We start from the raw sequence: 126,594 nt of genomic DNA, 5'->3' as shown, positions 1-126,594 counted from the left end.
GACTGGGTCTCACTCTGTTGCCCAGGCTGGAGTGCAGTGGCTCTATGGTAGCTCACTGCAGCCTTGACCTACTGGGCTCAAGCAATCCTCCCACCTCAGCCTCTCAAGTAGCCGGGACCACAGGCGCAGGCCACCATGCCTGGCTAATTTTGTTGTTGTTGGTAGAGACGAGGTCTCGCTATGTTGCCCAGGCTGGTCTCGAACTCCTGGGCTCAAGTGATCCTTCCACCTTGGCCTGCCAAAGTGGTGGGTTTATAGGCATGAGCCACCGCGCTGTCCTGAGGTCCATTTGGACCTGGAACAAAGTGGCCAATACAATAAGCACACTCCTATGATGTAACTGGGTGCTAGTCAGATTTGTGTTGCCTAATAATTTCCTTCCCTGAGAGAAAGCTGGGCCTCTCAGCCAATGGGGAGTCAGGATATGCCATGATGTCACAGGATACCAGGTAGGGAGAAAGGTGCCTTCCAGCAAACATTCTGGGTTTGCTGTTGGTTAGATGGAAAAAGGCAAGAAATTGCCTCCAGGGAGACCATTTGACCCCCATGCCACCAATAAAATGTTACATAATCTGGGAGAACCTGCCCTTAGCCTCCTGATGAACCCAGGGTGGGGGCATCTCTGAAGTAGGAGTCTTTTAAGGGATTTTCTTTTCTTTTCTTTTTCAGTAGAGATGGGGTCTCACTATGATGCCCAGGCTGGTCTCGACCCCCTGAGCTCAAGCAATCCTCCTGCCTCCGCCTCCCAAAGCGTTGGGATTACAGGTGTGAGCAACTGCGACCAGTCTTAAGGGATTTTCTTTTCTTTCTTTCTTTTTTTTTTTTTTCTGAGATGGAGTCTCATGTGTCACCCAGGCTGGAGTGCAGTGGAGTGATCTTGGCTCACTGCAGTCTCCGCCTCCCAGGTTCAAGCGATTCTCCTGCCTCAGTCTCCTGAGTAGCTGGGATCACAGGCACGAGCCACCATGCTCGGCTAATTTTTGTATTTTTAGTAGAGACGGGTTTCCCCATGTTGGCCAGGCTGGTCTCGAACTCCTGACCTCAGGTGATCCACCCGCCTCAGCCTCCCAAAGTGCTGGGATTACAGGCGTGAGCCGCCGCGCCCGGCCAAGGAATTTTCTAAGAAGGGTCCTCTGTTCCAGAAAAACTATATTCCTTATCTTTGTTATTTTCATCCTCTCTTGAAGCCAATTCAGTTGGGCATTCACTGCCCCCATACTCCACCTTCATATCCAATCCATGAGCAAATCCTGTCCACATCCACAAAATATCTCCCATAATTCAACCATTTTTACCATCTCTGTTGCTACCACCTTTGTCCAAGCCACCATCACTGCTCGTCTGGATTATTACAATAGTCCCCACACTGCTCTCATCACTACCCCCCGAAAGTCTTCTTCACATGGAAGCCAGGATGATCACTTTAAATCATGTCAGGACAGACATGGTGGCTCATGCCGGTAACCCCAGCACTTTGGGAAGCTGAGGTGGGAATCACTTGAAGCCAGGAGTTCAAGACCAGCAAACTTGGTAACATAGCAAAACCCCATCTCTACAAAAAAAAAAAAAAAAAATTAGCTGGACATGGTGGTGCACACCTGTAGTCCCAGCTACTTGGGAGGCTAAGGCAGAGGATTGCTTGAATCCAGGAGTCGGAGGCTGCAGTGAGCTATGATCGTGGCACTGCACTCCAACCTGGGCAATAGAGTGAGACCCCATCGCTAAAAATAAACTCTTTTTTTTCTTCTGCATTTTTTAATGCAGAAAAAAACAAAAAACAAAACACAAAAAATAAACTCTTGAATGGCTTCCCATCACTCTCAAAATAAAACCCAAAGTCCCTGCCCTGCCCCACAAAGTCCTGCATGATCTACCTCCACCACATCACCGACCTCACCTCTTATAAGTCTTCCTCATTCACATCACTGCAGCCATACTGGTCTTCTTCCTATTCCTTTAAAAACAAAGCACACTTGCTGGGCACGGTGGCTCATGCCTGTAATCCCAGCACTTTGGGAGGTCGAGGCGGGCAGATCATGAGGTCAGGAGATCGAGACCATCCTGGCTAACACGGTGAAACCCTGTCTCTACTAAAAATACAAAAAAATTAGCTGGGCGTGGTGATGGGCGCCTGTAGTCCCAGCTACTCTGGAGGCTGAGGCAGGAGAATGGCGTGAACCAGGGAGGTGGGGCTTGCAGTGAGCTGAGATCACACCACTGCACTCCAGCCTGGGCAATAGAGCAAGACTCCGTCTCAAAGGAAAAAAAAAAGCACACTCTGCTCCAGGACCTTTGCACTTGCTGTTCTCTTCCTGGAACACACCTTTTCATGTTATGGCAAGCCAGTTTCCTTACTTCATTGAGACCTTCCATTAGGCAGCTTAGGCTAGCTCTGTTGGCTCTACGGAGTTTATTGAGTTCTGGCTGGGTGTGGTGGCTCATGCCTGTAATCTCAGCACTTTAGGAGGCTGAGGCTGGTGATCACTTGAGCCCAGGTCTAGACCAGCGTGGGCACCATGGTGATACTCCATCTCTACAAAAAATACAAAAATTAGCTGGGCATTGTGGTGTGTGCCTGCCTGTAGTCCTCATACTTGGGAGGCTGAGGCAGGAGAATTGTTTGAGTCCAGGAGGTCCAGCCTGCAGGGAACTATGATTGGGCCACAATACTCCAAACTGGTTGACAGAGCAAGACCTTGTCTCAAAAAAAAAAAAAAGTAGAAGAAGAAAGAAAGAAAAGAAAAAGAAAACACAATGTTTCTTTCTTGTTCATATACATGTTCCATGCAAGTTGGCAAAGGTTGGTTTTCCACACAGTCAAGGACCCAGGCTGAGAGATGTTCACCACCTTGTAGCACCAGCCGTAACCCAGGGCATCCTTGATCACTGAGACAAGGAAAGAGGAAAAGCACTGAATGGTCTTATGCAAGCAAAACAGCTTTGGCCCAGGAACGACTCCCGGCCCTTCCAATCACAGCTCATTCATCGGGATTACTCATGTGGTTCCACTCAGTTGTATGAAGGTGGGGATGTAGAATTCCCTCACGTGCTCAGTAACAGAGAAGAACTGTCGAATTCCTTTCCTGTTACTGCCATAACAAATTACCATAAACTCAGCAGCTGAAACAACACAAATTTATCATCTTACAGCGCTGCAGATCAAAAGCCTCACATGGGTTTCACTGGGCTAAAATCAAGGTGCTAACGAGGCTGCATTCCATCTGGAGCCTCTAAGAGAGAATCTGTTTCCTTTCTATTCCCAGTTTCTAGAGGCCACCCACATTGCCTGATTCATGACCCCTTTTTCCATCTTCACAGCCAACCACGACAGGTCGAGTCCCTTTCACATTTCAGATTTTTCCTGCCTCTTCTATCCTCACATCTCTTTCTGACCATGGCTGGGAAAGGTTCTCTGCTTTTAAGGACTCCTGTAATTAGACGAGGGGCACCCGGTCTACCGCCATACCACCCTGAATGAACCCGATCTTGTCTGATCTCAGAAGCTAAGCAGGGTCAGACCCTGTTAGTTCTTGGACGGGAGATGGGGCCACCCAGATAATCCAGAATAATCTCTTCCCCATCTCAAGGTCTCTTTTGTTTGTTTGTTTTGAGACATTCTCGCTCTGTTGCCCAGGCTGGAGTATAGTGGCATGATCTCGGCTCACTGCAACCTCCGCTAGACAGAAAAAAACAAACAAAAAGCCAAAACAAACAAAAAACAGAAAAAAACAAAACAAAAACAAAAAAATCCCCCCAAAATTAGCCAGGCCCGGTGGTGCACACCTGTAATCCCAGCTACTCGGGAGGCTGAGGCAGGAGAATCGCTTGGATCGAGGAGGTGGAGGTTGCAGTGAGCCGAGATCATGCCACTGCTCTCCAGCTTGGGCAACACAGCAAGACTCCATCTCAAAAAACAAACAAACAAACAAACAAACAACAAACCCACAAATCCCAGCCCTGCTGAGCCACATCGCTCAGTTTTCTCATCTGTAATATGAGGATGATAATAATAATAGAAAATAATCTACAGGGTACGTTTTTAGGATTAAATGAGTTAATATATATAATGGGCTTAGAACAGTGCCTAGCACAGACTGACAGCTGTATGAGTTTATTATTTATTTATTTATTTTGAGATAGGGTCTCACTCTGTCTTCCAGGCAGAAATGCAGTGACACAATTGCAGCCCAATGCAGCCTCAACCTCCCAGGCTCAAGGGATCCTCCTGCCTCAGCCTCCCAAGTAGCTAGGACTACAGGCGCAAGCCACCAGGCTAGGGTTTTTTTGTTTTTATTTTTTTTTTAAATAGAGGCAAGGTTTTGCTGTTGCCCAGGCTGGCTTTGAACTCCTGAGCTCAAGCAATCCTCCCGCCTCAGCCTCCCAAAGTGCTGGGTAATCCCATCACCAGGCGTGAGCCACTGCTCAGGGCCTTGAGTTTGTTATTAATATTATTTAGGCTGGGCGTGGTCTTTCACGCCTGTAATCCCAGCACTTTGGGAGGCCAAGGCAGGCAGATCACTTGAGGTCAGGAGTTCGAGACCATCCTGGCCAACATGGTGAAACCCTGTCTCTACTAAACACAGAAAAAATAGGCTGGGCACGGTGGTTCATGCCTGTAATCCTAGCACTTTGGAGGGCCGAGGTGGATAGATCACCTGAGGTCAGGAGTTCGAGACCAGCCTCACCAACATGGTGAAACCCCGTCTCTACTAAAAATACAAAAAGTAGCTGGGTGTGGTGGCGTGCGCCTGTAGTCCCAGCTCCTCGGGAGGCTGAGAGAGGAGAATTGCTTGAACCCGGGAGGTGGGTTGCAGTGAGCCGAGATCACACCACTGCACTCCAGCCTGGGCGACAGAGCAAGACTTCTTCTCAACAACAACAAAAAAAAAAAAAAAAAAAGAAAGAAAGAAAAGAAAAATTAGCTAGGCATTGTGGTGCACAGCTGTAGTCCCAGCTACTCTAGAGGCTGAGGCAGGAGAATCGCTTGAACCCAGGAGGTGGAGGTTGCAGTGAGCCAAAATTGCGCCACTGCACTCCAGCCTGGCAACAGAGCAAGACTCTTCTCTCTCTCTCTCCATATATATATATATATATATATATATATATATATATATATATATATATAAATTTAAACACCCAGAGTCCACAGTCCACACCTCCTCCAGGAGACTGGAACCCAGAAGGCGAGAGTATAGATCAGGGAGGATTTTTCTAGGCTCCCAGGGGCAGTGGGAGTTGAAGGCAGGGAGATAGCAGTGAGGAGGCCAAGAGGGGCTGTGGGAACCACCCAGGCCTGTAGAGGCCTGGCGCTGCCGCCTCCCACTCAGGGGCTGGGGAGATAGGAGATGAAAGCATGGTGCAGAGCAGGCCCCATATGTTCCTCATGACCCAAACTTTGTTCCCAGCACCCGAGACGAATAGGCATGAAATCCACATCTGGGACCCACCTCCGGCCTGGTCGTTCCCTCCCCCTCTGGGCACCGAGCCCAGTCTGTCTTTGTGCTATAATGGAGGCAGCACAGGTGGCTTCCAGAGCTCTGAGGAGGCCCCTGCCCACCTCGTGGCATTGCCAGATGGCTTCTTGGAGGAGGGGACTCCTGAAGTGTGCAGAAGTCTGAGTAGGAATTTGCCCAGCAGAGAAGGGAGAAAGGGAGCCTAGTTAGAGGAAACAGTTTGGCAAAGATCCCAGGGCAGGAGGTCTGTGTGGTGAGAGAAGAGGTGAGGCTGGGGACTGGGGGTGGCCAGGGCATGTGGGTTCTCTCAGACCAGGCTGAGGACCTGGGTTTTTTTCCCCCAGGGCACTGAGGAGCCATGGGAGGTCTGTGAGCAGGGGAGGGGCAGAATCAGCTTTGTGTGAGAGACAAACCGTGTTAAAACAGAGTGATACGGGCAATCATCATCATTGAGGTGGCTCAGCTCACTGGGGGAGCCCAGAGAGTACCCCAAACCCAGCCTACAGGTCAGAAAACTTCTCTCAGAGGTGGATCTTCAAGGACATTAGAAGAATCTGGTCACGACAAGAAAGGCTGAGGAGGGGGACTCTGTCCAGAGGTGCAGGGGAGCCGTGGGAGAGGCAGGGTCCACTCTGAATGTAACACAACCACTCAGGGTGGCTCTCGCCTGTAATCCCAGCACTTTGGGAGGCCAAGGTGGGAGGACTGCTTGAGGCCAGGAGTTCAAGACCAGCCCAGCCAGCATAGTGAGACCTTTATCGCTACAAAAAAATAAAAAATGACTAGTGTGTTGGCCTGGCGCGGTGGCTCACGCCTATAATCCTAGCACTTTGGAAGGCCAAGGCGGGCGGATTACCTGAGGTCAGGAGTTCGAGACCAGCCTGACCAACATGGAGAAATCCTGTCTCTACTAAAAATACGAAATCAGCCGGGCGTGGTGGCGCATGTCTGTAATCCCAGCTACTCGGGAGGCTGAGGCAGGAGAATCGCTTGAACCCAGAAGGCGGAGGTTGCGGCAAGCCGATATCGCACCATTGCACTCCAGCCTGGGCAACAAGATCGAAACCCTGTCTCAAAAAAAAAAAATTACTAGTGTGGGCAATACGGTGAAACCTTGTCTCTACAAAAACAAAAACAAAACAAAACAAAAAAACAGAAATTAGCTGGGTGTGTGATATGCACCTGTGGCCCCAGCTACTTGGGAGGCTGAGGCAAGAGGATCCCTGGAGCCTGGGAGTGAGCTATGATCACATCACTGCACTCCAGCCTGGGTGACAGAGCAAGACCCCGTTTAAATAAATAAATAAGTAAATACAGTTTAAAAAGAAAAATTAAAAAATAGCTGGGTGTGGTGGCACACACCTGTAGTCCCAGCTACTTGGGAGGTTGAGATGAGAGGATCACTTGAACCCAGGAAGTTGAGGTTGCAGTGAGCTGTGATCACGCCATTGCATTCCAGCCTGGGTGACAAAGCAAAACCCCATCTCAAAAAAAATAAAAAATAAAAATAAAACCCTCTGGGATCTGTGGGGCATGGATTGCAAGGGGAGGGAAACTGGAAGGGGGAGAAGCTGAGAAGGAGGCTGTGGGGAGGACTTGAGGGGAAAAGATGCATCCTGAGCACTGGTTAGGATTATGGAGATAGTCAGAAAGTTAAATGTTGGCCAGGCACGGTGACTCACACCTGTAATCCCAGCACTTTGGGAGGCCAAGGTGGGCAGATAACCTGAGGTCAGGAGTTCAAGACCAGCGACCAGCCTGGCCAACATGGTGAAACTCCGTCTCTACTAAAAATACAAAGATTAGCTGGGCGTGGTGGTGGGCCCCTGTAATCCCAGCTACTTGGGAGACTGAGGCAGGCGAATCGCTTGAACCCTGAGGTGGAGGTTACAGTGAGCCGAGATCATGAGACTCTGCCACCACTGTGCTCCAGCCTGGGTGACAGAATGACTCTGCCTCACACACACACACACACACACACACACACACAAAGTTAAATGTTCTATCACATCAGGACCAGGAAGCCTTCCTCTTTTTTTTTTTTTTTTTTTTTAAAGACAAAATCTCGCTCTGTCACCCAGGCTGGAGTGCAGTGGCGCTATCTCGGCTCACTGCAAGCTCTGCCTCACAGGTTCTCCTGCCTCAGCCTCCTGAGTAGCTGGGACCACAGCAGGCGCCCGCCACAATGCCCGGCTAATTTTTTGTATTTTTAGTAGAGACGGGGTTTCACCGTGTTAGCCAGGATGGTCTCGATCTCCTGAGCTCGTGATCTGCCCACCTCAGCCTCCCAAAGTGCTGGGATTACAGGCGGGAGCCACCGCGCCCGGCCGAAGCCTTCCTCTTAAGCCCTATACAAAAACATTATTTTCTCACCTGTCTCTCAGTGCCACAGTCCCTGTGTTTTTATTTCATTCACTCACTTATTTATTCATTCAACATATTCTCCTGTGGTCTCCCTGGAAAATTCTGACACCCTGACCTGAGTCGGACTAGGGACTTGCCTAGTCTGGGAGGGTGGGGTAGGAGAGAGACCTTGGTACAATGAGATTTGGTAGGATATTCAACAATGGAGGCAGCGCAGGGCACTGTGGGAGCCTAGAAGAGGCACCTGGCCATGACTTGCAGTTCAGGGAAGACGTCCTGGAGGAGGCAAGGCCCTCCATGGGCACTGCAGAAAACCCGAGTGTCACCCAGGCACATGGGAACTGGCAGACTCTCCAGGGAAAGACATCATGAGCATGGTTTCATTCAATAATGCCTGAGTTCTCTCCTGAGGACCCCGTACGCCAGGCTCTGTGTGCAGTGAGGCTGGGGACTCAGAGACGGGTCAGGCTTGGGCCCTCCGGTGGAACACATGGGGACACAGTCCCTTTCTAACAAGATGTATGCTCTCATGGAGGTAGCACAGGACATTGTGAATGTTCACAGCAAGCACTGACCCAGCCTGGGGGGGGAGCGGTCAGGGAAGGCTTCCTGGAGGAGGAAAGCCCTACAGTTTAGGTAGAGTCTGCTCTTCCTGCAGTATCAGTCAGCCTTTCACTTTCTGTATAGCTCTAGTTCCTTCATTGCCTCTGCCTCTGTCGGACTCCATGTCTTTCTTTCTTTCTTTCTTTTTAAATTTTACTAAATACAAATAGAGATGGAGTTTCGCCATGTTGCCCAGGCTGGTCTCGAACTCCTGAGCCCAAGCAGTCCGCCTGCCTCAGCCTCCCAAAGTGCTGGGATTGCAGGTGTGAACCATCGCGCCCAGCCAGGTTCCATGTCTTAATTTCTCCCCAGCCCCAGGCTGGCTGTCACAAAAAATGACCACAAACATGATGGCTTATCACAACAGAAATGGATTGTCTCACAGCTCTCGGGGTCAGAAGTCCAAAATGAAGGTGTTGGCAAGGCCATACTCCCTCCACAGACTCCAGGGGCAAATGTTTCATGCCTCTTCCAGCTCCTGGTGGCTCCTGGCATTCCTTGGCTTGTGGCTGCCTCATTCCAACCTCTGCCTTGATCTTCACACGGCCTTCTTCCAATCTCCCTATGGCTTTTTTTCTCTTATAAGGACATTTGTCATTGGATTTAGAGTCTACCCAGATAATGCAGGATGATTGCGTCTCAAGATCCTTAACTTTTTTTTTTTTTTTTTGGAGATAGTGTCTTGCTCTGTTGCCCAGGCTGGAGTACAATGCTGTGATCTTGGCTCACTGCAGCCTCGACCTCCTGAGCTCAAGCCATCCTTTCACCTCAGCCTCCCAAGTAGCTGGGACTACAACTGTGCACTGCCATGCCCGACAAGGTTTTAAAATTTTTTTGCAGAGGCCAGGCGCGGTGGCTCACACCTGTAATCCCAGCATTTTGGGAGACCAAGGCAGAAGGATCATGAGGTCAGGAGTTCGAGACCAGCCTGGCCAACATAGTGAAACCCTGTCTCTACTAAAAATACAAAATATTAGCCAGGCTTGGTGGCAGGCTCCTGTAATCCTAGCTACTTGGGAGGCTGAGGCGGGAGAATCGCTTGAACCCAGGAGGCAGAGGTTGCAGTAAGCTGAGATTGAACCACTGCACTCCAGTCTGGGTAATGGTGCGAGACTCTGTCTCAAAAAAAAAAAAATTTTTTTTTTTTTTTTTGCTGAGATGGGTTCTCATTGTGTTGTCCAGGCTGGTCTCAAACTCCTGGGCTCAAGTGATCCTCCTGCCTCAGCTTCCCAAAGCACTGGAATTACAGATATAAGCCACTGCACCCGGCCCCTCCCAAGTCTTTAAGGGTTCATCTCTCCACAACTCTGTGTCTCTCTTCCTCTCCCCACCTGTGGTGGTTTGAAAATTAGTCCCCAAATTCTGTGATACGTTTCCTTTCAAGAGCAAAGGATTTTTTTTTTTTTTTTTAAAGACAGGGTCTCATTCTGTCGCCCAGGCTGGAATGCAATGGCTTGATATTGGCTCACTGCAACCTCTGCCTCCCAGCTTCAAGCGATTCTCCTGCCTCAGCCTCCTGAGTAGCTGGGATTACAGGCACACGCCACCATGCTCGGCTAATTTTTGTATTTTTTTTTTTTTTTTTTTTTTTGAGACAGAGTCTTGCTCTGTCACCCAGGCTGGAGTGCAGTGGCGCGATCTCAGCTCACTGCAAGCTCCGCCTCCTGGGTTCACGCCATTCTCTTGCCTCAGCCTCCAGAGTAGCTAGGACTACAGGCGCCCACCACCACGCCCGGCTAATTTTTTGTATTTTTAGTAGAGACGGGGTTTCACCGTGGTCTCGATCTGCTGACCTCATGATCCGCCCGCCTCAGCCTCCCAAAGTGCTGGGATTACAAGCGTGAGCCAACGCGCCCGGCCAATTTTTGTATTTTTAATAGAGACGAGGTTTCATCATGTTGGCCAGGCTGCTCTTGAACTCCTGATCTCAAGTGATCTGCCTTCCTCGGCCTCCCAAAGTGCTGGGATTACAGGCGTGAGCCACCGCTCCCGGCCCAAGAGCAGAGGATCCTAATGTCTTTCCTTTTGAGTGTAGGCTAGATCTAGTGACTCATTTCTGATGCGTGGAATAAAAGGTGTGTGACTTTGGGAGACTAGGTCATAAAAGACTTGAGATGACTGCAGCCCTGTCCAACAGTTTCACTGCACCCTCAAGAAGGATCCAGAACCACCCAATGAAGCCATTCCCACATTCCTGGCCCTCAGGAACTGTGAACACAATAAATGTTTGTTGTTTTAAGCCACTGAGTTTTAGGGTAATTTGTCACACAACAACAGATTTTTTGTCGTTGTTTTGTTTTGTTTTGTCGTTGTTTTTGAGACAGTCTCACTCTTTCGCCCAGGCTGGAGGGCAGTGGTGTGATCTCGGCTCACTGCAACCTCCACTTCCTGAGTTCAAGTGATTCTCATGCCTCATCCTCCCGAGCAGCTGGGACTAGAGGCATGCGTCACCACACCCGGCTAAATTTTTTTTTTTTTTTTTTTTGAGACAGAGTCTCACTCTGTCGCCCAGGCTGGAGTGCAGTGGCGCAATCTCGGCGTGTGCCACCATGCCCAGCTAATTTTTGTATTTTTAGTAGAGACACGGTTTCACCATGCTGGTGAGGCCAGTCTCGAAATCCTGACCTTGTGATCCGCCCGCCTTGGCCTCCCAAAGTGCTGGGATTACAGGCGTGAGCCACTGCGCCCAGCCTAATTTTTGTATTTTTGGTAAAGACGGGGTTTCACCATGTTGATCAGGCTGGTCTCAAACTCCTGACCTCAAGTGATCTGCCTTCCTCGGCCTCCCAAAGTGCTGGAATTACAGGCGTGAGCTGCCGTTCCCCAACTATTTTTTTCTTTTTCTTTTTTCTTTTTTTTTGAGACGGAGTCTCGCTCTGTCGCCCAGGCTGGAGTGCAGTGGCCTGATCTCAGCTCACTGCAAGCTCCGCCTCCCGGGTTCACGCCATTCTCCTGCCTCAGCCTCCCGAGGAGCTGGGACTACAGGCGCCCGCCACCGCACCCGGCTAATTTTTTGTATTTTTAGTAGAGATGGGGTTTCACCGTGGTCTCAATCTCCTGACCTCGTGATCCGCCCGCTTCAGCTTCCCAAAGTGCTAGGATTACAGGTGTGAGCCACTGTGCCCGGCCTGTTTTTTTCTTTTTCATAAAAAATAGAGACGAGGTCTTACTATGTTGCCCAGGCTGGTCTCAAACTCCTGATCTCAAGTGATCCTCCCTCCTCAGCCTCCCAAAGTGCTGGGATTACAGGCATGAACCACCAAGCCCCGCCAGCAATAAATTATTAGTATGTACCTTTCCTTCTTGTGTTTTTTCTTCGTGTCTCTCTCCACCCCTGACTCTCTGGGTTTCTTTCTGGGTGTCTCTCTCCATCTCTAGGTCTTTCAATGTCCATCCCAATTTGCTATCTCTGAATACCTCTGTCTTTCTGATTCCTTTGTAGTCTCTCCCATCATGTCAGTTGGTCTGCTTCTGGTCCTCTCTCCCTCTATCTGGGTCTCTCTATCTCTGTCCATCTGTTCCTCTCTGTTGATGTCTCTTTCTCTGCACGAGTGTCTCTATTTATAGATGTGTGTGTGCCTGTTCCCAGGTCTCTGTCTCTAGCTCTGTGTGTGTGTTTCTTTCTTTCTTTCTTTTTTTTTTTTTTTTGAGATGGAGTCTCACTCTGTTGCCCAGGCTGGAGTGCACTGTTGGGATCTCAGCTCACTGTAGCCTCCACCTACCCGGTTCAAGCGATTCTCCTGTCTCAGCCTCCTGAGTAGCCGGGATTATAGGTGTGTGCCACCACGCTCAGCTAGTTTTTGTATTTTTTAGTAGAAACGGGGTTGCACCATTTTGGTCAGGCTGGTCTTGAACTCCTGACCTCAGGTGATCCACCCGCCTCGACCACCCTAAGTGCTGGGATTACAGGCGTGAGCCACCGTGCCTGGCTAAGTTTTTATGTATTTAGTAGAGATGGCATTTGACCATGTTGGCCGGGCTGGTCTCAGTCTCCTGGCCTCAAGTGATCCATCCACCTTGACCTCCCAGAGTTCTGGGATTACAGGTGTGAGCCACCATGCTCAGTCTGTGTGTGTGTTTCTATGTCTCTCCCTCTCTTTGTGTCTCTCTCCACCTGTACTGATGTATGTGTGTCTCTTTCTATGTCTCTCTGTCTCGTTAATGTTTGGTGTCAGGCTGGACAAGGTGGCTCACACCTGTAATCCCAGCACTTTGGGAGGCCAAGGCAGGAGGATCCCTTGAGCCCAGGGGTTCTGGACCAGCCTGGGCATCATAGCAAGGCTACATCTCTACAAAAAATAATTTTTAAAAATTAGCCTGGCATGGTGGCATGTGCCTGTAGTCCCAACTATTTGGGAGGCTGAGGTGGAAGGAGTGTTTAAGCCCAGGAGGTCGAGGCTGGATCAAGCCATGATCGCACCACTGCTCTCCAGCCTGGGTGACATTGCAAGGCTTGTCTCAAAAAAGAAAATAAAAGAAGACAATGAGCAGTTTCACTACCATTAGACAGGGTGAAAAATAATAAATAACAACAACAACAATAATATGTGGTCTCTCTCAGGCTGGGTATGGTTGTTCATGCCTGTAATCTCAATGCTTTGGGAGGCCAAGGTGGGAGGATCCCTTGAGAACAGGAGTTTGAGACTAGCCTGAGCAACATAGCATGACCCCATCTCTTCTCCCCAAATACAAAAATTTGGTGTCTCTCTCTGTCTTTGGATCGCTCTTTCTCTCTCTTTTTGTCTCTCCCCACCCCATCTGCTGCCTGGTCTCTGAGTTTCTGTCTATCTCTAAGTGTGTGTCTCTATGTCTCCATGTCTGTCTCGCTGCGTCTCTGTATCTCCTTTTCTGCCTCTATCTGTATCTCTCTCATTCATTCCTTCCTCTCTCCCTCCCCCTCCTCCTCTCCCTCCTCCCCCTCCTCCCCCTCCTCTCCCTCCCCCTCCTCCCCCTCCTCTCCCTCCCCCTCCTCCCCCTCCTCTCCCTCCCCCTCCTCTCCCTCCTCCTTCACCTCCTCCCCCTCCTCCTTCACCTCCTCCTCCTCCTCCCCCTCTTCCTCACTCCTGCCTGGCGGTTTGTTCTTGCCTCTCTAACCCTCTGTCCCTCCGCCCTTCCTCTCCGTATCCATCTCAGGCTCCCCTCCCCTCCCCAGCCTCCGCAGATGTGGGTCCTCACCTCCCGCTCTCCGCCTCTGCCCTCCCGGCTCCTCCTCCCCGCCTCTCTCTCCCTCGCCAGGTCTCTGCCTCCCCCTCCCGGCGAGCAGCCCTCACTGCACTTCAGGCTCCCAGGGGATCCCCCGGCCCCGTTAAGGCAGCCCCAGGCAGAGGACCCAGTGGAGCCCTGGGGCGGGGAAGGGGGGCTGCGGGCGCTGGAGCGGCTCCAACCTGGGTCCCAGCGAGCAGGGGGACCCTGCATCCGCCAAGGCCGGCGGCCCCCAGCATGGAGACTTCCGAAGCCACTCCCAGCTCCACCTTAAGCGCCCCCCCTTCCCCTTGCTGCGGAGGATGGAAACAGCCCGCTCCCGGCCCCAGGTGTCCCGGCCACCCCCGCCCGCGTGGCCCCAGCGCGGCTGGGAGCCGAGGACCAGCCCCCTACCTCCTTCCGAATCCTGCCCTTTCGCACACCCCACCCCAAGCCAACCCGAGGAGTGTTTGCCGCTATGAGATCACCTGCTCCCCCAGCCCATCAACAAAATTAAATAACACCACGGGAGAGGAGAGAGGGAGGGGGAGGAGGGAGGAAGGGACAAGAGAGAAGAGAGACTGAAACAGGGAGAAGAGGCAGGAGAGGAGGAGGTGGGGAGAGCACGAAGCTGGAGGCCGACACAGAGGGAGGGCGGGAGGAGGTGAAGAAGGAGAGAGGGGAGAAGAGGCAGGAGCTGGAAAGGAGAGAGGGAGGAGGAGGAGATGCGGGATGGAGACCTGGAGTTAGGTGGCTTGGGAGAGCTTAATGAAAAGAGAACGGAGAGGAGGTGTGGGTTAGGAACCAAGAGGTAGCCCTGGGGGCAGCAGAAGGCTGAGAGGAGTAGGAAGATCAGGAGCTAGAGGGAGACTGGAGGGTTCCGGGAAAAGAGCAGAGGAAAGAGGAAAGACACAGAGAGACGGGAGAGAGAAGAAGAGTGGGTTTGAAGGGGGGATCTCAGTCCCTGGCTGCTTTGGCATTTGGGGAACTGGGACTCCCTGTGGGGAGGAGAGGAAAGCTGGAAGTCCTGGAGGGACAGGGTCCCAGAAGGAGGGGACAGAGGAGCTGAGAGAGGGGGGCAGGGCGTTGGGCAGGGGTCCCTCGGAGGCCTCCTGGGGATGGGGGCTGCAGCTCGTCTGAGCGCCCCTCGAGCGCTGGTACTCTGGGCTGCACTGGGGGCAGCAGGTAAGACCTGGGGTTCCCGGGAGGAGCCCCCGAGGGAGGGTGGAGGTGGGGATGCCAAGGAGAGGGATTCAGGCTGCTCTCTTCCCAGCTCACATCGGACCAGCACCTGACCCCGAGGACTGGTGGAGCTACAAGGATAATCTCCAGGGAAACTTCGTGCCAGGTGCCGCCAAGGCGGGGACCCAGGAGTCCGGCCCTCCCGGCGCCTCCTTCTTCAGACTCAGGAACCTGGGTTCCCAGCTCCCTCCTCCCCCCAGGACCAGGAGTCCCAGCCCCCTCCTCTGTCCCTCAGGAGTCGGGCCAGCTTCTGAACCCCAGGGGCTCACCATGGGACATTATACATGCGCATTTCAAGTAGTGAGTGGGAGTGAGTGGAAGGAAAGTGTGGGGGTGGAGATTATGTGTGCGTTTGCCGGGAGAGGAAGGTCCTGGCTCCTGCTAGGAACCAGAGGCTGGGTGGCCCCGTCCCCCACCTTGTCCAGCCTTCTCTTGCAGCTCCTCTCCCCAACACATTAATAATAATCCAGCTGTGGGATAAGAGAGATTTAAAAAAAAGAACTACAACTCCCACGGGGCTCTGGGGCAGGTAGGCAGCAGAGGGGTAGGCTGGTAGCACTGGGGCCTGCTGGGAGTTGTAGTTCCATCTACAATGGCTTAAGATGGGTTTGATCGGCTGGGCGCGGTGGCTCACGCTTGAAATCCCAGCACTTTAGGAGGCCCAGGTGGGTGGATTACCTGTGGTCAGGAGTTCAAGACCAGCCTGGCCAACTTGGTGAAACCCGTCTCTGCTAAACTTGGAAACTATTCCAAGATTCTTCTAGGACCCAGAATTCTGGATCTGAGCCCAGTCCTCCCTCAGACCCAGGAGTCTAGGTCCCTAGCCCCTCCTCCCCTGGGATCTGGGAGTCCAGACCACAGCCCACTCAGCAGATACCAGCCCTGGGATCCAGTCTCTATTTCTGACTCCTTGTCCTCCTACTCCGACCCCACCCCCAGGGCCCCCTTTCTGGGGCCTGGTGAATGCAGCGTGGAGTCTGTGTGCTGTGGGGAAGCGGCAGAGCCCCGTGGATGTGGAGCTGAAGAGGGTTCTTTATGACCCCTTTCTGCCCCCATTAAGGCTCAGCACTGGAGGAGAGAAGGTAAGGGGCTTGGAGGGAGGAGCTATTGAACCCACTGGGGATGGGCATGAATAGAGGCTGGGGAATGGGGTGCTGAGGTAGGAGAGCAGCCTTGGGGGAGGAGGGGACACCCAGTGGGTGGAGAGGAGGCTGCTTACACTGTAAAATGGATCACCCATTCTTCCCATCCCAAGCATGGTCCCCTAGTCTCCCCATCTCTGCAGAAGCAATGAAAAGCAGAACATTTCCTGTGCCAGGCAGATTTAAAAGCTTGATAAGCCTCTCATCTCATAACCACCCCACAAAATGGGTACAATTATTATTATTGTTATTATTATTATTATTATTTTGAGATGGAGTTTTGCTCTTGTTGCCCAGGCTGGACTGCAATGATGTGATCTCAGCTCACTGCAACCTCCACCTCCCAGGTTCAAGCGATTCTCCTGCCCCAGCCTCCCGAGTAGTTGGGATTACAGGCATGCACCACCACGCCCAGCTAATTTTTTGTATTTTTAGCAGAGATGGGTTTTCTCCATTTTGGTCAGGCTGGTCTTGAACTCCTGACCTCAGGTGATCCACCTGCCTCGGCCTCCCAAAGTGCTAGGATTACAGGCATGAGCCACTGCGTCCAGCCAAAATGGGTACAATTATTAACCTTATTATATACATGCAGAAACTGACACACAGAGGTTAAGTTACTTGCCTAGGATCACACAGAGAGCCAGCACTGGCATTCAAACCAAGCAGCGTAGCATGAATGCTGGGACCTGCTTTATAATACCATGCTGGGAACCATACTTTTTTTTTTTTTTTTTTTTGGAATTGGGATCTCACTCTGTGACCCAGGCTGGAGTGCAGTGGCCCAGTCATAGCTCACTGTAACCTCAAATTCCTGGGCCCAAGTGATCTTCCTACCTCAGCCTCAAAAATAGCTAGGACATGCCTGGGTGTGGTGGTTCATGCCTGTAACCCCAGCACTTCGGTAGGCCGAGGTGGGTGGATCACGAGGTTAGGAGTTCGAGATCAGCCTGGCCAACATGGTGAAACCCCATCTCTACTAAAAATACAAAAATTAGCCGGGTGTGGTGGCATGTGCCTGTAATCCCAGCTACTTGAGAGGCTGAGGCAGGAGAATTGCTTGAACCCGGGAGGCGGAGGTTGCAGTGAGCTGACATCACGCCATTGGACTCCAGCCTGGGTGACAGAACAAGACTCCATCTCAGAAAGAAATAAATACAGAGAGAGAGGGAGAGAAAAGAAAGAGAGAGAGCGAGAAAGAAAGAGAGAAAGAGAGAAGGAAGGAAGGGAAGGAAGGAAGGGAAGGAAGGAAAGGAAGGAAGAAGCCAGGACTGCAGGCACATGCCAGTATGCTTGGCTAACTTTTTAAGTTTTTTGTATAGGTGGGGTCTCACTATGTTGTCCAGGCTGATGTCGAACTCCTGGGTTCAAGTGATCCTCCTTGCCTTGGCTTCCCAAGGTACTGGAATTACAGCTGTGATCCACCGCGCCTGGCCAATACCATTTCTTATAAGAGCCGGCACTGCCTTTCATTTAGCTGCCCCAGCCAAAAGCCTCAAAGCCATTCCCCATCCTATCCTGTCTCCCTCATGTCCATTTCCAATCCATGTTCTTTCTAGCCTTGCTGCTAAATATTATTCAAATCCTTTCACCTATCACGCCCTCTACTGCCCCCAGTCTCATGTAGGCACCATCATCTGCCACCTGGACTGGTGGCGTACCCTCCTCACTGGACTGCCTCTCAACTTCCTGCAATCTATTCACCCCACAGCTAGAGAGATGTTTAAAACACAAATAAGATCATATCACTCCTGCTCAAAATCCTCCTATTAGGATATGTAATAACAGCAAACATTTACATAGCACTTACTATATGTTTGGCACTCTGGCAAATGTGTTATATATATGCAGTTTATTTATTTTTATTTTATTTTATTTTTTGAGTCGGAGTCTCGCTCTGTCGCCCAGGCTGGAGTGTAATGGAATGATCTCAGATCACTGCAACCTCCGCCTCCTAGGATCAAGCGATTTTCCTGCCTCAGCCTCCCAAGTAGCTGGGATTACAGGCGCCCACCGCCACACCCAGCTGGTTTTTGTATTTTTAGTAGAGATGGGGTTTCACCATGTTGGCCAGGCTGGTCTCAAACTCCTGACCTCTGGTGATCTGCCCACCTCAGCTTCCCAAAGTGCTGGGATTACAGGCGTGAGCCACCACATCCAGCCTATATATGCAGTTTATTTAAATAAAAATACAAAACTCTCTACTGTTTTCCACAAGGTCCTGCACCATTCAGCCCCCATAACCTCTCTCTCCTCTGTTCACTGGACTTCGATGAAGTCTCTTTGCTGTTACTCAAACAGGCCACCTCAGGGCCTTTGCACTTGCTGTTCCCTCTTCTTGGAATGCCCTTCTCTTTGTTCTTTTGCAAGTCACCCCTGCTTATCCTTCAGGTCCCCATTAAAATGTCACCTTTGGCCAGGTGCAGTGCTTCATGCGTGTAATTCCAGTATTTTTCAGAGGCTAAGGCAGGATGATGACTTCAGCCCAGGAATTTAAGACCAGCCTGGGCAACATAGGGAGAACCCTCTTTACCAAAAAAAAAAAAAAAAAAAAAAATGAAAATTGAAAATTAGTTGGGCATGGTGGTATGTGACTGTGGTCCCAGCTACTTGAGAGGCTGAGGCAGGAGGATCGTTTGAGCCCAAGAGTTTGAGGCTGCAGTGAGCTGTGATGGCACCACTGCAATCTAGCCTGGGTGACAGAGTGAGACTTTGTCTCAAAATAATAAATAAATAAAAATAAAATGTCACCTTTGCAGGGAAGCTTTTCCTGACATCCCCCATCTAAGCTGAGCTCCCCATGACACCTCAGAGCTCCCAGTTCCCCCAAACATGAGCTCAGGATGTAATTAATTAAGCAGTTACTTATGTGATTCACAATTGTCTGTCTTGCCTTCATTAGAACATAAACTCCATAAGGCCCAGGACTTTTGTCTACTTGTTTATTGCTCTATTCTTGCATCCACGGCACATAGCACCAGCTCAGTCAATATTTGTTAATCAAACAAATTCACCAATATTGGGCACCAACTTACAGACTGGCACAGAGCCTGGAAAGTGGTCAGTGTTCAAATTATGTTGAATGATTAAATTACTGTTGGAGGCCAGGCACGGTGGCTCACGCCTGTAACCCCAGCACTTTGGGAGGCCAAGGTGGGCAGAACACCTGAGGTCAGGAGTTTGAGACCAGCCTGGCCAACACAGTGAAACCCTGTCTCTACTAAAAATACAAAAATTAGCTGGGTGTGGTGGCACACACCTGTAGTCCCAGCTACTCGGGAGCCTGAGGGAGGAGAATCGCTTGAACCCAGGAGTCAGAGGTTGCAGTGAGGCGAGATCTCACCACTGCACTCCAGCCTCGGCAGCAGAGTGAGATTCTATTTAAAAAAAAAAAAAAAAAAAAAGCCGGGCGCGGTGGCTCATGCCTGTAATCCCAGCACTTTGGGAGGCTGAGGCGGGCGGATCACGAGGTCAGGAGATCCAGACCATCCTGGTTAACACGGTGAAACCCTGTCTCTATTAAAAATACAAAAAATTAGCCGGGTGTGGTGGCGGGCGCCTGTAGTCCCAGCTACTCTGGAGGCTGAGGGAGGAGAATGGCGTGAACCCGAGAGGCGGAGCTTGCAGTGAGCGGAGCTCTCGCCACTGCACTCCAACCCGGGCGACAGAGCGAGACTCCGTCTCCCCCCAGAAAAAAAAAAAGACCGGGTGCGGTGGCTCACGCCTGTAATCCCAGCACTTTGGGAGGCTGAGGCGGGTGGATCACCAGAGGTCGGGAGTTTGAGACCAGCCTGACCAACGTGGAGAAACCCTGTCTCTACTAAAAATACAAAATTAGCCGGGTATGGTGGCGCATGCCTGTAATCCCAGCTACTCGGGAGGCTGAGGCAAGAGAATCACTTGAACCCAGGAGGCGGAGGTTGCGGTGAACCGAGATCACACCACTGCACTCCAGCCTGGAGCGAGACTCCGTTTCAAAAAAAAAAAAAAAAGACTGTTGGAATCAGAAAATGTAGGCGTGGGAAACGAGAGATAAAAGATCTCTCCCGGCCCCCTGACAGCTCCCGCCTCTCCCACAGCTCCGGGGAACCTTGTACAACACCGGCCGACATGTCTCCTTCCTGCCTGCACCCCGACCTGTGGTCAATGTGTCTGGAGGTCCCCTCCTTTATAGCCACCGACTCAGTGAACTGCGGCTGCTGTTTGGAGCTCGCGACGGAGCCGGCTCGGAACATCAGATCAACCACCAGGGCTTCTCTGCTGAGGTAGTGGCCACTGATTGTTTACCTGCGACCCTCCGCCCTGAGTCACCCCAATTCCTCCCACCTCACCCTCTTAGTGTCTCACCCCATCCTCCTCCACAGAACTGGCCTCCCACCCTAAGCACTAATCCTCAGCCTGATTCGGGCCCCCAAAGCTGGGGTCATGCTCTCCTCCCCTTCTGCTGGGGGACCCCATGCTCTGTGCTACCCCCAGGTGCAGCTCATTCACTTCAACCAGGAACTCTACGGGAATTTCAGCGCTGCCTCCCGCGGCCCCAATGGCCTGGCCATTCTCAGCCTCTTTGTCAACGTGAGCGGAGGCGAGATTCGGAGGGACGGAGCAGTTGGGTGCCTGGAACCCGGGGTCTGAGGGAAGCGGGGTGCTGGGAGGCCCAGACTCCTGGGTCCTGGGGGAGGAGAAGGTTGAGGGCTTGGACTTCTGGGCTCCTGTGTCCTCACCTCGTACCCCCACACAGGTTGCCAGTACCTCTAACCCATTCCTCAGTCGCCTCCTTAACCGCGACACCATCACTCGCATCTCCTACAAGAGTAAGTCCCTGGCGTGCTGGGGGCAGTGGTCACACACGAGGGGGTTCAAGAGTGCCACCCCTCTTTACTCTGGCCTGATATTCCCGCAGATGATGCCTACTTTCTTCAAGACCTGAGCCTGGAGCTCCTGTTCCCTGAATCCTTCGGCTTCATCACCTATCAGGGCTCTCTCAGCACCCCGCCCTGCTCCGAGACTGTCACCTGGATCCTCATTGACCGGGCCCTCAATATCACCTCCCTTCAGGTGACCCTCTGTCCGCACCGCCCTTCCTAGGCCTGGGTACTCCACTCACTGGCCTGGGCATCCCCTTGCTCACCTGCCCTCCCTCTCCTCATAGACTGAACTCAAGTAGGTAAGAGGGTCAGACCACCTTGGGGGTGGGTGGGGCTGAGAACAGACCCCGCCCACCTGCTCCCAGGGGCGGGGTTTCCTGCGTGACGTCACCAAGACCATTCACTATTCACTCCCAGTTTCCCACCCTCCTTCCACTGCAGATGCACTCCCTGAGACTCCTGAGCCAGAATCCTCCATCTCAGATCTTCCAGAGCCTCAGCGGTAACAGCCGGCCCCTGCAGCCCTTGGCCCACAGGGCACTGAGGGGCAACAGGGACCCCCGGCACCCCGAGAGGCGCTGCCGAGGCCCCAACTACCGCCTGCATGGTATGGTCCAGTCTGCACCCCCTCTAAGTCTTGGGCTAACCCGCTTATATGTGTCTCCCCTTGGTGTCTCAGTGTGATTCAGTCCCATCCTCCTTCCTGCGTCTATATGGTCTAGCCTCGTGAGCTGTCTCTTTTTCTCTCTTTCCCTACATGTCTATGTGGTACAGTCCACCTGCCAGCCCTAGGCCATTGCTAGCCCACGATTTGTCTTTCCTCTTCACTGCTTTGTAACTTGGTCTATAACCCTTGACCCCTGCCTTCCTATGGTCCAATTACCTACTGTTCTGTGCTTCCTATTACTGTGAATTTCCAAAATGGTACAATTTGGATCCTCTCTCCCTTTCCAAGTCGTACTACCTTACGCTGTTCCACAATCTGATACTCCCTTCCCCCTTACTGAGAATCTACAAGGTACAACCCCTTCCCTCCACCTCTGCCTCCCTGTGGTTTAGCCCAGGAATCTCACACCCCCCCGGCTTCGCAACATGGTACAGTCCACACCCCCCCATGAAGACCTTCAAGTAGTTCAGCCTACTGCTGAATCTGGACGTCCCGATTCCCCCCTCCTATTGGCTTCTTGTGGTTCAGCCCAGTGCTTCTCGACCTGGTACATTCTGGTTCCCCGCTCGCAGACTTCCGACGGTAGAGCTCAGCGCGGCGCAGCCCCCGCCCCTTCCATCCTATACTGACGCCCCCTGCCGTTCTCTGTCTTACAGTGGATGGTGTCCCCCATGGTCGCTGAGACTCCCCTTCGAGGATTGCACCCGCCCGTCCTAAGCCTCCCCACAAGGCGAGGGGAGTTACCCCTAAAACAAAGCTATTAAAGGGACAGAATACTTCCTGTTTCTCAGTGGTCTGATTCTAGGCGCGGTGGGGAAACATTTGGGTATTAAAGAACAGACTTCTTCCGGAAACCAATCTTCCTCTTTCTAAACCTCCGCTCTCGGTATTTTGGCTTCCTGCTTCTCAAAACCATCTTTAGGACCGCGGCCCCTTTAAGCGGCGCCCCTTTTCCCCCTATCACCCCCCTCGCCATCAGGCAGCACGAGCAGAGCCATGTGCTTCCCCCTCCCGCCTGCCTCATTGGCCCAAACTGGGTCACGGTCCCGCCCCCAGTACCGCCTCCCATTGGGCAAATGTAGGTCAGTGTCCCGCCTCCCACCGAAAGGCAAGGCAACTTCACGCGCTGAGCCCCTCACGCGCCCTCCTGGGCCCTGGCGGACCCAGAGGCCCCATTGGCTGTGCGTCTCAAGGTGTCGGAGACGATTGGTCCGTGTTTGCAGCCGGAGGGAGGCACGCGGCTGGGGTGCATGCCCATAGAGGCTGGCGGGGCTGGACGCGCCGGGCGGGGACCCGGAGGAGGGGCGCGCGCTGTGGCGTCGGGTGTTTTGGTTTGGATTTTTTTTTCCGCGAAAGAAGTTTGCTTTGGCCACGCCTCAAGGCGGCCGCCTCCTCCTGCCCCCTCCTCCGCCCCTCCGCGCACACCTCTCGGTGCAGATTGCAAAGCGCCTTCCGTTGCGAGAGCTGCAGATTTTGCAAGAGCCAGGCTCGCCCACCTTGTAGAAGGAGCGCCTTGAGTCCCCTCTCACCCTCGGTTGCAAAGAGCCGACCGCTTGATCTGGACACTCCCTCGCCCAGATTGCATGATCTCCCGGGACCCTCTTGAGTTGCACGTTTCTGCACCGAGGACCTCAAATCCCCGTCGCTCCTAGGATTTGCAGCGTTCTGGATACTGGAGGGTTGCAGGCTACACTCGCCCGCCCCTGGGCAGACACTCGTCCAAACCACTGGAGTGTGCTGGTGACTGGCAGGCCAGCCCTTCGCCTCTCCATGAACCCGTGAGCCTGGGGGCAGGTGCCAGGCGATGGCGCGGCCTGTGAGCGACAGGACCCCGGCCCCTCTGCTGCTGGGCGGCCCGGCCGGGACACCCCCTGGCGGGGGAGCGCTGCTTGGGCTGCGGAGCCTTCTGCAGGGGACCAGCAAGCCCAAAGAGCCGGCCAGCTGTGAGTTCTAACCCCCATCTCACCCACTTCGGACACCCTACCCGCTTAGGGACTCAGGTGCCGTGGGGTGGGGTCCCATAGAAACCTGTGTGCGGGGAGTCCATCTTCCCAACCTTAATCTACTCAATTACTCAGGTGTTTAGGCCCCTAGATCCCTCAGCGCCCAGGACCCAAAAGCGCCGGCTCTGAAGCCCGTCCACCCTAAGGACCCAGGCACCAACGTCCCCAACGTCCTCCCCGCTTAGTTCACAAGAGTGTAGGCCCCAGCCTCCTCTTCCTTTTGGTCCGGGAGTCTGGACCCCTGGGGTCCCAGGGAGGGGGTGTGTCGGGTGCTCACACGGTGGTGACACGGGCTTGGGCGGGGCGTCATGGGGTCACATGGAGTCTAGGGATGAGGAATGTGCCCCAGGAATAGAGCCCCTTCCTGCCCCTTACAGATGGTGGGGGAGGGGAAGGGGGTACAGCGCGCAGGGGATGGGGGTTGGGTAATTACAGTGAATTACAGAGCTGTCATTTTTTCTCTCACCTGCCCAACCCTCCACCTACCCTGTCCCTGCCCCCCTATTCCTGAACTTCCGTCTCTCTTTCTCTGGTTCGCTGTCTTTCTGTGTGTCTATTCCTTCCCGGCATTCTGTCCCCATCTCTGTGAATCTGTCCACCTGTCTCTGCCACCCCCGTCTCCATTCTTTCTGGGTCTCTCTCCCACTCTGCGTCTCCGTCCCTTTTTCTCCCATCTCTCCTCTCCGACCCCCCGTCCCCTCTTTCTCTGGATCTCCGCCCTGTGCCTCTCGGACTCGGGGTCTCTTCTCCATCTCTATCTCCCCCACCTCACCCTCATCCCAACCCGTCTTTCCCGGCCCGCAGGTCTCCTGAAGGAAAAGGAGCGCAAGGCGGCCCTGCCTGCAGCCACAACCCCTGGGCCAGGCCTGGAGACTGCGGGCCCGGCGGATGCCCCGGCTGGGGCAGTGGTGGGCGGCGGGTCCCCGCGGGGGCGCCCGGGGCCGGTGCCCGCCCCGGGTCTGTTGGCGCCACTGCTGTGGGAGCGCACGCTGCCGTTCGGCGATGTGGAGTACGTAGACCTGGACGCCTTCCTGCTGGAGCACGGGCTCCCGCCCAGCCCGCCGCCCCCCGGTGGCCCGTCGCCGGAGCCGTCACCCGCGCGGACGCCCGCACCCTCCCCAGGGCCGGGTTCGTGCGGCTCGGCTTCCCCCCGCTCCTCTCCTGGGCACGCCCCCGCCCGGGCTGCCCTCGGGACCGCCAGCGGCCACCGCGCAGGTGCGGCGAAGGGGGCGGGTCGGGTCCTGACGGGGCGGGGCTTGGACTCAGGGGGCGGGGCTGTGCGACGCTGGGGGCTGGGACCGTGGGACCCGGCTGCGGCCTCGAATTCTGTGTCCAGTTGTCGAGAGGTGTCGTGGGAGGGGGCCAGATTCGGCGTCTCTTAATGGGTCAGGGACTTGGTCTTCTGGATCCATAGGGGAGGAGAGACTTGGAACCCTAAATTCCAGGAAGCCTGCCCAATGAGATTTTGTGGGTTTTTCTGTGGGACTTGGGGACAAACGATGTGGATACTCGTGAAGCCAGAACTGGAAGTCCGGAACACCAGAGTTATTTACTGGGGAGTGGACTGACCCCCGAATCTGGGCCCATAATCGATGGAACTGGGATAGGACTGGAGCCCCTAGGTCCTTTACAGGGGCAAAGGCAAAGGAGAGGCACAGAATTCTGTTTACCCAGGACATAAGAGACTGGCAGCCCAGGTCCCTGGGTCCCCCAGTGGGGCGTGCTGCAGCCCCGGGTCCCAGAGTTCTTCAGAAGGGAAAACATTAGGGATCTTGTTTCTGGATCCTCCAACTGGGGCTGGGGCCAAGCTTCCTATATTCCTAGGAGAGGCCTGGGATCCCAGAATCGTGGGTAGCCCAGTGGCGGGGGTTCTGGGAAGGTCCAGGAGGCCGATGCTCCCCGGAGAGCAGAGGGTTGGGAATCTTTGGAGGTTGAGTGGAACTAAGTGACTGGAAGAGCAAGAGGAAAGATGTTTCCCTTTGGGCACATTGAGGTCTCCAGGGACGGACTGCAGGTCGGGGATTCCTGGGCACACCTGCTCCAGGTCCGACCTCCGGGCCGAACCAGGGCCCTACCCTTCCCAGCGGCACATTCCTGCGCCACGTGAGTCCTCCCATCCCTCCTCCGCGCTTCGCGCAGGCGCCTTCAAGCGCGAGGGGGCGGGGCCGGGGGAACGTGAGGGCGCCGATGGCAGGGGGGCCTGGAAGGAAGGGAGGAGGAGGGAAGCAGGCGTCAGCACGTGACTCGGCCCTGAACCTGTGTCCTTAGCTGGCCCCGGCTGGCTGGTGCTTAAAGGTACAGGCGCCTCCTTTCGAACCAATCTTCTGGAACCTTAGAGCAGCTTCTCCTCCTCTTCCCAGCGAGTAGCTCTTAGACTCTAACTTGAGAGCTTTTCAGTGCAGTAGATTCTTTTTCTCTGGACAGTCTGGGGTCTAAGCTTAGGTCGTGGATTTGGTAAGTAGGATTCAGGCTAGACTGTGCATCTGAAGTCCTGAGGTTTTAGAAGCAATAGCCCCATCGCTTCTCGGCCTTTTGGCTAAGATCAAGTGTAGAAGCAATAGCCCTGATTCATATGTTACCTAGGGCAAGTCAGTTATGACTGGGACTCAGTTTCCTTGTTTGTAAAGGTGGATATGGCTCCATGATCTCTAAGCATCTTTATGGCTTAGGGGAACCTTCATTTTTCTCGTTATTTTGGAGACGGAGTCTCGCTCTGTTGTCCGGGCTGGAGTGCAGTGGTATGATCTCAGCTCACTGCAACCTCCACCTCCAGGGTCCGGGTTCAAGCAATTCTCCAGCCTCAGCCTCCCTAGTAGCTGGGCTTACCGGCACCCGCCATTACACCTGGCCAATTTTCGTACTTTTAGTAAAGATGAGGTTTCTCCATGTTGGCCATGCTGGTCTCGAACTCCTGACTAAAGGTGATTCGCCGCCTCGGCTTCCCAAACTGCTGGGGTTACAGGCATGAGCCACTGCGCCTGGCCAAGGGAACCTTCATATTTTATATTAGGGAGATTAATCCTTGGCCAAATTTATGCTAGATCCCAGAAGGACTTTCCATGTGGCTATGATACCACAGCAAGAGGTAGCTTCAGGAAACCCCCTCCTTAAAATACACACTCAGCTGACACGTGCTGTTTCCCCAAGGCCTGACCTCTCGGGACACACCCAGCCCTGTGGACCCAGACACCGTGGAGGTGTTGATGACCTTTGAACCCGACCCAGCTGATCTTGCCCTATCAAGCATTCCTGGCCACGAGACCTTTGACCCTCGAAGACATCGCTTCTCAGAAGAGGAACTTAAGCCCCAGCCAATCATGAAGAAGGCAAGGAAAATCCAGGTGCCAGAGGAGCAGAAGGTGAGCAGAGCTGGATGTGGGACATAGACTTGGCTGGAGACATGCCCCACAGCCAGGGAAGGGCCTTTTCTCACAGTCAAGCCTGGGCTTCTCCTTGGGATTAGTGCTCAGCCTCTCCTGGCCTGCAGCCACGGATTAGTCCTCCTTGGCCACGGGGCACAAGGGGGCAGGGGCCTGAGGTTTATGAAGACAGTGTCAACTGGGCGAGGGGCCTCACTCGTGTAATCCCAGCATTTTAGGGGGCTGAGGCAGGAGGATCTCTTGAGCTCGGGAGTTCAAGACCAGCCTGGGCAACATGGCAAAACCCCATTTCTACAAGCCACTTGGGAGGCTGAGGTGGGAGGACTGCTTGTGCCTGGGAGGTTGAGGCTGCAGTGAGCCAAGATTACACCACTGCACTCCAGCCTGGGCAACAGAGCGAGACCTTGTCTTAAAACAAAAGACAGTGTCACTGTGGGGTGCTGACTCAGCCAGCTCTGCTAGGTCTACTTGTAGAGACTTGGAGCTTCTCCTATTACTTGGGTCCAGAGCTCCACCAGGCACACTTGCGAAGGACAGTCTTCCCTTGGCAATGGGATATCAGCCTGTGGCCTGTCTCTCCTTACTCAGCAGGCCTTTGATCTCTGATGTGGGACTTCCTTTGGAGTGATTGCATTTGGCTAGGATGAAGACTGTGCCAGCCCCTTTAGGCCTTGTTTCCTGGGCCTGGACTTCTCACTGGTGGGAGACTTCAGGCTTCTGTTAGCAGCCAGTGCCACTTTCTGATTTGGGGTGATTTGAGCAGTCATTGCATCTTTGCCTCATTTTGTTTTTTGCCATTACTGGAGTCTTCCCTAGCAAGAGTTGCTTGGGCTTCTGTTACAAGACTTTGTCATTCCGGGCCAGGCGCGTTGGCTCACGCCTGTAATCCCAGCACTTTAGGAGGCTGAGGTGGGCGGATCACTTGAGGTCAGGAGTTTGAGACCAGCCTGGCCAACATGGTGAAACCTCGCCTCTACTAAAAGTACAAAAATGTTCCGGGTGTGGTGTCTCACACCTGTAATCACAGCACTTTGGGAGGCCGAGGCGGACAGATCACGAGATCAGGAGACCATCCTGGCCAACATGGTGAAACCCCGTCTCTACAAAAAAATACAAAAATTAGCTGGGCGTGGTGGCGCGCATCTGTAGTCCCAGCTACTTGGGAGGCTAATGTACGAAAATCGCTTGAACCCAGGAGACGGAGGTTGCAGTGAGCCGAGATCGCGCCACTGCACTCCAGCCTGGGTGACAGAGTGAGAACTCCATCTCAAAAAAAAAAAAAAAAAAGAACAAAAATTAGCCGGACATGGTAGCGGGCACCTATAATCCCAGCTACTTGGGAGGCTGAGGCAGGAAAATCGCTTGAACCTGGGAGGTGGAGGTTGCAATGAGCCGAGATCATGCCACTGCATTCCAGCCTGAACGACAGAGCGAGACTCCATCTCAAAAACAAACAAGACTTTGCCATACCCTTGCGTAACACATAGCTACTTGAAGCACCTAGGACTGGCCTGGAAGTCAGATCTACACCAGTGGTTTCTCCTTCTAGAGGGCCCTGTTGCTAGGGACTGGATTTACCCTCACAAGCAGGAACTGGGCTTTAATTAAATAGTGGAGTAGAGAGCATCTTTCTGAGCCCAGTGGTCCTTGGTTACTAAGGAGGAGTCTTCCTTAGGAACCAACTTCCAGGATGGGAGGACTTTAGGTATAATCCTCTGGGGAGGTCTCAGGATAGTCCCCTTTCCTAAGAGACAGCTCTTCTCTCAGTCAGGTCCTACTGGGGAGGAGGCTATTCTCTGGCCTCAGTTCAAGGCTAGCAGGTCAGAGGCTGGCCACAGTCATTGAAACCACTTAGACCTCACTTTTGTTTGCCAAGGATGGATGAGGTTGCCTTGGCAACCAGGTCAGAAGGCCCCAGCTCTGCGAGGATTTTATGGGACACCAAACCCCATCACCAGGGCACCAAGCTTTCCTTAGCAACCAGGATCTGGAAAGGCAATGTGCAGGGCAGGGCAGTGCTCTTCATTGGGAGAAGCCCTCAGACCATGAAGGCCTTGTTGTTAGGGAACAAGCATCCTTAGCAAGCAAGAGCTAACTGCAGGCCTTTATCATGTGGGGAGGGCTGGGGTCCGCTTTGCAGAGTGGAGACTTGAAGCGAGTTGCTTGAGGGTGGGGGGTCTATCTCATGCCTTTACTGTTGCTAGGGGCCCAATCTCCTTAGCAACCAGGGCCCTAGAAAGGCAGACCCTTGGGTACCTATCCCAGCAGAGACCTGGTGTGGTTTAGGCCCCGCTGCTGGGGCTCCCTTCCTCTCTCGCTGGGACCTGGGTCCCTCTGGACCTCAGTGCCCTCCCCCTCTTCTCCTGCAGGATGAGAAATACTGGAGCCGGCGGTACAAGAACAACGAGGCAGCCAAGCGGTCCCGTGACGCCCGGCGGCTCAAGGAGAACCAGATATCGGTGCGGGCGGCCTTCCTGGAGAAGGAGAACGCCCTGCTGCGGCAGGAAGTGGTGGCCGTGCGCCAGGAGCTGTCCCACTACCGCGCCGTGCTGTCCCGATACCAGGCCCAGCACGGGGCCCTGTGAGGCTGCCCCACATCCCCACCTGGCGGAGCTCTCCTCCGCCTTGCTGAGACTTACGCCCTGTTCCCTTCCTGCCCTGTGGCCCACGGGCCGGCCAGCTGGGTGCCCCAGGGACGTGATAATGCAGATAAATACATTTATATTTTTAAGAAAAAGCGAGCCTCCCCCCTCCCTTGCGGGGGCGGGGAGGGTTCTCTGTGTGTGTCCCCGGCACGTCAGGGACCCTATCCTCCCACCGCCTCCGTTAACACGATCCTGAATAAATCTTGAGAACCCCAGAGCCAGCTGTTGTGGAAGAAGAGGGCAGCTCCCTGGCATACTGGCTGCAGCCCGTGGGCAGCTCCGGGCTGTCGTCCATAGAGGGCAGGCGCTGCTGGAAGTGCTGGAGTCTGAGTCCTCCCGCGGGCTGTCGGATGGAGGAAGGGCAGAAGGTCTGAGAGGAATGAAGCGACTGCCTTTATTGCATAGACCTTTTCAATTGCTTTTTAGATTGGGGACGGAGGACGCGCATGAGACGAACAGGGGATATGAATTTCCCCGCCCCCACCCGCGGGGAGAGGAACATTAGTGCAAATCCTAGCGCCGGCCCCGGGGAACCTGCCCCTCCTGGGCTGATTGGCCAGCTAAATGGAGGCACCGGAGTGGATGGGGCGAGGCTGCGGGCCCTGACCGGCCGACTCACTGAGGCCTACCCCAGCCAGTACATTCCAGGTCCTGTCATTGGGCGACGCGTAAAATAGACTCCGCCCTCAGCCATCCTGGCCGGGTAGGAGCAGGTGGCGAGCGTCAGGACTGAGCCCTGCCCCGTAAGGGCGGCCCCAGATCAGACGCCAGGCCCCGCCCTCATTGATCAGGCACTACCCTCGGGACGAGCCCATTTCTCTTTAACCGTGACGACGCCCACCTTCCAGCATCACGTCTGGTCCCAAGAAAGCGAGCGCAATCCTGAGACGGGGCCAGGGCCCCTGCCACCACAACTCTAGCAGCCAGGCCACACCCCCTAGCTCAGGCTCCGCCCTATTGGAATGTAGGCCCCGCCCCCGGCGGGTTCCAAGCTTGTTTAGTTTCAGGGCTCCCGCCCCGGGCAGCCGGGAGGCCCAGTGAGCAGTGTACCGATGCCAGGGTGCATCTGTGCCTGTAGCGGCCCATACTCCACCTGCTCCCCGTCCACTGTGAGCACGCCGCGTGGTGTGAGCGGCTCTAGGCGGAAGGCACGGGCCGCGGCGTAGCCCAGCTGCGGACAGCCCAGGCTGAAGTGGCTACCACGCTCCATGGCCAAGAAAAGGCGCAGCAGCGCAGCCCGCGAGATGCCGCTACGCACCCAGCACAGGTGCACCAGGCCGTCGTCGAAGCGCGCATGCGGAGCTGCCACCAGGTCAGCGCCTAGGTGGCTGGGCGAGATGGCCAACATGAGCACAAAGTCCCCCTCCAGCGTCACCCAGTCTGGGGGCAGCGGGGTGCCCAGCGGAGGCAGCAGGTGGTCGGGCGGGCCGCAGGTGGAGGCCCCTACCCGGGCATCAGGGGTGGGAAGTGGGAGCCCAGAGGATGGGGGAATTACGGGGGCCCCTTCGGAGACGGGTGAGTGTAGAGCTGCCTTGGGAGAGCCAGGAGGTGAAGACAGCAGTGGGTCCGGGGACAGCGGAGCATCCCCAGCCCCACACCAGTCCCCAGCCAGCTCTGGGCCCCCACCGTTGAGGGACAGGATGGGCAGGGGTTCTGGCGAGCCAGGAGAGGCCAGGGCAGGCTGGGGCAGGGGAAGAGGCAGGTCAGACACAGAACGATGCAGGGGTGAGTGGGCCATGGGCGGGGCTGGGTCTGGGGTTAGGGTCAGCTCCGACTTGGCACGAGGCAGGCTATGGGCAGGGGTGGGCGAGGCGGGTTCCACAGTGGCGGGGAGGTAGGAGAGGCGTCCGCGGTAGGTGTGCAGTGTGGCGAGGCCCAGCACCGTGCCCAGTGTGAAGCGGGCACTGCCCAAGGCCCTGAAGCGCTCGCTCTGGATATCCACATCTGACACGAAGCCCCAGGCCACAGACAGGAAGGAGAAACAGCGGGAGCCCGAGGCCAGCGTCACAGAGAGCAGGTCCAGTGGGTGGCCACCACCCCGGCACAGCAACAGTGAGCAGTTGAGCAACAGGTCGAGGCCCAGGGCTGGCTCAAATCTTCACAGCCGGAGATGGACGGACACACAGAAGGAAGGAGCAAACAGGGGTTGGGGAAAGAGACAGGTAGGAAAGCAGGTGGCAATGAGACCACGAAGGCCATGGCCCAGGCCCACCACAGCCGTGGGGCCACCTCCAGGCGACTCCTTATGGGGCCAGGTTCCTGGTCATCTCTTTCATTTGCTCCCTACAATTCACTGAGTGCCTCCCATGCCAGGCAGAGTTCTGGGCGCTCGGGATACAGCTGGGAAGCAGGCAGGCAAAAATGTCCAGGAGCTGGGGGTGAGGCATCCCACAGGCAGGCTGATTTACTTGACTGATTGTGGGTTTGGCTGAGTGGGAGATATAGGGGTCCCTATCACCCCAGGAGGGGCTCATCCCTCCCTTCGTGGTATCCTCAACCTACCCCCCGTGCTGGTTCACTGCTCCGGCCAGCGCGTTGCCCGAGCCGCAGGGGAGGATGCCCACAGGCATCTTCACAGCTTCCTCCCAGTCAGGGCGATCTAGGAGCCCGTTCAGCACCTGGAGAGTGGGAGACCAGAAGCCTGGGTCCTGGTGGCAGTCTCTATAGTCCCCCAGGGCCCAGGGCTAGGGGCAGGGTGCTCCTGCTCTACCTCATGGAGCAGCCCGTCTCCCGAGACCGTGACGATGCCATCCCACTCACTCAGGCTCAGCCCCTGGACCAGCTCCCGGGCGTGGTTCTGTCGTTCTGAAGTGGGATACCGGGCTGTTAGGCAGGCTGTCCCACCCCAGCCCCATAGACCCAGGAGTCCCACCCACCACTTTGCTCCCTTAGGACTCAGCTGTCCCAGCCCCCAGCTCCCATTCTCACTGGCCCTTACCTGTCTGGATGAGGTTGAAGGACAGCCCAGCTTCAGAGATCATGGGAAGCACGTGGTTCTTACACCACTGCCAGGCCAGGCCCCGCCCCCCAAAGGGATTGACCAATAGAAGCAACCGGGGCGGCCGAGGTAGCAGGTCAGGGGTGATCTCTGTGGAGAGAGGTTAGGGTCTGCAGAGGCCAGTGACCCAGGCCCCCCACCTTGGAAACAGTCCCTTCATCAGCCCCCAACGGAATTGGTGGAGGGCTGGCCCCTGGGACCTGCTGGCTCTCATGTGGCCAGGCCTAGGTATGCAGCCCTGCCCCAACTCCTAGCTGCTGAGACAAAGGCAGGGCTTAGGTGTGAAACGAAATGCCCTTTGTCCCCATGTGTGGGAGGAGCTGTAGTTCAGAGCTGTGGTTCCCACTTTCCTCACCCCAAACACCTATTACCCAGGATTAGGTTACTTCCAGCCCTTAGGGGCCCCAGGCAGGATTAGATGCCACCTCTGAACTCCAGGGAAGCCCTAGACCTCTGTTGGCACCCATCACTCTGGGTGGTACCTGGTCCTGTCTCAGGCTGCTGCTCTCACCACCCTGGGTGACTCACCTGTGGTCAAGACCCATGCAAAGGGGAAGAGGATAGGAGACAGAAACATAAATCTAGCAAGAGAACAGCAGATGTAAATCACTTTTCTCTGCCTGCGTTTTTGTTTTGTTTTGCTTTTTGTGACGGAGTATCGGTCTTGTCGCCCAGGATGGAGTGCAATGGTGCAATCTCAGCTCACTGCAGCCTCTGCCTCCCGGGTTCAAGTGATTCTCCTGCCTCAGCCTCCCGAGTAGCTGGAATTACAGGCATCCGTCACCATGCCCGGCTAATTTTTGTATTTTTAATAGAGATGGGGTTTCGCCATGTTGGCCAGGCTGGTCTCCAACTCCCGACCTCAGGTGATCTGCCTGCCTTGGCTTCCCAAAGTGCTGGGATTATAGGCATGAGCCACTGCACGCGACCTCTGCCTTTTTTTTTTTTTTTTTTTTTTTGAGACAGAGTTTTGCTCTTGTTGCCCAAGCTGGAGTGCAATGGCGCGATCTCAGCTCACTGCAACCTCTGCCTCCTGGGTTCAAGTGATTCTCCTGCCTCACCCTCCTGTAGCTGGGATTACAGGTGCGCAGCACCACACCCGGCTAATTTTTTGTATTTTTAGTAGACATGGGGTTTCACCATGTTAGCCAGGCTGGTCTCGAACTCCTGACCTCAGGTGATCCACCCGCCTCAGCCTCCCAAATTGCTAGGATTACAGATATGAGCCACCACATCCGGCCCTCTTGTCTTTTTGTTCCTTCTGTAGCCCATCCCTGTGTATCACTCCTAACGGATCCAGAGAGATACATCACCCAGACACACAGAAAAATAAAGACACAGCTGCCTATGGAGGAAATTCTGCAGAGACACCAAGGTGGCTCCAGGATAGAGCAGCTGCCCAGCACCTCACCCCCATCCCCGGGCAGTGGCAGTCCTCGGAGCAGACAGGTGAGGGCAGTGGCCCAGCGCTGGGCCTCGGCACGGTTCTCTTCGTAGGTGGCGGCCCCATCTGCCCGGAAGGTGCGAGTGGCTCTGCGCCGGGCCCCACGCCGGCCCCGAGGGTAGGTGTAGATGCAGAAGTAGGCCGCTGAGTCTGAGGGGCTGCGGCTTCGCAGGGTGCAGCAGCCTGAGACCTCGGCCAACGGGACCAGGCCACCCCGGGGCCTGGCTTCAGGTTTGGGGCGCAGCCGCTGTATGTGCAGGGCCTGCGATGTAAGGGTGAGGGCAAAGCGTGGGCCTTGGGCTGGGTAGGAGCCAAACTCGCCATGGAGGAGCGGGGTGCTGGCAGCCAGTGGCGGTGGGGGCGGGGCCATGGCCTTAGCCCTGACCAGGGTGCTCCTAGGCCCGTGGCCCCAGCTCCCGGTCAGCTCCTGGTCTGGCCTCTGTGGGAAGGGAGGAGAGAAGGGGTGAGAATTCAGGACCCCATGGCAGGGGCAGGGAGGGGCAGGGGCTGTGGACAGGAGGAGACAATGAGGGGCAGTGGCAGGTGAGACAGGAGCATCAGAGACAGACAGGCTCAGACAGGTGTGGGCAGACCTTGAGGATGCGGGACACAGGCCAGCATCCCAGAGGGGGCCGGAGACCCGGGCATGCAAACATCCAATCATTTATTCCCCAGTAAGTATTCAGTACCCTTTATGTGCCAATCACGGTGCTAGGCCTAGCAAACACAGCAGGAGACAAAATAGCCCCAAATCGTTGCCTTCATAGGAATAGATAAACAAGAGAAAGGATTGAAATATACAGGTGGTTGGGTGATGATAACGGGCTTTGGGGGAAAAGAAGGCACAGGAAGGGGAATGGATAGTGGGATTGGATATGCAGAAACAGACATGCAAAGACTGAAAGACACACCTCCCCGACACCCCCACCCCCCATACGGTGCAGTGGGTAACAACAGCAAAACAATCACAAACGCAATAGAGATAGGGTCTGAGAGCCAGAGAAACACTGAGAGGAGACAAACAGGGTCAATGAGGTGAAACTCAAGCTGATGAAAGATACTTAAGAGAGTAAGACTTCTTCACCCCAACGAGAAAGGCAAGACAGAGTGGAAGGGAGAGCAAATAGGAGGGGTACGAGGCAGGCATGGAGACAGCTGGAGATAAGGGATACGACAGAGGGACTACGGGGTCCGAGAGGAGCCACATGCGAGCGCCTGCAAGGGGCAGGGGCCAAGAGCTGGTCCCTGAGCACTGACCTGGGTGTCTGGCCGCCTGCTCTCCAGGGAGCGGGTGGGAGCAGGACTGAGGTCCCTTCCCCCAGGCCCTCTCCCTGCCCTCTGCCCGGATTCTGCCTCCTCCTTTCGCTCACCTTTGTTCCCCACTGCCCCGCCCAGCCACCTGCCAGTCCTGCCCCTCACATTCCCCAGGCCCAGAGCGCCAGGACAGCCCCCCACCCCCCACCGCCTGTGGACTCACCCTTAGGAACTACATCTGCCCCCCATCCCCAGCGGCTCTCTCGGGTCCAGGACGTCTGCTTCACCCCCAAACCTGCCCTGGCCCCATTGTGGGAACCTCAAATCAGGTTCAAGCACAGAGCCCTAGATGTCCTCCAGTCTTGGGCCTGGGTCTCTGTCCCTGGGTCCCCGAGACCTGGACCTGGGTCTCCATCCATTGGTCCCCAATCCATAGGCCTGCGTGTCTGGCCCTGGGCCCCCAAGCCGCCATCCGCACTCTTATTTCCAGAACCCAGTCCCAGGCCTGGCTGGGTTCAGTCCTGGCCCAGGTTTTCCATTTCCATCTCCCACCCCGGTGCCCCAGTCCCGGGCCTGCGTCTCTGTTCCTCTTGGTCCCTCAGTCCCCTAGACTCCGGTCCCTGCCCCGACCCCCGCACCCTCCTCACACGCCGGGTCCTCCTCCAGGCGGTCCCGCAAGTCAGCACCAACAGCCCCCATCAGACCTAGGGGTGGGGGGAGGGTGTGCATCCGCTCAGCCAATGGCCGTGCAGCCGGCCTGGGCCGCACCAATACGAGGGCGCGGGGGGTGGAGCCAGTCAGCTCGCGAGCTTGGTGCAGGGACCCGCCGCGGGAGAGGCCGAGAACTGGGCGGGGCCTCGCGCTTCGGGAGACTGGCCGCCATCGTGGGTGAGGGCCGACGCGCAGCGGAGACGACGTCGCGGCCCCATAGACAGCGCCGTTGTCGCCATCTTTGTTAAGGGAGAGTGGGCCTGTCTCATCCATTGAATTCACAAAAGAAAAGGGGCGTGAGGGAGGAGATCTTTAGCTGCAAAGACAGAGACTCTAACACGCCTAACAAAGGCCCAGAGATCCGATCCAGACACAGAGCAAGGCAGAGACCCAGAGAGGTTGGATGAGGCAATAAGAGAGCTGGGAGGAGAGGGAGAGTGGGGAAAGTGAAGGATACTTTTTTTTCGGACAGTTACAGAGTCATAGAGACCCAGAGAAAAGCAGAGATATAAACAAGAGACCAAAACGGTGGGATTGAGAATGTGCAAGGTAAGGATACAAGAAAACCCTGAAAATGACAGACACGGAGACAGATGGAGACAGACACTTCTGGAATGGAAGCCGCGAAGGAGAGGCTCATTAATTCAGACTTATTTATCTCAGGCTCAAACCAGAATGGAAGCGGCATGAGATAAACATCTGCCCAGTGAATGAACCAGTCACATGGCAAGACAGAGACAGAGAGATGGGGACAGTATCTCTAGGTCAAAGGTGAGGGAGGGAGAGAATATTGGAAGCCCAGGGGCTGGGAGGAACTGGGACAGAAAGTGAAGCTGTGGACAGATGCACCGAGGCAAAGACATGGTGAAATTGAAAGAAAGGCAAGTATATATTAGGAGACTTAGAAATAGAATTGCACAGAGAGAAAGAGATATGCATTAGGAGACAAGGACAGAGCTCACTAGAAAGTGACAAATGTAGGCTGTAGGCCGGGCACGGTGGCTTACGCCTGTAATCCCAGCACTCTGGGAGGCCGAGGCGGGCGGATTGCGAGGTCAGGAGTCCGAGACCAGCCTGACCAACATGGTGAAACCCCCGTCTCTCTCTTTTTTTTTTTTTTGAGATGGAGTCTGGCTCTGTCACCCAGGCTGGAGTGCAGCAGCACGATCTCGGCTCACTGAACCGCCTGCCTGGTTCAAGCGATTCTCCTGCCTCAGCCTCCTGAGTAGCTGGGACTAGAGGCACGTGCCACCACGTCCGGCTAATTTTTTACATTTTTAGTAGAGACAGGGTTTCACTGTGTTAGCCAGGATAGTCTCGATCTCCTGACCTCGTGATCCACCCACCTTGGCCTCCCAAAGTGCTGGGATTACAGGCGTGAGCCACCTCACTGGGCCAAAACCCCCGTCTCTACTAAAAATACAAAAATTAGCCAGGTGTGGTAGCACGCACCTGTAATCCCAGCTACTCAGGAGGCTGAGGCAGGAGATCGCTTGAACCCAAGAGGCAGAGGTTACAGTGAGCCGAGATCATGCCACTGCACTCCAGCCTGGGCAACAGACCAAGACTCTGTCTCAAAAAAAAAAAAAAAAAAAAAAAAAAGACAAATGTAGGAAGAAGTTTGCTTATTGCCAAATCATGTACCTAGCATCCAACCCACAGTAGCAACAGCACCAGATATTATGTGCCAAGGAATGACACGGAGAGAAGGGGGAACAGAAACCCAGTAAGACTGAGACTGGGGCACAGCAACTGAGCTTGGGGCCCTGGGAGAAGGAAAGGCAGAGACACTGGGCAAAGAAGCTGAGATTCAAACATAGAGCCTAAGTCACACAGACGAGAGGACAGGGAGGAGGAAAAGGAGAAAGGACCCTGCAGCTCACACACACTTGCTGTGTGACTGCTGGGAAGCCCCTGAATTCTTGGCCTCAGCTGTCCTGTGTGGGAAGTAGGGAGAAAGCTATTCACACTGAAACAGGAATTAAAAGAAATTAAAGAATGTGTAAGCAAAAACTCAGTTGTATGTAAAAAACCCAATTCCCCCTGAGGAAGAGAAAGAGATTGAGTCCTTTAAAAATGAACTGCCTGTTTTTCTGTTTGTGGCTAGTGAGCCTTATCTAACTCCCTTTCCCAGGCATCGTGAAGACCCTGTTTCTCTAACTGTGCAGCTGCAAGGTCACTAGACAGGATAAACTCAAGTCGTAAAACATGTTTTTCCTTGAAAAGTAAGAAATAATGTAATGCATGTCTGAATTGAATAACTGTCTTTGTTTCTCGCTGCTATAATATGCTTCCCCCTGCACAGATCTCCCCCTGCCCCACGAAATACTTAAAAGGTAACTTGACTCTTTGTTCGGTGCTCAGTCTTTTTCGATGTTAATCTGACTGGGCCAGTGCACCTAAATAATAATAAGTATCCTCCTCAACCCCTCAGTTTCTCTGATTCCTAAATTATCCCACTGGAACACCTGCCTGGAGAGAAGGTCTGAAATCACTTATAGAAGGGCTCCCAGGCTGGGCGCGGTGGCTCATGCCTGTAAGCTCAACACTTTGAGAGACTGAGGTGGGAGAATCCCTTGAGCTCAGGAGTTCAAGACCAGCCTGGGCAACAGAGGGAGACCTAGTCTCTAGAAAAAATAAAAAAATTGGCTGGGTGCAGTGGCTCATGCCTGTAATCCCAGCACTTTGGGAGGCCGAGGCCGGCGTATCACCTGAGGTCAGGAGTTTGAGACCAGCCTGACCAACATGGAGAAACCTCATCTCTATGAAAAATACAAAAGTAGCTGGGTGTGGTGGCGCATGCCTGTAATCCCAGCTACTTGGGAGGTTGAGGCAGGAGAACTGCTTGAACCCGGGAGGCGGAGGTTGCAGTGAGCCAAGATCATGCCATTGCACTCCAGCCTGGGCAACAAGAGCGAAACTCCACCTCAAAATAAATAAATAAATAAATAAATAAAAATAAAAAAATTAGCCAGGCATGGTGGAGGCTACTTGGGAAGCTGAGGTGGGAAGATCACTTTAGCCCAGGAGGTTGCAGCTGCAGTAGGCTGTGATTGTGCCACTGCTTTCCAGCCTGGGCAAGAGTGAGACCCTGTTTTTTTCTTTTTTTTTTTTTGAGACGGAGTCTCACTCTGTCACCCAGACTGGAGTGCAGCGCGATCTCGGCTCACTGCAACCTCTGCCTCCCGGGTTCAAATGATTCTCCTGCCTCAGTCTCCCGAGTAGCTGGGATTACAGGTGCGCATCACCATGCCCTGCTAATTTTTGTATTTTTAGTAGAGATGGGGTTTCACCATGTTGGCCAGGCTGATCTCGAACTCCTGGCCTCAGGTGATCCACAGGCCTTGGCCTCCCAGAGTGCTGGGATTACAAGCTTGAGCTACCACGCCTGGCCTCCAATTTTTTTTTTTTTTTTTTTTAAAGAAAAGCTTCGGATTTTGTCTTTCCACAGTATGAGGATCTTGGCTTTTAGATGGTCCCTTACCTGGTCCTGCTGCTCCTCTGTTTCAAGGTGTCCATTCATCTGCTGGTCCTCTGCTCTGTTACATCAACGGGACCCTGGCCCTGGGTCTTAAGCCATAGTAGGCTGGTAGGAGCAAGGAGTCAGGTCTCACTGTCCTGGCCTGACCTTCAGCTCTGTGGAGGAGAGGTGAGTGAGGAGCAGCATTGACAGCCAACTGCAGGAGGCCCTTCCAGGCTCAATGTGCCTGAGAACCAAGAGGCAGGGGCCTCCCTGGCGGGTGGGGGGAAGAGTAGATAAGTCATTTTAATCACTGCCCCAGCCAGTCCATCTGGTTGCACACAATATGTATGCTATAATAGGAGTGAAGGCTAATTTTTATTGAGCACTTATTATGTGCAAAATATTGACCTCAGCAGTTTTATTAACTTTCATAATCCTGAAAAACACCCTGTGTGCCAGGCCTGTTGTCATCCCCTTTTTGTCCATAAGGAGAGTAAGGCCCAAAGAAGTTAAGTGATTTTCCCAAGATCACAGAGAGGTTAAATGACTTGCCCAATCACCCCATTAGTAACTAGCAGAGCCAGGATTTGAATTTGGTTATAGCCTTGCAAGGCCCCATCTCACCATCTTGCTTTGCCACTACTTCTCCCTGGGTCTCCATCTCACCCCTCTTTCTAGGTCTCCTTCCTACCCTTTGGGCCTCCATTCCCCCCACCCCCAAGCCACGGAGTCTCCACTTTGCCTCCCCTCTGAAACTCTGTCTCCCTCTTTCTAGGTCAGGGAAGGGCCATCTAGGGGCCGGGGGAGAAGGAGAAGCGGAACTCAAAAGATGGGAATACAGGATGCTATAGATTGAGGTGCAGCAAGATCATCTCGGGTTAGACCTTAAGTAGGACTTCCCAAGCAGCGGCTGCGCCTACGAAGTGCAGCGCGAGATCAGGGAGCGGTGAACCTGATAAGGAAACGCCCGAAGGGTGGGGTCGGAAATTTCCAGATGCCCCGACTAGCCCTGCCAGCCCCGCCTCCTCACCTCCAACACTGGGCCCGCCGGGTCCTCCGGGAGCCACTGAGAGGCCGTCGGCGTCGGGCCAGAGCGTCACCGCGCGACGCGTCGTGCTAGCTACACGCATCTCGCTCCCAGATCCCTTTCTTCCGGAAAGCTATCGAGAACACGGCCCGGGTAGGGCCAGAGAGGCCCCCGACGTGCTGGCCCTTCCCTCTTGGACGTTGCGCTTGTTCCTCCGCTCTATGCTCTCTGCCGTTATCGCCCGGCTAGTCAGTCGTCCAACTCACCACAGAGAAGTCCGGATCGTGGTAGAGCGCCGCGTCGCACCCATGTGACGTCACGGCGGCGCCACTCGCTGGAGGCTTTCCCCGCCCACCCCAGCCCCGTTCTCTCTTTCCGGACCTGGCCGAGCAGGAGGCGCCATCATGGTGAGCTGGCTTTGCGGTGTTCGGGGCTGGATAATCCGCTGCCATCCGCCGTGGTTTTGGGCTAGGGGCACGCTGGAGGGCGGCAGGGGGTCTGCGGCTGCCCGGAGGGAGCAACTCCCGATACTGGGGACCTACTCTGGGGGCCAGGAGAGCAGGGATGGGTCAGTCATAGCCTACCGCCCCCACTTAGTAGATGACCAAGTGGAGGTACTCGGAGGCTGATATGACTGGGTTTACAAAGCCAGGAAGTGGCAGAGCCAGGATTCCGACCCAGGTGGCTGGCCCCGCAGCCACTCTTAGTTATTTGGCTTTGCTGCCTTTATCTGGACCTGTCACTTTCTAGTATGAAAAGTCGGGTTCGATGGGGGCCGCGGCGGGTGAGAGGATCGAGAGTCGAGTAACTGGATTTGGGGACCAGGCAGGTCTCTGAGTCTCAGGCCCCTTCCCACCTTGTGATGGTTTTTGAGCCTTTGCCCCAGTGTCTGGCTGTTCGTTGGGTACACAGTAATCTCATCTGACAAGTTTGTGAATTTGGGAAGAAATAATTCACAGGAGATGCTCATCACGGGGTTTTGCACACAGTAAGTGCTGCATAAGTGGAGCTATTAAATAGTTCTTGTAATTGTCAACACAGTCTGAAAAACTTAAGTTGCTCAGAAAGGCAGCGGGGCGGTAGGAGCCTGGCGAGGCGGCTCACGCTTGTTATCCTAGCACTTTGGGAGGCCGAGGCGGGAGGATTCCTTGCCTAGGAGATCAAGACCAGCCTGGCCAATGTTGTGAGACCCTGTCTCCACTTTAAAAACAATGTTTTAAAAAGACACTATTTGGTAAGGGTTGTTGGATTGACTGATGCTGTAGAAGAGGTGGTTCTAGTAGTATTGCTAGGTTCTGAATAAGGGTTCGTTTTCATCATTACTGCCATTGGTTTGATATTTTTGGTTATCCCTCCGGGTATGGGAACCAGTTTTGATAACACTGTTGCAAAATACAAGTTGTAAAGAATTGACCTCTTTGTATTAAGTTAATATGATTGCTGTGTTACGATGTTTCGGGGTTCTGTGTGCCATGGGCTGAAGGCTTTGTAAACAGCCCCTTTTTACAGAGGGATCAGTGGCAGCCCACAGGTCTCCTGGTGGTGGGCCTGGGATTTGAGCTGGTGTGTTCAGACCTGGGCTTGTGTCCCAGCTCTCAGTTTCAGAAATAAGTAATAATTGGCTATGGTTGGGGGTAATTGGGTCCATGGTTGCCTCTTCACCCCCACAGGGAGTGGACATCCGCCACAACAAGGACCGAAAGGTTCGGCGCAAGGAGCCCAAGAGCCAGGATATCTACCTGAGGCTGTTGGTTAAGGTGAGGCTGGGCCCTGAGGTCTTTGGGAAGGGTCAGCCCAGGTCTGACTTGCAGATCCTCCATTCTAGTGCTGGCACCAAGCTCCTCCCAGGGGCCTGCAGAGCAGTCTCCGGTCTCTGGTTCTGTTCCAGGGTGTCCTGCATTTGTATTTTCAGCCTCTAGACTGTGTACAGCTCGGGAGTGGAGCCAGGATTTTCTAGGTCCTTGGCCAGGAAGGACCTGGGCCAGCTTTCTCCCTCTAGGTCGGTGGGTTGGGGGAAAGGGATAAAGATTCTTTTAGTCCAGATCATCATGTGTTTGCCCCTTCACTGGAAGGCTGCGGGGGAGCAGCCTGTCCCAGCTTCTCACTGTCTTCCCGTCCCTCCAGTTATACAGGTTTCTGGCCAGAAGAACCAACTCCACATTCAACCAGGTTGTGTTGAAGAGGTTGTTTATGAGTCGCACCAACCGGCCGCCTCTGTCCCTTTCCCGGATGGTGAGTGGCTGGTCCAGAGAGCACGGTAGACCTGGGAGCCGCTGGGTCTTGTCTGTCTGGAAGGGAGGCAGGACTTGGAGCTCTGGGAGCAACCGGGGCATCAAGGGTTTGTCTCAGCCAGTCACGAGCGTAGAGCTTGGACTGTTGGTTGGAACTGAGTGTCCATGGGCAGTGGGCAAGTCTCCTGGTCCTCCTCTCCTTCTCTTTGTGAGGTGGAGGTGTCCTGGTGGCTTCAGGAGATTGCCCCAAGTCATAACTGAGTTTTATGTCAAAGGCCCTGCTGAGGGAGGCCCTATTGAACAGTCTGCATTTTTTTTTTTTATCTGGAGCTTTCCCCAGCTGGACCTGAGGAGAGGCCTGTGGGGTTTAAGAGGTGTGGTGTGAGTGGGGGGTCCCGTTAGAGGGCACAGCTGCCCTGGTCTGGGGATGCCTCAAGCGGGGCTGAATGTAAACACCAGAACAACTTACGATGTACATCCTCCCCACCCTAAGATCCGGAAGATGAAGCTTCCTGGCCGGGAAAACAAGACGGCCGTGGTTGTGGGAACCATAACTGATGATGTGCGGGTTCAAGAGGTGCCCAAACTGAAGGTGAGCTGGCAGGGGCTGGGCAGACCCATCAGATCCTTGCTTTGCTGTGCTGGTCCATCCTCAGTCTTGCCATCGCTGGTGAGGCAAGCATCCTGCCTGTCTGAGTGGCTTTGAGGATTGGTGTGGGTCGTCTCTGGCATGGTTGATGGTGGGGTCCCCTGGGCAAGCTTTTTCTGGGGCAAGTTGTAAACTGTTAGTGCTGGCCCCTAGAGCCAGACAGCCTGGGCTCAAGTCTAGACTCCTTTGTCACCTCTGCACAAGTCTTTTTTTGGCCCAGCTTCCTTGCTGTAGTTTCTAGCATAACACCAGGGATGTGGTGGTAAAAGTTCCTAGAGAGAAAGTGTTGAGAACAGCTGCTGTCAGCCCAGGGTGCTCCGGGTAGTAAACGATAGTGTTGGTTACCAGGGCTCTGCTGTGCCAAGGCAGTGGAGGGTGAGTCCTGGCAACCCCTGGGTGACCACACAGGGGTCTGACCTGCCAGCCTTGTCCTCTCCACCAGGTATGTGCACTACGCGTGACCAGCCGGGCCCGCAGCCGCATCCTCAGGGCAGGGGGCAAGATCCTCACTTTCGACCAGCTGGCCCTGGACTCCCCTAAGGGCTGCGGCACTGTCCTGCTCTCCGGTGAGTGATACGTGGTCGACGGGTTTGGAGTGAGCTGTGTGGCTACTGGCAGCCTTCACCCTCCTGGATCTGGGATGCCAGAAGCTGGGCGCCAGATCCCTGTCTCACCCGGTTCTCCTTCCCCTTCCCTAGGTCCTCGCAAGGGCCGAGAGGTGTACCGGCATTTCGGCAAGGCCCCAGGAACCCCGCACAGCCACACCAAGTGAGTATCAGGCCCCCAGCCCTGCTCTCTCCCCAGACTCAGCCTGCAGGGCCAGGCCTGGCCACACTTGGGCTGCTTCTCCTGTCCCTCGTACCAGCCAGCCCCAGGCCTTCTGGAACTCTCAGCTGCCTCATCCTGCCTGCTTTTCCCTTCAACACTGCTTGGAGCTGTGTTTTCCAGGGCCTGAGCAGGCATCTCCTGGGGAGCATGCGGTTCACCGGCCTTTGCCAGCCCAGGCTGGGACCCTCCAGGTGGTGGGGCAGGTGCTTCCATAGCCCCTCCTGGCTCCTTGGCTTCCCACTCTGCCAAGCTTTTCCAGCAGCATTGACTCTCCTGGGGCTGAATGTGACAGGCTTGTGGTGTTCCTGTGCCACTCCACAATGGCCTCCTGTAAGAGGGCCCCCCTCTCACTCCCTCCTCTCCCCACAGACCCTATGTCCGCTCCAAGGGCCGGAAGTTCGAGCGTGCCAGAGGCCGACGGGCCAGCCGAGGCTACAAAAACTAACCCTGGATCCTACTCTGTTATTAAAAAGATTTTTGCTGACAGTGCTCTGTGTGTGTTATTGGGGGATGGGTTGGGGAATTGGTGCCTGCGGGTGAGAATGCATTTGGTTTGGGGACAGGGACGTCATGCCAGTGAAGACCAGCCCTCCTCCTGCCCCCACTGCCCCGGAAGCTCCCTGCCTCCTTCCTAACAGCCAGGTGGCAGGTGTTCCCACACCGGCTTCCTTGGGTCAGCCACGCCCGCCCCTCTTAAAGGATCCTGTGCCCCTCCCTGGTGCTGGGATGGCGGGTGGGGCGTGGACCGGGAAGTGCAGGGTGCAGGCTGGCAGGGCTGTGGGGAGGGAGAGACTGCCTGGGAACAGGTGAGGCAATCTCAACCCCCCGGGACCAGGAAGTCTGAGTCTAGAGGGGCGTTCACCCCCTGGGAGAGCACAGGTAAAGAAAGCTGTGAGCCGCACCCCCGGACCTCCTCCAGGGGCCTGTAGGGGGGGGCCCTCCTGTGTTTACACAAGGGGCCGGGCTCCCTGGATTCCAGGTCGAGGCCTGATGAGGCCAGAAGCCGGGAAGCCACGGCCTGTGTCCTCGGAAAAAGCAGGCACTGGAAGGGAGGCCATTGAGCCCGGCACTAGCCGGTGTGGGTGAGCCCCGGCGATGGGGGGGATGGGTGGGGGTGGGGCGGGGAGGCTGGCCTGCCTTGACTCCTTTCTTCTCTTTGCAGCTCCCTGCTGTGGTCTGGAGGAAGCAGCGGCCTGGGTTGGTGGGATTGGAATGAAGGGCTTCTGGTTTGCAGGGATCAAGGGTCCAGGGTCCCCGAGGTTGGGTCAGGAGCCTCAAGGGGATAACTGAGGCTTGGGAGGGAGACAGGGCGAGATAGAGACTGGCCCCTGTCCGGGAAGAAGCGTCCGGGTAGCTGGCAGGAGATAGCATTTAGGCAGAAACCAGGCTGGGGGCAGCTTGGGTAGGGGTCCCCGCAGATCAGAGGACGGCCTGGAACAGGTCCCAGGGCCAGGGCCCAGGCAGGGGCAGCCAGCCTGAGGAGGGTGGCTGGTTAGGTGGCACTCACACCTAGATGGGCTGCGAAGATCATAGACCTGTCCCATAGTAATGGAGACCCCTGTAGCGCATTTCACCCTCCACTGCAGCAGCCGGAAGGAGTGTGAGGAGGGTCCAGGGAGCAGGGTCCCCCATTGACAGGGTAGGGAAGGGTTTGCCAAGCCTTCGGCCTTTAAGGCTGAGCGAGCAGGCCCAGTGGAGAGGCATCCTGGCTGGTCTGCGGGTGAGAGCTGATGAGCAGGAGAAACTCGTGGGGGCTGTCAGATTTGGCCAGAGACAGATGCTCCAACAGGCAGATACTGCGACTGTCAGTCGGAAGCCATTGGCGTTTGCCAGACAGTGGAAGGAGAGGGTCAGTTCGTCGTGCTCTTGGCCGGGGGCAGGCAGGCAGCCTGTCGTGCCTTTATTTAAGGACCTTTGGGTGATTGGAGACAGGCAGGCAGCTTGCCGCCTGGAAATGATCAAGTGGTCAGCCTGACCAAATTCAGGACAGCTGAAGGGTCTGACTGGGCACTGTGTGACTGGTGGGTTGGAGGCTGTCGTGTGGCTGAGCAGAGATGGCCAGCTGATGGGTCACACAGTTGGGGATGGTGTCAGGAGGTCAACCTGACCAGCAGAGACGGCTGGCAGGAAGGTCACGGAAGGCCAGCCAGGCATGGTGCCACTGGGTGCAGGCAGGTGGTGGATCTGAGTGGCCTGACACATTGGATGGTTGCTTATTTGGGCAGCGTGATTGTCAGAACAGTGTGGCAGGGGCTGCTGCAGGGAGCCATTTGGACATCTGCAGGGCCCCCCTGGAGGCCTCGGATGGCCACATAGGGTCTGCCTATCAGGAGAATCCCCAGATGATCACAGTCCCCAGAGACAGCCAGACCCCCGGGGACCCAGCCTCTCACAGTCAGTCCTCCCACCCGAGTGACCCCGATGGCGGCCTCCCAGCTGGCGGCGCTGGAAGGAGTGGACTCCGGTCCCAGGGTGCCCGGGGCCAGCCCCGGCTTCCTATATTCCGAGGGCCAGCGGCTGGCACTGGAGGCTCTGTTGAGCAAGGGTGCGGAGGCGTTCCAGGCCTGTGTGCAGCGCGAGGAGCTGTGGCCCTTCCTCAGTGCGGATGAGGTCCAGGGCTTGGCAGCGGCAGCTGAAGACTGGACAGTGGCCAAGCAGGAGCCCAGTGGGATGGCAGAGGGAGCCACCACCGCCGATGTGGACGCGGGCAGCCTGAGCTACTGGCCTGGGCAGTCGGAGCAGCCGGCGCCCGTCCTGCGGCTGGGCTGGCCAGTGGACTCTGCGTGGAAAGGCATCACCCGGGCGCAGCTGTACACCCAGCCTCCTGGGGAGGGTCAGCCGCCCCTCAAGGAGCTGGTGCGGCTGGAGATCCAGGCTGCCCACAAGGTGGGTGTCGCGGGGGCCCTGTGTCCATTCCCCAGACTGGGACGGGGACCCAGGCATTCTCTCCCTTGTCCTCCTGGGACTTGCAAGCCCACACACCTACCCTAAAGGACCTATACCCCTGGGACCCAGGAGTGCACACCTTCCAGCCCCAGGACTCAGGTGCCTACAACCCCAGACCTCATCCTTACTCTCAGAAAGGGGGACCCGGCCGGGCGCGGTGGCTCACGCCTGTAATTCCAGCACTTTGGGAGGCCGAGGTGGACGGATCACGAGGTCAGGAGTTTGAGACCAGCCTGGCCAATATAGTGAAACCCTGTCTGTACTAAAAATACAGAAATTAGCCCGGCATGGTGTGGGCGCCTGTAGTCCCAGCTACTCGGGAGGCTGAGGAAGCAGAATTGCTTGAACCCGGGAGGCGGAGGTTGCAGTGAGCCAAGATCGAGCCACTGCACTCCAGCCTGGGCGACAGAGCGAGACTCCATCTCAAAAAAAAAAAAAAAAAAAAAATGGGGGCCCCTACCCTCCCCCAAGACCTGGATGCCCTTAGGTATCGATGCCCCTTGAACCTAATTATGACACCCTCAGTCTCAGTCATTCCCCCATCCCCTCATCACCAAGCCAGGGGTTTCCACTCTCCCTCCAAGGAAGGCCCAGATGTCCACACTGCAGCCCTTGGAAAGCCTGCTGTGTACTTCACAGCCTTAGCGTGCGCCAGCTCCCACGTGAAGGGTTTCTCAGGGGCTAACGTGCATCATCGTCCCGGAACCCTGTACCGCCAGAGGGACTATTGTGCCCACGGAGGCACGGGGGCGGTTAAATCTCTTCCCTGTAAGTGGCCGAGTGGGGATTTGAACCCAGGCTGTCTGGCTGCTGAGTCAGGGTTTCCACTACTTTATGCTGCCTGCAAGATCCAGGCCTTCAGCACTTCCGTGTCCCCCAAGTTCGCCACGGTGGCCTAGCAGGTCAGCCGTCCTGCACCCAGCACCCAGAAAATTCCGCAGGACCCAGAAATGCAGTTGCCCACAGTGCCCTACGGGACATCCACCACTGATCCTAGAGCCAAACTGCCGTGGACATTTGGGTACCGCAGTGTCGCAGCTCAGGGGACGCTGTTCTGTGTTATAAACGTGATTTGTAGGCCAGCCACGGTGGCTCACGGCCTGTAATCCCAGCACTTTGGGAGGCCAAGGCTGGGGGATCACCTGAGGTCAGGGGTTCAAGACCACCCTGGCCAAGATGGCGAAATCCCGTCTCTACTAAAAATACAAAAATTAGCCGGGCGTGGTGGTGGGTGCCTGTAATCCCAGCTACTCTGGAGGCTGAGGCAGGAGAACTGCTTGAGTCCCAGAGGCCAAAGTTGCAGTGAGCTGATATTGCGCCACTGCACTCCAGCCTGGGCAACAGAGCAAGACTTCGTCTTTAAAAAAAGAAAAAAAAAAGCCGGGTGTGGTGGCTCACTCCTGTACTCCTAGCACTTTGGGAGGCTGAGGCAGGTGGATCACGAGGTCAGGAGATCGAGACCATCCTGGCTAATATGGTGAAAGCCCATCTCTACTAAAAATACAAAAAATTAGCTGGGCGTGGTGGTGGGCGCCTGTAGTCCCAGCTACTTGGGAGGCTGAGGCAGGAGAATTGCTTGAACCCGGGAGGTGGAGTTTGCAGTGAGCTGAGATTGCGCCCCTGCGCTGCAGCCTGGGAGACAGAGCGAGACTCCGTCTCAAAACAACAACAACAACAACAAAACAACAACAAAAACACAAAAAAACAAGCAAACATGTGATTTATGATTACAGTTTTCCAGCATTTAGGGGCCGGGAATCTCGAGGAGGGGCTGGGGATCTCATGGAGGGGCAGCGTTTTGCTCATTCACACATAGGTGCTGTTTGAGCAGCAGTGTATGTCTGGGGGTCTCCCCTTTAGCCCCCCTGAATGTTAAACTCCCAGCCCCCAGAGCACTTTACTCCCAGATTCCAGATGTCAGGTTTCCCACACCCTCTGAGTGTCCCCTGAGCCAGCTTCCGTTCACACGTCCACCTCCCCTCTCCCCATGCCCAGCTGGTGGCCGTGGTCATGGACGTCTTCACTGACCCAGACCTGCTTTTGGACTTGGTGGATGCTGCCACGCGCCGCTGGGTACCTGTCTACCTGCTCCTGGACCGCCAGCAGCTGCCTGCCTTCCTGGAACTGGCCCAGCAGCTGGGGGTGAACCCCTGGAACACGGAGGTAGGGGCCGGGCCAGGGGGTCCTGTGAGTCCCCATTCCCCTGGCATGGGGGCAGTGGGGGCAGACCCTTCCATGGAGCTCCGGGTCATTGAGATGGATGCTAGCAGGGATGGTCCCCCGGGATCTGATGCCCACAGCACTGGGGAGGTGGGGGTGGGCATTCCCAAGGAATCTTGAGTCACTGAGTTTGGGTATCCCCAAGAAACGCCTGAGGGTTGATATCAGTGGCTCTGAGGAAGCTGAGACAGATACTTCTTTTTTTTTTTTTTTTTTTGAGACGGAGTGTTGCTTTGTTGCCCAGGCTGGAGTGCAGTGGCATGATCTCGACTCACTGCAACCTCCACCTCCCGGGTTCAAACGATTCTCCTGCCTTAGACTCCCCAGTAGCTGGGATTACAGGCATGTGTCACCATGCCTGGCTAACTTTTGTATTTTTAGTAGAGACGGGGTTTCGCCATGTTGGCCAGGCTGGTCTCGAACTCCTGACCTCAGGTGATCCACCCGCCTCGGCCTCCCAAAGTGCTGGGATTACAAGTGTGAGCCACCACGCCTGGCCTTGGACAGATACTTCTATGGAGTCATGGGTCCCCCAGTTAGAACCAGTCTGGAGGGAGCCTGAATCCATGCAGTGGGCCTCAGCAAGGGTGTGCCCTCCACTCCCCACACCAACAGAACGTGGATGTCCGTGTCGTGCGGGGCTGCAGCTTCCAGAGCCGCTGGCGACGGCAGGTGAGCGGCACCGTGCGGGAGAAGTTTGTGCTGCTGGACGGCGAGAGGGTCATCTCAGGATCCTACAGGTGTAGCCCCCGCCCCGCCCCCCACCTCCCGGCGTCCTATACCCCACTTTCCCTCAGTGTGCTCAGAGAACTGCTGGCATCCCCTTGCCCAGGCCTCTCTTTTCTCATCTGTGTAATGGGGGCAAAACACTCTTCCCTGGGGAGGAGTTGGGTGCCGCGGCCGGACCTGGTGCTGGCCTGTTTAGTGGTCTTGGGTAAGTCTGCTTCTCTTTGACCTGGTGTTTTCTCATCTGGAAAACTGGGCAAACAGTTTGGGGGTGGGGGTTGTTCAAAATCAGGAGCACCTGGATTGGGATCTAAGCTCTGCCTCGGGTAAATAACTCCACCTCTCTGAGCATCTAAGAAAATGCCCGGGCATGGTGGCTCACGCCTGTAATCCCAGCACTTTGAGAGGCTGAGGCGGGCAGATTGGCTGAGGTCAGGAGTTCAAGACCAGTCTGGCCAACATGGTGAAACCCTGTCTTCCCAGCTACTTGGGAGGTTGAGGCAGGAGAATTGCTTGAACCCAGGAGAGAGGTTGCAGTGAGCCGAGATCGCGCTGTCACACTCCAGCCTGGGAGACAGAGCAAGACTCCATCTCAAAAAAGCAAAAAAAAAAAAAAGAAGAAACTGCAAATAATAACAGCACCTACCTCACAGGGTCACAGCACAGCTGGGGAGGAGAGGGGTGTGGCCTCTGGGACCAGACGGCCTGGATTCAAATTCTAGCTCTCTCAGTTCCTCGTTGTGTGACTTCAGGCAACTTACTTCACCTCTCTGTGCCTCAGTTTCCCCCTCTATGTCACGGGCTGATAGGGTTAGAGCCTCTAGAACCAGGTCCCTCAACAGGGGTGGCACCCACGCTCGGGCTGGCTAAGTCTTTGTTTTAGGAGCTGTGGGGTGCATTGTGGGAGGCTCCTCGGCATCTTCAGCCTCCACCCAGCAGAGGTCAGTAGCATCACACGCCCCATACCCCCGACTCTCCCTGCCAATTAGAGAACCGAAAACCTCTCCAGACAGCGCAGATGCCCACTGGGGAGCACAGGTGCCCAGCTGAGAACACTGCTCAGGAACAGTGGCTTTCAACCCTGTGCATGCACCAGAATCCCTGGGAGCGCTTGTTAAAACACAGCTTTTGGGCTGGGCGTGGTGGCTCACACCTGTAATCCCAGCACTTTGGGAGGCCGAGGCTGGTGGATCACCTGAGGTCAGGAGTTCAAGACCAGCCTGGCCAACATGATGAAACCCCATCTCTACAAAAATACAAAGATTAGCCAGGGTGATGGTGGGTGCCTATAATCCCAGCTACTCAGGAGGCTGAGGCAAGAGAATTGCTTGAACCTAGGAGGCAGAGGTTGCAGTGAGCCGAGATCACAGCACTGCACTCCAGCCTGGGAGACACAGCAAGACTCCGTCTCACAAAAACAACAACGACAACAACAACCACAACAAAAAACAACAACACACAGTTTTTGTAGCAGATAATTCAGGAAAAGGAAAAAGAAAAAGGGCCAGGTGTGGTGGCTCACACCTGTAATCCCAGCACTTTGGGAGGCCAAGGCAGGTGGATCACCCAAGGTCAGGAGTTTCAGACCAGCCTGATTAACATGGTGAAACCCCGTCTCTACTAAAAATACAAAAAATCAGCCGGGCCTGGTGGCATGCATCTCTAGTCCCAGCTACTCGGGAGGCTGAGGCAGGAGAATCGCTAGAACCTGGGAGGTGGAGGTTGCAGTGAGCCAAGATCGCGCCACTGCACTAAAGCCTGGGTGACCGAGCGAGACGCTGTCTCAAAAAAAAAAAAAAAAAAAAAAAAAGAGGAAAAGAAAAAGAAAACGGAAAAAGGCCAGGCGTGGTGGTTCATGTCTGTAGTCCCAGCACTTTGGGAGGCTGAGGCAGGAGGATCGCTTGAGCCCAGGACTTCAAGACCAGCCTGGGCAACATAGCAGGACCCCATCTCTACAAAAATTAAAAAAAATAAAAATTAGACATGATGGAGCATGCTTCTAGTCCCAGCTACTCAGGAGGCTGAGGTGGGAGGATTGCTTGAGCCCGGGAGGTAGAGGCTGCAATGAGCCAAGATTGCACCACTGCACTCCAGCCTGGGCAGCAGAGCAAAACCCTGTTTCAAAAAGAAGAAGAGAGAACAATACACAGCTTTTGGACCCCACTGCCATTCATTGTGCCTGGAACAGGGCCTGAGAATCTGCATTTTCAGGAAGTTCCCACTTGCTGCTGCTGCTGTTTCTGGTCCAGGGACCACACTTTGAGAACGACTAGAGTTGAGACCAGGATGTTTGAAATGTTTGAAAGAGTGTTTACCTTCCCAGCTTGGTGTGAGGATTCAGTGGCACGTAACATAAGACAGGCTTGGCCAGGTGCCGTGGCTCATACCTGTAATCCCAGCACTTTGGGAGGCTGAGGTGGGAGGATCACTTGAGCCCAAGAATCCAAGACCACCCTGGGCAACATAGCTGGACCTTATCTCTACAAAAAGAAAAAAAAAAAAAAAAGGAAAAGAAAAGAAAACAAAGAATGCTCCATGAACATCAGCTGTCATTTGTTATGATATATATATATTTTTTTACCATATTTCATGGACTCTAAAGTGCTACCAATGGAGAGAAGCATCCTGATTGAAATGTGAGAAGCTCTGCGTCTTAGAACCAGTGGAATAGAGTAATACAATCAAACCCACGGGCCGTGCTCCCCTGCCGCTCAGTCAGGCCTGGGGATGCTTCCCCGAGCACCGGGCTCCTGGTGGACAGCCTTAGAAGGGATGAAGCCAGGGCCGCAAGAGGTTGTCCAGGGCCTCTCTGGCCATTTAGTGGGGGAAGGACATGGGGACATGGGGAGTGGCGGATCTGGGAGAACAGTCCCAGGCCCTGTCCTCCCTGTTGGTCACAGCAAACGTGGAGGAAGCAGCATACCCAGCCCCAGTGCCAGGCTGGTGGTGGCCCCCACTGTCTGGCTGCTCGGGGCTCTGTTACACAGGCGGCCGGTGCAGCAGTTGGTGGTGAGGCTGTAGGTGACGCCCCTGTAGCTGACGGGTTCCTCAAGGCCGCAGCTGGTGGCTCGCAGGCAGCCTTTGTTGATGACCGGACCAGTGCCTGGGGCGACCCCGTGGCCTGTGAAACAGTCCTCGTCATCGCCACAGTGCATGTAGGTGCCGGGACACTGCATGGAGTCGGTGAGCTCACAGAAGACGCAGTCCTTGACACCCGTCGTGCCTGGGGGCAGAGCCATCACCAGAAGCAGCAGCCAGCACAGGACCATGGCGGCCTGGCGGCGTTGACGCTGCCCCAGCCAGGCCGTGGGCTTCCCAGACCTCCCGGAACCGCTGAACGAAGGACCTCTGAGGACTCCTCTTGCCCACGGGACTTTGGCCCTGGTCCTGGCCTCCCAGGGTCAGCGCCTGGAGTGTCCTCTGTTCCCAACGCCCTGCGTCCCTCTAAGTCCTGGGGATGGAGGTGAGCGGGTGGCTGCTGCCCAACAAGAGTCTGTGAATGGAATGAGTGATCTCACAGATCCCTCGGGGTTCCCACTGGCCGCTCTGGGGATGAGGTCATAGGTGAGAGGAGTGGGTGTCACAATCCAAGGGGTGGCCTGCCCCGCCGACCTGCCGGGGCGCAAGAGGGCTCTGCCACCCCTGCCAAGGTGAAGACGCCCTGAACCCAGAGGGCGCTGGCCACAAGCTTGTCCACATTCTCTGTGCTGTATACCCGCCAAGGGCTTGACTTCAGCCTCAAACCTCCCATAGTGACCCCATATTCCAGATGGGTAAACTGAGGCTGGGGAAAGGAAAGTGATGTATCCAGGGTCCCCGAGCCAGGATGAGAGCCAGGTTCATTGAATTCCAAAGAGGCTGGGAAAGAAGAGGGTGTATTAACTGAGCACTTGCTGTGTGCCAGGATTCATGCTCAGTGCTTGCTTGCTTTTATTTTTTTGAGACGGAGTCTCTCACTCTGTCACCCAGGCTGGAGTGCAGTGGCGTGATCTCAGCTCACTGCAGCTTCTGCTTCCCAGCTTCAAGCGATTCTCGTAACTCAGCCTCCCGAGTGGCTGGGACTACAGGCGCATGCAACCACATCTGGCTAATTTTTGTATTTTTAGTAGAGACAGAGTTTCACCATGTAGGCCAGGCTGGTTGCGAACTCTTGAGCTCAAGTGATCTGCCCGCCTCGACCTCCCAAAGTGCTGGGATTACAGACGTGAGCCACCACACCACGCCTGGCGCTTGGTGCTTTCAATAACAACTACTGTGATGACAGGAAGTGTTAGGGCACCGGCCCCCACAGCTCACAGGCTCTCAGGGCCAGCTATGTGCAGGGGGCTTGATTCAAATTCAGTCATTTGAATCTTCCTATGTTGTATTTATTTCTTAATTTTATTTTTTATTTTAAAAAATTGGCCGGGCGCAGTGGCTCACGCCTGTAATCCCAGCACTTTGGGAGGCCGAGGCGGGTGGATCACCTGAGCTCAGGAGTTCAAGACCAGCATGGCCAACGTGGTGAAACCCCATCTCTACTAAAAATACAAAAATTAGCTGGGCATGGTGGTGTGCACCTGTAATCCCAGCTACTTGGGAGGCTGAGGCAGGGAGAATTGCTTGAACCTGGGAGGTGGAGGTTGCAGTGAGCCAATATTGTGCCACTGCACTTGAGCCTAGGCAATAGAGCAAGACTCCATCTCAAAAAAAAAAAAAAATAGGATCTTGCTCTGTTGCCTAGACTGGAGTGCAGTGGCGCGATCTTGGCTCACTGCAGCCTCAACTTCCCAGGCTCAAGTGATTCTCCTCCCTGAGCCTCCAGAGTAGCTGGGACTATAGGCGTGCACCACCATGCCCGGCTAATTTTGTAAAATTTTTTATAGAGATGGGGTCTTGCTACGTTGCCCAGGCTGGTCTCAAACTCCTAGCCTCAAGTGATCCTCCTGCCTCGGCCTCCCAAAGTGCTGGGATTACAGGCATGAGCCACTGCACACGGCCTTCCTAGGTTTTTGCTCCAGATTGCAGATGAGCACTGCAGGGAGCAGCAAGGTGGAGAGCTTGGTGCACAGCCAGGGCTGACTAAATGGCAGTCATTCTAGGAAGCAGCTGGGTCTTAAAACAATCCCTGTTATTGTCCGGAAGTGAATTCCGTCTCTTTCCAAAGGGGAAAACTGAGGCATTGAGGTGTTCCTAAGTGGGGACCAGGTAGAGCCTGGGTTTAAACTCCAGTCTGATTCCAGATAAGTTTTTTTGTTTTGTTTTGTTTTTTTTTGAGTCAGAGTCTTGCTCTGTCGCCCAGGTTGGAGTGCAGTGGTGTGATTTCAGCTCACTGCAACCTCCACCTCCCGGGTTCAAGCAATTCTCCTGCCTCAGCCTCCTGAGTAGCTGGAATTACAGGCATGTGCCACCATACCCAGCTAATTTCTGTATTTTTAGTAGAGATGGGGTTTCACCATGTTGGTCAGGCTGATCTCAAACTCCTGACCTCATGATCTGCCCGCCTCAGCCTCCCAAAGTGCTGGGATTACAGGAGTGAGCCACCGCATCTGGCTTTTTTTTTTTTTTGTGGGAGGGGGGCGAGGGGGACAGGGTCTTGCTTTGCTGCCCAGGCTGGAATGCAGTGGTATTATCACGGCTCACTGCAGCCTCAATTTCCCAGGCTCAGCCGGGCACGGTGGCTCACACCTGTAATCCCAGCACTTTGGGAGGCCGAAGCGGGTGGATCACCTGAGGTCAGGGGTTCGAGACCAGCCTGGCCAATGTGGTGAAACCCCATCTCTACTAAAAATACAAAAAATTAGCCGGGCATGGTGGCAGGTGCCTGTAATCCCAACTACTCAGGAGGCTGAGGCAGGAGAATTGCTTGAAGCCAGGAGGCAGAGGTTGCAGTGAGCTGAGATCATGCCACTACACTCCAGCCTGGGCAACAAGAGCGAAACTCCGTCTCAAAAAAAAAAAAAAAAAATCCCAGGCTCAAGGGATCCTCCCGCCTCTCTCCCAAGTGGCTGGGAGTACAGGTGTGCGCCACCACACCTGGCTAGTTTTTTTGATTTTTTGTAGAGATAGGGTCTCACCATGTTGCCCAGGCTGGTCTCAAACTCCTGGGCTCAAGCAACCCTCCTGCCTCAGCCTCCCAAAGCGTGAGTCACCACACCTGGCCCTGATTATATAAGTGTCTTAACTTGGGCTGTCTTCACTCCACCCCTCCCGAGTAGGTACTTCAGTTGTGCCCATTCTACAGACGGGGAAGCTGAGGCTGGAGAGGTCAGGACTCGCCTGAGGTCCTACGGTTTCCCCTGGGACCTGGCTGAGGAGGGGGGCCAGGCTGGGCCCTCAGGGTTGGAGACTCTGACCCCCTACTCCCCGACCCCCAGCTTCACGTGGAGTGACGCACGCCTGCACCGAGGCCTGGTGACCCTGCTGACTGGTGAAATTGTTGACGCCTTCAGCCTTGAGTTCCGGACGCTGTACGCGGCCTCCTGTCCGCTCCCACCTGCGCCCCCCCAGAAACCCTCGGTCATAGGTGGCCTGCAGCGGGGCCGCAGCCCGCACCGCGTGTCCCGCCGCCGCTCCGTGGCCCCCGCGTCGCCTCCGCCGCCTGACGGCCCGCTGGCCCACCGCCTGGCCGCCTGCCGCGTCTCCCCTGCTACCCCGGGGCCGGCACTCAGTGACATTCTAAGGAGTGTGCAGCGCGCCCGGACCCCCAGCGGCCCCCCGGCCCGGCCCAGCCGCTCCATGTGGGACCTAAGCCGCCTGTCCCAGCTGTCTGGCTCCAGTGATGGGGACAACGAGGTGAGAACTTGTGGCTGGTGCCAGAAAATGGAGCCCAGGAAGGGGAAGGCGTTTGCCCAGGGTGGTGCAAGCCAGGCTCCAGGGGCCCTGCTCCCAGCCACAGAGCAGGAGGCGTTTCCTGAGGGCCTGCACCCCTAAATTCATAATGGCATCGTTTGTTCATTTCCTGCACGCCTGCTGCATTTTGGGCAGGTGGGCGCTGGGTGGCATGGGGCAGAGACAGGAGAGCCCTGGGTGCAAATCCTGGCATGACAGACTAGGTGGGGGGAAGCCGAGGACTTGAATTCTCTGAACCTTGGTATCCTCATCTAGGAAGGAGCAGAGCAAGGGCACTCATTCCGAGTTTGGTTGGGGGAGGAATCCACGTGGCTAAATGAAATAGAGTAGTAATGACAACAACAATACATTCCTGAAACAGGGAGATCGAGACCAGCCTGGCCAGCATAGTGAAACCCTCTCTCTACTAAAAATACAAAAAAATTCGCTGGGTGTGTTGGTGCACACCTGTAGTCCCAGCTACTCCGGAGGCTTAGGCAGGAGAATCGTTTGAGCCCGAGAGGCGGTGGTTGCAGTGAGCTGAGATCGTTCCACTGCACTCTAGCCTGGGTGACAGAGCGAGACTGTCTCAAAATAATAATAATAATAATAAACAATAAATAAATACATTCCTGAAGTGGAATTTGTTTATTTTGTGACATCCTCATCCCAGGCCAAAGAAGACTATATATATATATATATATTTTTTTTTTTTTTTTGAGATAGGGTCTTACTCTGCAATGTCTTGGGAATCAGGAATCATCTCCCTCTGTCCCAGGCAAGGAAGGCTCCTAGCTGGAGAGGAGACAGGGGATGGGCAGGGGCAAGGTCCTCACCTTCACCTGGTCCTGAGCACCCTCACCCAGCATCCCCTCCCTTGGCAAATATTTGATCCCGGCTGGCAGATGCCGGCGCTTCCCGTTCCTCCCCAGCTGCAGAGGTGGGGACCCGCTCCTTGTCCCTCTGTAGGTTAGGGAGTCCCAGGTTTGCCCTCTCACTTCCTCCCTTCCCTCTCGGGCTCCCCACACCGTCCTCCTTACCTGCCTGCCTCCTCTGCATCCCTCTCCTTTCTGTCCCTCCTCCTCCTGCTGCCTTCCTGCTTCTTCCTCACCTCATCCTTCCCCTTTCACTCCGTCTGTCTCCTCTCTCTCCTTCCTGGCTCCCCTCCTCCCTCCTCTCCTTCTTTCTCCTCCCTCACCTTCTCCCTTACCCCTTCCTCTTCTTTTACCTCCTCCACCCATTTTTTTTTTTTTTTTTTTTTTTTTTGAGACAGGGTCTTGCTCTGTCTCCCAGGCTGGAGTACAGTGGCGTGATCTCGGCTCACTGCAGCCTCAACCTCCTGGGCTCAAGTGATCCTCCCACCTCAGCCTTCCAAGTAGCTAGGATTACAGACCCATGCCACCACGCCTGGCTAATTTTTGTATTTTTTGGAGAGATGAGGTCTCACTGTGTTGCCTAGGTTGGTCTCGAACTCCTGAGCTCAAGCAATCCTCCCACCTCCCAAAGTGCTGGGATTACAGGTGTGAGCCACCGCGTCCGGCCTCCATCTCTCTCCTCCCTCTCTCCTCTCTTCCCTCCCTTCCCTCCTCCACCATCTCCTTCCACCTCCCTCAAATCCTCTATCACTTCCTTTTTTTTTTTTTTGAGACTGAGTCTTGTTCTGATGCCCAGGCTGGAGTGCGGTGGCGCTATCTCAGCTCACTGCAATCTCTCCCTTCCGAGTTCAAGCGATTCTCCTGCCTCAGCCTCCCGAGTAGCTAGGATTACAGGCGCCCACCACCACCTCAGACTAATTTTTGTATTTTTAGTAGAGATAGGGTTTCACCATGTTGGCCAGGCTGGTCTTGAACTCCTGACCTCAGGTGATCCACCCACCTCGGCCTCCCAAAGTGCTGGGATTACAGGCGTGAGCCACCGTGCCTGGCCGTCTGTCACTTTTGCTGCTTCTCTCTTGCCTCACCTCCTGCCTTCCCTGGATCTGGGATGCCCCCAGGGCCCCACCCCAGCCTCCTCTCACCTCCCTCTCTTTCCCTCCACAGCTCAAGAAATCCTGGGGCTCCAAGGACACTCCAGCCAAGGCTCTGATGAGGCAGCGGGGCACTGGAGGAGGCCCCTGGGGGGAAGTGGACTCCCGACCTCCGTGGGGTGGTGCCCTGCCCCTGCCCCCCGCCCACCGCCTCCGCTATCTGTCCCCAGCCCGAAGGCGGTTCGGTGGGGATGCTACATTCAAACTTCAAGAGCCCAGAGGCGTCAGGCCGTCAGACTGGGCCCCCCGGGCAGGACTTGGGGGGCAACCCTGAACAGGAGCCCAAGCCAAATCTGCTGGCCCACCCAAGGAGCAGTGCTGGACAACTGTTGGCTCAGAGCCCCCTGCCTCAATGCCCTGCCTTAGACAAGGCTTCTGGCCTCTGCGTCTGTCAAGCAGAAGGGATGTTTGTCACTTGTTCTGCAACTTGGGCCGGGAGTGGTGGCTCATGCCTGTAATCCCTGCACTTTGGGAGGCTAAGGTGGGAGGGTTGCTTAAGGCCAGGAGTTGGAGACCAGCCTGGGCAACATAGTGAGACCCCATCTCTACAATTAAAAAAACAAATTAGTTGGGTGTGGTGGCGCACGCCTGTGGTCCCAGCTACGCAGGAGGCTGAGGTGGGAGGATCCCTCGAGCTCAGGAGGTGGAGGCAGCAGTGAGCCAAGATCATGCCCTTGCACTCCAGCCTGGGAAACACAGTGAGAGGCCATCTCTTAAAAAAAAAAAAAAAACAGAAAAGAAAAAAGAAAAAGAAAGGCTGATCGAGGTGGCTCACTCCTGTAATCCCAGCACTTTGGGAGGCTGAGGCATGTGGATCACCTGAGGTCAGGAGTTCAAGACCAACCTGACCAACATGGTGAAACCCCATCTCTACTAAATACAAAAATTAGCCAGGTGTGGTGGCGGGCACCTGTAATCCCAGCTACTTAGGAGGCTGAGACGGGAGAATCGCTTGAACCCGGGAGGCAGAGGTTGCAGTGAGCTGAGATCACGCCACTGCACTGCAGCCTGGGTGACAGAGCGAGATTTCGTCTCAAATAAAAAAAAAGGACTTGGGCAAGCCCATTGCCTGCACCAGACCTCAGTGTCACAACCCAGAAGATGGGCTGGCAGCGTCCCCAGGCAGCGGATCCTAAAGAAGAACACACAGCTCCCGAGGGTCAGGCCTTCCTGATGAGGGGCCCGGGTGAGGCCCCGAGCTAGAGCGTCTAGAGCTGTGGAGGGGAAGATGGGGAGTCGCTGCCAGGCACACTGTGTTCAGGAGCTGTGGGGAAACTGAGGCAAGGAGCTGAATACTGAGGGAGTGGAATGTGGTGCAGCCACAGGGGAACAGGGTGGGTGGTGGGACTTTCTGTGGGCGCTGAGAGGGCGAGTCTGCCGGAGCTCCCGTTTACCTCTGCTCGGAATAAAACCATTTCATGCCAAAAATGTGCGTTACTAAAGCCTGGCTCTGAATCCAAGAGTCCACAACCCAGCCCCCTCCTCCCTCAGACCCAGGGGTCCAGGCCCCCAGCTCCTCCTCCCTCAGACTTGAGACTCCAGGCCCCCAGATACTACTCCCTCAGACCTGGGAGTCCAGGCCCCCAACCCCTCCTCCCTCAGACTGAGGGGTCCAGGCCTCCAGACCCTCCTCCCTCAGACCCGGGAGTGCAGCCTCCCAGCCCCTCCTCCCTCAGACCCAGGAGTCCAGGCCCCCAGCCCCCTCCTCCCTCAGACTGGGGAGTCAGGCCCCCACCCCGGGAAGTGAGATGCCCAGCGCTGGGTTCCTGCAGCACCTTTGCCTCTGGGCGGGACTCTGAGTCGGGGACCCCGGCCTCTGGAAGCCTTGGTGTGGTGAGGATTCTCCATGCCCCGCTGCCTGCCCTGCCACAGCGCATCAAGGAACCTGGGCAGAAGCGACGTGTTTATTCTCAGGGTCTCGGGTGCGGGGGCTCAGAGGCCTGGCCGGGGCCGGGGCCGGGGCTGGGGCTGGAGTTGGGTCTGGGCTCACGCTCCAGGCTGGTGTTGGGCTCAAGGCTGGGCTTGGGCTCAGGCTCAGGGCTGGGCGCAGGGTCTGGGCTGCCGTCCTCCGGGTCTTCATCCCAGGGGAAGGTCGGCATCCCCCACATCTGCTTGCGGTAGACACGATCGAAGGCTTCGCTCTGGGCCACCGTGAAGTGGTTCTTCCAGTCGCCGCAGACCCCTGGAGAAGAGGGGGCACCAGGGGGTGAGGAGCCTCTGGGGAGCACTGCGCCCCTACCTCCAACATTCCAGCAACCTCTTTCCCTTTCCCGGCCTTTGGCGAGGTGTTCCCTTTGCCAGAAACACCGTCCTCCCTACCCTCCACATTGCCCCCTTTGTGTCCTATGGTGGCAGAGTCTTGGCCCGTCACCTGGCGCCGTTCTCACCTCCGCCCTCACTGCCTCTGCTACTGCAGGATTCCTGCCAGTCCTCCCCTTTATCCCGGACCCTTTAAGTCCCTGCCCAGAACCTCTGCCTCCAACCCTGAATTCCTGCCCACCTTACAGCTTGTGTCACCTCCTCTGCGACCAGTCCCAAACCTCCCCTGCTAGAACAAGGCCTCCTGTCTCAATGCCCCCACAACGCTCCATGCTGCAGCCATTACTGCTTGGACATGGAAGGGACCCCCTTCTGCAGGCTCTGTGCTCAGGGCTTGCAAACAATTTGCTGATTGGCGCAGCAAGCGAGCCTCAGGAACCCTCCAAGCCTCAGTTTTCCATTTTTTTTCTTTTTGAGATGGAGTCTCGCTCTGTCGCCCAGGCTGGAGTGCAGTGGTGTGATCACGGCTCACTGCAACCTCCGATTCAAGCGATTCTCCTGCCTCAGCCTCCCGAGTAACTGGGATTACAGGCATGCACCACCACGCCCGGCTAATTTTTATATTTTTAGTAGAGATGGTGTTTAACCATGTTGGCCAGGCTGGTCTCAAACTCCTGACCTCAGGTGGTCCACCTGCCTCGGCTCCCAAAGTGCTGGGATTACAGGTGTGAGCCACTGCACCCCGCCCAAGCCTCGGTTTTCTCATTGTGGGGCTATCACAGGGGCATCACCCCTCACCTGGAAACCTGGGGCTCATGGCATTCAGAGGACCGTAGTTTGCCTTTTAGCAAGTGCACGTGCCCCATGTTACCCAGCACCCTTAATGAGGTTGTGGGGAGGGGTTCCCTGGGGTGGGCTGAATAAGGACTCCCTCCATATCCACGTTCTAATCCTTGGAACCTGTGAATATGTGACCTTATGTGGCAAAAGGGATTTTGCAGATAGGATTAAGCTAAAGATCTGGAGATGGGGAGAGGACCCTGAAGTATCTGGGCGGGCTCAGTGTCATCACCTGGGTACCTATAGAAGGGAGGAGGGTCAGAGATTAGAAGATGCTTCACTTGGCCGGGCGCAGTGGCTCACACCTATAATCCCAGCACTTTGGGAGGAAGAGGCGGGTGCTCAGGAGATCGAGACCATCCTGGCTAACACGGTGAAAACCTGTCTCTACTAAAAATACAAAAAATTAGCCAGGTGTGGTGGTGGGTGCCTATAGTCACAGCTACTTGGGAGGCTGAGGCAGGAGAATTGCTTGAACCTGGGAGGCGGAGGTTGCTGTGAGCCGAGATCGCGCCATTGCACTCCAGCCCGGGCAACAAGAGTGAAACTCCGTCTCAAAAAAAAAAAAAGAAAAGAAAAAAGAAAAGGCCAGGCGCGGTGGCTCACGCCTGTAATCCCAGCACTTTGGGAGGCCGAGGCGGGTGGATCACAAGGTCAGGAGATTGAGACCATCCTGACCAACATGGTGAAACCCCATCTCTACTAAAAATACAAAAATTAACCTGACATGGTTTCAGGTGCCTGTAGTCTCAGCTACTTAAGGATGCTGAGGAAGGAGAATCACTTGAACCTGGGAGGTGGAGGTCGCAGTGAGCCGACATCGCGCCACTGCAACCTCCAGCCAGCCTGGGCGACAGAGCGAGACTGTTTCCAAAAAAAAAAAAAAAAAAAAATGAGTAAACGTGTTGTTTTGAGTCATGGAGTTTGTGGTGTTCGTTACAGCAGGAAGAGGAAACAACTATGCTGCCGCCTGCGCCCCGTAACCCAGTGCTTGAGTATTTCTGCCGTGAACATGGCCGTGGAGGAGGACTCATGAAGACTCTAAATCTCTCTCGGGTAAACCTGGCGTTGGCAGTACTCCTGGATGTTTTGCTGTCGTTGGGAGTTCTCTGGATGGGGACGCCTCGGGTGGCTGGCATGTGTGCTGAGTCAGTGCTAAGCCCCGTGCGTGATCAACCCTGGGGCCACAGTGACCCTGTTCACCCAATGTTACAGCTGGGTGAGAAACTGAGGCCCAGAGAGGTTAAGTAACTCTCCCAGGTCACACAGCCGGGCAGTGGCCTAGTGGGCTCTGAACCCCAGAGCCCCCGCACCTTTCCGGAGGAAGGCCCCGCGACGGTGGTCCAGCAGGCTGGGAGGCAGCAGTGTGTAGTTGGACATGGTGTTGGCCTTCATGGCGCCAAAGGTTGAGTGTGCCACGACGGAGCCCAGTGCCTCCTTGCCCAGCGGACGGCCCAGGAACCCACAGATGCGCTCCACGGAGCCCTGTAAGTCCTGCAGGCAGGGGAGAGGGGTCAGCGGAGGGAGGGCACTCGGCCAAGGAAGGAGCGTGGAACCTGGGATCCGCATGTCTGGGTCCTAACCTGGGGCTGCCTGAGGGACGCTGCCTCTTTGCCTCAGTTTCCCCAACTCCAAACTGAGGGATTGGGCTATATCGCCTCTAAGGGTTTTTGCAGTTTCTGTCTTTGGAGGGTTCTCTAGGTGGGAGGGAATAGGTGGGCTTGGGGCAGAGGTCACAGCCGGGGGCAGAGGTCATAGTGGGGGGCAGAGGTCACATCCGGGGGCAGAGGTCAGTGCATCACCTTACCTGGAATCACCCTCCTTTGGGTTAGAGACAGGCATTGGCTGGTCTACATCTCAAACCTGCTCCTCCCCCAGGCCCCCATTGCAGGATGGCCCCACCATCCACCCAGGAGCCTGGCCTCCCTCTCTGGGTACCCCTCACCCCCAAACCCTGTCCGTCATGAGCCCTGTCCCTCCCCACCTGTGTCCCCTTGCCATATCCCCTCCTCTGTGTCCCTGTAGCCTAGAACTGCTTAGGCCTCATCCTCCCCTTCCTGGACCCATGCCCCAGCCTGCTGCTCCACAGCCTCCCTGCCTCCAGTCTCCATCCCCCTCCAGCTCATCCCCCACACCCCAGCTGACCCTGCTCCTCACTGGCTCCCAACTCTTCCGTGGCTCCCGAGTGCCCTGGGACAGAGTCCCAGACCCAGACCTGGCTTTCAAGCACAGATGTGGGGCAGGTGCAGTGGCTCATGCCTGTAATCCCAGCACTTTGGGAGGCTGAGACAGGTGTCGGGAGTTCGAGACCAGTCTGGCCAACATGGTAAAACCCTGTTTCTACTAACAATACAAAAATTAGCTGGGTGTGGTGGCGGGCACCTGTAATCCCAGGTGCTCGGGAGACTGAGGCAGGAGAATCGTTTGAACTGGGAGGTGGAGGTTGCAGTGAGCCGAGATCTCACCACTATACTACAGCCTGGGTGGCAGGGTGAGACTCCATCTCAAAAAAAAAAGAACAGATGTGGTCTGGTCACAGCTCTTCCAATACCTTTCCCACCCTCTCCTTCTGGGACTCACCATTCCCTACACATTCCTCCCTCTGGGCCTTGGCATGGGGCTTCCAGAAGGGCCCATTGCCACGGCTGCAGCTCAAATATCACCTTCCTTTCTGAGTGTCTACTATGTACCAAGCTCTGATCCAAGCCCCCCATACATTTGTGCCGATCCCACCATCAGCTTTGCAAGGGAAGTGTCATTATCTCAATTGGTAAACAGAGGCCCAGAGAGGGAGAGACACTTGTCCAAGGCCACACAGCCAGAGAGGAGCTCAGGTCCCTGGAGCCCTTAGTCCTCCCCTGTGCCCCTCTGCCTTTTTTTTTTAGACGGAGTTTCGCTCTTTTCGTCCAGGCTGGAGTGCAATGGCGTGATCTCGCCTCACCGCAACCTCTGCCTCCCGGGTTCAAGCGATTCTCCTGCCTCAGCTTCCCGAGTAGCTGGGATTACAGGCATGTGCCACCACGCCTGGCTAATTTTGTATTTTTAGTAAAGACAGGGTTTCTCCATGTTGGTCAGGGTAGTCTCGAACTCCCACCCTCGGGTGATCTGCTCACTTCGGCCTCCCAAAGTGCTGGGATTACAATGAGACTAAGCCTCGCTCTGTCACCCAGGCTGGAGTGCAGTGGTGCTATCTCGGCTTACTGCAACCTCCACCTCCTGGGTTCCAGTGATTCTCCTGCCTCAGCCTCCAAAGTAGCTGGGATTATAGGCATGCACCACCATGTCTGGCTAATTTTTGTATTTTTAATAGAGACAGGATTTCACCACGTTGGCCAGGCTGATCTCGAACTCCTGATCTCAAGTGATCCGCCTGCCTCGGCCTCCCAAAGTGCTGGGATTACAGGCATGAGCCACCATGCCCGGCCATCACTACCTTCTGATATGCAGCACCCAGCATGGTCAGCCCTCTGGTCAGCTCCGCCAACCCCATGGCTCCGATTTTCCAGGTCATTCCTGGTTTCATAACCTTCCATCTCTTTATTTTCTTGAACCACTGACGTGTCCCAGAAATTCTAACATGTGGGCGGCGCCTCACACCCAGGGGCAGCCCAGAAGCTGTTAGGCTCTGTGGCCCAGTTCTGGGTTTGGAGAAGAATGCTTGCTGGAAAAGAGGGGGAGGAGTAGCACCGACACCTTTTCTGGAGCTTTCCATTAAAAGAAAGTTACCAGGGTGGGAAAAAATAAACATGGAGTCTGCAGGCAAGAGCCATGTGCCCTGGGCAAATTATGAACCTCTCTTAAGTTACAAACCTCCAGTTTCCTCGTCGATAAAATAGGGATAATAACAACATTTGGGAAAACCATATAAAATTACCTTTTTGTTTTTGTTTTTGTTTTTCTGGAGACAGAGTCTTGCTCTATAACCCAGCTGGAGTGCAATGGTGCGATCTTGGCTCACCACAACCTCCAGCTCCCAGGTTCAAGCGATTCTCCTGCCTCAGCCTCCCGAGTAGCTGGGGCTACAGGCGCCCGCCACCATGGCCGCCTAATTTTTTTGTATTTTTAGCAGAGACGGGGTTTCACCATGTTGGCAAGGCTGGTCTGGAACTCCTGAGCTCAGGTGATCTGCCTACCTCGGCCTCCCAAAGTGTTGGGATTACAGGCATGAGCCACCGTCGGGCCCAGCCAAAATTACCATCTTAAAATAAAAACTAGTTGGCGGGGCCGACCAGTTATATAAATATATAACTGGTCCAAATATAAAAACTTTGGGAGGCCGAGGTGGGTGGATCACCTGAGGTCAGGAGTTCAAGACCAGCCTGACCAACATGGAGAAACCCCGTCTCTACTAAAAATGCAAAATTAGCCGGGCATGGTGGTGCATGCCTGTAATCCCAGCTGCTTGGGAAGCTGAGGCGGGAGAATTGCTTGAACGTGGGAGTTGGAGGTTGCGGTGAGCCGAGATCATGCCATTGCACTCCATCCTGGGCCACAAGAGCGAAACTCTGTCTCAAAAATAAATAAATTAATTAAATAAAATAAAAATAAATAAAAACTGGTTGAATACAGGCATTTCATGTGGTTCAATCTTTTTTCTTTCTATTTTTTGGAACAAGGTCTTGCTCTGTCACCCAGGCTGGAGTGCAGTGCTGCGATCTCAGCCCACTGCAACCTCCGCCTCCCAGGTTCAAGCCATTCTCCTACCTTAGCCTCCTGAGCAGCTGGGACTACAGGCATGTGCCACTGTGCCCGGCTAATTTTTGTATTTTTAGTAGAGATGGGGTTTCACCATGTTGGCCAGGCTGGTCTCGAACTCCTGACCTGAAGTTATCCACCTGCCTTGGGCTCCCAAAGTGCTGGCATTACAGGTGTGAACCACCACACCTGGCCTTCTCTCTCTCTTTTGAGACAGGGTTTTGCTCTGTTGCCCAGGCCGGAGTACAGTGGCACCATCATAGCTCATTGTGGCCTTGACCTCTTGGGCTCAAGGGGTCCTCCCGCCTCAGGCTCCCAAAGCATTAGGATTACAGGTGTGAGCCACTGCCACTGTGTCCGGCCAACCCTCCTGGGTTAAATCTCGCCCCTGCCCATTCCTTATCTTCCTTCCCACTCGCCTTTGCTCCTTAGCTCCTCTGCCCCGCCAGCCTGCTGTGTGGTTTAGGGATTTTGTCTGTGGTCTTGCTCACAGGCTCAGGGCCTCTGTTCTGTTCCTGCAGTATCCCCAGGGGCTGGTGCATTGCATGGGGAGGCGGAGGGGTCCTGAGACCCTCGGGAAGGGGAGAGTGTGGGGTGTGAGCAGAGGGTATAGGGGGGACGCTGCACCTGGAGGAGGTGGGGACTCACCTGCTGCAGCTCCTCGTAGGTGATAAATAGGAAGTTGTCTTTGCCCTTCATCCGAAGCCAGCCCTTAATGTGGTCGAACCAGGAGCCAAACTGCACTGTGGGCAGAGGGACAAGTGGGGTGAGGGCTGAGTGGCGGGGATCCCCCAGCCCCACTGGGGCTCATGGGTCTAACTGGCTGTGCCCCACAAACCCCCAGGTCCAGCCCCCAGAGCTGGATGCCCTCCCCCAGAGCCCCCACATTTCCACCAAGTTCTGGGGCTCTTCCAACCTGCTTCTCCCCTGGTTGCCCGTCTTGGGGGGCCTTTGTCTATCTGTCCATTCAGTCCGCCTCCACACACTTGGATTTCCCTCCAAAGCCAGGGTCTCTGACAGCAGCAGAGAAAGGAACACGTGGCCAAAGGGCGCTGCCTTTCTTAGTACCAGGGGCCTGTCTCCTCCTGTTTCCTTGTCTCTCCCTGTCTCTCTCTGACTCTATCTCTCTTTCTGCATTTATTTCCTTATCTCTTTTTATGTTTTATTTTTTTTGAGACGGAGTCTCACTCTGTTGCCCAGGCTGGAGTGCAGTGGCACGATCTCGGCTCACTGCAAGCTCCGCCTCCCAAGTTCAAGCCATTCTCCTGCCTTAGCCTCCCGAGTAGCTGGGACTACAGGCACCGCCACCACACCCGGCTAATTTTTTGTATTTTTAGTAGAGACGGGGTTTCACCATGTTAGCCAGGATGGTCTCAATCTCCTGACCTTGTGATCCGCCTGCCTCAGCCTCCCAAAGTGCTGGGATTACAGGCATGAGCCACCGTGCCGGGCCCCTGTCTCTTTTGTTGCCCTCTCTCTCAGTCTTTTTGTATCTGTGTCTCTCCCTGTCTCTGTCTCCTCTGTCCTTTGCCTGTCCTGCGTCTTTCGGTCTCTCAGCCTCTCTCCCTCCGTCTCTTCTTCTCCTGGCCGCCTGCTCTCTGTCTCTATTGCCCCTTTTGATGCCCTGTGTCTCTGTCTCTCTCCCTTTCTTACCCCTCCTCTGTCCCTCTGCCCATCAGGGTCCTCTGGGGCTCCTCCCCACCCCTCCTGCCCCGCTTTACCCTGTCCCCACCTTCGCCTTTGAGGAAGTCCCTCAGGAACTGGTCGGGTGTGCCCGGGTCCTTTAACTGCCCGGCGATCTTGGAGTAATGATAGAGGGAGACCACAACGTCCCGGGGGTTGCGGCCCATGTAGATCACCTGTGTGCGGATGGTGAGGAGAGGGGAGAAGGCATCAGACACAGGCAAGACCCCAGCCCCTGAGGCCTCCTGCCCTGGAGACCCCTCTCTTCTGACCCTGAAGCAGGAAGGACTCAGGGCAGACTCTTTTTTTTTTTGCGATGGAGTCTGACTCTGTTTCGCCCAGGCGGGAGTGCAGTGGCGCCATCTCAGCTCATTGCAACCTCTGCCTCCTGGGTTCAGGCGATTCTCCTGCGTCAGCCTCCTGAGTAGCTGGGACTACAGGAGCGTGCCACCACATCAGGATAATTTTTGTATGTTTAGTAGAGATGGGGTTTTACCATGTTGGTTACTCACCGATGGAGGAACCCCTTGAGGACAGGCAAGGTCTTACTCGTTCCTAGAGCCTTAGCCCAGAGCCCCACACACAGGAGGCTCTGGAAATTGCTTGAGGGAATGACAAAGGAATAAAGGGAGGGAGGCTGAGAAAGAACACTTGGCCAGCTGCGGTGGCTCATGTCTGTAATCCCAGCACTTTGGGAGGACGAGACAGGAGGATAACTTGAACCCAGGAATTCGAGACCAGCCTGGACAACATAATGAGACCCCCATTCTACAAAGAATACAAAAATTAGCTGAGTGTGGTGGTGCGTGCCTGTGGTCCCAGCTACTCGGGAGGCTAAGGCAGGAGGATCACTTGAGCCCGGGAGGTCGAGGCTGCAGTGAGCTGTGATCACACCACTGCACTCCAGCCTACATGACAGAACGAGACCCTGCCTCAAAAACAAATAAACCAAAAAACAAAACAAAACACCCCCAGATCCACCAAAAACTAAATGAAAACAGACTTAGAGAAACGTGGCTGCTGGTGTGAGGTCTTGTAATAACGTTGGTGCTTTCCAGGGCTCCCTCCTGATTCCTGTGCTGTAGAGGATTCCTTTCTGCCCAGAGAAAGGCCTGGCCCTTGCCCCTAGGTCCTGAGAGGTATTTCCTAATCCCTTGGATTTTTTTGTTTTGTTTTGTTTTTTTTAGACGAAGTCTCGCTGTGTCTCCCAGGCTGGAGTGCAGTGGCACGATCTCAGCTCACTGCAACCTCTGCCTCCCAGGTTCAAGCAATTTGCCTGCCTCAGCCTCCCGAGTAGCTGGGACTACAGGTGGGTGCCACCATGCCTGGCTAATTTTTGTATTTTTAGTAGAGACGGGTTTTCGCCATGTTGGCCAGGCTGGTCTCAAACTCCTGACCTCAAGTGATCCATCTGCTTCGGCCTCCCCAAGTGCTGGGATTACAGGCATGAGCCACCATGCCCAGCCTAGTCTTATTTTTTAGAAACAAGGTCTTGTCGGCCAGGCGCTGTGGCTCACACCTGTAATCCCAACACTTTGGGAGGCTAAGGCGGGTGGATCACCTGAGGTCAGGTGTTCGAGACCAGCCTGGTCAACATGGTGAAACCCCGTCTCTACTGAAAATACAAAGAATTAGCTGGGCATGGTGGTGGGCACCTGTAATCCCAGCTATTTGGGAGGCTGAGGCAAGAGAATCGCTTGAACCCTGGAGGCAGAGGGGCAGAGGTTGCAGTGAGCCAAGATCGTGCCATTGCACTCCAGCCTGGGCAACAAGAGGGAAACTCTGTCTCAAAAAAAGAAAAAAAAAAAAAGAAAAAAGAAAGAAAAAGAAAAAAGAAACAAGGTCTTGTTCTGTCCTTGAGGCTGGAGTGCCTGTGGCACAATCGTGGCTCACTGCAGCCTCAAACTCCCAGGCTCAAGTGATCTTCCTACCTCAGCCTCCCAAGTAGCTGGGACTACAGGTGTATGCCACTACACGTGACGAATTTTTAAACTTTTTTGTAGAGATGGGTGTTTCTAAGTTGCCCAGCTGGTCTTGAACTCCTGGGCTCAATCAACTGCTCACCTTGGCCTCTGAAAGTGCTGGGATTTCAGGCGTGAGCCACCGCGCCCGGCCCCCTTGCCTGATTTTCACTTTTGCTTTCATTGTAATTGACTATAACCCGGGAATCCAGCAGCTTTGCTGAACACTATGAGTTTTGCTAAGTCGTTGAGCCTGAGGGTGGTCTTGGGGACTTCCTGATTGCAGCCCCCCTCTCTGCTCTGTCCACGCTCAATTCCTTGGCGATATCACCCAGTCCTGGAGCTTCGATTAATTACAGAATATATGTGCCAAGGAATTGCAAATGGACGTGTCAGCCCTAGTCTCCCCTCAGATTCCGATGGGTGCATTTCTGTGCCCACCGGCAGCCTCTGCTGGACGTGGGATGGGCCGCCGCAGAGCCCGTGTCTTCCTCCCCCGCCTGCTCCCCTCCCTCCCTCCCCTTCCCAGTTGCCCAATCCTGACGGTTGCTTCCGCCGAAACCTTGGAGTCACCCTTGACTCATCCCTTTCTCTCACACCCACATCCAGTCTGTCAGCAAATCCTCCCGGTCTCACCTTCAAAATACCTCCGTGACCACCACCCTAGTCCAGCCACCGTCCCCTCCCCTGGACCCCGGCCAGCGCCGCCTCTCGAGCTTCCCGGCTTCTGCTCTCTCGACAGTCGGTCCCCATCTGACCGCCAGAGGGCGCCGGTGAAGCCTAAGCCCGCTCGGGCTCCTCCTCTGCTGCGATCCCTGCCGCGCTGCCTCGTCACTCGGTCAGAGCTCAAGTCCTCACCGGGCCCACGCGGCCCTGCACATTTTGGCCCCTGTTGCCTCCCCACCCGGACCTCATCTCCACTCCTTTCCCCACTTGCTCACTTGGCTCCGGCCACACCGACCTCCTTCTTGCACCTCAGATACACCCACCTCAGGGCCTTTGCACCTGCTTTTCCCTCTTGCCTGAAATGCTCTTCCTCTAGAAACCTCTGTGGCTCCCACCATCACCTCCCGGGTTTTTACTCACTGGGGGCCCCCTTGACCTCCTTATTTATAATTGCAGCCCCACACCCACCTCTAACTCTATCTCCAGCCCTCTTCCCCCAATGTAAATTTATCCCATCAGACATTTTATATATTATATTATAGTGTATTATGTTATTATATATTAAATATATAAATATTAAATATAATTAAAGTATATTGTAATACTATTAAATTATTATAATATGTAATATAATATATGGTTTTTTATTTTAAGACGGAGTTTCGCTCTTGTGCCTAGGCTGGAGTGCAATGGCGTGATCTCAGCTCACCACAACCTCCGCCTCCTGGGTTCAAGCGATTCTCCTGCCTCAGCCTCCCAAGTAGCTGAGATTACAGGCATGTGCCACCACGCCCAGCTAACTTTGTATTTTTAGTAGAGACAGGTTTTCTCCATGTTGGTCAGGATGGTCTCAAACTCCTGACCTCAGGTGATCTGCCCACCTTGGCCTCCCAAAGTGCTGGGATTACAAATGTGAGCCACTGCGCCTGGCTGTAATTTTTTTTTTTTTTTTTTTTGAGATGAAATCTTGGTCTGTCTCCCAGGCTGGAGTGCAGTGGTGCCATCTCAGCTCACTGCAACCTCCACCTCCCAGGTTCCAGCAATTCTCCTGCCTTAGCCTCCTGAGTAGATGGGATTACAGGCACCCACCACCAGATCCGACTAATTTTTGTATTTTTAGTAGAGACATGGTTTCACCATGTTGGCCAGGCTGGTACTGAACTCCTGGCCTCAAGTGATCTGCCTGCCTCTGCCTCCCAAAGTGCTGGGATTACAGGCGTGAGCCACCATGCCGGCACTGGCTTTTTTTTTTTTTTTTTTTTTGAGACTGAGTCTTGCCCTGTTGCCTAGGCTGGAGTGCAGTAAGGTGATTTCAGCTCAGTGCAGCCTTGACCTGCTGGGCTCAAGTGATCCTCCCACCTCAGCATTCCAAGTAGCTGGGACTTACAAGTGTGTGCCACCACGCCTGACTGATGTTTAAAATTTCTTGTAGTGACGTGGTCTCACTATGTTGCCCAAGCTGGTCTCAAACTCCTGGCCCAAAGTGATCCTCCCGCCTCAGCCTCCCAAAGTACTGGGACTACAGGCGTGAGCCATCGCTCCCTGCCAAAGGGCAGGCATTTCTGTGTGTATATTGACCACTGTGCTAGATCAGAGTCAGGCACATAGTAGGTGCTTAACAAATAGGTGCTGAATGAATCAATGAGTTATGCTCCGTCCACCCATTACCCCACACACCCATGCAGCCCCTCCCAACTGACACACACCCCTCCTCCCAACCTTGGCCTTGGAGCTGAAGAAGGCCTTGGTGAAGATCTGGATGGGAAGATGGGAGCTCATGAGGCGGGGGCTGTACTGGTCCGGGAGGCTGAAGGCACCCACAATGGTCTCACACCAGGGTGCCCGCTCCCAGATGGGCACGGAGCGGATCCAGGACGGATCCCCTTCCTTCAGGATTAAGCAGATGATCTCGATCATCCAGGTCGTGCCTGTTGGGAGAAATCGAGCAGATTAATTGGGTGCGGGAGGGCTGAAGAGGGAGATATCATCAGAATAATCACAACAGCACTTATTGAGCAATTTGCCACCTTTTATTATTTTTTTTTAAGACAGAGTCTTACTCTGTTGCCCAGGCTGGAGTGCAATGGCGCAATCTCGGCTCACTGCAACCTCCACCTCCCAGGCTCAAGCAATTCTCCTGCCTCAGCCTCAGCCGAGTAGCTAGCATTACAAGCGCCCACCACCACGCCTGGCTAATTTTGCATTTTTAGTAGAGACGAGGTCTCCCCATGTTGGCCAGGCTGGTCTCGAACTCCTGACCTCAGGTGCTCTGCCTACCTCGGCCTCCCAAACTGCTGGGATTACAGCCGTGAGCCACCACGCCCTGCCTGACAGCATTTATTGAGCAATTTACCACCTATTTTATCACACTGATTCCTTACAGCTGGCAGAGAAGGCAAGGTTGCTTAACCTCATTTTCGGAGCCAGAAACTGAGCCTTACAGAAACCATGTCGCTCGTCCAAGGGGACAAAGCTAGGAAAGTGGTGCAGGGCAGAGACTGGTGAGCTGTCCACCCAACCCCATTTCATTTTTCTGCTGGGAATATGGCGTGATGACCTTTTCTCTTCTCCCCTGCTGCTATGTGTGGGGCCAAGAGACTGGGTCTGGCCAAGGAAGTGTAGGTGGCGGCGATGTGATGTGCGGCTATTTCCAGGCCTGGCCCATAAATGCACGCCACGTGACTCTCCACTCCCTCTCTGCTCCTGGATACAGAGACTCCAGGGGAGAATCTGGGACTCCCGGGGATGGCAGAGCCATAAGATGGAAGGAACCAAATGTCTGGGAATGCATGGATATCCCCCCACCAACCTCCTTCCACCCTTCCTGCACCAACTACAGTTTATAGGAACAAGAAACAAACTTGGCTTCAGCCGCTGAAATTCTGAGGCTGATCTATTAGTACAGCCAGAATTGCTTTACTTATTTATTTTTTCGGGGACAGAATCTTGCTCTGTCGCCCAGGCTGGAGTGCAGTGGTGTGATCACAGCTCACTGCAGCCTTGAAATCCCGGGCTTAAGAGATCCTCCAGCCTCAGCCTCCCGAGTAGCTGAGACCACAGGTGCACACAACCACACCTGGCTAATTCCTTATTTTTATTTTTAGTAGACATACGGCCCCACTATGGTGCCCAGGCTGGTCTTGAACTCCTGGGCTCAAGCAATCCTCCTGCCTCAGCCTCCCAAGGTGCTGGGAGCAGAGGCATCATGCCCAGCAGGCACTCCTTTAATACATGGAGAAAGCTGGAATTGAACCCAGGTGTCTGGACATAAAAATCTCTGCGCTTTTCACTTTTCACTGCCCACTTTTGGGGGTCACCCCTTTTTTTTAATTATACTTTAAGTTTTAGGGTACATGTGCACAACGTGCAGGTTAGTTACATATGTATACATGTGCCATGTTGGTGTGCTGCACCCATTAACTTGTCATTTAACATTAGGTATATCTCCTAATGCTATCCCTCCCCCCTCCCCCCACCTTTTTTCTTTTTGAGATGGAGTTTTGCTCTTGTTGCCCAAGCTGGAGTGCAATGGCGCGATCTTGGCTCACTGCAACCTCCGCCTCCCGGTTTCAAGCAATTCTCCTGCCTCAGCCTCCCTAGTAGCTGGGGTTACAGGCATGCACCACCATGCCTGGCTAATTTTTGGTATTTTTAGTAGAGATGGGATTTCACCATGTTAGCCAGGCTGGTCTCGAACTCTTGACCTCCAGTGATCCCACCTGCCTCAGCCTCCCAAAGTGCTGGGATTACAGGAGTAAGCCACTGCGCCCGGCTGAGGTTCACCTCTTTATTTCTGTGGGGAGCCACAGAATGTTACCTAGTGGAAAGGGACCTCATCAAGGACCCAATTCACAGTTTTGAATTTCAGGAGACCACAGGCTGTTCAGAAGAGAAACAATTACGTTCAAAATTACTTTCTGTTAGTATTCATTGCATTTAATTCTTTTTGAGACAGGATTCCGCTCTGTGACCTGGGCTGGAGTGCACTGTTGCAGTCACAGCTTACTTCAGCTTCAGCCTCCAACTCCCAGGCTCAAGTGATCCTCCCACCTCAGCCTCTGGAGTAGCTAGACCACATGTACCCTTTTTTTTTTTTTTTTTTTTTTTTGAGAAGGAGTCTCACTCTGTTGCCCAGGCTGGAGTGCAGTGGCTCTATCTCGGCTCACTGAAACCTCTGCCTCCTGGCTCTATCTCGGCTCACTGAAACCTCTGCCTCCTGGATTCAAGCAATTCTCCTGCCTCAGCCTCCCAAGTAGCTGGGACTAGAAGTGTGCCACCATGCCTGGCTAGTTTTTGTATTTTTAGTAGAGATGGGGTTTTGCCATGTTGGCCAGGTTGGTCTCAAACTCCTGACCTCAGGTGATCCACCTGCCTTGGCCTCCCAAAGTGCTGGGATTATAGGCATGAGCCACCATGCCCAGCCTGCGCCCACCTAATTTTTAAAATTTTTGTAGAGATGGGGTCTCACTGTGTTGCCCAGGCTGGTCTGGAGCTCCTGGCCTCTAGCGATCCTCCTGCCTTGGCCTCCCAAAGTGCTGGGATTACAGGCGTAAGCCACCACATCCAATCCATTCACTGGATTTCATTCTAACAACCACCTTGTACCAGTTATCAGTTTACAGGCTGGTGGCTCCAACTTCATGCCTCTCTCCCGTTTTGTGATATTGAAGCTGGACCCTGTAAACATTTCTCCTCTGCCAGCTAGCTCAGTGTTAAACCTTGTCAGCAGAGGGCGCTAGAGGAACACTGAATGAGGATGGGGCTCTTCCTGATTCTCACGGGCTCCTCTCAGCGGGATCTTGTGATGGACAGGGGCCAGCTCTGCACTAGACACGCAGTGACGTTTACCCCTCCCCCTAGCAAATTTCAGTGGCCTGTTGCACCTCAGTGAACTTCTCAGTCACCCAGTGGGTCATGACCATACCTCTGCAGCGAAACTCTAATCTTGTGTGGGGAGCCGGTTGGGCAGGCAAGTCCTTCTTCCCAATTTCTTTCTTTCTTGGGAGTTTGGCTTCAGCCCTAGAGGAAGTGGCTGCACCCTATTTTAGCTATTCCTGTGTGTGGTGTTTTTTGTTTGTTTGAGACGGAGTCTTGCTGTGTTTCCAGGCTGGAGTGCAGTGGCGCGATCTCAGCTCACTGCAACCTCCACCTCCCGGGTTCAAGTGATTCTCCTGCCTCAGCTTCCCGAATAGCTGTGACTACAGGCGCATGCCAGCATGCCCAGCTAATTTTTGTATTTTTAGTGGAGACGGGGTTTCACCATGTTGGTCAGGATGATCTCAATCTCTTCACCTCGTGATCTGCCTGCCTCAGCCTCCCTAAGTGCTGGGATTACAGGCGTAAGCCACTGTGCCTGGCCTTTTGTTTGTTTGTTTGAGACAGTCTGGCTCTGTCGCCCAGGCTGGAGTGCAGTGGCGCAATCTCCACTCACTGCAACCTCCGCCTCCTGGGTTCCAGCGATTCTCATGCCTCAGCTTCCCAAGCAGCCGGGACTACAGGCGTGCACCACCAGGCCCGGCTAATTTTTGTATTTTTAGTAGAGACGGGGTTTGGCCATTTTGGCCAGGCTGGTCTTGAACTCCTGACCTCAGGTGATCCGCCCGCCTCGGCCTCCCAGAGTGCTGGGATTACAGGCATGAGCCACTGCACCCGGACGAATTTCCTTCCTTTTTACAGCTGAATAATATTCCATTGTATGAATATAGCATAATTTGTTTATCCATTCATTCATGAATGGCAGATATTTGGATAGTTTCAGCTTTTGGTCATTGCAAATAACGTGGCTATGAACATTGGTGTACAAATATCTGTCAGAGTGCCCCCACCTAGTATTTAGTTCTTTTGGGCATATTCCTGGAAGTGGAACTGCTGAGTTAATATGGTAATTCTATCTTTAATTTTTTGAGGAACTGCCAAACTGTTTTCCATAGCAGCTGTACCATTCTACATGCTCACCAACAGTGCACAAGGGCCCCATTTTCTCAACATCCTTGCCACACTTGGTATTTTCTTCTATTCTGTTTTTTTATTTTTTATTTTTGAGACAGAGTTTTGCTCTTGTTGCCTAGGCTGGAGTGCAATGGCATGATCTCGGCTCACTGCAACCTCCACCTCCAGGGTTCAAGTGATTCTCTTGCCTCAGCCTCCCGAGTAGCTGGGAATACAGGCATGCACCACCACGCCCAGCTAACTTTGTATTTTTAGTAGAGATGGGGTTTCTCCATGTTAGTCAGGCTGGTCTCAAACTCCTGACCTCAAGTGATCCGCCTGCCTCGGCCTCCCGAAGTGTTGGGATTACAGGCATGAGCCACTGCGCCTGGCCTATTCTGTTTTTTTCTTACAAAAAAATTTTTTTTTAACAGAGACAGGGTCTTGCTATGTTGCCCAGGCTGGTCTTGAAATCCTGGGCTCAAGCAATCCTCCCACTTCGGCCTCCCAAAGTGTTGGGATTGTAGGTATGAGCCACTGCACCTGGCCACATGTTATTTTCTAAATAATAGCCACGTAATGTGTGCAAATAATTCTTTATTTTTCTCTCTCTCTCTCTTTCTGTCTCTCTGAGACATACTCTTGCTCTGTCATCCAGGCTGCAGTTCAGTGGTGCAATCTCGGCTCACTGCAACCTCCACCTCCCGGGGTCAAGTGATGATTGAGCCTCAACCTCCTGAGTAGCTGGGATTCCAGGTGCATGCCACCATGCCCGGCTGTTTTGTTAAGTTTTGTTTTGTTTTGTTTTGTTTTGTTTTCTGAGTCAAGGTCTCACTCTTCCCCAGGCTGGAGTGTTATGGCACAATCATGGCTCACTGCAGCCTCAACCTTCTAGGCTCAGGTGATTCTCCCACCTCAGCCTCCCAAGTAGCTGGGACTACAGGCACGCACGACCACGCCTGGCTAATTTTTTTTTTTGTAGAGATAGGATTTTGCCATGTTGCTCAGGCTGGTCTTGAACTCCTGGGCTTAAGCTATCCACTTGCCTTGGCCTCCCAAAGTGCTGGGATTACAGGCATGAGCCACTGTGCCTGACTGCAAATAATTCTTTTTTCATTTTATTTTGAGACAGGGTCTCGCTCTGTTGCCCAGACTGGAGTGCATTGGTACGATCTTGGCTCACTACAACCTCTGCCTCCCCAGTTCAAGCAATTCTCATGCCTCAGCCTTCCGAGTAGTTGGGACCACAGGCGCGCGCCACCATGCCCAGCTAATTTTTGTATTTTTAGTAGATATGGGGTCATGTAGGCCAGGCTGGTCACCTACTCCTGGCCTCAAGTGATCCGCCTGCCTCGACCTCCCAAAGTGCTGGGATTACAGGTGTGAACCACACCCCCGGCTCAGAGAACAAGCTTCCACAATCTCTACAGAGGGAAATGTAGCCATTACATATCAAAATTACAAATGTACAGACTCTGACCAAGCAATTCTATGTCCAGATATTTGTCCTAGAGATAAGTGTGTTCAATGCCAAGTACTGCACGTACAAGGCATTGTGTTTAAAGTTTACACTGTATACATAGGCAAAAGATTGAACATTAATATCAGTCACTAGGAAACTGGTTAAGCAAGAATTATTGTATATCCTATGTTATGAAATACCATGGAACTATTAAAAAAACCCAGAAACTTATTTGTTTAAAGTTCCAAGATGGGACAATGTCAAGGTATAAGGAGAAAGAAAAACATAAGCAAAATCAAGGCTGGTCACAGTGGCTCACGCCTGTAATCCCTGCACTTTGGGAGGCCGAGGCAGGTGGATCACCTGAGGTCAGGGGTTCGAGACCAGCCTGGCCCACATGGCAAAACCCCGTCTCTACTAATAATTCAAAAATTAGCCAGGCATGGTGGCGGGCACCTGTAATCCCAGCTACTCGGGAGGTTGAGGCAGGAGAATCGCTTGAACCCAGGAGGCGGAGGTTGCAGTAAGCCAAGATGGCACCACTACACTCCAGCCTGGGTGACAGAGCGAGACTTCATCTCTAATAATAATAATAATAATAATGATATAATAATAATAAAACATACTCTGAGAAGACGCTGATATGAAAATGAAAAGACAAGCCATAGATTGGGAGAAAATATTTGCAAAACAAGTATCTGATCAAGGATCTGTACTCACATCATATAAAGAACTCTCGGCCGGGCACGGTGGCTCACGCCTGTAATCCCAGCACTTTGGGAGGCCGAAGCGGGTGGATCACAAGGTCAGGAGATCGAGACCATCCTGGCTAACACGGTGAAACCCCGTCTCTACTAAAAATACAAAAAATTAGCCGGGCGTGGTGGTGGGCGCCTGTAGTCCCAGCTACTCGGGAGGCTGAGGCAGGAGAATGGCGTGAACCCGGGAGGCAGCTGAGATCGCGCCACTGCACTCCAGCCTAGGTGACAGAGCGAGACTCTGTCTCAAAAAAAAAAAAAAAACTCTCAAATCTCAATGATAAGAAAACAATCCAATTCAAAAGAGGAAAAATTCAACACTTTACCAAATAATATATTTGTGAGCTTCAAGTCAGTGGCAAGTAATAGAACAAACAAAAAGGAATATATGGCCGGGCGCGGTGGCTCATGCCTGTAATCCCAGCACTTTGGGAGGCCGAGTTGGGCAGATCACCTGAGGTCGGGAGTTCGAGACCAGCCTGACCAACATGGAGAAACCCCCGATCTACTAAAAAAAAAAAAAAAATGCAAAAACCAGGCATGGTGGCACGTGCCTGTAATCCCAGCTACTAGGGAGGCTGAGGCAGGAGAATCACTTGAACCTGGGAGGTGGAGGTTACAGTGAGCTGAGATCGCGCCATTGCACTCCAGCCTGGGAAATAAGAGCGAAACTCCATCTCAAAAAAAAAAAAAAAGGAATATATATGATGGCTAATGAGCACATGAAAAGATGCTCAAACACCATTAGCTGTTAGGGAAATGCAAATTAATACTACAGTGAAACACCAGTAGGCACCTATCAAAATAGCTTTAGAAAAAAACTGGCCAGGCACAGTGGCTCATGCCTGTAATCCCAGCACTTTGGGAGGCTGAGGCAGGAAGATCGCTTGAGCCCAGGCATTCGAGACCAACCAGAGACCCTTATCACTACAAAAATTAGCTGGGTGTGGTGGCTATTAGGGAGGCTGGGGTGGGAGCATCACTTGTGCCCAGGAGTTCGAGGTTGCAGTGAGCCATGATCTTCCCACTACACTTCAGCCTGGGCAACTGAGCAAGACCTTGTCTCCAATAAGTAAATCCCTGTTGATGCTAATCACTGGGGAAGATGTGGGGCAACAGAGGATCATCTATTGCTGGGAAGAATGAAAAAAGATAAAGCCACTTCGGGCTGGCACGGTGGCTCACGCCTATAATCCCAGCACTTTGGGAGGCTGAGGTGGGTAGATTGACTGAGGTGAGGGGTTTGAAACCAGCCTGGCCAACATGGTGAAACCCCGTCTCTACTAAAAATACAAAAATTAGCTGGGCGTGGTGGTGCATGTCTGTGGTCCCAGCTACTCCGGAGGCTGAGGCAGGAGAATTGTTTGAACCTGTGGAGGCAGAGGTTGCAGTGAACAGAGATCTCGCCACTGCACTCCAGCCTGGGCAACAGTGAGACCCTGTCTCCATAAAAAACAAAGAAACATATGTCCACATAAGAACTTGTGTGCAGGGCCCGGTGCAGAGGCTCACTCCTGTAATCCTAACACTTTGGGAGGCCAAGGAGGGAGAATTGCTTGAGCTCGGGAGTTTGAAACCAGTCTGGGCAACACAGTGAGATCTCGTCTGTGAAAAAAAAAAAAAAATGTTTTTTTAATTAGCTGGGCGTAGTGGTGTGCACCTGTCGTCCCAGCTACTCAGGAGGCTCAGGTGGGAGGATAGCTTGAGCCCAGGAGGTCAAGGCTGCAGTCAGCTGAGACTGCACCACTGCACTCCAGCCTGGGCGAAAGATCGAGACCCTGCCTCAAAAAATAAAAATAGAAACAAGAACTTGCATGCAAGGCCGAGGGCGGTGGCTCACGCCTGTAATCCCAGCACTTCGGGAGGCTGAGGCAGGTGGATCACCTGAGGTCAGGAGTTCGAGACCAGCCTGGCCAACATGGTGAAACCCTGTCTCTACTAAAAATACAAAAATTAGCTGGGCGTGATGGCAGGTGCCTGTAATTCCAACTACTCAGGAGGCTGAGGCAGGAGAATCGCTTGAACCTAGGAAGCAGAGGTTGCAGTGAGCCGAGATTGCGCCATTGCATTCCAGCCTGGGGGACAAGAGCAAGACTTCGTCTCAAAAAAAAAAGAAAAGAAAAGAAAAAGGCCGGGCGCGGTGGCTCGTGCCTGTAATCCCAGCACTTTGGGAGGCCAAGACGGGCGGATCATGAGGTCAGGAGATCGAGAGCATCCTGGCTAACACGGTGAAACCCCGTCTCTACTAAAAATACAAAAAATTAGCTGGGTATGGTGGTGGGCACCTGTAGTCCCAGCTAATTGGGAGGCTGAGGCAGGAGAATGGCGTGAACTCGGGAGGCAGAGTTTGCAGTGAGCCAAGGTCACGCCACTGCACTCCAGCCTGGGCGACAGAGCGAGACTCCGTCTCAAAAAAAAAAAAAGGAACTTGCATGCAATATTCGTAGCAGCTTCGTTCATAATAAGCCCCAGAGTGGAAATAATCCAAATGCTTATCAACTGATGAATAAATAAAATATAGTTTGTACATAACATATTATTGGACCATAAAAAAGAATGAGACTCTGACACATGCTACAATGTGGTTGAACCTTGACAACGTGATGCTCAGGAAGAAACCAGACACAAGAGGCCACATAGTGTAGATTCCATTTCCATGAAATGCCCAAAATAGAAAAATCCATAGAAACAGAATGGAGATTGGTGGTTACCAGGGCCCGGGGGGAGGGGATATGAGGATTGGGAGGTGATGGCTTATAGGTCTAGAGTTTCTTGTTGGATGATGATAATGTTCTTTATTTTTATTTTTATTTGTTTTTGGTTTTTGAGACAGGGTCTCACCCTATCGCCAAGGCTGGAGTTCAGTGGTGCACTCTTGGCTCACTGCAACCTCTACCCACCGGTTCCAAGCAATTCTCCTGCCTCAGCCTGCCGAATACTGGGATTACAGGCACGCACCACCATGCCTGGATAGTTTTTGCATTTTTAGTAGGCACAGGGTTTCACCATGTTGGCCAGACTGGTCTCGAACTCCTGACCTCAAATGATCCACCCGCCTCAGCCTCCCAAACTGCTGGGATTGCAGGCATGAGCCACCGTGCCTGGCCCACTCAGTTTTTTTGTTTTTGAGACAGTCTCTGCCACCCAAGCTGGAGTGCGGTGGGGTGAACGCGTCTCACTGCAACCTTCACCTCCCAGACTGAAGCAATCCTCGCATCTCAGCCTCCCAAGTAGCTGGAACTACAGGCATACACTATCGTGCCTGGCTAATTTTTGTATGTTTTGTAGAGATGAGGTCTCACCATGTTGGCCAGGCTGCTCTCGAACGCCTAGGCTCAAGAGATCCTCCTGCCTCGGCCTCCCAAAATGTTGGGATTATGGGTGTGAGCCACTGTGCTCGGCTGAAAATATTCCAAAATTGATTGTGGTGATGGATGACCAGCTCCACGCACATGGCAAAGTCATTGAATTGTACCTTTTTCTATTTGTTGAGACAGGGTCTCACTCTGTTGCCCAGGCTGAAGTGCAGTGGTGTGATCGCAGCTCACTGCAGCCTCGACCTCTCTAGCTAAAGTGATCCTCCTGCCTCAGTCTCCCAAGCGGCTGGGACTACAGGCGCACACCATCACGCCTGGCTAATTTTTTTTTTTTTTAGAGATGGGGTCTTGCTATGTTGCCCAGGTTGGGCTTGAACTCTTGGCCTCAAGTGATCCTCCTACTTCAGCCTCCCAAAGTGCTGAGATTACAGGCATGAGCCACTATGCCCCGCCTACCCTCTACTTTTCTTCACAGCATTTATTGCCACCAATCATAGTGTCATATTTTTATTTGTTGATTTATTTTCTGGGTTGCCCCAGTACAATGTGAGCTCCATAAAGGGAGACATTTCAGTCTGTCTGGAGAGTTGCAGCCTTCTTTGTTCTTAGAACACTGCCTGGCACATAATATGTGTTTAATAAATACTTGGAGGAGGTGGGGAAGAGAGGAGAAAAAAGGGAAGGAAGAGTTTTTGTTATTTCCCTTTGGTCATTTAAATGCTACTTATTGACCGGGCTCACACCTGTAATCGCAGCACTTTGGGAAGCCGAGGTGGGCAGATCACGAGGTCAAGAGATCAAGACCATCCTGGCCAATACGGTGAAACCTCATCTCTACTAAAAATACAAAAATTAGCTGGGCGTAGTGGCACACGCCTGTAATCCCAGCTACTCAGGAGGCTGAGGCAGGAGAATCGCTTGAACCCAGGAGGCAGAGATTGCAGTGAGCCGAGATCACGCCACTGCACTCCAGCCCGGGCAACAGAGCAAGACTCTGTCTCAAAAAAAAAAAAAGACGGCTCAGTGGCTCACACCTGTAATCCCAACACTTTGGGAGGCCAAGGCTGGTGGGTCATGAGGTCAGGAGTTCAAGACCAGCCTGGCCAAGATGGTGAAACGCTGTCTCTACTAAAAATACAAAAAAAAATAAAAAATAAAAAGAAGTAGCCGCGCGTGGTGGCAGGCACCTGTGATCCCAGCTACTCAGGAGGCTGAGGCAGAGAATTGCTTGAACCCAGGAGTCAGAGGTTACAGTGAGCTGAGATCATGCCACTATACTCCAGCCTGGGCGACAGAGAGACTCCGTCACAAAAAAAAAAAAAAAAAAAAAATAGAGGGGGGTTTGCCATTTTGCCCAGGTTGGTCTCAAACTCAAACACTCAAATTGTATATAATTCACCACTTTAAAGTATACAATTTAGCCAGGCGCGGTGGCTCATGCCTGTAATCCCAGCACTTTGGGAGGCTGAGGCAGGAAGATCGCTTGAGCCCAGGAGTTCAAGACCAGCCTGGGCAACATGATGAAACCCTGTCCCTACAAAAAACACAAAAGTTAGCCAGGCATGGTGGTGCACACTTGTGGTTCCAGCTACTCAGGAGGCTGAGGTTGGGCGGATCATGTGAGTCCAGGAGGTCGAGGCTGAAATGAGCCGAGATTGTACCATCACACTGAAGCCGCAGAGCGAGACCTCCAAAAAAAAAAAAAAAAGTATACAATTTGGTGGTGACCAGCACCTGTAGTCCCAGCACTTTGGGAGGCCAAGGTGGGAGGTTTGATGAGCTGATATTGCACCACTGCACCCCAGCCTGAGTGACAGAGCAAGACCTTGTCTCGAAAAATAAAAATAAAAATGATCAGGTGTGGTGGTTCACGCCTGTAATCCCAGCACTTTGGGAGGCCAAGGCAGAAGGATCACTTGAGATCAGGAGTTCAAGACCAGCCTGGGCAATGTAGCGAGACCCCATCTCTACAAAAAAAAAAAAAAAAAAGAAAGAAAGAAAAAGTAGAGGGTAAAGGGGACAGGGAGGAACAGAACGAGGATGCTATTTCAGCCAGGGAGGTCAGGGAAGGCGAAGTGTTGAGAACTGACCTGGAGGGGAGAGGCTGGGCACCGGGTGGGTATCCCTGGGAGGCTACTTCTGGCAGGGGCACCGCTCTGAACAGACCCGGCCCCACTTTTCCTCCTCCCCTCCTTCTCTATGTGCCTTTCCTGTCCTCTGCCGCACCCCCTCCCCACTCTCCCCAGCCCCCGACGCCCGCAGCCCAGCAGGTACCTGACTTGGGGTAGGTGATGATAAAGATGTCGTCGTCCCGCACATCTTGGGTGTTCTCCGCCAAGCTGATGCTCTCGAGCGAGTACAGGCCGACGGGGAAGGGGACGCCCTTGTACCGGAAGTATTCACCTGGCAACTTCTGGCTGTGGAAAGGTGGGGGAGACGCCATGAGGGAGAGTAGGGAGGTGGGTGCTGGAGTTCTCAGGGTGGCGACACTCGGACCCTGGCAAGGAACTTCCTCCTCAGAGCCTCAGTCCCTCTTCTGTAAAGTGGTGACACTGTCCCTATAAACTTTATAAAGCTGATCAGGCGCAGTGGCACACTCCTGTAATCCCAGCACTTTGGGAGACAGAGGTGGGTGGATCACCTGAGGTCAGGAGTTTGAGACCAGCCTGGCCAACATGGTGAAACCCCGCCTCTACTAAAAAGACAAAAATCAGCCAGGCGTGGTGGCACATGCCTGTAATCCCAGTTACTCCGGAGGCTGAGGCAGGAGAATCGCTTGAACCCAGGAGGTGGAGGTTGCAGTGAGCCGAGATCACGGCACCATTGCACTCCAGTTTGGGCGACAAGAGCGAAACTCCATCTCAAAATATATATAAATATATATATATATATTTTTAATTTTAAAAAGTTAATAAAAAGATACCAGGCGCGGTGGCTCACACCTGTTGTCCCAGCACTTTGGGAGGTCAGGGCGGGTGGATCACGAGGTCAGGAGGTGGAGGTTTCAGTGAGCTGAGATCGCGCCACTGCACTCCAGCTTGGGCAACAGAGTGAGACTTCATCTCAAAAACAAAAACAAAAATTAGCCGGGTGTGGTGGTGGGCACCTGCAATCCCAGCTACTCGGGAGGCTGAGGCAGGATAATTGCTTGAATCCAAGAGGTGGAGGTTGCAGTGAGCCGAGACTGCGCCATTGCACTCCAGCCCAGGGGACAGAGCGAGACTCTGTCTCAAAAAAAAAAAAAAAAAAAAAAAAAAAAAGGTTAAAACAGAGAGTAGCTCATAGTCTGCATTCCATAACTTTGAGCTAAAATTATTATGGCTATTTCATGCAGTAGCAGGCACCACGGGGCCTTATGTGAACTCAGAGGAGGCCTGCCTGGCACAGCCTTGCGCACACAGTAGGCCTTCAATAAACTGCAGTTACTTTGTTCAGTGATGTCATCAGTTATCCCATAGGTTGAGCGTGGGCGTGGAATTAGTGATGATGTCATCGGTTACCAGGCAAATTTAGTCCAGTGGGCAGGCGCAGTGAGGTAATCAGTTTTCAGGAGGATTAGCCACTGAGCCCCTGCTGGGCCTTGGCTGGGCTTCCATAGGTCCTACTTGCCCTTTCTGTGCCTTGGGCAGCGGACTTCACTTCTTTGATCCTCAGTTTCCTCATCTGTTATGTGAGGATAAGAGCAATCTCTGCTTTGAGGTTTTAATCCTACTTGGGGATTCAACGGGATAATATATTTTAAGTGCTTGGCTCCTGATACATTTATCAGGAAACGGAAGCTCTGTTTAGCATTATTTTAGTCTTTGATCTGGCCAACAGCTCCTTGAGGGAGAAATCTCCTTCCCAGCTTACAGGAGAGGAAAACCCAGATGCCAACAAGAAAAGACCCTGTGCCCTTGGAGAGGTCCTGAAGGAATAAATGAATGAATAGGAGGGCATCTTGCCCATTCCTCTTGGCACCTACAATCTCCAAATCGGGGGTCCCTCCCCCACTCCCCAGAGGCCAGGGTGGAGCCCACAGTGCTGGGACTTGTTGGTGTTCAACCAGTGTTTGATTGAATGAGTGTAGGAAGGAAGGAAGGAAGGAATGAAGGGATTTACCAGGATAAAAGGAAAGTCAAAGACACTTATGGCTTTCAGCTGCTGTAGCAGTTCTCAGCCCTGGGTGCTGTGGACACTTTGAAAACTCCTCAAGGGCTGGGCGCAGTGGCTTGCACCTGTAGTCCCAGCACTTTGGGAGGCCAAGACAGGAGGATTACTTGAGGCCAGGAGTTCGAGACCAGCATGAGCAACATAGCGAGAACACTGTCTCTGTTTAAAAATAAAAAATTAGCTGAGTGTGGTAGCATACACGTGTAGTCCCAGCTACTTGGGAGTCTGAGGCGGGAGGATCAATTGAGCCAGGAGTTTGAGGCTGCAGTGAGCTGAGATTGTGCCACTGCACTCCAGCCTGGGTGACAGAGTGAGACCCTGACTCTAGTAACAAACATACAAACAAACCAATTGTCGTGCAGTGGGTGGGGTAGAATTGGGCTCCGCTGTAGCTTCCATTGCTATAGAGAGGACATGGAGCTTCAAGGAGGGAAGCGATTTGACAGTGGCCACACAAGAACTGAACAGAGCTGGGATTTGAACCCAAGCTGTGGTGGCCTCTCAGCCCTGTAGACTCAGTCCCTCCTTCCCCATGAACCCCACAGTCCAGCCAAGACCTCCAAATGCACCGAGCAGTAGTCCTACCTCTGGGCCCCTGGAGCTGCTGTTCCCGCTCCTGGAAATGTCCCCTGACCCTGCCACTCTCTGGGCCTGAGCACAGAGCCAGGACCCCCCTGGGGGTCCCCCTACGTGGCTGCATTCTCGCATTCCTAAAACAGGTACCCTGTGCCTGCTGTCCACCTTGTAAAACAAATCTGGCCCCGGGACGAACTTCTCTACGCCTGGGACGTAGACAAACAGGCCTGTTTGTTCCCACAAAACACGTCCAGGGCCTGGCGTGCTGATATCGCTCGATTTGAGTGGAGGAATGAAAGGGACAATTAAGCCAGCGAGAGGCCAGGGACAGGGACAGCAGACAGAGCTCCTCCGGGTGGGTGGCCACAGCAGGCAGGTGATCACCAGGAATGACTCAGCCTCCTGGAGGGTGAATGGCTCTGCCTGCAAGCCCCCTGGACATGTGATTTTTTTTTTTTTTTTTTTTTTTTTGAGATGGAGTCCTGCTCTGTCACCAGGCTGGAGTACAGTGACACGATCTCAGCTCACTGCAACCTCCGCCTTCCAGGTTCAAGCGATTCTCCTGCCTCAGACTCCTGATTAGCTGGGACTACAGGTGCCTGTTGTCACGCCCAACTGATTTTTGTATTTTTAGTAGACATAGGGTTTCACCATGTTGGCCAGGCTGGTCTCAAACTCCTGACCTCAGGTGATCTGCCTGCCTCAGCCTCCCAAAGTGCTGGAATTCCAGGCATGAGCCACCATGCCCGGCAGACATGCAACTCTTAAAGGCCCAACTTCCCAGCCCTCCTGCCTCCCTCCTCCATGGACTACTGGGTCCTGGTTCCTTCTCTGTCCCTGCATTCCTGCCCACCTCAGGCCTTCTCCTCTCCCTGTGGGCCCTCGACTCAGCCTCCTCCAGGTCTTCTCCGCTGCCCCTCCTCTGCTCCCAGCCCTCCTGTGGCACCTCAGTGCCCTCAGGTCAAAGCCTAGGCCAGTGCCTCCTCCTCTGGCCTCCTTGCTGCAGACGCCAGCTCCAGGCACGCCCATTTTCCACTCTCTGAGTGCCTTTCCCATCTCCTCCTTCCACCTCGACACAGGTCAGATATCACCCTCTTTTTTTTAATTTTTTTTTGAGATGGAGTCTTGCTCTGTTGCCCAGGCTATAGTGTAGTGGTGTGATCTCAGCTCACTGCAACCTCCGCCTTCCTGGGTTCAAGCTATTCTCCTGCCTCAGCCTCCCTAGTAGCTAGCACTACATGTGCATGCCACCACGCCTGGCTAATTTTTGTATTTTTAGTAGAGACGAGGTTTCACTGTGTTAGCCAGGATGGTCTCGGTCTCCTGACCTCATGATCCACCCACCTCGGCCTCCCAAAGTGCTGGGATTACAGGCATGAGCCACCGCTCCCAGCACAGATGTCACCCTCTAAATGCAGACCTTCTAGACCAATAGCCTCCTTGCCCCAGGAGATGGGGCCACAGCCTCCTTAAACCTCTGAATTCCCTCTGCCCATCCCCCTCCAATCCCAGGAAAGGGCCTGGCACCAGGAGGGGAGCCACCTGTACAGAAACTCTATGCCAAGAACATGCATGATCCTAGACTTCTCCCAGAACCTCAGGAAGTGGGTAGTGAGAGGACCACTTCATGCTCCAAGAAATGGAGGCCCAGAGAGGTTAATATAGTCCCCTAAGGTCACACAGCAGCCATCATAGTTTTCATTAAACACAAGTGCAGCCGGGCGTGGTGCCTCATGCCTCTTGTCCTCACCTTTTTCAAGTCTTTGTTCCAAATGTCACCCCTTATCATGAGGGCTACCCTACAGCATCCTGTTTACAGCTAGACCCCCTGCACCCTCTTCCCCTGCTCTGCCTACCATCACACCTGTCACTCACTCCTGAGCTACTCTACAGTTGACATATGACATTGATGGTTTATTGACCATCTTCTCCGCTTGCATGTAAGCTCCATGAGACTGGGAATTTAAAAAATCTGGTGTTTTTTTTTTGTTATTGTTCTGTCTTGTTTGCCAATGTACCTAAAGTACTCTCAGCAGAGCCTGGCAGCAGGGAGGTGCTTGTCAATATTTATTGAAGGACCCAGGCAGGAGGATCGCTTGAAGCCAGGAATTCAAGACTAGCTTGGGCAGGCTGGGCACTGTGGCTCAAGCCTGTAATCCCAGCACTTTGGGAGGCTGAGGTGGGCGGATCGCCTGAGGTCAGGAGTTCAAGACCAGCCTGGCCAACATGGTGAAACCCCATCTCTACTAAAAATACAAAAATTAGCTGGGCACGGTGGTGGGCGCCTGTAATCTCAGCTACTCGGGAGGCTGAGGCAGGAGAATCACTTGAACCCGGGAGGCAGAGGTTGCAGTGTCCTGAGATCACATCACTGCACTCCAGCCTGGGGACAGAGCGAAACTCCATCTCAAAAAAAAAGATAAATAAATAAATAAATAAATTAGCCAGGCATGGTGGCCTGTACCTGTAGTCACAGCTGCTCAGGAAGCTGAGGTGGGAAGATCACTTGAGCCCAGAGTTCAAGGCTACAGGGAGCTATGATCTCACCACTGCGTGCTCCAGCCTGGGTGACAAAGCAAGACCTCATCTCTAAAAATAATAATAGGCCAGGTGTGGTGGCTCATGCCTATAATCCCAGCACTTTGGGAGGCTGAGGTGGGCGGATCACCTGAGGTCAGGAGATCGAGACCATCCTGGCTAACATGGTGAAACCCCGTCTCTACTAAAAATACAAAAAATTAGCCGGGCGTGGTGGCGGGTGCCTGTAGTCCCAGCTACTCGGGAGGCTGAGGCAGGAGAATCTTGAACCTGGGAGGCAGAGGTTGCAGTGAGCCGAGATCGCGCCACTGCACTCCAGCCTGGGGAACAGAGTGAGACTCTGTCTCAGAAAACAAAAACAAAAACAAAAACAGAAAACAAAAACCAGCAAAAACCAGAGTCACTCTCCCTTCTGGGTGTTTGTCCAAGAGAAATGGAAGCCTATATGTTCAAACCAACATCTACACTTGACCCTCATCTACACTCATGTTTATAGCCACTGTACTCATAATTGCCAAACCCTGGGAACAGCTCAAACGTCCTTGCATGGGTAAGTGGATAAACAGCAGTATGTCTGTGCCATGCGATACTACCCAGCGATGAAAAAGAACTGGCCGGGCTCGGTGGCTCACGTCTGTAATCCCAGTACTTTGGGAGGCTGACGCAGGCAAATCACCTAAGGTCAGGAGTTTGAGACCAGCCTGGCCAACATAGCAAAACCCCGTCTCTAATAAAATACAAAAATTAGCTGGGTATGGTGGTGCACGCCTGTAATCCCAGCTTTTTGGGAGGCTGAGGCAGGAGAATCACTTGAACCTGGGAGGTGGAGGTTGCAGTGAGCCCAGATCACGCCATTGCACTCCAGCCTGGGCAACAAGAGTGAAACTCTGCCTCAGGAAAAAAAAAAAAAGAACAAACCGGCGGTTCCCACAGCCACAGGGAAGGCTCTCCCAGGCATTGCACTGAGTGAAAGAGCCAGACTTGGAAGGTAAACTCTGTGTAATTCCATCTCTGTGACTGTGGTTGGCCGAATCACAGCCTCCAATGATGTTGTCGTCCTAATCCTTGAAATCTGAGACTGTGTTCCACAAATGGCCAAACGGACTTTGCAGATGTGATTAACAATCTTGACGAGGTGGCTCATGCCTCTAATCCCAGCACTTTAGGAGACGGGTGGATCACTTGACATCAGGAGTTTGAGACCAGCCTCGGCAACATGGCGAAACCCCATCTCTACTAAAAATACAAAATTAGCCAGGCGTGGTGGCGCATGCTTATAATCCCAGCTACTCAGGAGCCTGAGGCAGGAGAATCACTTTAACCTGGGAGGCGGAGGTCACGGTGAGCTGGGATCATGTCACTGCACTCCAGCCTGGGTGACAGAGTGAGTCCGTGTCTCAGAAAAAAAAAAAAATCCTGAGGCCAGGCATGGTGGCTCATGCCTGTAATCCCAACACTTTGGGAGGCCTAGATGGGAGGACTGCTTGAGGCCAGGAGTTCAAGACCAGCCTGGGCTACACAGAGCGAGACCCCAATCTCTTTAAAAAATAAGAAAAAAAAGAAAGAAAACTCCTGGGCTCAAGCGATCCTCCCACCTCAGCCTCCTAAAGTGCTGGGATTACAGATAGATGTCACTGAATCCAGTGAGTTGCAATTTTAGATAAAAATTTATCTAAAATTTATCATATATATATATATATATATATATATATTTTTTTTTTTTTTTTTGAGACGGAGTCTCGCTCTGTCGCCCAGGCTGGAGTGCAGTGGCGCGATCTTGGCTCACTGCAAACTCCGCCTCCTGGATTCCCGCCATTCTGCTGCCTCAGCCTCCTGAGTAGCTGGGACTACAGGCGCCCGCCACCACGCCCTGCTAATTTTTTGTATTTTTAGTAGAGACAGGGTTTCACCACGTTACCCAGGATGGTCTCGATCTCCTGACCTTGTGATCTGCCCGCCTCAGCCTCCCAAAGTGCTGGGATTACAGGCGTGAGCCACCACGCCCAGCCTAAAATTTATCTAACATTTAATCTAAAATTTGTCATTTATCTAAATGCTAAACGCTGCTAGAACAGTGGCGTCAGGGAGGCCCCTCTGGGAACTCGACATCTGAGCAAAGACTGAAGGTAGCGAGAGAGGGAGCGGTGTGTGGGGACCAGAAGGAAAAGTGCGCGCAAAGGAAGTGAGCGGTGGGCTGCTGGGATTCTGGGGTCTGAGTGGGGCTGGAGCTGGGGGGCCCTGAGCGGCCCACTCTTCCAGGAATGCGATCGGACAGCAGGAGGGATTTCTCAGCAGCCCTGGCGGTGCCGCTGACTCACTGCCGGCGTCTGTGATCAACTCGCCTTTGGAGAGAGAGCATTGCCAAGACTCCCCCACCACCAGCCTGAGCTGGGTTCAATGCGCTTCACTCCCAGGACGCGCCAAGCAGCGTCCCGGCGCCCTGCCCTGCCTCTGTCCGGGCTGTTCTCCCCGCCAGGCTCTCCCTCACTTGGAGCCCATCTGGGCAGGCGTCCCCAGCTCAACCTCTCAGCAGGATGACTCACCCTTGGCCGTGGCGCAGAGATACTCTCTTGGCAGGAGTGTGACTGGCATAACCTCTTAGGGAGATCGTTTGGGAACATTTACAGGATTCAAGGCCAGCTCCTTCTCTGTCTTCAGGGCTTGGGTCTTCCCTGACCACCTTGGCTAAAGCAAGAGACCTCCCACCCCGTGCACATTACTGCCCATCTCCGCATCCTGCTGGCCTCTTTTGCGGCCCTTTTTAATACTTTTTTTTTTTTTTTTTTGAGACAGAGTCTCACTCTGTTGCACAGGCTGGAGTGCAGTGGCTTGATCTTGGCTCACTGCACCGTCGACCTCCACCCTCCGGCTCCTGGGCTCAAGCGATCCTCCCACCTCAGTTTCCCCAGTAGCTGGGACTACAGGTGTGTGCCACCACACTCAGCTAATTCTTAAATTTTTTGTAGAGACAGGGGTCTCGCTATGTTGCCCAGACTGGTCTTGAACTCCTGGGCTCGTGGGATTCTCCTGCCTTGGCCTCCCAAAGTGCTGGGATTACAGGCATAAGCCACCGTGCCCTGCTTATTTTTATTTTTTGGATACAGGGCCTTGCTCTGTTGCTCAGGCTGGAGTGCAGTGATGCGGTCACAGCTTACTGCAGCCTCAGTCTCCTAGGCTCAAGTGATTTTCCTGCCTCAGCCTAGCCTCCTGAGTAGCTGGAACTACAGGCATACACCACCACACCTGGCTAATGTTTACATTTTTTGTAGAGATAGAGTCTCACCACATCGCTCAGGTTGGTCTTGAACTCCTGGGCTCAAGCGACCCTCCCACTTCAGCCTCCCAGAGTGCTGGGGTTACAGGCGTGAGCCACCGCACCTGGTCTGTTGCCTTCTTTAAATCTGCCTTCCTCACTAGCAGGAGAGCTGGGAAGTGGCAGAATTTTTCCCTGTACCATGTCTTTCCTACCTTAAAAGCCAATGTCCGACACACGGGTAACACTGTGTTCTTTTGTTGTTGCTGTTGAGACGGAGTCTCGCTCTGTCGCCCAGGCATGATCTTGGCTCACTGCAACCTCTGCCTTCTGGGTTCAAGCGATTCTCCTGCCTCAGACTCCTGAGTAGCTGAGATTACAGGCGTGCGCCACCACGCCTGGCTAATTTTTGTATTTTTAGTAGAGACGGGATTTCTCCATGTTGGTCAGGCTGGTCTCAAACTCCTGACCTCGTGATCTGCCCGCCTCAGCCTCCCAAAGTGCTGGGATTACAAGTGTGAGCCACCGTGCCTGGTTAAATACTGTGTTCTCTTTGCCAGATCCCCAAATGAACCTGACCCCCGAGAAACATAAGGAATAGACAGATGCCCTTGAGGAAGCGCGCAGTGAAATATATCCCAGGGCGATCATGGCAATGATGTTCCAAGAGGGGCCAGAAACAATAGGGTACGGGGTAAATGAGTCTGGACCTGGAAAAACGCTGGAATTCAGCCACTCAAAAGGAGTTTACATCTTGACAGGGACTTGGGTTATACATGCATCTCTCCCTCTCCCTCTCTTTTTTTTTTTTTTTTTTTTTTTTGAAACAGAGTCTTGCTCTATCGCCCAGGTTGGAGTGCAGTGACACAATCACGGCTCACTGCAACTAGCACCTCCCAGGTTCAAGCAATTCTCATGTCTCAACTTCCCAAGTAGCTGGGATTACAGGTGTGTGCCAACACGTCCCTCTAATTTTTTTTTTTTTGACAGAGTCTCACTGTGTCACCAAAGCCGGAGTGCAGTGACACAACTTCGGCTCACTGCAACCTCTGCCTCCCGGGTTCAAGTGATTCTCTCATCTCAGCCTCCTGACTAGCTGGGATTACAGGAGCACACCACAACGCCCAGCTAATTTTTTATATTTTAGTAGAGATGGGGTTTTACCACGTTGCCCAGGCTGGTCTGGAACTCCCGAGCTCAGGCAATCCACCCGCCTCAGCCTCCCAAAATGCTAGAATTACAGGTGTGAGCCACCATGCCTGGCACATCCCTTGAATTTTTGTATTTTTAGTAATGATGGGGTTTTGCCATGTTGGCCAGGATGGTCTCGAACTCCTGGCCTCAAGCAACCCACCAGCCTTGGCCTCCCAAAGTGCTGGGTTTACAGGCATGAGCCATTGTGCCCAGCCGTACATATATTTCTCAAAATGAGCACACTTTAGGCTGGGTGCGGTGGCTCGTGCCTGTGATCCCAGCATTTTGGGAGCTCAAATGCTCCCAAAATGGGAAGCAAAGTGGGAAGATCGCTTGAGCCTAGGAGTTTGAGACAAGCCTAGACAACATAGTGAGACTCCGTCTCTACAAATAACAATAAAAAATTTAGGCTAGGTGCGGTGGCTCACACCTGTAACCCAGCACTTTGGGAGGCCAAGGCAGGCAGATCACGAAGTCAGGAGTTCGACACCAGGAGTTCGAGACCAGCCTGGCCAACAGAGTGAAACCCCGTCTCTACTAAAAATACGAAAATAGCTGGGTGTGGTGGTGTGCGCCTGTAGTCCCAGCTACTTGGGAGGCTGAGGTGGGAGAATCACTTGAACCCAGGAGGCGGAGGTTGCAGTGAGCCAAGACCATGCCATTGCACTCCAGCCTGGGTAACAGAGTGAGACTCCGTCTAAAAAAAAAAAAAAATAGGCTGGTGTGGTGGCATGTGCCTGTTTTCTCAGCTACTTGGGAGGCTGAGGTGGAAGGATTGCCTGAGCTGGGGAGGTGGAGGCTTCAGTGAACTGTGGTTGTACCACTTAGGTGACAGGGCAAGATCCTGTCTCAAAAACAAACAAACAAACAAACAAAAAACTAGCACACTTTAGATTTATGTGGTTTACTGTAGGTAAACTTCTATTAAAACAAACAAACAAACAAAACCACTAGCTAGGTGCAGTGGCTCACATCTGTAATCTCAGCACTTTGGAAGGCTGAGGCAGGCAGATCACCAGAGGTCAGGAGTTTGAGACTAGCCTGGCCAACATGGCAAAACCCCATCTCTACTAAAAATACAAAAATTAGCCGGGCGTAGTGGTGCACACCTGTAATCCCAGCTACTCGGGAGGCTGAGGCAGAAGAATCGCTTGAATCTGGGAGGTGGAGGTTGCAGTGAGCCGAGATCTAGCCATTGCACTTCAGCCTAGGTGACAGAGGGAGATTCCATCTCTCTCTCTTTCCATCTCTCTGTCTCTCTCTCTCTCTCACAGACATACACACAAACACACACACACACACACACACACACCCATAAACAAATACTGAAGTAGTTAATAATATGCAGCCTGGAATGTTTAGGGTGAAACATTCAGATGTCTGTAACTTACTTTGAAATGCATCAAAAGTAAGGATTAGGCCGAGCACTGTGACTCATGCCTGTAATCCCAGCTCTTTGGGAGGCCTACGGAGGCGGGTCATCTGAGATCAGGTGTTTGAGACCAGCCCGTCTAACATGGCGAAACCCTGTCTCTACTAAAAAAAACAAAAATTAGGCTGGGCTCAGTGGCTTATTCCTGTAATCCCAGCACTTTGGGAGGCTGAGGCAGGTGTATCATCAGTCCAGGCATTCAAGACCAGCCTGACCAATATAGTGAAACACAATCTGTACTAAAAATACAAAAATTAGCCGGGCATGGTGGCACGCACCTGTAGTCCCAGCTACTCGGGAGGCTGAGGCAGAAGAATCGCTTGAACCTGGGAGGCAGAGGTTGCAGTGAGCCAAGATCACGCCATTGCACCGTAGCCTGGGCAACAGAGTGAAACCCCATCTCAAAACAACAACAACAACAAACCCAGAAGGATTGATAGATGGCTAGAGGGATGCAAAGATCTGTGATAAAACAAGTACTATATAATAAAATTTAAGTGTATCCTGAAAGGGACACTGTAAAAAAGAAAAAAATTTTAAAAATTAAAAAAAACCCAAATTTTAGTGGTGGTGGGCATAGGGGTGTTCATGGGGTAATCCTTCCATTGTTCTTCTAAGTTCCTCTTTTTTTCTTTCTTTTTTTTTTTTTTTTGAGACGGAGTCTCGCTCTGTCGCCCAGGCTGGAGTACTGTGGCGCAATCTCAGCTCACTGCAAACTCTGCCTCCCGGGTTCACGCCATTCTCCTGCCTCAGCCTCCCGAGTAGCTGGGACTACAGGCACCCGCCACCATGCCCGGCTAATTTTTTGTATATTTATAGAGACAGGGTTTCACCGTGTTAGCCAGGATGGTCTCGACTTCCTGACCTCGTGATCCGCCTGCCTCAGCCTCCCAAAGTGCTGGGATTACAGGCGTGAGCCACCGCGCCCGGCCATGTTCTTGTAAGTTTCGAAAAATTTCATAATAACAGGTTGGGAGGAGGAGGTGGCATTTATTTGGCAAGATGTCTGAGATATTACAAAGAACAGAAAAGCAAGGGTGGAACCAGACAGAAAGTCATATCTTAGTTATGCAAAAAAGGAATCTGGGCACAGTGGCTCACATCTGTAATCACAGCACTTTGGGAGGCTGAGGTGGGAGGATTGCTTGAGCCTAGGAGTTCTAAACTGCAGTGATCTATGATGGGGCCACTGCACCTTTTGAGATGGAGTCTCGCTCTGTCGCCCAGGCTGGAGTGCAGTGGTGTGATCTCGGCTCACTGCAACCTTGCCTCCTGGGTTCAAGCGATTCTCCTTCCTCAGCCTCCCAAGTAGCTGGGACTACAGGCATCTGCCACCACGCCCAGCTAATTTTTTGTATTTTTAGTAGAGACAGGGTTTCACCGTGTTAGCCAGGCTGGTCTCGATCTCTGGACCTCGTGATCCGCCCGCCTCGGCCTCCCAAAGTGCTGGGGTTTCAGGCGTGAGCCACTGCACCCGACCTATTTTTTTATTGTTATTTTTATTTTTTGAGACAGAGTCTTGCTCTGTCGCCAGGCTGGAGTGCAGTGGTGCTATTTCGGCTCACTGCAACCTCCACCTCCTGGGTTCAAGCGATTCCCCTGCCTCAGCCTCCCAAGTAGCTGGAACTTCAGGCACCTGCCACCACGCTTGGCTCATTTTTTGTGTGTATTTTAGTAGAGATGGGGATTCACCATGTTGGCCAGGATGGTCTCGATCTCCTGACTTCGTGATCAACTCACCTCAGCCCAGTCTTCTTCTTCTTCTTCCTCTTCTTTTGTTTTGTTTTGTTTTTTTTTTTTTTTGAGAGGAAGTCTCTGTTGCCCAGGCTGGAGTTCAATGGCGTCAACTTGGCTCACTGCAACCTTGCCTCCCAAGTTCAAACGATTCTCCTGCCTCAGCCTCCCGAGTAGCTGGGATTACAGGCATGTGCCAACACGCCCAGCTAATTTTTGTATTTTTAGTAGAGATGCGGTTTCGCCATGTTGGTCAGGCTGGTCTTGAACTCCTGGCCTCAAGTGATCCACCCACCTCGGCCTCCCAAAGTGCTGGGATTACAAGTGTGAGCCACGGCGCCTGCGCCCCGGCCTGCATCTTGTCTCAATCAGTCCCTGCCCTGTCCCCAGAGGCCACCCCTCTACGTCCCCCACCGTACAGATTGCATCAGCCCAGTCTTGCATGTTCTGGAACTGACATCTTACACAAGAGGTTCTTTGGTGTTTTGGTTGTTTTTGCCTAGCATAATGTTTCTGACATTTTCCGTGTCTGTGTATACATTAGAGCTTGTTCCCGTTTTGCGGCTGAGTAGAATTCCACTGCATAAATAAATTCACAATGTGTTGATCCAGTCCTCTGTTAATGGACACCTCGGCGGTTTCCAGGTCAGGCTATTACTCCCAAAGCTGCCACAGTTGTTCCTGTCTTTGTGGGAACCGGCGTTCTCATTTCTCTTGGGCAAATAACTAGGAACAGAATTGCTAGGTCACAGAGTGGATATCATATGATTTGCATTGTAGTAGCTGTAAAGTAGGTTTTAAGATCCGATAGGAGGCTGGGTGCGGTGGCTCAGTCCCCTGTAATCCTACCACTTTGGGAAGCCAAGGCGGGAGAATGGCTTGAGCCTGGGAGTTCAAAATCAGCTTGGGCAACATAGCAAGACCCTGTCTCCACAAAAAATCTATTTTAATAAAATTTTATATTTTAAAAAAAGATCTGGTAGGGAAAGTTCCCCCTTAACTTTTTTTTTTCTTGCCAATTCCTGCACACTTTAAGTCTATATAAATATCAGCTGGTCATGGTGGCTCACGCCTGTAATCCCAGCACTTTGGGAGGCCGAGGCAGGCGGATCACTTAAGGTTGGGAGTTCAAGACAAGCCTGACCAACATGGTGAAACCCCATCTCTACTAAAAATACAAAAATTAGCTGGGTATGGTGGTACATACCTGTAATCCCAGCTACTTGGGAGGCTGAGGCAAGAGAATTGCTTGAACCTGGGAGGCAGTGGTTGCAATGAGCTGAGATCGCGCCACTGCACTCTGGACTGGGTGAGGAAGTGAGACTCTGTCTCAAAAAATAAATAAATAAATAAAGTCTATATAAATATTGCATATATCCTCAAAACAAGTAAAACTGTGATCTATAAATAATAAAATAATAATAAAAATCCATATAAACATTCATATGATTTTTTATTTCTATTTATGTATTATTTTGAGACAGAGTCTCACTCCTTCACCCAGGCTGCAGTACAATGGTGTGATCTCGGCTCACTGCAACCTCTACCTCCCGGGGTTCAAGCAATTCTCCTGCCTCAGCCTCCCCAGTAGCTGGGATTGCAGGTGTATACCACCACGCTTTGCTAATTTTTTTTTTTTTTTTGAGACAGAGTTTCGCTCTTGTTGCCCAGGCTGGAGTGCAATGGTGCCATCTCAGCTCACTGCAACCTCCACCTCTGGGGTTCAAGTGATTCTTCTGCCTCAGCCACCCAAGTAGCTGGGATTACAGGCACGTGCCACCATGCCTGGCTAATTTTTTGTATTTTTAGTAGAAACAGGGTTTCACCATGTTAGCCAGGCTGGTCTTGAACTCCTAACCTCAGGTGATCCGCCCGCCTCAGCCTCCCAAAGTGTTGGGATTACAGGCATAAGCCACCACACCTGGCCTAATTTTTGTATTTTTGGTAGAGACAGGGTTTCGCCATGTTGGTCAGGCTGATCTCAAACTCCTGACCTCAAGTGATCCTCCTGCCTTGGCCTCCCAAAGTTCTGGGATTGCAGGCGTGAGCACTGAGCCCGGCTAATTATTGTGTTTTTAGACATGGGGTTTTGCCATGTTGACCAGGCTGGTCTTGAACTCCCGACCTCAGGTGATTCGCCTGCCTCAGCCTCCCAAAGTGCTGTGATTACAGGCATGAGCCACTGCACCCAGCCATTTTGGAGAAGAGGGGAGTGGGGCTCTGGGATGTAGAGCATCTCACCTACATCTGCCTGATGGGGAACATACGTTAGGTTCGAGGTCCCTGGCTCTGTCCCTTGAAGCCTGACAGTCTCACCGCAGGCCCTGCCCGTCCGAGTCCCGCTGTAGCTGGGCTGCCAGTGTTCCGTTCTCACTGTCCAGTTTGGCTTGTTCCCTGAATGTCGCATGCTCCACTACACCACGGAACCGCACCCTGCGTGACGCCTGTCGCCTGGGGCTCTTCACTTTTTTCTCTCCTCCTTTTTCTCAAACACCTCCTCTCTCTCTCCCTTCCAGCATACCTTTATTATTTATTTATTTTATCTTAATTAATTTATTTATTTTATCTATCTATTTATTTATTTATTTTGAGACAGTGTTTCGCTCTTGTTGCCCAGGCTGGAGTGCAACGGCACGATCTCGGCTCACTGCAACCTCTGCCTCCCAGGTTCAAGCGAGTCTCCTGCCTCAGCCTCGCAGAGTGGCTGGGATTACAGGCATGTGCCACCACGACCGGCTACTTTTGTATTTTTAGTAGGACGGGGTTTCTCCACGTTGGTCAGGCTGGTCTGGAACTCCCGACCTCAGGTGATCCGCCTGTCTCGGCCTCCCAAAATGCTGGGATTACAGGCATGAGCCACCACACCGGGCCCGAATTTATTTTTTTGAGACAAGATCTTGCTCTGTCTCCCAGGCTGGAGTGCAGTGGTGCGATCTCAGCCCCACAGCAACCTCCGTCTCCTGGGTTCAAACAATCCTCCTGCCTCAGCCTCCCGAGTAGCTGGGATTACGGGCGCCCACCACCACACCTGGCTAAGTTTTATTTTTTTTATTTTTGAGACGGAGTTTTGCTCTTGTTGCCCAGGCTGGAGTGCAATGGCAGGATCTTAGCTCACTGCAACCTCTGCCTCCCGGGTTCAAATGATAGGCCCACCTCGGCCTCCCAAAGTGCTGGGATTACAGATGTGAGCCAGCACGGCTGTCCTAATTTCTGTATATTTACTAGAGATGGGGTTTCACCATGTTGGCCAGGCTGGTCTTGAACTCCTGACCTCCAGGGATCCACACGTCTCGGCTTCCCAAAGTGCTGGGATTATAGGCATGAGCCACCACACCCAGCCTCATTGACAATTTTTGAAATTGACTATATGTGGAAATGATATTTCAGATAGATTAGATATGTGATTAAAATTAATTTCACTTGTTTCTTTTGTTTTTTTTTTAAAAGGTGGCTACGAGAAAATGTTTTCCTGTGGGCTCACGGTATATATCTATGGAGGGTGGCCAGAGTCATGGAAACCATAAGGGTGACAAGTCCCCCCGAGAAGAAATGGCCACTGAGGGGCAGCCTCTGACTGCAGTTCCAAGCCCCTGTTGGATTCCTTTCTCTGGCATGAGGGTTATGAGTGGGGCCTCAGTTTTCCCATCTGTAAAATGGGCATTGTAACACTGGGACCACACAGGGCTGTCGTGAAGACTCAATGAGCTCATCCCCACACAGCCTTCAGCACAGGGCCTGGCTCAGGGCAGATGCTCAGGAAGCTCGTCATTATTATCATTCCTCACCCATCCCCTCCCTTCCTAGCATTCGAGTTTCTGGCTCAGCAGCGGTCTCAGAACTGGGGAAGGAGGAAAGAGAGAAGCACAAATGCTGAGTCAGCTGCGAGCCCAGGTCAGGCCCTTCCCCGGTCATTGCCCGTTTCACAGACGCTCAACCCTGAGGGCAGTCCTTTCTACCAGGAGGGTCCCAGCTCCTGAGCCATAGGGGCAGCATTCGAACCCAGGACTGCCTTCCTGTGGGCATTCTTCTTTTCTTTTTAATTTTTTTTTTTTTTTTTTTTTTTAAAGAGAGATGAGGGTTTGCTATGTTGCCCAGGCTGGTCTTGAACTCCTGGCCTCAAGCAATCCTCCCGCCTCGCCCTCCCAAAGTGTTGGGATTACAGGCGTGAGCTGTGGCACCTGGCCCCTGCAGGCTTTCTTGCCTGCGGTGTCACGGTCCCCACTACAGATCCTTGGGGCTCTGGTCCCCACGTATGTAACCGGCCACACCTCTCTTAGGGCCTCCACTCCAGGCCTCCTGGCAAGGCGAGGGTCTCCCTTCTCAGCCTGGCATTTATTCCATGTCATGGGTGACCCACTGGGTCCCACATTTCCTCCTCCAGACCCTCCAGATGGCAAACTGAGCTGCTTAGTTCTTTCCAAATGGGTCCTGAACTCAGCTGGCCAGCATGGCGAAACCCTGTCTTTATCAAAAATACAAAAATTAGCTAGGCGTGGTGGCACATGCCTGTAATCCCAGCTACTTGGGAAGCTGAGGCAGGAGAATCGCTTGAACCCAGGAGGCGGAGGTTGCAGTGAGCTAAAATCACGCCACTGCTCTCCAGCCTGGGCGACAGAGCAAGACTCTGTCTCCAAAACAAAACACAAAACCAAATGGGTCCTGAACTCTGAACATCACCACTTCCAACCTTTCCTCTGCCAGTCCGTACACAGGCCCACCAGGCACAACTGCCTCCCCCCACCCCAAAGAGCGAGTGGAAAGGAAAACGCATCCTGTCCCTCACTCTTCAAGGCTGAGTCCCTCGTCAGGGGCTGGGTGGAGAAGGAGGGAACCGTGAGCATCTTTTTCCACTTCTCCCCAAGTCCCCGCATCCGCTAGTGCTGGCCCCGAAGCCCCTCTCCCTAGTCTGCCTGCCCAAATCTCACCCAGCGGGGAGGCAATGCCTTATTATTTCTTAATTGTTTGAAACCCCTTGATCAGCCCCTGTCTCAGAAAAAGCAGCTTCAGGCCAGGCGCGGTGGCTCACACCTGTAATCCCAGCACTTTGGGAGGACGAGGCGGGTGGATCATCCGAGGTCAGGAGTTCGAGACCAGCCTGACCTATATGGTGAAACCCCGTCTCTATTAAAAATACAAAAATTTAGCCAGGCGTGGTGGCGCACGCCTGTAGTCCCAGCTACTCAGGAGGCTGAGGCAGGAGAATCGCTTGAACCCGGGAGGCGGCTGTTGCAGTCAGCCGAGATGGTGCCACTGCACTCCAGCCTGGGCAACCAGAGTGAAACTCTGTCTCAAAAAAAAAAAAAGAAAGAAAAGAAAAGAAAAGAAAAAGCAGCCTCGTGACTGGCAGGGCTTTGGCCATAAAATCATTCATGTGGCTCAGCCCTCCCTAAGGAAGGTGGGGCCGGGGTTGTAAAACCAGAGCTGGCCCCTCCTCGCCCTCCCCGCCAATAAGAGGCAGAGATCAGAAGGTGCCGGCGCCAGGGACTCCCGAGATCAGAGCGCGGGGAGGAGCGGCCATCGCAGCTCTCCTTGGCTGCCCGAGGCGCCCCAGGTCCAAAGGCCGGCGTGGCTTCTCTGGCCTTGACACTCTCCGTAGCCCAGCACGCAGGGAATGGAAGGAAACGCCTGGAACCGCAGAGCGTCTGCTACGCCTCCTGTCTGGGCTGAGTCTCCCTCCCGGATCTCGCTCCTTCCGGGTCTTGCTCATCCCCAAGTTCCCCATCCAGGGCGTGATACAGTCAGGCTTCCCTGGTTCAAATCCTGGCTACGCCCTGCTTGGCAGCTGTGTGACCCTGGGCAAGTCACTCAACCTCTCTGGGCCTCACCTCTTACAGGGGATGATAGTAGTTAAAATGGGTTAATCTCCGACGGCTGTAAGGATTAGATGAGGTAATACAGACAGCACTCAACAGGTTGAGAACAACTTCAAGGATGTTACAGGGATTATAACATCCTGGGCTTGTCAGCCTACTGGGTCAGCAGCCCATCCTGCCTACCGCCTGTGCCAAATGTTTTCCTCTTACTATTTTATTTTTTTAAATTTTTTTAATTTTAATTATTTTTTGAGACAGAGTTTCACTCTTGTTGCCCAGGCTGGAGTGTAATGACATGATCTCGACTCACCACAACCTCCGCCTCCTGGGTTCAAGCGATTCTCCTGCCTCAACCTCCCGAGTAGCTGGGATTACAGGCATGCGCCACCATGCCCGGCTGATTTTTTTCTATTTTTAGTAGAGACGGGGTTTCTCCATGTTGGTCAGCCTGGTCTCGAACTATCGACCTCAGGTGATCTGCCCACCTCGGCCTCCCAAAGTTCTGGGATTACAGGCGTGAGCCACCATGCCCGGCCTCTTATGATTTTAATTTAGCCCTTATTATCCTTTTTAGTCCTTTTTACATACAAGACCACATGGAACACATATTAAATTTCTTTTTTTTTTTTTTTTTTTTGAGATGGAGTTTCAATCCTGTCACCCAAGCTGGTGTGCAGTATGTGATCTCAGCTCACTGCAACCTCCGCCTCCTGGGTTCAAGCAACTCTCCTGCCTCAGCCTCTCGAGTAGCTGGGACTACAGGCAAGTGCCACCACGCCTGGCAAATTTTTGTGTTTTTAGTAGAGACGGGGTTTTACCATGTTGGCCAGGCTGGTCTTGAACTCCTGACCTCAAGTGATCCGCCCACTTCAGCCTCCCAAAGTGCTGGGATTACAGGCATGAGCCACAGAGCCCGATCTCACATATTAAATTTCTAAAGCATAATTCATAACGAACCCCATAAACTAGAACATTCTGAGCGATGCATCTTGCTGATATCTCTGGGCCCCTTCCTGTGGCATCTACCCTTCCCTTGAGCTGCTATCGTGAATTAAATTCTGGTCAATTCCTTGTTTGGTTTTTATTTAATTTTTTTAGAGACGGGGTCTTGCTGTGTTGTCCAGTCTGGTCTTGAACTCTTCACCTCAAATGATACTCCTGCCTTGGCCTCCCAAAGTACTGCAATGGACAGGAGCCACCATGCCTGGCCTAGGACAACTTTTTTTTTTTGAGACAGAGTCTTGCTCTGTTGCCCAGGCTGGAGTACAGTGGCAGGATCTCAGGTCACTGCAACTTCTGCCTCCTGGGTTCAAGCGATTCTCCTGCCTTAACCTCCTGAGTAGCTGAGATTACAGGTGTGTGGCACAACTCTGGCTAATTTTTTTATTTTTAGTACAGATGGGGTGTCACCATGTTGGCCAGGCTGGTCTTGAACTCCTGACCTCAAGTGATCCACCTGCCTCGGCCTCCCAAAGTGCTGGCATTACAGGTGTGAGCCACTGAGCTGGCAACTCTTTTTTTTTTTTTTTTAAATCACATATGCGTGTATTCTGAAACAATAGTTTCTCTCCCTGGGGGTGCTTAAAGAACGAACCATTTGAGAGCCACTCAGGTCTGCTGCAGGATGGCCCACCACGGGGAGTTTCCACTGCAGCTGGCCCTCTTCTGACCCAGCTGCCCCTTACTCTCATGAAGCCACCTCTGTCCCTGTGCCCCAACCATTCCCTTTCCCAGCACTCCCTGCCCCTCCTCCCCGTCTGCTAACCCTGACTCATCCTGGAAGCTCCGGCTCAGAGGTTGCTTAATGGAGCCTCCATTCATTCATTCATTCTTGACGTCCTTTTCACAAATTTCCTACATTCATTTCCTATCCACGAACAGGCCAATATTTTGGTGCCACGGGGCAGATTTGAAGCTAGACCAGCGTGATCAGGGACCTGGGACCTGGCGTGGGTGTCTGCCTGCATTCTCTCATTCCCCTGGCCAAAAATCCTAAATTGCCCGTGTTGAATCTTAATGCCTGAGAAGTTTGGCAAAGGAAGGAGAGAGGGCAGAGGTCAGCCCAGGCAAAGGACACTGCGCTGGTGCACGCAAAGTCCCGAAAGTGGTGAAACCCTTTCTCTACTAAAGATATAAAAATTAGGCCGGGCGCGGTGGCTCACACCTGTAATCCCAGCACTTTGGGAGGCCGAGGTGGGCACATCACCTGAGGTCAGGAGTTCAAGACCAGCCTGGCCAACATGGTGAAACCCCGTTTCTACTAAAATACAAAAAATTAGCCGGGCATGGTAGAGTGTGCCTGTAATCCCAGCTACTCAGGAGGCTGAGGCAGAAGAATCGCTTGAACCTGGGAGGCTGAGGTTGCAATGAGCCAAGTTCGCATCACTGCACTCCAGCCTGGGTGACAGAGCAAGACTCCATCTCCAAAAAAAAACAAAAATTAGCTGGGTGTGGTGGCGCATGCCTGTAATCCCAGCTACTCTGGAGGCTGAGGCAAGAGAATCACTTGAATCCAGAAGGCAGAGATTGCAGTGAGCCGAGATTGTGCCACTGCACTCCAGTGTGAGCCACAGAGCAAGGCTCTGTCTCAAAAGAGAGAGAGAGGGGGGGAGAGAGAGAGAGAGAGAGAGAGAGAGAAGATGTCTCTGGGATCCCTATGGAATGAGCCAGATAAGCAAAGGCACTGTGGCAGGGAACAAGCGTGGCCAGGGAATTCAAAGTAATAGAGTAGATAGGCCGGGCGCGGTGGCTCACGCCTGTAAGCCCTGCACTTTGGGAGACCAAGGCGGGTGGATCACCTGAGGTCAGGAGTTCGAGACCAGCCTGGCCAACATGGTGAAATCCTGTCTCAACTAAAAATATAAAAATTAGCCAGGCATGGTGGCGGGTGCCTGTAATCCCAGCTACTTGGGAGGCTGAGGCAGGAGAATCGCTTGAACCTGGGAGGCCGAGGTTGCAGTGAGCCGAGATCGTGCCACTGCACTCCAGCGTGGGCGACAGAGCGAGACTCTGTCTCAAAAAAATAATAGTAATAATATTAACTGGGCGCAGTGGCACGCACCTGTCATCCCAGCTACTCGGGAGGCTAGAACCTCAGAGCGCCCGCTTCACCTCCCATCTGGGCTGAGTCTACCTCCTGGATCTCGCTCCTTCCTGGTCTTGCTCATCATCCCTAAACTCCCTGTCCAGGGCATGATAACAGTCAGGCTTCCCTGGTTCAAATCCTGGCCGTGCCCTGCTTGGCAGCTCTGTGACCCTAGGCAAGTCACTCAACCTCTCTGGGCCTCATCTCTGACACAGGATGACAGCAGTCAAAGTGGGTTCATCTCAGATGGCTGTGAGGATTAGATGAGGTAATACACCTGAACCTGGGAGGCGGAGGTTGCAGTGAGCCGAGATCGTTCCACTGCACTCCAGCCTGGGTGACAGAGCCAGATTCAGTCTCAAAAAAAAAAAAAAAAAAAAAAAAAAGTAGTAGAGTAGCTGGAATGCAGGTGAGGAGGCTGGGGGGGCGGGGTGGGTGAGGGCTGGGCGCTGAGGAATTCACTGGATGGCTGGGAGGAGGGGAGGAGCAGCCTGGGACAGCCAAGGCTGGAGTGGTGAGGTTGGGGGGAGATGAGGAGGCCTGAGCTGGGGCTGTGGCAACCGAGAGGAAGAACCAGGGCAGAGAGTCACGGGACAGGGGTGGGGGTTGGGGACTGACAGGCTGGGGGCGAGCAGAGGGGGAAGTCGGGGCCAGGAGAAGCCCTGTGGATCTGAGCCAGTGATGGGGAGGGGACATCCCTGAGATGGGCAACCTGGGAGGAGGTGCGAATCTGGGGGGGTACGTGGCGTATCTGAGGGGGTCTGGGAGGGGCACATCCAGAAGGAAGTGGGCCCCAGGGGGATGCTCCAGCAGGCTCGCTGGGGAGAGGCACGCTTCCAGGCCTAGGGGATTCCAGAAGTACCTGGAAGTTTGAGGTCCTAAGGGCACCCCCCCAGGGCGCTGCAGCCATCAGGGCTGGAGGAGTCTTGCAGGGGAGGGCTATTCTCCCCGACGATGACGAAACCGAGCTTTGCAGAGGGTCAATGACTAAACCAAGGTCACCCACTTAGTGAGGTCACTCAGGGCGTTTTATGACCAGCTGGCAGGGCCGTCGCAGAGATAAAAAAGGCTCCCATGTGCCTGGCTGGGGTGGGGGTGAGGCCTTCCCAGAGGCGGGAACCCTGGAGGCGAGCTGGTTTATCTGTTTATCTCTGGAGGGAAGAATTGCAGAACTCAGAAGGCCTGGATTAGACAATGTTGAGTAGAGAATGCTGGGGCCTCCCTCACGCAGAACTGGGCCAGCCTGGTCACAGCTGTCAGCCCAGGAGGCCCAGAGACATCAGGAAGCTTGTCTAGGTCACACAGCAATCAGGATTGAACTGCTCCTGTCTCTGGAGTCCCAGGCACCCAGGAAGGCCTCTTCATGCCCCAGCTTCTGGCTGAGGGAGGGGAGGGGAGGGCCTGAAACAGTGGAATGAAATGAGGCGGCCAGGCGTGGTGGCCCACGCCTGTAATCCCAGCACTTTGGGAGGCCGAGGCAGGTGGATCACCTGAGGCAAGGAGTTCAAGAACAGCCTGGCCAACATGGTGAAACCCTTTCTCTACTAAAAATACAAAAATAAAATTAGCTGGGCATGGTGGCGGGCTCCTGTAATCCCAGTTACTTGGGAAGCTGAGGCTGGAGAATCACTTGAACCTGGGACGCAGAGGCTGCAGTGAGCTGATATCGTGCCATTGCACTCCAGCCTGGGCAACAAGAGCGAAACTCCATTTCAAAAAAAAATAAAATAAAATAAGAAAGGAATGAGGCAACTGGGCTGAGAACAGGTCTTGGTTGTCTCCCTCCTCACAGCCCACGGTGGCTGGAGGGGCCCAGGCTGCCAGGAAGGTCTCACTTGGCAAGAGTGCAAGATACGAGGGGTTGGAGATTGTCTCAGCAGTTTGCTGTGTGATCTGGGGCAGGCTGCCTGCCCTCTCTGGGCCTCTGCGCTCCCCTAAAAGATGGAGCCACGGGGAGGGGTGTAAAGGGGACATCACCAAGGCTGTGAGGAGCAGGAGAAACCACAGGCTCTGGCGTGAGACAGACCGGGTTCAGATTTGCTTCTAGCTGCGTAATTGCGGTCATGTCGCGTTCCCTCCCAGCCTCAGTTTCCCCATCTGGAAAGCAGGTACTGTCAAAGTGTCTGACTCATCCCCAGGAACAGGGAGTCACGCTGAGCTCATGGAGGTGGGCAGTGCTCTGCCCTAACCACTGTTAGGAGACCTGAAGAGTCCAGAGCCTGCCCTCTCCGCCCCAAGTGCCCTAGAACACAGCTTCTCCCTCTGGGGGTCTCAGCAGCATCCCAGTCTCTCCCATTTCACCCCCAAGCACCCCCGTTATTTCAGGGCTTGCATGGGGTGTCCTGGGTACTACAGGCTGTTGTGTTTCCTGAGCAACTACTATGCACCAAGCTGCCTGCTCTCTTCCACTGCTCTATCAGGGAGACACAGGGCTTGTGGGCCCCTTTGACAGACAGAAAAACTGAGGCCGGGAGAGGGACAGGGACACCCCAGGCATCCCCGCTGGTGACTCAACACGGTCGGGTCCTCACTCCCTTCTCAGGAGGGACCTATACACCACACTGGATGCCCCAGCCCAGCCCAGCCCCTCCAGCTAAGTCTGGGCCAGGCCTGTGGCTGCGGGTGGCTGGAGGCCACCCTTGCCACAGGCCCCGGCTCCCCCAAACAGCCACCTCCTCCCTGGGATCTCCTGCCTCCTGCCCAGGTCTGGGCCTCACCTGATTTCCGAGATGTCATCTTCATAGGTGTCCCACAAGCCCGGGATCTGGGGCTCGGCGGGCCCGTCCATGGCAGGTGGGTGAGGGTGGGGAGGGGAGGACGAGCAGGGAGCAGGCGGCACAGAGGCCAGGTGTGCGCAGCGACAGCGTCTGCCACCTGGGGAGCCCGCCAGGTGCCTACTCCGTGCCCGGCCCAAGGGGAGGGGCAGCACCCAGCCGGTTCTCCCAGCTGCTACCCACGCCTCCAACAGCGGGGAGAGGCCAGAGGGAGCCACCCTGCTCTGAGGGTGGGGAGGAGCAGTGATGGGCACGTCCTGGCGTCTGGTGCTCAGCTGGGGGCAGAGTCCAGGGGGTCAGTGCCAAGCCCACGCCAGAACCTTCCGGGCTGGCAGTTCTGGGCCTGTGGGCACCCACCTGGAGCCCACGTTGCTCATTTGGGAAATGGCGCTGATCTCGCCCATCTCAGCGAGTTCATTCATTCATTCATTCACTCATTCATTCCTTTATTCATTTGAGAAATATTTACTGAGCATCTCCTGTCTGCCAGGCGCTGTTCCAAGCACTAGGCCACCGCTGGGGAAGGGGCAGACAGAAACTTGCCCTCACGGGCTGACGCTTAAGGGGCACCCTGGAAACAGACACAGGGACAGAGGCACAGCCAGGACCATGGCAGCACAGACAGGGCGGGAGCCAGGGAGAGAGGGAGAGGGCAGAGGGCATGGGAGACAGAGACCAGGAGGGGACTGAGATGCACAGGGGCCAGAGACCTTGAGAGACGCAACAGAGATACACGGAGGGCGGAGACAGAGACACACGGAGACCCAGAGGAGACAGAGACACACAGGGGTCAGAGACCCTGAGAGACCCAACAGCAATATACAGAGGGCAGAGACAGAGATACATAGAAAGGTCAGGGACAGGGAGAGACACAGATATGAGAGACAACTGCCAGATATGGTTGGGCATGAGAGTCTGAAGGTCACAGCCCTGGTTCAAATCCCAGCTCCAGTGCCTCCCAGCTGTGGGGCCGGGAACCAGGCTCATAGGCTCATCTTGCCTTAGTTTCCCCATCTGTGAATGGCACCCATCGGGCTGTCGTGAGGACTGAGGGAGACACTCTCAGCTGCTGGTGGAGGATCTGGTACACAGTGAGCTCAGCATAGACGGTGTTCTCTTCTCTTCTGCCCCCACCCCAAACCCTGGCCCTCCCCAGCTGTTGGTCCCTGACCCCTCAGAGTCCTGGAGTCATGAAGCCAGTCTCCCCACCAGTGGCGGCAGGTGCCTGTAATCCCAGCTACTTGGGAAGCTGAGACACGAGAATCGCTTGAACCTGGGAGGTGGAGGTTGGAGTGAGCTGAGATCACATCACTGCACTGCAGCCTGGGCGACAGAGAGAGACTCCGTCTCAAAAAAAAAAAAATGCCAAAAGAAAGCCTGTGCAATGGCTCACGCCTGTAATCCCAGCACTTTGGGAGGCCGAGGCGGGTGAATCGCCTGAGGTCAGGAGTTCAAGACCAGCCTGGCCAACATAGTGAAACCCCATCTCTACTAAAAATACAAAAAATTAGCTGGGCATGGTGGCAGGTGCCTGTAATCCCAGCTATTCGGGAGGCTGAGGCAGGAGAATCACTTGAACCCTGGAGGCAGAGGTTGCAGCGAGCCAAGATTGTACCATTGCACTGCAGCCTGGGCAACAAGAGTGAAACTCCATCTCAAAAAGAAAAAAAAAAAAAAGCCAAAACAAATAAAATTGTATATACTGACCAATTATTGTTGCATAGGTGAGGGGGATGGAAGACGTCAGACTCACCTAACAGATGCAGGAAGGGGGCCCAGAGAGGTAATGTGGCTTCCCCCAGGGCACACAGCACTGCCCGCCCTCACTCTGATGGTAAGCAGAAAAGGAGGGTTCTGGGGTATCCCATCTCTCAATTCACCACCCCAAGACCCGTCTCCAGGAGGCTGAGCTGTGGGAGCACCCGCCCCTGCCCCCAGCCACTACCGAGTCCACATCCTCAACATTCTGCCTTGATACTTTCAGTGTTAAGCCTTGATGTTCCTGCTGACAAAAGGGCTCTCTTGCAGGGCGGGTGGAAGGGTGAGAGGGCCAGGCATCCCCCTCTGAGGCTGAGTGAACCCCTCTGATGTCGGAGGTGGGGGACTGAACCATGACACCCCACCAGGCCTCCGGCTGGGCTGTCTTCACCTTTGTTTTCTATTCAATGACCCTTTGTCCCTGGCTCTGTGTGCTGCTGGGGCGGGGGGGTAGGGAGAGTCTGGGGAAGGGAATGCCCAGGTCCTTAGGGATCCTGAGAGGGAAACTCGCAGGCAGGTGCGGAGGCAGCCCTGGGGCACAGGAAGGTCGGGGAAGGGAGCAGTAGGGCCTGAGGTTGTGCCTGAGTGGGCAATGGAAAGAAACTGGCCAAACTAGGCGGCCTAAGACCCGGGGGAGGCTCCTACTGCAGGGCCTTTGCCCTTGCTATTCCCACATGTTCCTGATACCTGGGAGCTTCATGGGCTCCTATCGTCTGACTCTGCCCAGTGTCACCTCCCCCAGGCTCATCCACCAACTTCTCCATTCCTCTTTCCTGTTTTACTTTTTCCCATAGCACTCGTCACCATCTGACCTCCTAAATGTTTTGCTTCTTTGTTTTGTTTACCATCTATCTCCCCACTAGACTGTCAACCCCATGAAAGAAGGGCTTGTTCTATGTCAAATCTGCGGTTGTTTCCCAAGGGAAGAGCCTGGAATATAGTAAATGCTCAATAAGTGCCTGTTGATGGAATGAATGAATTGTCACAGGAAGACGTGATGGAATGAGTGAAGGTCATGGTGGTGCCAGGAGAAGTCCATTGAATCTCTGTGGAGAATGAGGAGGGAGCTGAGGAGATGCAAAAGCCTGATTCTGGAAGGCGAGGGGTCCAGACTCCTACAGAGGTGGCAAGGAGGAACCAGAAGACACCAGAGTGACATTTTAGCCAATTGTGGGAGTGCAGGGATACTAGTGGAGACCATCAACCCCCAGAAATGAATCTGAGGGGCTTGGACATCTAGGAGACAAGGACGAGACTAGAAGGATGAAGGAGTGGGCTGGGCTTGGTGGCTCATGCCTGTAATCCCAGCACTTTGGGAGGCCCAGGCGGGTGGATCACGAGGTCGGGAGGTCAAGACCAGCCTGGCCAACATAGTAAAACCCCGTCTCTACTAAAAATACAAAAATTAGCTGGGAGTGGTGGTGGGTGCCTATAATCCCAGCTCCTCAGGAGGCTGAGGCAGAGAATTGCTTGAACCCAGAAGGTGGAGATTGCAGTGAGCCGAGATTGTGCCACTGTGCTCCAGCCTGGGCAACAGAGCAAGACTCGGTCTCAATTAAAAAAAAAAAAAAAAAAAAAAGGATGAAGAGTGTGGGAAAATGCAAGTGGAAAACCCAGAGCCACTTGGTCATGGGTAGTGAGAGGAGCAAGGATTATACATCCATTCATCCCTCCAGCTGTTCATCCCTCTATTTATGCATCCACCTGTCCCTCTATTCATCCATCATCCATCCACCCGACCATCCACCCAACCATTCATCCAGCCACCCAACCACTTATCCAATCATCCATTCAACATCCATCTATCTACCCATCCAACCATCCATCCCTCCATCCATTCATCAGCCATCAAACGATCCACCTCTTCATCCATTCATCATCTATCCATCCATTCATCCATCCAACCATCTACTCAACCATCCATCTATCCAGCCATCCATCACCCATCCATCCATTTTCCATCCATTCATCTAGCCACCCAACCATCCAACCATCCATCTATCCATCCATCCTGCATTCATTCAGCCATTTATTCATCCATCACCCAACCATTCCTTCATCTATCCATTCATCCATCCATCCTGCCATCCATTCATCACTGTCTATCCATTCATCCATCCAAGCATCTACTCAACCATCCTTCTATCCATCCATCCATCCTCTATTCATCCACTCAGCCAGGTATCCATTCAACCAGCCATCTATGCATCCATCTTTCTATGCATCCTCCATCCATTCATCCATCCATCCAACCATCTACCCATCCATTCGACCATCCGTCCATCCATCCATCCATCCATCCATCCATCCATCCATGCATCCACTCATCCATTCATCCAGGCATCCAATAGTCTATTTTTCCAACTAATATCTGTAGAGACCTCCTCTGGGTCAGTCTCTGATATTGTGTCCACAAACAAGACATGTAAGTAAATGGCTTACACCTGTGCTGTCCATCCCAGAAGCCACTGGCCATAGGTGGCTATTTAGCACCTATGTGCAATGTGACTGAGAAAGTGAAAATTTTCCATTTTATTTCATTTTAATTAATTTAAATTTCATTTTAATTAATTTAAATAAATTTAATTTTAAAAATTAAAATTAATTAAAATTAATTAAATTAAATTTAAATTAATTAATTAAAATTTAATTAATTTTATTTCATTTTGAAAATTTTTAAAAAATAAAATTCATTTCATTTTAATTAATTTAAATGAAATTAAAATCTCATTTTAATTAATTCCATTTCAATGTACCTTTTCAAAATTGAGCATCAAAATTGAGATGCAAAGCATATAAAACATCTCATGGGTAATTTTTATATTGATTACATGCTGAAGTGGTGATATTTTCGATACATCAAGTTGAATAAAATCTATTCCTACAATTAATTATTTTCTTTTCTTTTTTCCTTCTAGTCTTTTTTTTTCGAGACGGAGTCTTGCTCTGTCACCCAGGCTGGAGTGTAGTGGCATAATCTTGGCTCACTGCAACCTCCGCCTCCCAGGTTCAAGCAATTCTCCTGCCTCAGCTTCCTGAGTAACTGGGATTACAGGCGCCCACCACCATGCCTGGCTAATTTTTTTTTTTTTTCGTATTTTTAGTAGAGATGAAGTTTCACCATGTTGGCCAGGCTGGTCTCGAACTCCTGACCTCATGATCCTCCTGCCTCAGCCTCTCAAAGTGCTGGGATTACAGGTGAGCCACCACACCTGGCCCTTCCAGTCTTAAAGCTGGAGAAAACTACAATTAATTTTACCCGTTTCTTTTTTGTTTGTTTTTGAGACAGAGTCGCACTCTGTCACGATCTGTGCGATCTCAGCTTACTGCAACCTCTGCCTTCCAGGTTCAAGTGATTCTTCTGCCTCAGCCTCCCGAGTAAGTGGGGTTGCAGGGGCGCACCACCATGCCCAGCTAATTATTTTGTATTTTTAGTAAAGACGGGGTTTCACCACGTTGGTCAGGCTGGTCTTGAACTCCTGACCTCAAATGATCTGCTCACCTCAGCCTCCCAAAGTGCTGGGATTACAGGCGTGAGCCACCGTGCCTGGCCACCTATTTCTTTTTGCTTTTTTTAAAAAAATGTGGCAACTTGTGGTGTGTGGCTTGGAGGCTATTTGTATTGACTGCTGGCTTGGGCTAAGTTCCATGTGCTTGATACCCTGGCTGTAGAAGCCAGGACCTTCTTGGGAGGCCAGGAATAACTTCCCAGGAAAAGGATGCCCCAGTAGGCGAAACCAAGGACAGAGGAACTCACCAGATGGGTAAGTGGGACTTGAGTGGTGGAAAAGGCGTCTTGTTAGAGAGCCTGGCAGAGACAAAGGCCTAGAGGCTGGAAAGACATTGGGAGGTGTTTCCTCCAGGCCAAAGAGGGGGCCTCTGGGGGCCAGGCTCAGTGCCTCACCTCTGTAATCCCAGCACTTTGGGAGGCTGAGGCAGGAGGATCGCTGAAGCTCAGGAGTTTGATATCAGCCTGGGCTACAAGGCCTCATCTCTACAAAAAATTTAAAAATTATCTGGGCATGGTGTCGGTGCACCTGTGGTCTCAGCTACTCGGGAGGCTGAGGTGGGAGGACCACTTGAGCCCAGGAGGTTGAGACTGCAGTGAGCTATGATTGCACCACCATGCTCCAGCCTGGGTGACGAAAACAAAACAGGCCAGACGCGGTGGCTCATGCCTGTAATCCCAGCACTTTGGGCGGCCAAGGTGGGCAGATCACCTGAGGTCGGGAGTTCGAGACCATCCTGACTAACACAGAGAAACCCTGTCTCTACTGAAAATACAAAATTAGCCCGGTGTGGTGGTGCATGCCTGTAATCCCAGCTACTCGGGAGGCTGAGGCAGGAGAATTGCTTGAACCCGGGAAGCGGCAGTTGTGGTGAGCCGAGATCGTGCCATTACACTCCAGCCTGGGCAACAAGAGGGAAACTTCATCTCAAAAAACAAAACAAACAAAACAAAACAAAAGCCCCCAAAACAAAGAATAGCATTGGGGATAGGGAGGTAGTCCTGGGTTCCTGGGTAGGGGTTGACTGTGAGGGCGTCCAGGGACACTCACACCCATCCCTGGGGGCTTAAGGGTGGCAGGTGGGGATGGGCTGGGCCACTCAGGACATGCCCTCCACCCCCATAAACCCAAAGCACAATGGACACGTCACCTGTGTGCCACCGACCACAAGGAGGCTGTCTCCTGTTCTACACCTTGGGCTGATTGCAAAGGGGGCATTGGAAGTGGCCTTGCCAATGGGCTGAGGGTGGGCAGCAGGGGACTCCCACCCTGGAGGAATTCCTTGGCCTCTCTTGGGGGGGCCCATCTGCCCCCCAAGCCCTGGGATGTGCCATTTTGCTCTTGGAGCTCAGACATGGGCAAAGGGAGGTCACTGGGTCATGAGGTCACGTTTCCACAGAATCGAGGCCATTGTCACCTCCAGAGCCCGACCTTTCCATTAAAAGCCAGTCATTGCCGGGAGTTCTGGGAGCCCGAGGACAGCCAGCCCTGGCTGCTTAGAGGCTGGGTTCCAGAGGGGGCAGGGGCTGGGGGCGGGGCGTCCAAATCCCAAGTCAGGATCCAAGGAGGAACCCGAATGGGGTGGGAAGGGGGCACGGTCCAGAGCTGGGGGACCAGGCTCCTGGGTTTGATGGAGGAGGGGCCTGGGCCAGACCCCAGTGACCCAGACAGACAAAAATGGGACACTTAGACATGTGGACCTGGGGAAGGGGGTTGGGGGGAGGTTACGGGTGGTAGAGGACACCCCTGTCCCCAAGCCCACGCAATGCCCCCTTGAGGCTCAGGCAACCTCAGATGGGTGGGGTGAGAGATGGCGGCTGACACCTCAAAGCCACGCTGGTTCCCCTCAGCCATCCCCTCTAATCAGTGGGTCCATCTTGGGGTGCAGCGAAACCTCCTTGTCTGCTCCCCACCCCACCCTGATTACTCCATCCCCACGATGTGCCGGCACAGGCCCCCAGGGCCGATACCACCGCCCGCCCCACCCCGCACACTCACACTCATGCTCCGCCTGCCCTGAGCTGGGCTGGGGCTGGGCTGGAGGCCACTTGGTGTGGGCCCCACACCACGCCTAGGCTCCTCTCTTGGGAGGGGGCCGCTGAGAGTGCCGGCTCCTGGGTCCCCAAGGTGACAGAGACTGGGGAGGGATGCTGGGGGAGTGGGGTGGGGGGACTGAAGGCCAGAACCTGGGTCCTTACTGGCTGCATGGTCACAAAAGGAGAACAGGGTGGGGAGAGAGGCAGGTGCACACAGAGCAGGGGGCCCAACAGGCCACGGCTGTAGTGACAATGTGTCAGGGAACCAGAGCTGGAGGCTGGACTCCTGGGTCTGAGGGAGGAGGCGCTGGGGGTCTGGACTCCTGGGTCTGAGGGAGGAGGCGCTGGGGGTCTGGACTCCTGGGTCTGAGGGAGGAGGCGCTGGGGGTCTGGACTCCTGGGTCTGAGGGAGGAGGCTGGGGGCCTGGACTCCTGGATCTCAGGGAGGAGGGGCTGGGACTGGGGGTCAGGGAGGTTGGGTTTCTGGTTTCCTGGGCTGGGACAGACTGAGCCAAGTGAGGGGTGTGCAGTGGGAGTGTTGTGTTGGGGGGTCTGGGGTCTATAGGGGTACACCAGTGAGCACAGTAGCCACTCCTCCCCTGTATCTTTTGGGCCTGGGGTGCTCCCAGCACCATCCTCACCTGTCCCCGGCGCTCCCCGCTGCCAAACGCCAGGACCAGCCAAACCAGCTGTGCCAGTTGGGAATCACCGTGCACCACCACCCCCCCGATACCCCCCTTCCCTGCAGTGGCTTCAGGGAGGTCTGCGCCCAGCCCGAGGGTGGTGCACGGGTGGGCAGGAGGCCGGATTACAGGAGAACAGGACACCCCAATCGCTGCTTCATCTTTCCACCTCCCACCCTCATCTTGCTCATCCCTGTTCGGCTCCTCCTCCTCCTGCCTCAGGCCAGGGCACTGCCCCCACTTCCTCCAGGGGCCTGGCTTCCTCCTTGGCCCTCAGTCCCTGAAAACATGCTCCATGACACATGCTTCCAGCCCTTCCTGCCGCTGGGCCCCATCCATTCACGTTCATTCATTCCCCAGCACCTGTTGCATGCCAGGCACCGTTCCAGGTGCTGGGGAGACAGTGGCAAAAAAAAAAAAAAAAAAAAAAAGTGAGAACGGACTCATGGTGGGAAGAACATTGCCCCCCAAGAGATGTTCAGGTCCTAATCCTAGAAAGTGCGAACATGTGACCTCCCACCACAAAACAGACTGTAGATGTAATGGAGTGAGGGTTTTTTTTTTTTTTCTTTGAGACAGAGTCTCGCTCTGTCGCCCAGGCTGGAGTGCAGTGGTGTCATCTTGGCTCACTGCAACCTCTGCCTCCTGGGTTCAAGCGAATCTCTTGCCTCAGCCTCCTGAATAGCTGGAATTACAGGCACGTGCCCCCATGCCCAGCAAGTTTTTTATTTTATTTTATTATTATTATTATTATTATTATTATTATTATTATTTGAGATGGAGTTTTGCTCTCGTTGCACAGGCTGGAGTGCAATGGCGCGATCTCGGTTCACTGCAACCTCTGCCTCCTGGGTTCAAGCGATTTTCCTGCCTCAGCCTCCCGAGTAGCTGGGATTACAGGCAGGTATGCGCCACCACACCCAGCTAATTTTTTATTTTATTATCGTTATTATTATTGAGACTGAGTTTCACTCTTGTTGCCCAGGCTGGAGTGCAATGAATGGCACCATCTCAGCTCACTGCAACCTCCACTTCCCGGGTTCAAGCAATTCTCCTGCTCAGCTTCCCGAGTAGCTGGGATTACAGGCATGCACCACCATGCCCAGCTAACTTTGTATTTTTAGCAGAGACAGGGTTTCTCCATGTTGGTCAGGCTGGTCTCCAACTCCCGCCCTCAGGTGATCCGCCCGCCTCAGCCTCCCAAAGTGCTGGGATTACAGGCGTGAGCCACCATGCCTGGCTTAATTTTGTATTTTTTTTAGTAGAGACAGGGTTTCTCCATGTTGTCCAGGCTAGCCTCGAACTCCCAACCTTAGGTGATCCGCCCACCTCAGCCTTCCAAAGTGATGGGATTACAGGCGTGAGCCATCGCGCCCGGCCTTAATTTTTTATGTTTTATTTTTGTAGAGATGGGGTCTGGCTGTGTTACCCATGCTGGTCTCGAATTCCTGGGCTCAAGCAATCCTCCTGCCTCAGCCTTCTGAATAGCTGGGACTTCAGGCGCTCACCACCATGCCTGGCTAAACTAAGGGATGCTTTAGGTGGGCAGTCAAGGTGGGCCTCTCAGAAGAGGTGGCCTGATGGAGGTGAGGCAGCAAGCTGGGTGCATATCTGGGGCAAGAGTATTGCAGTCATTGAGAATAGCCAGTGCAAAGGCCCTGTGGTGGAAAGGTGCCTGGAGTGATAGACGAATGTAAAGGAGGCCAGTGTGGCCGGAGCAGAGAACATGGGGGAGGAGCTGGTGGCCCACACACCTAGTGTCAGTTAGAAAATGACCTTCAAAAATATTGACCGGGCACGGTGGGTCACGCCTGTAATCCCAGCACTTTGGGAGGCCGAGGCGCGTGGATCGCCTGAGGTTAGGAGTTTGAGACTAGCCTGGCCAACATAGTGAAACCCTGTCTCTACTAAAAATACAAAAAATTAGCTGGGCATGGTGGCAGGTGCCTGTAATCCCAGCTACTCGGGAGGCTGAGGCAGGAGAATTGCTTGAACTCGGGAGGCAGAGGTTGCAGTGAGCCGAGATCACGCCATTGCACTCCAGCCTGGGCAACAAGAGCAAAACTCCGTCTCAAAAAAAAAAAAAAATCAGCTGGGCACGGTGGCTCACGCCTGTAATCCCAGCACTTTGGGAGCCTGAGGCGGGCAGATCACAAGATCAGGAGATCGAGACCATCCTGGCTAACACGGTGAAACCCTATCTCTACTAAAAATAAAAAAAATTAGCTGGATATGGTGGCGGGCGCCTGTAATCCCAGCTACTTGGGAGGCTGAGGCAGGAAAATCGCGTGAACCTGGGAGGAGGAGCTTGCAGTGAGCCGAGATCGCACCACTGCACTCAAGCCTGGGTGACAGAGCAAGACTCTGTATCAAAAAAAAAAAAAAAAAAATATATATATATATATATATACACACACACACATATTAGTAGCCCAGGTGTGGTGGCTAACGCCTGTAATCCCAGCACTTTGGGGGAGTGAGGTGGGAGAATCGGTTGAGCTCAGGAGTTCAAGACCAGCCTGGACAACGTAGTGAGACCTCGTCTGTGTGTGTGTGTGTGTATGTGTGTGTATATAATTTTATATATACACACACACACATATATATATACACACACACGCATATATATATATATGTGTGTGTATGTGTGTATATATATATATGTAGTCACAGAGTCTTTTTTTTTTCTTTTTTCTTTTTTTTTTTTTTTTGAGACGGAGTCTCGCTCTGTCACCTAGGCTGGAGTGGAGTGTTTCCATCTCGGCTCACTGCAACCTCCGCCTCCCGGGTTCAAGCGATTCTCCTGCCTCAGCCTCCCGAGTACCTGGGATAACAGGCACTCACCACCACTCCAGGCTAAGTTTTGTATTTTTAGTGGAGATGGGGTTTCACCATGTTGGTCAGGCTGGTCTGGAACTCCTGGCCTCAAGTGATCCACCCGCCTCGGCCTCCCAAAGTGCTGGGATTACAAGCATGAGCCACCATGCCCGGCCTGTCACAGAGTCTTAATAATGGTATCTGGCTGCCTTGCAGGGAGCGCTTTCCAGGTAAACGTGTACATTGAGGGCCATGGAGAAGAATAAGGCCAGTCGAGAGACAGTAGGCACAGGTGGGGAAGGGGTTCAGCTGAATCTCCACTTTAAACCGAGATGATGACATTGGAACAAGCCTTTGAAGGAGGTGAGGAAAGGAAAGAGTGTTCTGGACAGAGGAGACAGCACAGGTAAGGGTCTGGATGTGGGACTGTGCTTCTCGGCTGGCTGAATGGCAGGACCGTGAGAGCTGAGTCCCAGCTCGGTTTTCCTCTGTGCCTGGGGACTGATCCCTCACGCTGCCTCCTCCCATGCAAACTCTCTCCCAGCTGCAGGATCGACACGCCTCGCCAATGCATAGATAGGCACATTACACAAGCAGGGACAGCTCTGTCACTCCAAGATACACAGTCAGTTATTTTTGTTAATTGTTTGGGATGGAGTCTCGCTCTTTCATCCAGGCTGGAGTGCAGTGGTGCGATCTTGGCTCGCGGCAACCTCTGCCTCCCGGGTTCAAGCGATTCTCGTGCCTCAGCCTCTCGAGTAGCTGGGATTACAGGTGCCCGCCATCATGCCCGGCTAATTTTTGTATTTTTAGTAGGTAGGGGGTTTCACCATGTTGCCCAGGCTGGTCCTGAACTCCTGACCTCAAGTGATCCACCTGCCTCGGCCTCCTAAAGTGCTGGGATTACAGGTGCCCAGCCATCAGTTTTATTATATTTGTCAAACACTTGTGTAGAACATACTCAGTGCCTGGCACAGTGCCAAGAGATCTGCACAGCTACGCGTTTCAGCCTCATGATGATCCTATGAGTAGGCACTATTATTATCTCCATCTTTCCAATGAGAAAACCAACATACAGGGCACTGACGTCACTTGTCCAAGTTGAAGCTGGCAGAAGACCATGCTAGAACCCAGGGGCCTGGGCTTCTGCTGGAGGCATGAACTGGACTCAAGGATAAAACATTTTGCACCTTTCCTGGCTCATAATAAATGCTTAATAAGCAGTAGCTCTGGGCCGCTAGTCCCCACGTAGGGCTGCGCCTAAGAATTTCCTGGGCAGCTTTTTTTTTTTTTTTTTTTTTTGAGACAAAGTCTTGCCCTGTCACCCAGGCTGGAATGCAATGGCACAATCTCAGCTCACTGCAACCTCTGCCTCCCGGGTTCAAGCAATTCTCCTTCCTTAGCCTCCTGAGTAACTGGGATTACAGGCGCCCACCACCACGCCTGGCTAATTTTTGTATTTTTAGTAGGGACGGAGTTTCACCACGTTGGCCAGGCTGGTCTCTAACTCTTGACCTCATGATCCGCCCGCCTCGGCCTCCCAAAGTGCTGAGATTACAGACGTGAGCCACCACACCCGGCTCCTGGGCAGTTTTTACTTTCATTTATTTTATTTTATTTATTTTATTTTATTTTATTTATTTTATTTTTATTTTTTTTGAGATGGAGCCTCACTCTGTCGCCCAGGCTGGAGTGCAGTGGCGTGATCTCGGCTCACCGCAACCTCTGCTTCCCAGGTTCAAGCGATTCTCCTGCCTCAGCCTCCCGAGTAGCTGGGACTACAGGCATAGGCCACCAAACCTGGCTATTTTTTGTACTTTTTGTATTTTTTAGTAGAGAAGGGATTTCACCATATTGGCTAGGCTGGTCTTGAACTCCTGACCTCGCGATCTGCCCGCCTTGGCCTCCCAAAGTGCTGGGATTACAGGCATGAACCACCGCACCCAGCCCTGTGCGGTTTTTAAAAGCCAGTCCCCAGGCTAAGGAAGTCGGAAGCTCTGTCTGTCTCCCCCATTGGTTTGGGGTGTCAGGAGGAGGGGCTTTGTCTACTCCCCTCAGCACCATAGACCCACAGCTCTCTCAATAAACTGGGAAGAATTCACATCATACATGTTGAGCCCAAACTTAATAAAGCCTCATTTAGAGCAGGCGAGGTGGCTCACGCCTGTAATCCCAGCACTTTGGGAGGCCAAGGTGGGAGGATCACCTGAGGTCAGAAGTTCGAGACCAGCCTGGCCAACAAGGTGAAACCCCATCTCCACCAAAAGTACAAAAATTAGCCAGGTGCGGTGGTGGTCACCTGTAATCCCAGCTACTTGGGAGCCTGAGGCAGGAGAATTGCTTGAACCCGGGAGGTGGAGGTTGCAGTGAGCCGAGAATGCACCACTGCACTCAGGCCTGGGCGACAGAGCAAAACTCTTATCTTAAAGAATAAATAAATAAACATTACAATAGCAAAGACTTGGAACCAACCCAAATGCCCATCAATGATAGACTGGATAAAGAAAATATGGCACATATACATTGTGGAATACTATGCAGTCATAAAAAAGAATGAGTTCATGTCCTTTGAAGGGAAATGGATGAAGCTGGGAGCCATCATTCTCAGCAAACTAACACAGAAACAGAAAACCAAACAACGCATGTTCTCACTCATAAGTGCGAGTCGAACAATGAGAACACATAGACACAGGGAGGGGAACATCACACACCGGGGCCTGTCAGTGGGGGGGTGGGGGGCAAGGGGAGGGAGAGCATTAGGACAAATACCTAATGCATGCAGGGCTTAAAACCTACATGATGGGTTGATAGATACAGCAAACCACCATGAAACATGTATACCTATGTAACAAACCTGCGTGTTCTGCACATGTATCCCACAACTTCAAGTAAAATAAAAATAAATAAATAAGAAAAATAACACAAGCTCAAAATAGAAAAGCTGAGAATTGCAAAACAATGGAGGAGGAGGGACATGCAGGCTCTCTGGAGGCCATGGGACAGGTCGGTTGACATTAGATAAGGGCCCCCTTCGTTCCTGAATTTCCACATCTCCAAATCACGTGAACTCAGTGATGTTTACTGCAGTGTTGTTTATGTTTGTCATGGGAAAGAAGCTGGAAACAACCCAGATGCCGTGCATAAGGGAAAAATTAAATAAACCAAGACACAGTCATTCTTGCAATGCAATGCAGCCAATTAAAGTGATCAAACCGAGACCGGGTGTGGTGGTTCCCACCTGAAATCCTGGCACTTTGGGAGGCCAAGGTGGGAGGATCGCTTGAGGCCAGAAGTGGGAGACCAGCCTGGACAACATAGTGAGACCTCAAAATAAAAAAATTAGCCAGGCATGGTGGCATGCATCTGTAGTCCCAGCTACTTGGAGGCTGAGGTGGGCGGATCACTTGAGGTCAGGAGTTTGAGACCAACTAGCCTGAACAACACGGCAAAACCCTGTCTCTACTAAAAATCCATAAGTTAGTAGGGCGTGGTGGCCGGTGACTGTGGTCCCAGCTACTGGGGGGGGCTGAGGCATGAAAATCACTTGAACCCGGAGGCAGAGATTGCAGTGAGCTAAGATCATGCCATTGCACTCCAGCCTGAGCAAGACTCTGTCTCCTCACCCAAAAATAAATAAATAAATAAAAATTAAAATAAATAAATAAATAAATATGTGGGAAAAATATACAGAAAAAAAACTCTGCGAGGAGATACATCCCACAGATAACAGTATGTCCCCCAGCAAGGAGTCACATTTCTCCCACCAGTGATAGCATTCCGATACATCTACTTCCAGTATTTCCAGGTTTTATCTTTGTAAAATTGTGTGGTTAGCATCCTGTTGTTGTCCTACCAATTTCACATGTATATATGAAAACTTACATTTACACTACGTTGACATATATAAATAAAATCCCCTCTCTCTATATATAGTGTGAGAGAGAGGAGGTGCTACTGCGTACCAGTTCCGTGGGTTTCTGCATCCGTGGATTCAACCAACAGTGAATCAAAAATATTCGGGGAAAAAAATTGTGTCTGTACTGAATGTGTATAGACTTTTTTTCTTGTCATTATTCCCTATGCAATACAGTATAACAACTATTTACTTAGTATTTGCACTGTGTTAGGCATTCCAAGTAATGTGGAGATGATTTAAAATATACGGGAGGAGGCTGGGCACGGTGGCTCACGCCTGTAATCTCAGCACTTTGGGAGGCCAAGGTGGGTGAATCACTTGAGGTCACGAGTTCAAGACCAGCCTGGCCAACATGGTGGAACCCTGTCTCTACTAAAAATACAAAAATTAGGCCAGGCATGGTGGCTCACACATGTAATCCCAGCACTTTGGGAGGCCGAGGCAGGTATATCACAAGGTCAGGAGATCAAGATCATCCTGGCTAACACCGTGAAATCCCGTCCCTACTAAAAATACAAAAAAGTTAGCCAGGCATGGTGGCATGCACCTGTAGTCCCAGCTACTCCAGAGGCTGAGACAGGAGAATCGCTTGAACCCGGGAGGCGGAGGTTGCAGTGAGCCAAGATTGCGCCACTGTACTCTAGCCTGGACGACAGAGTGAGACTCCATCTCAAAAAAAAAAAAAAAAAATAGCCGGATGTGGTGGCATGTGCCTGTAATCCCAGATACTTGGAAGGCTGAGCTAGGAGAATTGCTTGAACCCAGGAGGTGGAGGTTGCAGTGAGCGGAGCCTGTGCCATTGCACTCCAGCCTGGGCAACAAGAGCAAAACTCCGTCTCAAAATAAATAAATAAAATAAAATAAAATAAAAATACAAAAATTAGCCAGGCATGGTGGCACATGCCTGTAATCCCAACTATTCAGGAGGCTGAGGCAGGAGAATCTCTTGAACTCAGAAGGCGGAGGTTGCAGTGAGCCGAGATCACGCCATTGCACTCCAGCTTGGGTGACAGAGACTCTGTCTCAAAAAATAAATAAATAAATAAATAAATAAACAAACAAACAGGGGAAATACACGCAGGTTCTATGCAAACACTATGCCGTTTTATATCAGGGACTTGAGCATCCTCAGGTTTTGGTATCTGTAGGGTAGGTGGGGTTCTGGAACCAAATCCCCTATGGATTCCAATGGATGACCGTATATCATTTTATATCTTGCTGTATTACACATTTTTTTTTTTTTTTGAGATGGAGTGTCACTCTGTCGCCCAGGCTGGAGTGCAGTGGCACAATCTCGGCTCACTGCAACCTCTGCCTCCGGGGTTCAAGTGATTCTCCTGCCTCAGCCCCTAGTGGGGCTGTGATTATAGGTGCGCACCACCACACCCGGCTAATTTATGTATTTTTAGTAGAGACAGGGTTTCACCATGTTGGCCATGCTGGTCTCAAACTCTTGACCTCAGGTGATCCACCCACCTTGGCCTCCCAAAGTGCTGGGATTACAGATATAAGCCACCATGTCCAACCCTGCGTATTTCTACTTAATATATCATAAAACCTTTTTTTCATTTTAATTAAAATAATTTCATGATATTTCACAATATTGCTGTTCTGTAGTTTACAAAGCCTTTCTCTAGACCTTATTGTTAGAAATATATAAAGTTTATTATACAAATATTAAACCTGTTTCTATTATTTTTACTGCTACAAATAATGCTATAGAGAAAATCTTCGTGCATAAATTTTGTGCACATTTTATATTATTTCCTTAGAACAGAGTCCCAGAAATGGAATTACTCGGTAAGAGTACCAAGTTGGCATCTAGAAAAGTTAAAATAATCTCCACTCATTCACACTCACGGCATCCTCGCTGGCACTGAATATAAGCCTTTTAGAGAGCTTTGCTAATTTGGTAAGTGAAGAGTTGGCTCTCATTTTCATTTATGTATTCACTCATTGAGTCCACAAATAGTTTCTTGAGCACCTGCTGTATGGTAGCCTGTGTTGTAGGTACTGGGAGACAGCAGTGAGCAAGACTGACACAGAAGCACTGCCCTCGAGGCCTCATTTTCTTTTCTTTTTGAGACAGAGTTTCACTCTTGTTGCCCAGGCTGGAGTGCAATGGCATGATCTCGGCTCACCACAACCTCCGCCTCCCGGGTTCAAGTGATTCTCCTGCCTCAGCCTCCCGAGTATCAGGGATTACAGGCATGTGCCAGCATACCCGGCTAATTTTGTATTTTTCAGTAGAGACGGTGTTTCTCCATGTTGGTCAGGCTGGTCTCCAACTCCCGACCTCAGGTGATCCGCCTGCCTCAGCCTCCCAAAGTGCCGGGATTACAGGTGTGAGCCACTGCGCCCAGCCCAGGCTAATTTTTATATTTTTAATAGAGACGGGGTTTCACCATGTTGGCCAGGCTAGTCTCGAACTCTTGACCTCGTGGTCTGCCCACCTCGGCCTCCCATAGTGCTGGGATTACAGGCCTGAGCCACTGTGCCTGGCAGGGACCTCATTTTCTAAGGGATGAGAAGAGGGGAGATGGACAGTAAACATACAGACAAATAAGTGGACTTGATTACTTCAGAGAACAATACACGCTATGAAGACAGTTACTACTGGCCGGGGCAGTGACTCACGCCTGTGATCTCAACACACTGGGAGGCAGAGGCAGAAGGCTCACTTGAGCCCGGGAGTTTAAGACCAGCCTGAGGCAACATATCCAGACCCCACCTCTACAAAAAATGAAAAAATAATAAGAATAAATTTTTTATCCTAGTACTTTAGGTGGCCAAAGTGGGCAGATCGCTTGAGTCCAGGAGTTCAAGACCAGCCTGGGCAACATGGTGAAACCCTGTCTCTACTAAAAATACAAAAAATTA

The 126,594-nt window shown here is 53.2% G+C and overlaps 7 protein-coding genes across 20 annotated transcripts; 4 read left to right on the top strand and 3 right to left on the bottom strand.

Annotated features, from left to right (window-relative positions):
• Window positions 1–13,924: 13,924 nt before the first annotated feature.
• Window positions 13,925–22,299, top strand: CA11 (carbonic anhydrase 11). Of its 3 annotated transcripts, none has more exons than XM_001171568.7 (9): window positions 13,925–14,786; window positions 14,875–14,949; window positions 15,783–15,925; window positions 20,062–20,247; window positions 20,459–20,554; window positions 20,721–20,793; window positions 20,883–21,037; window positions 21,289–21,454; window positions 22,171–22,299. In XM_001171568.7, the coding sequence occupies exons 1-9, from the start codon at window positions 14,720–14,722 to the stop codon at window positions 22,194–22,196; spliced, it is 987 nt and encodes a 328-aa protein (XP_001171568.1). In that variant the 5' UTR covers window positions 13,925–14,719; the 3' UTR covers window positions 22,197–22,299. The 3 variants fall into 3 exon arrangements, with proteins under 3 accessions (XP_001171568.1, XP_063658107.1, XP_009434264.1); XM_009435989.3 differs by having other exon boundaries at window positions 13,970–14,786; window positions 20,459–20,587; XM_063802037.1 differs by lacking the exon at window positions 15,783–15,925 and having other exon boundaries at window positions 13,967–14,786; window positions 14,875–15,143.
• A 335-nt stretch (window positions 22,300–22,634) lies between these two features.
• Window positions 22,635–29,757, top strand: DBP (D-box binding PAR bZIP transcription factor). The gene is made up of 4 exons (XM_016936441.4): window positions 22,635–23,457; window positions 24,322–24,732; window positions 26,665–26,876; window positions 29,267–29,757. The coding sequence occupies exons 1-4, from the start codon at window positions 23,319–23,321 to the stop codon at window positions 29,480–29,482; spliced, it is 978 nt and encodes a 325-aa protein (XP_016791930.2). The 5' UTR covers window positions 22,635–23,318; the 3' UTR covers window positions 29,483–29,757.
• A 156-nt stretch (window positions 29,758–29,913) lies between these two features.
• On the bottom strand, window positions 29,914–40,558 carry SPHK2 (sphingosine kinase 2). 9 transcript variants are annotated; one of them, XM_016936432.4, is made up of 7 exons: window positions 40,443–40,558; window positions 39,434–39,585; window positions 33,952–34,423; window positions 32,481–32,630; window positions 32,253–32,347; window positions 32,045–32,160; window positions 29,914–31,638 (listed from the first exon to the last, which is right to left on the bottom strand). In XM_016936432.4, the coding sequence occupies exons 2-7, from the start codon at window positions 39,470–39,472 to the stop codon at window positions 30,546–30,548; spliced, it is 1,965 nt and encodes a 654-aa protein (XP_016791921.2). In that variant the 5' UTR covers window positions 39,473–39,585; window positions 40,443–40,558; the 3' UTR covers window positions 29,914–30,545. The 9 variants fall into 9 exon arrangements, with proteins under 9 accessions (XP_016791921.2, XP_024207290.1, XP_016791927.2 ...); XM_024351522.3 differs by lacking the exon at window positions 40,443–40,558 and having other exon boundaries at window positions 33,952–34,246; window positions 39,434–39,567; XM_016936438.4 differs by lacking the exons at window positions 39,434–39,585; window positions 40,443–40,558 and adding an exon at window positions 35,242–36,142.
• A 158-nt stretch (window positions 40,559–40,716) lies between these two features.
• On the top strand, window positions 40,717–44,633 carry RPL18 (ribosomal protein L18). Its single transcript, XM_009435988.5, has 7 exons — window positions 40,717–40,846; window positions 42,110–42,196; window positions 42,564–42,671; window positions 43,164–43,262; window positions 43,762–43,885; window positions 44,018–44,087; window positions 44,517–44,633. The coding sequence occupies exons 1-7, from the start codon at window positions 40,844–40,846 to the stop codon at window positions 44,590–44,592; spliced, it is 567 nt and encodes a 188-aa protein (XP_009434263.1). The 5' UTR covers window positions 40,717–40,843; the 3' UTR covers window positions 44,593–44,633.
• Window positions 44,634–44,729: 96 nt separating this feature from the next.
• FAM83E (family with sequence similarity 83 member E) lies at window positions 44,730–60,411 on the top strand. Of its 4 annotated transcripts, none has more exons than XM_016936428.4 (6): window positions 44,730–45,026; window positions 45,310–47,033; window positions 49,089–49,256; window positions 49,929–50,053; window positions 56,396–56,813; window positions 58,889–60,411. In XM_016936428.4, the coding sequence occupies exons 2-6, from the start codon at window positions 46,569–46,571 to the stop codon at window positions 59,147–59,149; spliced, it is 1,437 nt and encodes a 478-aa protein (XP_016791917.1). In that variant the 5' UTR covers window positions 44,730–45,026; window positions 45,310–46,568; the 3' UTR covers window positions 59,150–60,411. The 4 variants fall into 4 exon arrangements, with proteins under 4 accessions (XP_016791917.1, XP_003316543.2, XP_016791918.1 ...); XM_003316495.6 differs by having other exon boundaries at window positions 44,730–45,229; XM_016936429.4 differs by lacking the exon at window positions 58,889–60,411 and having other exon boundaries at window positions 44,730–45,229; window positions 56,396–57,481.
• SPACA4 (sperm acrosome associated 4) lies at window positions 52,589–53,794 on the bottom strand. Its single transcript, XM_001171475.7, has one exon. The coding sequence runs from the start codon at window positions 53,306–53,308 to the stop codon at window positions 52,934–52,936; it is 375 nt and encodes a 124-aa protein (XP_001171475.1). The 5' UTR covers window positions 53,309–53,794; the 3' UTR covers window positions 52,589–52,933.
• A 350-nt stretch (window positions 60,412–60,761) lies between the features above and the next one.
• Window positions 60,762–109,109, bottom strand: SULT2B1 (sulfotransferase family 2B member 1). Its single transcript, XM_001171142.7, has 7 exons — window positions 108,939–109,109; window positions 84,719–84,861; window positions 72,699–72,907; window positions 68,402–68,528; window positions 67,318–67,412; window positions 63,288–63,468; window positions 60,762–61,057 (listed from the first exon to the last, which is right to left on the bottom strand). The coding sequence occupies exons 1-7, from the start codon at window positions 109,007–109,009 to the stop codon at window positions 60,786–60,788; spliced, it is 1,098 nt and encodes a 365-aa protein (XP_001171142.1). The 5' UTR covers window positions 109,010–109,109; the 3' UTR covers window positions 60,762–60,785.
• Between the last annotated feature and the right edge of the window lie 17,485 nt (window positions 109,110–126,594).

This window comes from Pan troglodytes, chromosome 20, assembly GCF_028858775.2.
Source record: "Pan troglodytes isolate AG18354 chromosome 20, NHGRI_mPanTro3-v2.0_pri, whole genome shotgun sequence".
NCBI lineage: Eukaryota > Metazoa > Chordata > Mammalia > Primates > Hominidae > Pan > Pan troglodytes.
This window is presented reverse-complemented; position numbering and strand designations above follow the sequence as displayed.

Excerpts from the sequence above, each read along its gene's own strand:
- FAM83E (XM_016936428.4), top strand. The coding sequence starts at position 46,569 with ATGGCGGCCTCCCAGCTGGCGGCGCTGGAAGGAGTGGACTCCGGTCCC. Across the intron at positions 47,034-49,088 it reads AGATCCAGGCTGCCCACAAG|CTGGTGGCCGTGGTCATGGA; the intron begins GTGGGTGTCGCG and ends CCCCATGCCCAG. Across the intron at positions 56,814-58,888 it reads CCAGTGATGGGGACAACGAG|CTCAAGAAATCCTGGGGCTC; the intron begins GTGAGAACTTGT and ends TTCCCTCCACAG.
- SULT2B1 (XM_001171142.7), bottom strand. The coding sequence starts at position 109,009 with ATGGACGGGCCCGCCGAGCCCCAGATCCCGGGCTTGTGGGACACCTAT. Across the intron at positions 84,862-108,938 it reads GATGACATCTCGGAAATCAG|CCAGAAGTTGCCAGGTGAAT; the intron begins GTGAGGCCCAGA and ends ACCTTTCCACAG. Across the intron at positions 67,413-68,401 it reads GGACTTCCTCAAAGGCGAAG|TGCAGTTTGGCTCCTGGTTC; the intron begins GTGGGGACAGGG and ends CTCTGCCCACAG.
- SPHK2 (XM_016936431.4), bottom strand. The coding sequence starts at position 34,648 with ATGATTGGATGTTTGCATGCCCGGGTCTCCGGCCCCCTCTGGGATGCT. Across the intron at positions 32,631-33,951 it reads GCCACTGCCCGGGGATGGGG|AGATCACCCCTGACCTGCTA; the intron begins GTGAGGTGCTGG and ends CTCTCTCCACAG. Across the intron at positions 31,639-32,044 it reads GCAGTGAACCAGCACGGGGG|ATTTGAGCCAGCCCTGGGCC; the intron begins GTAGGTTGAGGA and ends CCGGCTGTGAAG.
- CA11 (XM_063802037.1), top strand. The coding sequence starts at position 14,720 with ATGGGGGCTGCAGCTCGTCTGAGCGCCCCTCGAGCGCTGGTACTCTGG. Across the intron at positions 14,787-14,874 it reads GGCTGCACTGGGGGCAGCAG|CTCACATCGGACCAGCACCT; the intron begins GTAAGACCTGGG and ends CTCTCTTCCCAG. Across the intron at positions 15,144-20,061 it reads ATACATGCGCATTTCAAGTA|CTCCGGGGAACCTTGTACAA; the intron begins GTGAGTGGGAGT and ends CCTCTCCCACAG.
- RPL18 (XM_009435988.5), top strand. Across the intron at positions 42,672-43,163 it reads CTCTGTCCCTTTCCCGGATG|ATCCGGAAGATGAAGCTTCC; the intron begins GTGAGTGGCTGG and ends CCCCACCCTAAG. Across the intron at positions 44,088-44,516 it reads ACCCCGCACAGCCACACCAA|ACCCTATGTCCGCTCCAAGG; the intron begins GTGAGTATCAGG and ends CTCTCCCCACAG.
- DBP (XM_016936441.4), top strand. The coding sequence starts at position 23,319 with ATGGCGCGGCCTGTGAGCGACAGGACCCCGGCCCCTCTGCTGCTGGGC. Across the intron at positions 23,458-24,321 it reads GCCCAAAGAGCCGGCCAGCT|GTCTCCTGAAGGAAAAGGAG; the intron begins GTGAGTTCTAAC and ends CCCGGCCCGCAG. Across the intron at positions 26,877-29,266 it reads AGGTGCCAGAGGAGCAGAAG|GATGAGAAATACTGGAGCCG; the intron begins GTGAGCAGAGCT and ends CTTCTCCTGCAG.
- SPACA4 (XM_001171475.7), bottom strand. The coding sequence starts at position 53,308 with ATGGTCCTGTGCTGGCTGCTGCTTCTGGTGATGGCTCTGCCCCCAGGC.